The following is a 144,179-nucleotide window of genomic DNA, read 5'->3' as shown; positions in this document are numbered from 1 at the left end:
AATATGGCAATGCCAAATTTTTCCTCGCCAAAATTTTGCGCAAGTTTGGAGCATTAATTAGCCTTGCAACAAGCTAGTATGGTTGGTACCGATGGATTCATTAGGTTTTCTAGTTTCATATGATACAGTATCTTCACTCTAGCTTTAAAAATAGCCCTACAACCTCTGAAAGATCGAATTGTGTTAAAGAAAATGAATGGTGTTAATGCGTAATCGCGTTAACCTTGTCAGCCCTGAATAATAAATAAAAAATCTGAAACACTACGGCGTGGTTTGGAAATGGTTAGCACTAATAAAAAGTATAACATATCTGTGTAGTAAATGGGCTATAACATGTTAAATTACTGGTTTGGTCCATTAACTTCAACTAATTACTACTAGATTCACTCATTGACCCTACAGAGGTTCTCGGAACATGTTTTGAACCACTGCAGCAAAATACTCACAGAAGATACATTTAATCATAGAACATATAATCAGAGAGAATTTAACATAGCCTATAGATTAAAGAATATTATATGTATTTTAAAATGTTATGCTTATAGACCTTGTAGAAGTTGATTACTTTGCACTGGGGGTCATGGTAAAATCACGCAAAAAAAGCTCAGCAAAGTAATATATAATATATTTTTTTTAATGTGCATTCTTCTTGTGTATGTGTATGATATGAATAAGACTATAATGTATAATTATGCCATTGGTTATAAATATTTGACACATTTTAAAGAAAACACAAGGAAGTAGGTCACGGGGACAGAAATGTTGCAGCATAAGAGGAATAACCCATGTATATATAAATATTTATAAAAAAATAACAATGACCAACAACTTACAATGTCTATATACAGTCAAGTGATCATATTGCAGGGACACGCTCGAGATGAATTCAGTGATTTTTTGGAAATGGTTTAGTAAAAGCAGCTCTGCCAGACTCGTCTGTGTCACCGTCGTCTGATATCAAAGGTGATCTGAGCTCAGTCAGTGTGTTGTGTGGAGCTTTTAATGGAGAGCCCCATTTGAAATGCGGCACCAATTGGCAGCCTGCAGCTCACATACAGTACTTCAGTCGTGTCTTTGTGACCTTTTTCAGACGGAATTTACATTTTAAATTTCAATAATAAGCAAGTTCACACTTTCAAAGTGAAATACGGAGGACAAATTCATGTGCAGCTCTTTGCTCAACTCTATCCACAATTCTGCCACTTACCAATATAAGTGGGATGAAGGAATACGCATGCAGCCATTTGCCCCTATCAATGTCAAACCATCAGCAGAGTATCCCCGAGGTCATGGGGAGTACAAGCCGATGTTGGTATAGACAAATGTATAGTACTGGGAGAAGAATAGAGACGGGCGAGCTCCAACAACAGCATCAGGAGGATGCTGAAGAAAACATGTCACTCAGGTTGTTTGAATGTGATGATTTTTTAGTGCAGTGTGAAGCTTGAAAGACCACAATCTACATGTAATAGGAAGTGCAGTTTTGATCCTTGCCAAAGAAAAGTTGTAGGGAAAAATCTTGACAGTAATTCGAAGGAATATTTTTCTGTCTCAAAGTTGGATTTTTGTATTCAGTGTACGCAAGAAGATGGATAAAGAAAGACCTTGAACTGCCAAATAGTCACAAAGCTCCAGTTGTACAATCACTGCCCAAGCCAAGGACAACTTTATCATAAACCTACCCGGTATTCTCAAAGCACTCGGAAGCCATGAATCTGCACTTGGATGGAGTCTGAATGAGTAAATAAAGCCCCTTTTTAAACATGTAGTCTATTCCTGAAATGTTCAAGGAACATTTCCTGTATGGCTCGTGTTTTGAATGGAGCGATTATCAGGCAAATCTGTCCAACAATTCCCAGCTAAAGACCGTCATAACGTTTCAGTGAAAATGCTGGTATGGCTGTGTTGTGAATGAATGCTTAACATTACAGGAACAGCCCGTAAAGGGTTACGTCCATCTGACGAAAGATGCTGTCATGTGGAGCGAGCAAACCGGTCACAAAATTCCGCCGATGACGCATTTGAATCCGCAACTTGTTTTCGGTTCAGGATTTACGCCAATGCTTTTTGCGGTTGATTGACTTGTCCTGCAAATTTGTTGAATATTAAATTACATACCAATAACATACATCAGGACCGCCAATACGTCATCCAGAGGAGACTTGCATGACCACGCCCCCCTTTTAGGGGGAACCAATACCGTGTCCCTCATAGACGGTAACAGAGTAAACAGAAGAAGTTGAAACATGTCTCCTAACTTCTACTTTAAACAAAACCAGTAAAGTAATAACGCTATGCTGAAGAGTTGCTGATAGTTGGTTGCACCAAACAATAAATCCAAAAATGCTGATCTCCGATTTGTTTCCCCTTGCCATGTCCTAAAAAAGATATAATAGAGGGGCTTTATAGCTCCAAGCTATAGACTGGACCAGCATGGCTTTATGGCTCCAAAGTATAGACCGGACCAGCATGGCTTTATGGCTCCAAAGTATAGACCGGACCAGCATGGCTTTATGGCTCCAAAGTATAGACCGGACCAGCATGGCTTTATGGCTCAAAGATAGACCGGACCAGCATGGCTTTATGGCTCAAAGTATAGACCGGACCAGCATGGCTTTATGGCTCCAAAGTATAGACGGACCAGTATGGCTTTATGCTCCAAAGTATAGACCAGACCAGTATGGCTTTGTGGCTCCAAGCTATAGCCACAGACCAGTATGGCTTTATGCTCCAAAGTTATAGACCGGACCAGTATGGCTTTATGGCTCCAAGCTATAGCCAGACCAGTATGGCTTTTAACCCGGCTCCAAAGTATAGACCGGACCAGTATGGCTTTATTATGGCTCCAAAGTATAGAACCGGACCAGTATGGCTTTATGGCTCCAAGCTATAGACCAGACCAGCATGGCGTCATCTCCGAGGCTGCAACTTCCTTTTGGGGGGAAAAAACTCGCTGTCACAGGAGAGAAAATGATGAAAAGCTGTTGTGTAACGAATTAAACCGAGGCTTTCACACTGAGATCTGAGGCACATACGATACTTTAATATTGACTCTCAGTGTGGTAAATGGCTAAATAATGCTGCTTGACAGTGACTAACATGGCTAGCTAATGTTGGCTTGAGTGGGAGGCTGCTGCAGTAATACAGTCATACATTAACGTTATAGCAGCATCAGACTAAATCTCAGCCTATAGATCACACAGTTCGGCTATTAACAGGCTGGTTATGCACAGACAACACTTAATCTAACGGGATTCAATCAGATATGTATAGAAGTCTGGATCAGTAATATCAGCCACTGTGTTGGGACGGGGAAGACTGAAGGGACATGGCGGCGATCAACCTTTCATTTATTAAGGTATCGCGAAACACTCAGGTTCAGGCAAGATCACAAAATAATTATTAGACATGTATATAAATCAAATGTTTTGCATAGCAATGAATGCATATAAATTTGTCAAATTACAATCCAAACTTATGTCAAATTGCATTGAAGTCTATGAGATCTTTGGTTTTCTTTCCCACAAATGGGGGGCGCGGCCTTGACTTTTGGAATGTATCCGCATTGTGCCGGTCTGATGTATTGGCACCAGATAACAACAGCTCCCTCGCCCGGCCATGTTCCTGAAAATGAGAGACGTCCTCCGCTGCGTACATCCTTGCTCCATCTCCTTCGTCTGTTGAGTTTTATGGCGGTTGGCATACATAAGACGTTGCATTACCGCCATCTGCATGACTGTCCCTTGCACCATCTATTCCGGCATCACCATGGCATGTGTGAAAAAGGACAGAGACGGAAATGTCCTGAATGTAGTACATGTGTGAAGAGTGAAAATCACTAGCGGTGCCTGAAAGGGTATTTATAGCCCAGTAATTTACGGGGAACTATGTGTGAAAGAGGCTTAACAGTCAAGTTTCAGGACAACACAGGATTTTGTCACAAACAGCAGAGCCAAGTGTTCTCCTGTGATATTTTGTTGCAGTAGTAGCAGCAGCAGTAGTAATTAGTAGAAGTTAATGGACCAAACCAGTAAATTAGCATGATATAGCCCATTTACTACAGATGCTTTATATTAGTTTTCCAAACCATGTCGTAATGTTTCAGATTTTTATGTATTTTTTATCTTTGAGGTTGCCATTTGTTTCCATTCATTCCCATATGGCTTGAAGAGGACTAAACGTCAAGAACGTTGGTAATAATCATGGATGAAGATTTAGATTTCAGTTGGCCACAGCTGTACGAACCTCCTGTGGCTTTCCAAAGAAACAGGATTTTTACATCAATCATGTCAAATGGTTGTGTCTCTGAGTCCGACTCAGGGTAACAAAGAATTTAGCACCCTGGGAATAGCTATGTTGGCTAACTGCATAGGAATCTACAACTTGCTGGCTTTTTTCTCGCAGCCGACGACGTTACCATTGTAAGTTGGATCTTAGTGGGTCAAGGAAAATGTATAACCAGGTGTTAGTTATTGCTGGTGGGTCACCACATAATGCAATTCCTCACATAAAATAGCGTTTTACACGTTATCGCTTCTTTCTTACTGTATGGAGAGCTGACCGTTTGGTCCAGCCGGCCTCTGTCTTTTCTTCCAACATGACAGTGTTGTTCAATGCCACAAATGAATTTCTGAGACACTGAAATTGTTCATGTATTTTATGTAGATATCAGATATACTGTATATGTTAAGTCCTCGTTTCCCTGAATCTCTGTAGTGGAAGTGGTGACTGCAAAGTTAGCATGACCCATAGAGCCACAATAGCCCCATTTATGGGGAAAACTACCAGAATTTCCCTTTAAACTGCCCTACCCATGTAAATATAAAAGAGCTTCAGTACAAACATAATGATTATTGTGAGGCGTTAAACACCTTAAGGTTTCAAGTGTCTTTTCCATCCATCTTATGTATGTTGTGAAAATCAAAAGATGCATAGAAGATTGGGAAAAATATTTTTAAAATCTAAAGCTCAATAGCGTGGTTTGCAAATGGACCTGCAGTATATTAATTATTTAGGGGACATTTAGTAGCTAAAAAGTTAAAAATTACACTGGCAAACAAATAGTGATATGGCTTTTAAAATGGTACTTTAAGGTGCTATTGATAACATTGGTAACGTTCAGCCACTAGATGTTGCATTCTCCCTCAACCGTTCCATTGCATTCACTTCACAACAAACAGTTGCCAGTTCGTTTCACAACCTGCATCTTTATGAATAAGTGGAGTTACACAGTCCTTGTCAAGTGATTCATTTTTTGTGTAGAGTAAAATTCATTGGCAACATGTAGGTATATTAGGCTTACATAGAGTGGCTGGAGGAATGAGTCTAAAACCCGGAAAATGATTAACAATTTTAGCACTTCCAACTCCCTCGTCTGGAAGTCGGTGTGTTTTTGAATGGGTTTTTGGTAGATGCCTGAAATAAGGTCTGTGGTTAACACAAGTTCAAAAATTTTAACGTTTGTTCATACAATATAAAATGTGTCGGTAAATATCCACTCGTGAATTTTGCATGTCTCCTGCTGTTACGTTTTTTCCACACTAAGTGGTAACTTGATCGCTGACGACCCAGAGAAACCATGTGATACCAACGTCGTTATTCAACATTATTCATTGACTATTGGCTCACAAGCCTTGTTAGTAGTGGGAACTAAATGTCAGATATCTTCCACAGAGATAAAGAAAAAAATTCACAACTTTTTCACAATCATAATAATCTTTTAAGGGAAAGCCATACTTTTATTTGGCACCTTTCTAAAAGCTCTGTTGATTGTTTGTTTATTATTATTATTATTATTATTATTATTATTATTATTAATATTATTATTATTATTATCATTCATCTACATGAAAATGTTATCAATATGACCTTAAATATTTACTTACTTTTTTTCACAAGAAACTGTTTTCAATGCAAAAAAAAGCTCTCAAAACTGTAAATGGATAGCCCTCAATTGTACGTATGATACGTTCTATGGTTATGTCTTCACCAACTGTAGAACAACTGGACAACTTCGTTTTGAGAAAAATTATTTAAAAAGAGCTGCTGTGTTTGGATGAATTTAGTGCTGAAATGATGAGTTCAATTTCAATCAATTCGATTTATTTTTATATAACATCAAATCCCAACAGAAGTTATCTCAAGACGCTTTATATATAGAGCAGGTCTTAGACGTACACCATAGTTTAGAGACCCAACAAGATCCACCAAGCGAGTTGATTTATTGATTGCAGATAAAAATAATTATCAGCCAATGTTTTTAATCAGTGTTGCCTTTCTCTGTTTTATATCATAGAAAATTTTTGGACCGGTTGGTTGGACAAACAAGCAATTTGAAGACAATTTTTCACTCCTTTCTGACATTTTTAAGACCGAAAACATTTAAAGTGGCAGTAGGCAGTATATTTTTGGCATCATTGGGCAAAAAATCCATAATAACCTTTCAGCATAATTGTAATTCAAGTGTTCTGAGAGATAACTAGACTTCTGCACCCCATCATGGCTCTGTTTTCAGGCTTTAGAAAATCTATGTGTGAATTGATTTCCAATAATAAATATATACATATATTGCATAAAACAAGCATATTTGCCCACTCCCATGTTGATAACAGTATTAAATACTTGACATATCTTTCTTTAAGGTACATTTTGAACAGTTTAAAAAACGTGTGATTAATCGCGATTAAATATTTGAATCATTGGACAGCCCTACATTTGGGCGGCTGTGGCTCAGAGGGCAGAGCAGGTTGTCCACCAATCGGAAGGTCGGTGGTTCGATCCCTGGCTGCTCCGGGTCACTGTCGATGTGTCCTTGAGCGAGACACTTAACCCCAAAATTGACTCCCGAAGGCATAGCCATGAGTATTTAGATTAGATCCTGATGGGCAAAGTTGGCACCTTAGTATCCTCCTGCCATCAGTGTGTGTGAATGGGTGAATACTGGCATGTAGTGTAAAGTGCTTTGAGTGGTCGGAAGACTAGGAAAAGCACTATATAAATGCAAGTCAATTTAAACGATAGAATTGACATTTGTTTAATAATGAAAATAACCATTAGTTGCAGTCCCAGACACAGTAAGTTCAAAGGGTTTAATTGTTTTGGGATCTGAAATATTTCATTTCACAAGACCCTCAAATTAATACATGTTCTTGTCTGACTTTGTCCCAGGACGCCACATAGCTGGAAGATTGTTGATTTAGTACTGAAATAACTTTTTGTCATTATTAAAGGGAAATAATAGTGCAGTCATTAGAGTAGTCCTCCCAATGCATTGCTTTAATTGTGATCATTTCTAGTGAATGTCATTCATCCCAGTTAACTACTCCTAATTTTGGCAGAAACCTCCTGGATTCCCCTCCAGGTCCCTCCTGGGGGGGTCCCTGCTGGATCCCACTTTGGGAACCGCTCTCTACCCTGTGCATCATTCCCCCCCTCCCCCCTCCCTCTCCTCTGTGAGACTCAATTATTCATATTCTAACCCCGATTAAGAGCTGAGGGTGTTCCACATTCAAATAGCAGTTAGTGTTGGTAACAGCCCCATGAGGTCATGAGATGTCTCTCCTTCTCTCTCTCTGTTTCATTCTATATATTCACACCTCGCTTGCCAAGGTGAGGGAGCCGGAAAGATAGCCAAATAATGATGTGTGGGAGTGAGAAGCTGTCCAGCGCAGCCCTGGCCGCTGTTCCTTCGACAATGGTGGCCATGTCCGGCCTCTGATTAATTAAACATCCCTTGGGGTCAGGGAGTCGTTGGAAGGCAATGTAATTTATCATCTGGCTCATCGCGTAATGGAGTGTGGCCTACTGCAGAGTCTCTCATTAAGAGTGATAAACTCAGCCGTTGCATCCAAGGCCTCTCCACAATTCAGCGAGGCCAGGGAAAACATGGCACAGGGACGCGTCTTCTCAAAAGAGCCGCTGCTATTTGCCCCTGGAAACCAAACAGGAGTAATCATAATTGCCAGTATTTCACCTTGAAATGAATGGAACAATAGAAGCTCTCCACAACTTCAAGGACTTACTATACGTCAGAATGTTTGGGGGAATTTTTTCCCTCCAGTTGGGGGTAGAATGAATAATGTGAGTAATTAGAAAAGAAACACTGCTAACAAATAATATATGGGTCAAATTTGGTTGGATGCCAGTTATAGCAACTATTCTTGTCAATACCCTGCATCGCCTTGTGTGTCTGTCATGTCCCTGTTGGTGGAGATCAACTTGTGAACACTCTTCTTTGATGATGCAGTTTGTCTGTGTTTTGGCATACTTGGCCGATTTTGAGACTGCTTCTCTTTTGCTATACTGGCCTCTTTGGAGCCTTACACACAATTTCTTTTCTAGATTCTTAACATCAGCGCAATATCCCAAGTACCAGTTTCTCTGCTAACTATGGCGCGTCTAAAACAACAGCTGTGCCGCTTTCACCTGTTACCAAGGTGCTTGGGAGGTTGCACTACTATTGCGCCTGCCGATACTAAGCGACCAAAACCTGCTTGGTGCGATGACGATGATGACTACCTGACTAAATTAAACAAAGATTAATGGATTTCCACTTAAATCCCTCACAGTAGACTTTACTGCTCAATTTCCTCTTTGTCAGTTTGGCCTGAACTTTCAACGGGATGCTTGTGATGTCGTTGGACGGAAAGAGTGAAACAAGTAAAATAGTCCGTTGGGACAGATGTAAAGCTCTGGGTAGTCCTACACTAAAATGATTAAGTTCTCCTCATAAATGTACTATAGATTGATAATTAATGGAAGAAAGAAAAAGATATCTGCCAGCAGTGATTGGTTATTCCTTGTCACATGACATGTGGTGTGCACTGCAGCGTTCCAAAAGTTGAAACTATTTTTATCTCGGAGTGCAGCCATCGCACCCTGAAAAATAGGCGCTTGGGAACGCTGCGCGTGGCTCCTGCATTTGAGTGCACCTGCCATGCATCTAAATTGACAACAAAAGATTTGGCCCCTTAGACATACCTCCACCATTACGTCGGTCTCAAGCGTTTCTCTATTGTAGACTTTAGAGTTCTCACTGAAGCGATAAATCAACTCAAGTACTCTACCAGACCACTTTTGATCCACTTCCAGCTGTCTTTTTTAAAATCTGTTCACTATTGACAAGATAACAAGATCTGTTTAAAAATTGCAAACTGTTCTCTTCAGAACGGTATCTTTCCAAGTTGCATGAAAACTGCTGCTATTAGACCACTTCCAGAAAAGAACAACCTTGATCCAGGCACACTTACTGCAGCAACTATAGGCCAATCTCCAGCCTCACCTTCCTGAGTAAGACCACCAGCAGCTGAGGTGCTATCTGATAGATAATAATATTTATGATTAATTCCAGCCAGCAGTAACCTTCGATGGTGAACTCAGCCTCAAGGTTCATATCAGCAGCATCACCAAGGTTGCCTTTTTCCAACTCGGAAACATCTCCAGAATCAGAGGATTTCTGACCAATGCAGGCCATTTGTTATGAGCAGCTAGATTACTGCATTCCTCTGTTATGGTCTTCCAAACAAACCAATCCATAGATTACAATTTATCCAGAACTCAGCTGCACGATTTCTAAGCAGGACAAAAAGATCAGACCATAAATAACTCCAGTCCTCCAAAACCTTCACTGATTACCTGTTGCTTTCAGAACACAATTAAAAAACCCTCCTTTTGGTTACAAAGCATTAGCTGGTCTGGCTCCACAGTACATCTGAGTACATGCTGTCAGTTATAACCCCGGCAGATCTCTCCGCTCACAAGGTGGAAATCTCCTCCATGTGCCCATAGCACTTTCTATAGTCTGGTGAGCTGGCTTTCAGTATTCATGAAACCCGAAGAATGGAAACAGTCAGCCTGCTGCTCTTAGAACATGCTCTGACACCATGTTCTTTTAAATCCAATCTTCCTTTTCATTTGAGTATTTTCTTAACTGTTTTTCTGATTAGCTTTGGCTCAATTCTTGAATAAGAATTTTTCTTTTTTCAAAATAATAACTTCAAATCTCTGAACAATTAGTTTGTTGTGACAACAGATTAGAATTTCTCATTCATTCAATCAAATTGCCTGTTTTGGCACATGTGTGCAAAAGAGTCAGTACAATAACTACTTGCACATCCTGCTGATCAAACTGATGAGTCGACTCAGTGAAACTGTCGTCTTCTTCACAACTTTTTGGCATGGATGTCATTTTGTGGCAAATTTTCTGTTTCCTATTATGACTTCATATAAAAGATCAAGGTGTGAATTCCTGTTTACAGTACATGTAACACATTGCTACACACATAAATGTACTCTATGCATACAAAGGTGCATATCCTACCTACAGTAGGCCTAATTGATTTTCAGTACACTTTTACCTCTAATCTAAAAAGCTCAATTCGATACATAACAGCATTCAGCTAGACAAAACTGACATTCTGTTATAGTACAGTAAGCAGTCAGTGTCAATAAACAAGTAGAAACAAAACAGAGATTTGTAAATAAGAAACATTTCCAGGTTTGACTGCCAAGGTGAAAAAATACCTGAACATTTTGACAACCATGACAAAACAACTTTTCATTTTGGTGCCATTGGCCAACTTACTGCCACAATAACCACGTTCTGAAGCATGAATGAATGGTTTTGGGTGAGTTACTACCTTTTGCAGACATGCAATAGAGTTGTGATGTCCCAATTGCACTTACATTTCAGAAAATGAGCCTCAGTGATTGAGAAAAACTGTGAATGTACACACCATACAGTATGTTTGTTTCTATGTTGTGTATGTAATATGTTTGTATGTATATGTATTTGTATGTGTATGTGTATGGATGGATGGATGGATGGATGTTGCTGATTATTTGCACATTTTTGCTGTATGTTCGTTGTGTTTTGTTTTAGTTTTTATGTACAGTCCTCTGAACAGCTTTTGATATGATATCTACAAATGAATTTGAATTGAATGTTATAAACTGCCATTTACTAATAGCCTCAGAAATATGATTGCATCCCTCTGGGTTTTCCTATGCTAAATGACTTTACACAACACTAACACATTATTCAGCTTTCAGGTTGATAACTTGTTAGTGTGCAGTGCCTATTTACACATGCAGCTGATACAGGAGCATTAGCATTCATTTGGAGTGTTGTTCCTGGCCACCTGGCGCAAAGTCCAGTATTCACCAACTCCTGAGGGAAATATTCGGGCTCTTTAGCTAAGTGCTCCACCATGTCTGTCTGCTGCTGTTGTGGTGCTGTGCGGTACTGTTTTTTAGAGCTTTTTCTCTGAAACAGCCACCTGCCACAGATGAAAAACAACGCAATGAAAGTGAACCAAAACAGTAAATTTGTGAGCCTATTATAAAAACCAAAACAATTAGCTGAAAGATGCTATAAAGCTCCGTAGAGCTGAGCAGAACCAGCAGAGTCGGCTGATAATTCTCTGCAGGTTCAATCATTACCAGCGATCCCTTTCACATTACACAGTCATTTGATCCATTGTTATAATGAAAATATTAGTGGCTTTTAAACTTGCTAAACTAACACTCCAGTCCAAAAAGGCAGGAATGCAACTAAAGCGATTTGCAAACAACCAAAGATGCAAAAAGAGGATAAGAAAAAGGCAAAGGATTAGTTTACTATTTCCTGAATAACACAATAGATTAACTACCCAGCTAACAACTAACAGAAACACATACAGGCTTATTTCATGGAATGTTGATTGCAAACACAGATGCACCTTTTCACCATCTGACTAATGCAAAATAACAGCAATCAGACATCCGAAAAGCCAAAGACAACCATAACAGATAACTATCCAGTGAATTTTATGGGTTTTGAACAACTCACATATCAGTGTTAGGCCAGACCTTGTTTAATACAATAATAATAATAATAATTATACTTATAATTATAATAATAATCATAATTATTATTATTATTATTATTATTATTATATTATAAAAAATAATGATTATAATAATCTTTTGTACAAGAAATGCGTTGTGTTTTTAGTGTTTTACAATAAAAGAAAAATAGAAGTAGATAGGAATGCCATAGCTAATGGAAAATAAGATGGAAAATAAAAACATACATGATAAAATAAAAGGAAAATTAAAAATTAGATCAAATAAAAATTACAAAAAATGGAATTGAATACATAGAATGCAGAACAAAAGATGGAAATAAAACCAACTGAATAATAATAAAATAAGTACCATATTTTGCAGCATGCACATATCAATAAACACTGCAGCAGCTCAATTCTGTTCTACCCTGTTATTTATTTGGAACTTCAGTAGAGGTAATTTGAGACTTATTAAATGTAAACTCAGAAAGTTTGACGTCTTGTGCATAATTTATTTTCTGTACCAAGGTGTCTGAGGCCAGAAGCAAACACAGACCCAATTTCCCGACGGGCAGTTCTCGATTACACCAAAATCAGCATTCTTTAGCCATCACAGAACGTCTTCCCGAGAGTGTAACCGAACTTCAGGTCTTATCTGTTTCGGGTACAGCCAGAAACTGCCCATGAAAAGCCACCCAGTTGTGGTGCTGTAGGGGTTCTCAAAACTACATCATTTTAAAAGAACTGCAGTCAGTGTGTGAGTGTGAAGTAAAGTGCATGAATAGAGCTTCAGGCCTGTATCAGGAAAGTCATAGCTAGTTAAAGACTAGACATGCGTTAATGAAATTTGTTCAATGCCACTAATTTATTTAAAGGTCCCACTATTATAAAAAGTGAGATTTTCATGGCTTTTATATTATAAGCAAGGTTTAAGTTCTATTCTAAATACTGTGAAAGTATTGAAACGCTTAATCCACAGGAAATACACACAGCCCGTATTCAGAAACTGAGCTTTTGAAACAAGCCGTCAGGATTTCTGTCCATTTGTGATGTCACAAATCTACAATATTTAGATTCATTACAAAGTTTTAGATGTAAACATTCTAAATGTGTCCCAGTTATTTCCCTTGCAGTGTATGTTAATGACATCAGCTGACAGGAAGTACACATGGACCCAAGCTGTTGCCTAGCAACGCAATTCCATTGCAATTCCACTGAAATGTACTAAAACGGAGCATTTCAGACAGAGGGTGAATACAGGTACAGTATATTCAGGGCAGACAGCATGAGGAAAATAAAGTTTTTTTTAAACAAAGTATGTCAACATGTTCTAGTAGAAGACCAGGAAGGAGGAGAATATAGCAATTAAAAAAATAATGAAGCCAAGAACCAGGTGTGGGACGGGCCTGCGGGCACACGAGCCATTCCCTGGACCTGAGCATGCTCTGACTATGTACAGGTATGGATGAAGTGAACTACGTGACCATACTTGAATAGGACACAGCCTGGTCTTCCCAAAATACAAATATAAACCTGAAAATGAGCATGATATGGGACCTTTAAGAGAGAGTGAAGATACAGGCATCATATAAACCTAAGGAATCCATTCGTACCAACAATGTCATACCTAGCTTGTTGCTAAGGAGGCTAAATAACCGCTCCAAACTTTTGCTAAATTTTGGCGAGGAAAAAACTGGCATGGCCATTTTTCAAAGGGGTCCCTTGACCTCTGACCTCCAGATATGTGATTGTAAATGGGTTCTATGGGTACCCACGAGTCTCCCCTTTACAGACATGCCCACTTTATGATAATCACATGCAGTTTGGGGCAAGTCATAGTCAAGTCAGCACACTGACACACTGACAGCTGTTGTTGCCTGTTGGGCTGCAGTTTGCCATGTTATGATTTGAGCATATTGTTTTATGCTAAATGCAGTACCTCTGAGGGTTTCTGGACAATATTTGTCATTGTTTTTGTTGTTAATGGATTTCCAATAATAAATATATACATACATTTTGCATTAAAGCAGCATATTATATAGATATCCATAGGTAGTGTATTCCATAGCTTTGGGGTGTGATTGACAAAGGCTGCATCCCTGATTTCGGCTGTTGCTGTGGAACCTCCAATAAACCAGCAGTAGATGAACGCAGTGTTCTTGAAGGCAAATAGTTGATAAGGGAGTTAGCAAAGTAGCTTGGTCCTAGCCAGTTAGGCTCTGTATATAAGGAGGAGGACCTTAAAGTCAATTCTAAATGATACAAGAAGCCAGTGCAGAGCAGCTAAAACTGGACTAATGTGCCTCTCTCCTCTTGGTTCTGGTTCAAAGCCAGGTTGCAGAGTTTGAATGAGCTGAAGTCTCAGCGTTTTTTTTTTTTTTTTTTTTTGGGGAGGCCAGTAAAACGTTCATTACAGTAATCGAGTCAGCCTGGAAATAAAGGCATGAATCAGTTTTTCATCATCTTTTTGATTTATAAATTGTAGTATTTTAGCTATGTTTCTAAGGCGGATATGATAATGTTTTGTCATATTGTTAATGTGGGTTTTGAAGCTGAGATCTGAGGCTAAAATAACACCAAAGCTTTAATCCAGGGAGTTCATCTTCCCCATTTAACATCATTTCTCTTTTTTTTGTTTTACCGTTTGATTGGAGTTAGTGAGTGATTGATAGCTGCCTCCCGTGAATGAACAGCCAATAGGAACGCTCTCTCTCTCTTAATGACCTGTGATTGGTCAAAGTCTCCCGTCACGGGCTAGATGTTCTAAAGCCTGAAAACAGAGCCATGAGGAGGAGCAGAAGTCTAGTTTTCTCTCAGAACACTTGAATTACAATATGCTGAAAGGTTACTATGGAATTTTTGCCCAATGATGACTTAAAACGTCTGCCTACTGCAGGTTTAATAAATGTAACTAATTGGCATTCAACCCAATACAAATTGCCTGATTCTGATTCTTTGTGCCAGTTTCACTTCACACTTAAATCTTTTTCCACGAGGTGCTTGCCTTGTTGTGTCTACACCCCATATTTAAAAGTTGTTTTAGAAAATAGTCTCTCTTTCTATGGCTGACGTTCTGGCCAAGAAGCTGTAAGTAATTAGTCATCTTCCTCTGAGACAGAGATTTACAGGCCCCAAGAAGCTGTCTAACTAGTTTAGTGACACCAGAATCTGAAAATCCTTCAGTGGACTTAAATAGAACTCAATGATCTGACACTAGTCATGGTCACATTTTTTTTTTTTGTACTTTGTGAACTTTATCTCATCTATTCCAACATAATGGAAATGTAACTTGATACTTCAGAAGATACAAAGGGATGAACTGGGACCGATGTGATGTAACTATTACAGGGAGAGAGACTTTGAAATCTCTTTCATCTTCGTGTAATGATGTGAAAAAAATCTCGCCCTGGATGGTCTGTTTTTCCCAGATTGTCGTATCTGCTTTCATCTTTATTGAATTGGCAATTTTGCTTTTATAAGCAACCGCAGACGTTGGACTGCCGGGGCAAACTAATTAATCAAATATTTTCAGTTTCTATTTCTCCTCTTTTGTGTCAAATCTAACTGACTATCAGCCCCCTCTTATGAAATGAGGATTACTTAATTTTTGTTTTGTAAAGTTGCTTTTTAGCGTCTATTTGAGCACCCAACTCCCTGCCGTTGTACATTAGTACAGTCTGTGATCAGATCTTCCCTCCTGCCCTCATTGGTAAACGCAGCAACGCAACCCGAGGAGCACGCTGCTGCTCATCGCCTGCCATCTCTCGGCTTCTCCTGCTGAAGCCGCGTAGGCGTGACTCAAACCGAACTTCCCCCCGCTAGGCAGAGAACAGCCATGAGGCCCTGCAGCTACACCCTGCTGGAATATCAGAGCATCTGTCCCCCCCTGCGGCTTGCCTTTTCAAACCGCGCAAGGCCATCTTCTCCCAGCACCAGCATTTTTCAAAGGCCAGAGCCAACGCTTGGGGAATATATTATCATCGCATCCCGAGCCCATCTGGTAGCGCAACACCTGGGAGGGCGTTTTCACTGATTCTCCAGCCCACACCAGGAGGGGAACTCTTGCCCTGCAACGCTAATAAAGGATCCTTCCGTCATCACGGCTTGTTAATCATTAAAATTAATTTTCATGCACCTCCTCTTTACTGTCTTCCAGGAGTGAAGAGTAAAGGTGACATCTGATATGATTTCTTTTATCTTTTCTATCTTGTCTTTTATCTGAGTTCTGACATCAGATATTAAAGTGAATGAAAGGAGGGGTTTCTTTGTGCCGGGGCAAACATCAAAAAGGTGTGTCAATGAATAACATGCTGCGATATGATATATCACAAGACCCAGCAAATTTTCATTTAGAATAGATGACAATCAAAGGCAATAAAAGCTGTGAAGCTTCCTTAAATGAAATCCCCCTTTCTTCCCTCCTGGAGGGTGTTTTTGGCAGGATTTGCTGATTACATGGTTCACATGGCTTTGACAAAAGAGGAAATTGGTTTCTTCATTATTCGATTCCACTGGGACACAACAGGTCTCCAGCGGACAAAGATGGTCTTGACCTGACCTTTGTAAATATTCAGATGTTGCGCATTCCTAATGAGGGGACATGAAACAAAGAGGAAGAGTGACAGAAATCACCTCAGCACATCCTTTGTTGTTTTTCTGCAGAGAGAATAAATTAGCTTCCTCATCAAATACAGATTTTTTTTCTATGGTGTGCATGTTAATTACAGGATGAGGTGGCCTGCACTTGAACACAAATTTGTTCATAAACAGGTACACGAGAACACTGATTGCGTATTGATTACAGCAACTGGAATAGAAATCATTTGCCTTATAATGCACATTGATTTATTTCTCTCCCTGTAATATGAAAGGATGGGGACAGAGCGCTCTGATCTATTTGCAGGTATGCAGTAACATCAGACATGTCTGAATACTAAATCAGATGGCAGGAAATCAAACTTGGCGAATGTTCACTCAAGAAGACACTCTTCCTGAGCATGCTTCTTCACGTTTATGCACATAAATTCTGTGCAATCAGCTTGTCTCTCGGTGTCTGTTAGTCACTGAGGTTTTGCCAAGTGTGTTTTTAAAAAAGTTATTTTCTGTGCTGTTTCTATTACTGCGGTCGAAAAGTCAAAAAATGACGTCCTAATGTCTTTTCCTAAGCACTTTTCCTTGACCTCGATGGAAAAGGTCATGAGGTCAAGGAAAGATGAGAAGGAGAATTCAGAAGGACTTAGGAAAAGACAACCGTGGTGTTCAGAGAATCCGACTGCTCTTTCACTATAAGCTCCGTCATTATGATGCGACGGCGGCGGGTGTTAGTGACGCGGGTCTGCCGAGGTGAAATGTTCCAAAGATGGACGACCAAAGGCGTTGTTTCCTCACGTATGTTCTTAAATAGCTCCTTCAGTGACAGACTGCCTCAGCCCGCGGTGTGTGAAGAGAGAGACCGCCGGTCTTTTTGCTGCTGGAACACTTTACATCAACATATAATAAAGGATTATCTGACCTAACGTGGACAACCGGTAAAATATATCAATTATTACCAAGGTTGGAATTGAAAATGAAGAGGATTAGCCTATAGGCTAATACAAACATTTATATGATAAATAGAGATGGAACGGTTCAGGTAAAAAATCGTTTATGAATTGTTCGGTCATTTGAAACAAGTTATGAGGCCGATTGTGTATTGTTTTTCATGTAGAGTTAGGCTCCCGTTTATTGTCACACTAGAAATCAAGGCCTATGGAAGGAGGCTGGGACACGGGGCGGACATGGGTCTTGAGGTACGGGGTTATAACACATGCGCAGTGTAAATGAAGCTGCGGTCGTGCGTTGCTATTGCCTCAATTTCGGCGAGTGCAGAGCAGATTTTACTGCACGTGTTGATGAAGTGTGACTCAGCCCCCTTCACGGATGAAGTGCGGCTGTCAGTCAGTTTAGGAAATGGCGAGTGGACACGATAAAGTCCAGTTAGAGGATCCACCAGCATCATTTGACTCTGCCGTACGGGAGCATTACAGATTTAGTGTAACCATGAAAATGATGAAACGGCGACTGTGTGTAAGCACTGTGCAACACGTTGTGGTTTATGCTAGCAGCAACACTTCGGGTAGGAAAGACCAACTCCTTCTCCCCGCAGCATTTAAACAGCCTCTACATGCAGATTCAGACGGGCAAAAAACACAACTAAAGCATCGGGGAGGTTAATAGTGAAAGATATGCAGCCTTATGCAGTCGTGGAGGACGCTGGATTTCAGCATATGATTAACGTAACGTTACTTGAGCCGCGCTATACACTTAAGCAACACAGTACTTCCAGCAGCACAATCCCTGTAGTGTATGTTATATTTATTAATTATTTTTAAATAACACAGTGGCACAGAAATCCAACTGTACTCCTCCAAATACTGCACTTTATGAGTGGAAAAACTAATCTTTCAATTAAGAGCTGATAATCAGAGTATTGAGACATACAGTATGTTAAACTGTTCTTTTTTTTCTTTTTTTAGGACCGTTCTGGTTGAGCTTATGTTTCAATTGATGTTGATGGCCTTAGTCTATAATTACATTATATTTATAGTTAAATTAATTATTGTAGAAGACCTTTTCTTTCAATTAAGATTTGATATTGAAGAAGTGTTTATGTTCTTTATGTAAGACATCTTTTGTTGAGACACACATTTGTTAACTTATTTTTGCCAATAAATGAAAAGCATGTTAAAATCAGAACATGACCTCCTCGCTGTAACATAAATGTACCGAACGGAACCGAAAACCGTGACCCCAAAACCAGGATATGAACCGAACCGTGAATTCTGTGAACCGTTCCACCACTAATGATAAATAATGAGTTATTGTTTGAGTTATGGTAAAGGAGTAGAACCATTAAATGTATATTTCTTCCTACTCCTTTTTGGAGGTTATATTTATTTATGTTGATTATTTATTTATGACAGTTTTTCTATATGTTTACTGTTCATTTTATTTGTTATTCTGGTTTTGTTTTTTTACTTATTGTTACTTGTTCGACATAAATAAATTGAAATAAAGTGAGATGAAATGGTTGTCACTGTCCACTCATATTTATCAACATGAATCCCAATTAGTATATGACTGTATGACAATATTATGCAAGATAGGCATATTGTTTGTTTTCATGAACGGCAGAATGGTGTGTCGCTTTAAATGTTGCGGCCGCAAGGATCTGTGGGATGTTATTCTCCCCTTTCCTTTGGTAAAGGATGGTCCAGTGTATCCTATGCTAAAGGAGATAAGAAAGGAAGCATCGAAGCACCTTTCCTTAGCATTTAGAGAATTCAAACAGCTCTTATCATGGCTGCCACTAAGATTCTTGCGGGTCATTTCACTCCGTTAGGAACCTTCCTATAAGCAAAAAAGACTTTTCAACCGCAGCCTATGTGTCAGCTCTGGGCTGCAGTCATGTGACGCACCTCCACCACCTCCTGTGTTCATCATCAGCCAAGTGGAATAGAGCTCCAGGTGCTGTTCAACATGTTCAATATGCTCGTCAGGAAGCCCTGCTCCGGGTCTATCCAGCCCTTCAGATGAACATCGACACTAGGAGGAGTATCTTCGGTCATCACGGGGTCATCACTGTGTTCTCAAGGTGCTGTGTTTCCACAACCCACTCACCCAACTGAATGTTAATATTGGAAGATTCTGCACACCCATACCAAACAACGTATATTGCTAAGAAGTAAAAGTTAATTATACGTTCCATTGCAACGCCCAGCAGCAGACCTTCACTTCTGCCATTTTGGACAGTAATCGAGTCGACTGCCATAATGACGCCAGTAAAACGTCCACCTACAAAGTGCCGTACCAAAGTAAAAACAAAATTGTTTCTATTCTATTATCTAATTTAATGTCTCTACCTGTGTTGAAGGATAAACATATTATAAATATGCATACCATTATAACTAATTACTTATTTATTAATCTTTTTGCCTGGCCGCTTCACAGAGTATAAAGAGAGCAATGGACATAATTCTCAAACCTTTTCAAGTCAAGGATCTCCAAAATCGATGTCCAATAGACAGCAGACCGGATGTAGAAGAAGTTCCAGTAGACCACAGACCATGGATGTAGAAGAGGGTCCAATAGACCACAGACCATGCATGTAGAAGAGGGTCCAATAGACCACAGACCATGGATGTAGAAGAGGGTCCAATAGACCACAGACCATGGATGTAGAAGAGGGTCCAATAGACAGCAGACCATGGATGCAGAAGAGGGTCCAATAGACCACAGACCATGGATGTAGAAGAAGTTCCAGTAGACCACAGATCATGGCTGTAGAAGAGGGTCCAACAGACCACAGACCATGGCTGTAGAAGAGGGTCCAACAGACCACAGACCATGGATGTAGAAGAGGTTGTGCCCTGTGCTTTTGCCCCGCTGTTAGTAAACTGGCACAACTGATGCACGTTCATTATGTCGAGGAAAATAACTCTGGATTCTGCTGTTAGTTCATTTTACAGCTTTTAGGACATAATGATTTAAACGAGGACTATTTGAAGCATCAGTAGGCGAGATTGGAGTAAAAATTATTGAAAAAAGTTATTATTACAAAACGGTCACTATATCCTGACAGTAGTACATGAAACAGGTAACCTGAAAAAAATCATGTGCCTCTGTGTCCTCCGGTGTCCTCCGGTGCTCCTAACGGCATCTGCAAGATTTCACAGACCGGAGGAAAACAAGCAGTAAGAGCTGATCTGAGGTCTGCTGTCCATCTGCCGTCTCTGATCAGCTGTCAATCACTCTCGAACTCCGACCAAACGGTCAAACTAGGCAGCGCTGATCAAATATGAATCAATATTCCTTTACGTTAATGTCTATTTCTCTCCTCAAATGTTTTCAGAAATCATCTTGTAGTGCACGGGTTTAGCTGTAAAATGAGGAAAGTTTGTGACGGCGCCGCCATTGTGAAATCTGGTGAAGGAACGCCAAGTTCTGGTCACATGACCGGGGCACAGCCAAAAAGAACGCTGCTGCAACCACGCTGGCTGACCTGCAACGAATCCTGGTTGAGGAATGGAACGCCATCCCACAGCAACGTGTGACCAGGTTGGTGACCAGCATGAGGAGGAGGTGTCAGGCTGTTGTGGCTGCGTATGGATCTTCCACCACTACTGAGGCTCCTGACGGTGGATTAAATGAATAAAGTGTAAGATAGCCAATATGTCTTGTTTTGTTCCTTGTTACTGATAGAGAGTTCAATCATCCAATCCACCAAACAACTCAAAATAGCATTTTGGCAAATTTCACTTGGGCGCTCCCCACATAATCAGCTGTGCTGCTCATCCACAAATGCATGATCCTTACAAGTTGGACATCATTGTGAAGGTAAATAAACAGGCTTTCCAACGATGTAAAATACAATGACCATTAGCATTGTAACAACAGAGAAAAAATACACCAAACACAAGTTTCCAAACTTTTTTTTCCGAGTTTATATACATACATTTGCATAAAGAAAGCATATTTGCCCACTCCTATGTTGATAAGAGTATTAAATACTTGACAAATCTCCCTTCTTCTCCCATTTTGAACAGGTGAAAAATGTGCGATTAATTAACCAGAACAAACCAGAACAATGTTGATCATCAAACATACTTAAAACTAGAGAGGACTGTGAAGCTTCTGTCGGCTGACGTTGCCTTTTTTTAATACAAGTGAGGAATGTCATCTCCCTCTTCTTACTTCTGCATTTATCACCGGTAGACAGACTGAATGAATATTGACTATGCCTGGAATAATAGCTTACAAAGCACAAAGTCTGGCCTATTCAAATATTGCTCCCTTGCAAATGCAGACTCATGAGCTCTCCGGAATCCTCCTCCCAGTAATTTGATTTCCCTCCTTCTTTTTCCTCCACTCCGCCTCACGTCCTCGCTGCGCCGACCCTCTCTCGTCTGTCGAGTGTTCTTTCCCGGTGTTCTTTCCCTCAGGATCTCCCACCATATGTCGCTCTATCCTTCCTACCTTCAGCATCCCGCTTCCCTGCAATGGAATTAATATTTCACAGGCGGCTCCTCAGCCATTTTTCTTGCTGACAAATTGGGGGTGGAAAGAAAGTTTCTGACCAGCCACAGAACAATAAATATTAAAGTGTTTCCCTTGGAAGTTCTCCAGTCCGGCGCTCCTTATGTACACTGTCAGACACGTGCTCCCGTGCCATTTCTCTCTTTCCCTGTCTTACTCTCACTCCTTATCTATCCATCTATCCCTCCCATCTCATCTGCTGCACCATCTGTGCAGCTGTAATAAGCAGGACTCCTCGTGTGCTCTCTTTCACTCCCTTGCTTTCTCTTCCCTCCTGATTCTGGCTCATCCCCCTCCCCCCTCCAGGCATGGCCTCCCCTGCATGGCTGTTTGACTGACTCGTTTGCGTCCCACGATGCAGTCGGACTCCCCGTGTGCAGAAATGTCTCAGACGCTTTTCTCTCTCACACACACTCTACGTCCTGCCATTACGCAGCAAGCCCAGCCAGTTAACACAACACTGCTTTCATCTTTCGGTGGCTGCGAGCGTAAATGCGATAACCTTACACGTGCTCATGTACAAGACGCGTGATCACTCTCAATTACTACCAACAAAACAAAACCATCTCCCTCTCACAGTAAAGAGTGTACAACCCGAGATCTAACAATTCAAGTCCTCACCAACAGCACACTATTGATCTGAGCCAGTCATCACACTGACATCCCACTCAGCTGGATAATGGAAAAATCAGTGTGAAATATTGTGTGTGATTCTCTTGGCTTATGGTTCAAACAACAAAACCGTCTTTCGAAGACCAACCCGGAGACTGTGATTCGTTTTCCTTTAACCATGTAAAGTGTCTGGTAAAAGCCTTCCAACAGCTGGAAAGGACCATGTGGCACACTGCAAATGGGGATAGGCATTTGTGGTGTGCATATTGATCAGATGCCCACTAGAACGAAAACGGCATGACTGGAAAAACAAGGCGTATCATCCAGTACAACAAAGAGCTCTACCGCCTCACAGTGGCACATTTGGGCAACAGTCCTAAATGTTTTGGACGGGAGGAGGGACATCAAATAGTAAAACTGTGTTCATCCTTCTGAGATGTCTGAACAATTTCAATACATAAACAGGCTCGTCTGACCGAGGGAAACACAAACATGAGAGCAATAACGGTTTGTTGTTTGTATTTATGTATATAACTCTAATTAATTTAATTCTCATATTTTAAGATATAATCACTACATTTTCAAATAAAGTGAAAATAAGACATTCACATACCGTAATTACCAATCTGCCCTCTTTTTTGTAGAGGGGTAGGGGTGGGGGTCAGGGGATGTTCAGGGGAGGATAGATAGTCAACAGTAGAAGATAGAAGTGGTGTACGTCATCTGAAAGCTGGAAACCTGAAGATTCATTTGAGATGCAGCTCAACACTGTGTGACAAGTTGTTCTAATCCTAAATAAGAAATAAAAATTAATTAATGAATCAATTAAAATAAATTGCGAAAGTGTATAAGAGCGTAGAACATGATATAACTTTGTGGTGGTCATCCCCATGCTCTATTATGTCTCATAAATTGTTGCAGCAATTTTTGGGTTGATACCATTTGTTACAAAGATCTGGTGTTAAATTTATACATTTTTGACCACTGGAGAATTGATCAAAATTATCAATAATCCCTTCAAAATACCACATTAAGACACCAAGACCTTGAGGAACACCATAGAAAAAGCCATGCTGTGATGTTTGACATTTGGAGATTTCTGCAAGAAATGCATTTTTGGCAAGCGCTTCTGTTCTTGAAACTACTCAGAAACCTCCTTATTGTCAATCTTCCTAGGAAAGCCATCCATCTTCTGAATGCTCTAGGTCTTTAGTTTGTGGCTGTAAAGTTTCATGAGGCTGTGATTATCCTAGAGGTCACCACAGGTCATTTTATACAGAAAATGGTCTCACTACAATGAAATGGCTCGTATGAGGACTAACATCATCACACATGAATACAGTTGGGCTCATTGGATCCACAAGAGTCTCAGCTTTACAGTGATACCCAATTTATGCAATTCCACCACTGTTTAGAGACCCCAGTATGCAGAAATATTTAAATAAAAATGAAAATAACACATTTATACTGCATTCAAAATGCTGTATGTTTTTTGCCCCAAACTGCATGTGATTATCATAAAGTGGGCATGTCTATAAACGGGAGACTCGTGGGTACCCATATAACCCCATTTCAGTCACATATCTGGAGGTCAGAGGTCAAGGGACCCCTTTGAAAATGGCCATGCCAGTTTTTCCTCAACAAAATTTAGTGTAAATTTGTAGTGTTATTTAGCCTCCTACACAACAAGCTAGTATGACATGGTTGGTACCGATGGATTCCTCAAGTTTCTTAGTTTCATATGAAACCAGTATCTTCACTCTAGCCCACAGCCCGCAACAACCTCTGAAAGACAGAATAGCGGCCCTGAAAACTTATTTTCTCAATCTGCCTCTTCCTCTGAGCAATGTGACACTACATGAACACACTATTATCTGTTAGAAAAGTTGGAAAGGTTTTGTTGATTTCACACAAGAGATCTCTTTATTAGTGTTCTTGTCTGTGCTTTTCTCACTGGTTTGGGCGAGACTCAGTTGGAAAAAGATGATGTTACATATACACTTCTTTTAGCTACATTTGAATCAAAACGTGATGACAGATGTGGAGTTGTTTGCTTGCGCTGCCAGCACTGTCAATTAAATCTGATCAAAGCACACCCACACAATCCTGAAGATGCCGATTAGCTGGATTTCTGAATGTTAAACTGATAATAACTGAGGATATTTGTCTGAACTTTAATTGTTGCATATTTAGTGATGGGTAGTTTATGTAATAGAGAAATACTTAAAGGTGAACTACGGCCATTTTCAAAATCCATACATTATATTCCTGTAGCAATAGCAAGTTTATTTCTATAGCACATTTCGTACACAGGCGCAATTCAGTGTTTTACCGAAATAAAAAAACAAAAGGGAACATCCATTTATAAAATATGAGAAGATACAAAGTACAAAAAAATGTAAACAAAGACTAATATAATTAAAGGTTAAGCAATATAAAAGAAAATATACATTATTTATGGTCTAAGACAATCAAAAATATGAATATGGCTGTCAATCGATTAAAATGTTTAATTACGATTACTCACATGATTGTCCATAGTTTATCGTGATTAATTGCAAAGTAATGAATTTTTATCTGTTCAAAATGTACCTTAAAGCAGGGGTCTTCAATGTTTTTCAGGCAAAGGAACCCCAAACTGATGGAGAGATGGAGCAGGGACCCCCTACTATATATATTGTATAAAATTGTGTTTTATATTAAACTGGGCCTAGTGCCATGTATAAATGTACCTTGTTATTGTGCATTCAATACTAAGCTATTCAAATAATACACAGGTTCATATATTCATGTTTTTATTTGAAACACGTGCAAGGTACAGTGAGTAGATAAATTGCAATAAATAATAATAAAAAAAATAATAAGAAGAAGAAAATTCCGCGACCCCCCTGCAGTACCGCTGCGGACCCCCTGTTGAAGACCTCTGCCTTAAAGGGTTTTTTGTCAAGTATTTAATACTGTTATCAACATGGGAGTGGGCGAATATGCTGCTTTATGCAAATGTATGTTTATATGTATTATTGGAAATCAATTAACAACAAAACAATGACAAATATTGTCCAGAAACCCTCCCAGGTACTGCATTTAGCATAAGAAATATGCTCAAATCATAACATGGCAAACTGCAGCCCAACAGGCAACAACAGCTGTCAGTGTGTCAGTGTGCTGACTTGACTATGACTTGCCCCAAACTGCATGTGATTATCATAAAGTGGGCAGGTCTGTAAAGGGGAGACTCGTGGGTACCCATAGAACCCATTTACATTCACTGATCTGGAGGTCAGAGGTCAAGGAACCCCTTTGAAAATGGCTTTTCCTTGCCAAGTTTTGATTGATATTTAGCCTCCTACCCAACAAGCTAGTATGACATGGTTGGTACCAATGGATCCCTTAGGTTTTTTTAGTTTCATATGATACCAGCATCTTCACTCTACCTTTAAAACTGAGCCTGCTATGACCTAAAACTCAAAAGTTGCTTTACTGCATTAAAGAAATTAGTGGCGTTAAAACAAAATTAATGCGTTATCGCGCTAAATTTGACAGCCCTAATGCATATATGTTATTCCTATAGCAATGTCATTATTTATTATAGCACATTTCATACACAGGGACAATTCAGTGTGCTTTACCGAAATAAAAACAAAAAGGAACAACCATATATAAAATATGATTAAAAGATACGAAGTGCAGAAAATTGTAATTAAACAGAGTAATATAATTAAAAGATAAGCAATCAAAAAGAAAATACAAAGTACATGAAATATTGTAATTATGATCTGAGACTACTAGTAGTAAACATGAACAACTCGCTCCCAAATCCAAAAAACTAGAGTGCTAAAACTCAAACTTGTGATGGTAAATTGTAAATGGACTTGCATTTATATAGTAGCTTTCTAGTCCTCCGACCACTCAAAGTGCTTTACACTACATGTCAGCATTCACCCATTCACACACACATTCATTCACTAGATAGATGCCAACCTGCCCATCAAGATCTAATCTAACTGCTCATTCACACACCAATGGCTCAGCCTGCGGGAGCAAATTGGTGTTCAGTATGTTGACCAAAGACACTTCGACATGCGGACTGGAGGAGCCGGGGATCGAACCGCAGATTTTCCAACGACTCACTCTACCTCCTGAGCCACAGCCACGGGTCTGTCACAAGTATATAGTGTGGAGCGGCTCCATAGACAACGAATTGGGAAAGATATCCTAGATGACACTGAGAGCATTCAGGGGAATGTTCTGAGTATACGGGTACATTTCCTATTTCAAACTGACAACACTACAATAGAATAAAGCTTATTTGGGTATAAAAAAAGAATACAAACAATCAGTATCCCATTCATTGTCTATGGAGCAGCTCCAGCCTTTATACTTCATCACAAGTTTGAGACTTACTTCTCTGGTTTCTGGCTTTGAGAGAGAGTAGCTCATGTTCACAGATGTTCACAGATATTGATTGAATTTTCCTCGGCCATGGACATCACATATTGGAATTCTTAATGTAGGTTGTGTTCCCTTTTAAGAGTTAAAGTTTTCAAGGTCTTTAAGCTGTTGCAATTTCCAACGCAGACTGTTATAATTGAATAGTTTGATAAGACCAAAGTGAGCTCTTACAACATTATTATAAAACATATTAAAGCTTTATGGTACGACTTTAAATCAGACATGCTGTGTGAGAGCCGAGTTGATGCATTTATTCAAAACATAAAGCCAGAATATATCCACGGCTGCACTTGACAATATCATAGAGAAATATGTAAGAGCCAACTAGGACCCCCCGCACAGGGAGATAAAACTTGTGAGCTGCATAAGCAAGGTGGATTACTTTTGATGCGGTTTTCTTTTCCAAGAGATTCCTCTCAGTCTCGAGTTCAAGGGTGCAGATCAGCTGAGACAATATTACATTATTTCTCTCGCCGATAGCTCTTCCTTTCATTAGATTGGATTTGAAAATCTCCTCTTAAGCAGGAGAAATTCTATAGGAACGATTCCTCAAGAGTTATTGATTATAAAAAGCCTGATATCTCCGGACAGTGCTGAATCAATATTGCTAAGCTATCTCATATCTATCCGCATAATGCCTTCAGTTAGCCAATCCTTCCAGTTTAGAGGTCAAGGAGTTGGCCTATTCTCCAAACAATTTAGCTTCTAAGACGGAGACAAACCAATTTTTCGTGGAGGCCACGGTCAGCATTAGGGAAATACATTGCACAGGACGACCGGCACGATCCCTCAATGAGTTATTGATTAGAGCATATTAAATGGTGGTAGCTAAGATTCATCATCAGAGGACAGACAGCCTACCTGCACATCCCCACCGTGGGTCTTCACAGACCACAGAGATGCCGGTGGGTGGGGTGGGGTGAGGATTATCCTGGCAGTTGAGATCAGGGTTCCTGCAGCAGCGAGCAGGACTCGGCGGCACCAGGAGGACTCAGCAGATAATGAGCAGCCTTTGTGATGTGTGCTGCAGGGCCAGTGAAGGCTGAGCCAGGGAGCAGTAATGAAGCTCATGCTACACAGACATTCACAGATATGAATCCACCTCCATTGTCCAACGCGCCTACCTTTTTTTCACTTTCGCAGCGGTTTGATAAGATTTCACACATTTCTGCGCATAATCCTGCATCTTATTCTCGTTATGGAAATCAGGGACTGCGTTAGTCACAGCAGTATTTTTTTTTTTTTTTTTTACATATCGAAGGCCAGAGGTTCATACAGTAAAGAAGAATTGTAGAGATACATGTAGAATTTGTATTGTATTTCTATATATACACTTTTAAAGGTGAATAAATGAAAGTGTCTTGAATAAAAAAAAAGACTCCTTTCTTTAGCCACATTACTTCAAATGTATCTTCTTTTCCTGTAAAGACCAAAAAATCTAAAATATGAAGATTCTAGTTTCTTTCTAAAGAAACTAGAATCACCGCCTCGTGATTGTACACCTCCGCCACCCAGTCAAGTTGTGGTTTGCATCCATGTCTGTCCAAAATATCAACATTTGATCCCAGTAGACATTTGTGTGAAATGGTCATAATTACCATGTGAATTCATGAGTAGGGATGCACCAGTCCAACTTTTTCAGTCCGATAGCGATAGCGATACCTGGACTTTGGGTATCGGCCGATACAGAGTACTGATACCAATGTTTCATAATTAATAAGCTGTATGCCTCACTGTGTGGAAGTGACTGGGATCATTCTTTTATGTGTAAGGCAACATCAGGCTTGACATAAACATTACTTTCTTAACTTGGTAAAACAAAATGCAACAAATACATAGATATAAATTCACTTAGTTGATATTTAATAAAATAATAAATTGTACATCAATAACTTGGTAAAAAACAATTCTAAATTAACAGGAATTACTATTACTATAGTATAAACCTTTTTAATGCAGCAACAAATTGGTCAAAACTGAAACAGGAATTAAAATGCCAGTATATAATGTATATAGTATATAAACACAGAATTGAATTGAATTGAATAGATCGGCCTCAATGTCACCAATACCTGATCCAGCTATTTGAGTCAGTAATGGCCCGATATCCGACCCGGCATCGGTATTGGTGCATCTCTACCCCCGACCAGTCAAGATGCAGTTTACATGCATGTCATCCAAAATGTCAACATTTTATGCAATTAGATATTTGTGTGAAATTGACACAATTAGCATATGAATTATTGAGCTATGGCCAAAAATGTGACCACAGTGACCTTTGATCACCAAATGTGATTCAGTTCATCCTCGAGTCCAAGTGGACGTTTGTGCCAAACTCGAAGAAATTCTGCTCCAGATGTTCCTGAGATATCACAAGAATGGGATGGATGTGAGGTCACAGTGACCTTTGACCACCAAATTCTAATCAGATCATCCTTGAGACAAAGTGGACATTTATGTCAAATTTGAAGAATTCCACTTCTGGCGTTCCTGAGATATTGCATTCACGAGAATGGACCAGACGGATGGACGGACATGCGTACAGACAACCCAAAAACATAATGCCTCCGGCCAAGGCTGTCGGCGGCGTGGAGGCATTAATACAAGTTTTTTATGTGCATGCTAGTTTGTATGCAGTAGCAGCAGTCACTGGATGACTGGTGAGGACAAGACAACCTGACCTTTTACTTCCACAACAACATGTAATGCACTTGTCACCGCTGCTTTACAATTCATGGACCGCCCATGCAACGTGCTTCTCGGAATAACGTCCTCAGATTTGTGTAATTAAAAGAGGCACACGCACGTGCACACGCCAACACATTGCAGCTTCACCTCATCGCCACTTAACTGCCGGACAACTTATTCCAGCTCCATCTCATTAACTGAGCACAACACATTTCTGCTAAAGCGGCATGGTAATGTGTGAGTTATCAAAAGGAGCAGGTTCTACTTGAGTTACCGCTGTCAGCAAGGGCTGAAAACATAATGCTGCTTAAAGCTCTCTAAACACAGCATAATACACACGGCTGCTACTGTGTGGGTGTCTCAGTTATGCATGGGGATAAAGAAAAAAAAAAGATGATGATATGGCTTGTAGATGGAGACTCACAATAGCACATTACCAGGGTGTGATCTTTGGGGTTGCACGGACCGCTGCACCTATTGGCCTTTTGCCCATTAAGTTGTATAGTCAATCTGTTGTGTGCACTCATGCTAAAGAGAGAGATGCAGTAAAAATCCCCGCTTGGGCCTCATATCTTCACAGCCGAGAGGGATGCATTTTCTTCTTTAAAAAGCAAATTTCTCATTACTTTTTTTTTTGACAACCATTTGAATATCTATATGGACTTAATTTCATGCTTGACCTGCATTTCACCAGAGATGTAAGTAGAAAAGACAGAACGGCTTGCTTGGAACAATCAGAAATGGTAAAAAACAAATGTTGACTTGACTTTGTTTCTTATTTATTTATGAGTTTAAATCAAATGTTTATGGTGCCATCATAAAGTTTTCAAGCTCTTTGACTTTTTCACGCTCTGTGGTGTGAGCCGGATTTCAAACTGGAGTGAGAACACAGTTACCTGTATTGTCACAGTAGACTCTTTTCATTTCAAAAGGGTTTAACTGTATAAGTAGGGTGGCCCATCGGTGCAACATTTCAGAAAACACATTTCCCAGAACGGGGGAAAAAAAGTAGGTATCATCTTTGTCATTCTTAAAATTAGAATCCTCAAGATTTTCATGAAAAACCACTAACTCTTCTTTTTTAATGCTTGTTTCGGTGTCTGTATTATTATGAGTTTACTATTTTGATTTGATTCGATGAAGGGATACGACCAAAATAACTCTGTGATGTCAGTGTGCGGAAAATTCATCATTATATTTAAAGGTATAATATGTAACTGTTGTCGTATCCTGTTTGTTAAGACACCGCATTCAAAGTTGGCCACACCTCCTCAGCTCAACAAGCCGAGAGGGAGAGAGAGCAGCGATGACTGAGCGAGCTATAGAGTGACTGAAGAGAGAGAGCGGCGTTAATGAGAACAAAGCAGCGAATCGGAGAAATAAAACATTATTTTCTGATTGTTTCATGGCGGTTACGTTTGAAAACACACAAATAACTCTGCACAACTCTGCGTGAAGGTCCAAGTTATCGGATTTTGAATGAATGCAGGCTTTCTGTTTGCTGGCTGTGTCTCAGCGCTGCTCTCGTCAAACTACAGACACACACCGATCATAGCTGCTATCACAGCACAGAGAGGAGCGGGGGGGGGGGGGGGGGGGGATCACTGGAACACAGGCACATAACACAACCCGTTCTAATCTGTGAAATACAGACGCTTTGTATCTAACAGAGTAAAGGTGGACTTGTGTCTCAGTATCAGAAGCCGAGAGGCGTGACAAAGCCGTGGTATTTGTCCACCTGAACGGGCTACACACCCTGAACGTTGTTATTGGCTGGGGGTTGCACCCCCACGTGGGGTCCAAAGGTTTGCACACACTAAAAAGCGTCCAGAGTAAAGCAAAATAAGAAGAAGACAGAAAATACAGGCAGAGGGCTGAAGTGTCTCTGCAGAAACAGACACCGACACACACTGCTAGTGGGGCACAAGTGATGACTGAGAGGGATTATTTCTGTATCAGTCTATGCATTGTTTTTTAGTTAACTCTTGCATATTATTATACCGTTAACGTGATTACTATGCCAGCTTTGTAATCTAAATTTCTTGGTTGATTTGAATAAAAGAATCTTGAGGAGTCAGATATAATAAAGACTGCTATGTTTTAAACAGCATTATACATTCCGACTCCAGTCTGCATGCAAATAGAAGACCTCAGAGTGAGTTAAGCTGCAGTGCAGCAATAAACTTAGTAATTGAATTAGGTGAATAACTGTTTGTAATGTCAGTTCAATATCTGGGACAAGTTAATGCTGTGATCCGAGCAGCAGCAGCGAGCACTAACAGCCTGTATTACTGGAGAGAGTCCAGAAGTGCCGACATGATCTGCATCTTTGGATATCGCCAGAGATCATTTACCTCAGAGGGTAAATACTAAAATATTTATCAAAGAACTTCTTAGTTTATGATAAATCACATCCTGTTCCCTCTACAAATATAAGTGATCCTGATCATGTGTGATTTAGAAATATCAGATCTTGTTTAAATATGCACATTTTAGTCTAATTACCTCCGCCAAGGCCGAAGGCCTAGGAAGGAGGTTATGTTTTCACCGACGTTGGTTTGTTGGTTTGTTGGTTTGTTTGTTTGTCCGTTAGTAGGATTACTCCAAAAGTTTGCAATGGATTTGAATGAAATGTTTTAGAGGGGTGGGCTGTGGCACAATGAACAATCCATTAGATTTTGCTGGCGATTCGGATCATGATCCAGATTCAAGAATATTTTCAAGAACTCCGATCAGCCTGAGCATTAAAACCGCAGGGTATAACGCATCCGAGTGCAATTCTAGTTTTTAATGTCAATTCGAGTGTGTTTGAAGTCCGTCATTGGACAGTGAGTGATGCAGTGTGGTGAAACCAGAAATAACTAGAATTGCACTCAGAGAGCGCAGGCCTCCGCCAACGCGTGACTTTAAAAACAGACCACAGCTCACAGCTGGCGGTACCGTGAGGTGGTCGGCTTATTATTAACACGGTGTGTTTCCGTGTAACGTATCTGCGTATGCTTCTCTCATTCAGCAGCCTTGTTATGTCTGTATAATGTTACACTACGTTGTCTCTGCCAGCAGCTCCCGCACAAACATCCCCACACGTATCTCTCTGCTCTCAGAAGGAGGCGGGGTCATGGGTCATGCGTCATCAATGCGTAATCAGCTACACTGCGCATGTGTTGTACTCTGAGGTCTTAAAGGTCCCACATAAAAAAGTGAGATTTTCATGTTTTTTTTAAGTTCTATATAAATACTGTGAAAGTATCGAAACGCTTAATCCACAGAGAAATACACACAGTCCGTATTCAGAAACTCTGTATTTGAAACAAGCCTTCAGGATTTATGTCCATTTGTGATGTCACAAATATACAATATTTAGACCCTTTACACAGATTTAAACGTAAACATTCTAAATGTGTCCCAGTTTATTCCTGGTTGCAGTATATGTGAATGTCATCAGCTGACAGGAAGTACACATGGACCCAAGCTGTTGCCTAGCAACCCAATTCTGTTGCAATTTCATCGCAATTCCATCGAAATGTGCTAAAACGAAGCATTTCAGACAGAGGGTAAATACATATTCATTCATTTTTTTAACATTACAGCATGTAAACATGTTCTAGTAGAAACACAAAATACAAGTATGATCCTGAAAATGAGCATGACACGGGACCTTTAATGCTCAGGCTGATCGGAATCCTTAAAAATATTCCTGAATCCTGATCATGATCTCGATCGCCACCAAAATCTAATGGATTGTTCATTGTGCCACACTTGACCCATCTAACAAATTTAATTCAAATTATTTGCGGAATTTTGGAGTAATCCTGCTAACGGACAAACAAACAAACCAACAAACAAACCCAACGCCGGTGAAAACATAACCTCCTTCCTAGGCCTTCAGCCTTGGCGGAGGTAATAAAACCCAACCTCCAGTCAGGCTCTTTTAACACCTCTGATTCACTGGAGCGTCAGGGCGGCTGAGATGACCAGAGGCAGCAGGAAGTAGAGAAGATGCACATGTGCTTCCTGAGGTGAGAGTCGCCCCATACTGGTCCAGGAGCTGCAGGGCCACGCCATTGGTCCAGCCAAAACCCAGCTACAGAGAGGACAACACAGCGGAGCATATTTTCATTTTTATTTAGCACTTGAGTAAAGCAGCAATGATAAAAACACTAAGAAAAAAACAAGTGACTAATTTGTGCTGATGGAAACAGTAAGAAAACCAAAGTGAAAGGTAGATGACAACAAGACCCAGCAGGGTAGATAATTATGCAAAAAAAAAAACAGAAGATGGATAATGACAAAGAAGTGAGGAGGAGTGTGTAGATGATGAGCATGCAAATGTGTTTAAGTTAAGAAGCAGAAGTGAGGTAGAAAGAATTGACGGGGCTCTGCATGAAATTAGAAAGACTTGTGTGACTTTAAGCACATTAGTTTTACGCCATCAACTCATGAAAGGAGATACCTGAACTTCATATTCTCCTCCACCACCAGGTCTGCCATCGCCGTTCACATCATACTGTCAGGGGGGAAGAAAATTGCGCATTCTGAGCCAGCTGTGTTATCACTGTGCAACACCAGCTCCGGCATACTGAAGCCTTAAAAGACTCACCTTTTCAAACATGGCTCCATACTTCATGTATGCCAACCAGTTTGTCTTGATCCAGCGCTGGGCCAAATTGGATGCAAGTTCTTTAGCTTCCTCTGAAGGCAGCTTGGATAAACCTAGAAATACGAGAAGATTTCAATTATTAAATAAACCTAAGAGTCTTTTTTTTTTTTTTAACATGAGGCTTGCTGGTGATGCATATCAGTCGATCAAATTTTATTTACAGAGCACATTTCATACGACAGGCGTAGACTCAATGTGCTTCAAATAAAAACAAAAAAGATCATATACGGTAAAAACATAGAATAATATATAAGATAAGAATGTATTAAAACATATAAGATAAAAACATAAGTTAAGAATTAGGGCTGTCAATCTATTAAAATATTTAATCGTGATTAATCGCATGATTGTCCATAGTTAGTAGCTACTAATCGCAAATTAATTGCACATTTTTTATCTGTTCACTATGTACCTTAAAAGGAGATTCATCAAGTATTTAATACTCTTATCAGCATGGGAGTGGGCAAATATGCTGCTTTATGCAAATGTATGGATATATTTATTACTGAAAATCAATTAACAACACAAAACAATGACAGATATTGTCCAGAAACCCTCACAGGTACTGCATTTAGCATAAAACAATATGCTCAAATCATAACATGGTAAACTGCAGCCCAACAGCGGTCAGTGTGTCAGTGTGCTGACTTGACTATGACTTGCCCCTAAAACTGCATGTGATTATCATAAAGTGGGCATGTCTGTAAAGGGGAGACTCGTGGGTACCCATAGAACCCATTTTCATTCCCATATCTGGAGATCAGAGGTCAAGGGAGCCCTTTGAAAATGGCCATGGTAGTGTTTCCTCGACACAATTTGGCATAAGTTTGGAACGTTATTTAGCCTCCTATCACGAGGAAGTGAAAGCTAGTATGACATGGTTGGTACCGATGGATTCCTTCGGTTTTCTAGTTTCATATGGTGCTAGTAAGTCACTCTAGATTTAAAACTGAGCCTGTTACAACCTTCGAAAGATTGAATGCATTAAAGAATTTAGTGGCGTTGTAACAAATTTAGATAAAAACATAAGATAAGGTATTACATATATAAAACATATAAGATATAAACATATAAGATAAGAAGGGATTGCTGTAAAAAGGGGAATACGATAAAAAGGTATTATTAAAAATTTAATAATAACAGTAATAATACTGATTCTGAAACAAAAAATTATACATAGTCCCCCAATTATAGGATATATTACAGGATAGTGATCATAATCATACAGACCAAGCAACCAAAGAGTTTTTAGGGCCGAAAATAACTCTGATCATGTGTCACACAGACAAGACTAAGGCCAAAAAACGCACTAAAAAAGCAACAAGTAAAGCTGGCTGCAGTGAGGGCCCGGCAGAGCTTCACCAGGGCAGATACCAAGTGTCTGCTGATCCCAATGGGTGGTCAGATTTGAAGTCAAATATTAAATATAATGACTTTATGTAACTTGTCCAATTACTTTCGGTCCCCCTTTAAAAGTATCCCGTGGAGTTGTTGACCACTAGTTGCACATCGGGCCATGTTTTTACAAGTGTTTTGTTTGTACTGTGCACAGCGCACAAGGACATGTGCACGTGGATGGTGTGATATACATTTCCGCAAATGGTTTCATACTATTCCACTGATGACGGTGACATTCTCAGAAATGCAGCAATGTGCCAGTAAAGGCAGGGAAGAAGAAGAAGACCGCTTGCAAGCAAATGTGGATGGTAAATGGACTCGCTTTTATCTAGTCTTCTGACCACTCACTGCGCTTTATGCAACGTGTCAATATTCACACACACATTCATACACTGATGGCAGAAGCTGCCATACAACGCGCCAACCTGCTCATCAGATTCTAATCTTATCATTCACACACATTCAAACACCAACAGCACAGCCTTCGGGAGCAATTTGGGGTTCAGTATCTTGCCCAAGGACACCTCGACATGTGGACTGGAAATTGGCTTCATTTATTGGCTTTTTATGAGGGGACACATTCAATATGTTTGTTGGACCTCAGTGATGCACAGTGCATTTTATTGAGTATCAACTAGTGGGCAACCTCCGGGTCTGAGAAGTGAAGCCGATGCTGAAGTGCCTTAAAGGTCCCATATTGTGCTCATTTTCAGGTTCATACTTGTATTTTGGGTTTCTACTAGAACATGTTTACATGCTTTAATGTTTAAAAAAACTCTTTATTTTCCTCATGCTGTCTGCTTGAACATACCTGTATTTACCCTCTGTCTGAAACGCTCTGTTTGACTACATTTCAATGGAATTGCAACAGAATTGCGTTGCTAGGCAACAGCTTGGGTCCATGTTTACGTCCTGTCAGCTGATGTTATTCACATACACTGCAACAGGAAATAAACTGGGACACATTTAGAATGTTCATGTTTAAATCTGTGTAAAGGTTCTAAATATTGTATATTTGTGACATCACAAATGGACAGAAATCCTGACTTCCAAAACTTTCACAGTATTTATTAGAACTTAAACCTGCTTTATAATATAAAAGCCATGAAAATGTCACCTTTTACAATAAAGGACCTTTAAACTTGTATTCTTTCTAATATCCAGCTGGGGGCGACTCCTCTGGTTGCTAAAAGAAGTCTGATTGTATAGAAGTCTATGAGAAAATGAGCCTACTTCTCTCTTGCTTTATTACCTCAGTAAACATTGTAAACATGAGTTTATGGTCTCAATCGCTAGTTTCAAGTCTTTTCCAATAAAGCATGATGTTCATTTAGTAAATGATGGTCTCATTTAGAGTCAAATAGACAATAAAGCAGGGGATGCTTTAGGGCGTGGCTGTCTTGTGATTGACAGGTCGCTACCACGGCGTTATCCGGTCTGGGAGTCGTCCGTGTTTTGATCTTACAATTATAACCCTTTCACAGTGTGTTTTCAGTTCATGAAAATTAATTAGAACCTTTCCGGTCGCCTAAAAATGTCTTATTCAGCGTTCGGTTGCACTAAGTTCCACCCTCTTGTGTAACTTCTGGTTGCAAAAAACCAAGATGGCGACGGCAAAAATTACGAACTCAAGGCTACAAAACGGCAGTCCACAAACCAATGGATGACGTCACTGTGACTACATCCACTTCTTATGTACAGTCTATGGTAACACTAAACAAGCAGAACTGTTTTCAAGAAAATTCCACAGAGCACCTTTAAGTGTATGGACGTAAACGGTCTCAAATTTAACCTGAAGGTCAGTAGTTTAACCTGTTTTGTTCCATTTCACATCCATGTGCTGTAATAAAGCACTACCCTACAACCTCTGTGCCACTGTGTATTTTCAGAAATGATTATGCAAAGACAGCAGAGCAGCATGTTGAACAATTGGTGAATCATCAGTACAGGTTTCTAGACGTTCTCATTGCGGCAGATCAGTTTATTGCTACCTACCGTCGATGAGCATGTGCTGCAGAGGAGGCCATGCGTTAGGGTAGTCCCACTGCTGCCCAGACTCCCTCAGCGACGTTGGAACTCCATTGGGGAACTGGAGAGCACCACTCCCCTGTATCACATGAAAAGCATGCAGGGATTAAACCAGTGCAGTGTGTGTGTGCCATCTGCTGGAGGAAATGAGCACAGTTCATAAAGCACATGTAGCATCCTACTAGGTGGGCTTCTCAGCAGAAGGGAGGATTCATATAGAGGAATGGAATCTGCCAAAATCAAAAATTAATAAATAAATGACTCAATAAATAAATAAATAAATAAACATGTCATTAAATGTAGCAAAAATAATATAAATAATAAATGCAGCCATTAATTTATTGATTAAATGTGACAAATTTATATTTCTGTTTTGCTTCATTATTTATTTAACTTTGTATTAATTCCCTTCTGATGACAAGAAAAGAATACAGAAATAAAGTTTAGGGAAATAAATAAGGGGTGAAATGCAAAGGGAAAATCATGCATAAATAAATACATACATTTAAAAAATAAATATTAAAATAAATAAAATGAATAAATAAATATAAACTACATGCAAAAATAAACACATTTATAAATTAATAAAAATAAATACATAAAAATAAAAGGAAAAAATTAACAGAAGAGTAAATAAATAAGATAATTAATACAAAGATAAATAAATAAAGAAGCAAATTAAAACAGAAATCTCAGTTTATGTCACATTTTTAGTTTAATTAATTAAAGGCTATATTATTTTTAATATTATTTTTCCTACATTTAGGCAAAGTAAAAATCTCTCTCTAGAGCCTGTGTTTGGTTTGTCCGTTCTGGGCTACTGTAGAAACATGGCGGACATGTGAAGAGGACCCGCTCCCTATTTAGATATGAAGGACTCATTCTAAGCTAACGAAAACACAACAATTCTTAGTTTCAGGTGATTATACACTAATGAAAACATAGTTATGAATATTATATTCCATTACTGCTAATAGATCTCCTGAAATGTTACACACTGGTCCTTTAAAAGGAGATTACTCCTGTAAAGAAACTGCTATAAAAAAAAAAGAAAGTCAATGCTTGGATGATCTCAATCTAAATTCTAAACACCTCTACTGTATTGAGGTGGAGGCCGACATTTGAGAGACAAATCTCAAAACCCACTCAAATAAAACCAAACATACAGTATCTGCATAGCTAGATACCATTAGAGGAAAGTGGGGAAAATGTGCATTTTGTAATTTGGATGAAAATAAACAAAATGATCCATTCTCCATCATTTATTTGTGAATCGAGAGCATAATAAAGCCTAGAATCTTCACCAACCTTCAGATACTGTACTGCCTTCTCTCCCATTTCGGGCCGAGAATAGCACTGCGCCCAAACAGGTGCCAGGTTGGAGGGGTAAAACTCAAAGTGTTTGGAGTGCGTCACCAGATTGTAGTCGAACCAGGCTCCCCTCTCAGCATCCCACAGCACCGACTCTACCGCCTCCAGTCTGCGGGCTGCAGCCTGGTCATGCAGTGCAGCTGAGTCACCATCACCTGTCAGGAAGCAGCACATCACCGTTACGTAACACCAGTTAGGAGCTAAAAGCAGCGTGCAGGCCAAAGTGACTTCCAAGGTCAGAAGCTGCTCGCGTACTCACCCAGTATCCTGTGAAATGAAGCGAGAGTCCTCTCATTGAGGCACAGCAGAGCGTTGAGGTCAGTGGGCAGGATGTGACTAGTGCTGGTGTCCCTGAGGGAGCCGTTGTTGTGGCCGTCACCGTCTATATACCAGCGGGATGTGAAGTCCCAACCAGACTCTGCACCCGCTTTCAGATCCATCCACAGCTGCTCCTTACGGACTGAGGGCAAGAAAAACAACATAAATTCACTAGTAGAGCCACAACAAATCAGCATCTAAAAATGTGCTACTTATTCATGTATGTCTTGTTTGTTAACTGGATGTGGAAAATATGCAGGCTGTGAATAACATGTTTGTTTCAGTTTTTCAAAGAGACAAAAAAAAAATGTCTCCTCCAAGGAGGAGGAAATATCCTGATGACCTTGACTATTTCTTGTTAAGAAAATAACGATATATTCTTCTTACATATAAGGGATAAATCTTCAGAAATTTGAGCAAACACATTTTTGCTGGCAGAAAAAAAATAACATTTTAGCAAACGAGTATTTTTCCTTCAAACAGCTTTTCTTAAAATTAACGGTCAAATTGTTCAGCAGCGATATGAAAGAATGAATATATTCATTAAAACATGGCACAGGAATTTTCAGAACAAATTTGTTTTTTGCACAGATGATCCTTGAATAAAGGAGAGTATAATCAGCTTTTCTGCTGAGGAGCAATTATAAACTACAGTACATTTAGTCCAGGACAGAACACCCCACAGCGTTAGCTTTTCTTTCTCTCTCATGGAATAAAATAACCATAGCACGCTGATATTTCTCATGCTCATAAAGAGGGATACATTCAGCCACCAACAATATGAACACTAATAATAAGCCACATTACCGTCAGAGAGTCCTTCAGCTGATTCAAGATCCTCTGTGTAGGATTCAGGCCTAGAGAGAAGAAAACACATGGTTAGTGTAGGTGAAGACACACCCTACAATACCCACATATCTTTTTATTAGATCCACAGTATGTCAGACGTACCTGGGCGAGCCCACCTGCACATGGTACCGGTTCAATACATGCTCTGACCCATTTACTCTCACAGCCACAGAGCGGTTCTGCATCCAAAACCGGTACTCCTGCTCCAGAGCTGGTAAAGCTGCTCTAAACCAAGTTTGTACAGACAGCAGGACAGACATTAAAGCTGCAGTCGGTAACTTGGAGCAAATATGATACAAAGTTATATTTTATAAAACAGTCACTATATTCTGACAGTAGTGCATGAGACAGATAATCAGTGAAAAAAAATCATGCTGCTCTGCCTCCTCCTGTACTCCTACTGGCATTTACTACTTTCCACCGGGCCAGAAGAACCAATCAGAGCCGAGCTGTCTCTACAGCAGCTGTCAGTCACTGCTTGTGAAACTCAAGAACTCCGATCAAACGGTGAAACTAGGCAGCGCTGATCAAATATGAATCAATATTCTGTTACTGTAATGTCTATTTCTCTCCTCAGATGTTTTCAGAAACATCTTGTAATGTACTGTTTAGCTCTAAAATGAGAAAGTTTGTGACCCGGCAGCCATGTTGAATACAGTCTTGCCAAAGCCAAGCACCGCCCGCCGGCCGAATCCATATCAGGTTCTCTGGGAGATTCATAACGGCCTAGCACCAGTGTATCTGCGCCGCGCCTCATAAGCCGTATGAACATAAAAACTATGTGAGGAGCATCTGGACGAGCCGACGCATGGCACCGGGGACGGGGGGGGGGGGGGGGGGGGGGGGGGGGTATTTAACGAGGGTGCTGTAATTTATCAATTCAATGTTCACGTCGTTTTTGTAAAATAACTAGCGAACTGTTCGTCATAACATTTTTTTAGTTGTGAACAAATATAATGAATGAAACATTATTTAAGAGATTTCTGAATCTACTCTTTTGCTTTAAAGAATAGGACTTTACAGGGTAAACATTTCCAGAAGACTTAAATGTTCAGACGAAGGCTGTGATAATAAAATAATGCTTAAAGGTCCCATATTATAAAAATATATATTTTTTTTATTATAAAGCAGGCTTAAGTCCAATATAAATACTGTGAAAGTATCGAAACGCTCAATCCACAGAGAAACACACACAGTCCGTATTCAGAAACAAGCTGTCAGGATTTCTGTCCATTTGTGATGTCACAAATACACAATATTTAGACCCTTTACACAGATTTAAACGTAAACATTCTAAATGTGTCCAAGTTTATTCCTGGTTGCAGTGTATGTGAATGTCATCAGCTGACAGGAAGTACACATGGACCCAAACTGTTACCTAGCAACGCAATTCTGTTGCAATTTCGTCACAATTCCGTCTAAATGCACTAAAACGGAGCCTTTAAGACAGAGGGTAAATGCAGGCATATTCAAGCCGACAGTATGAGGAAAATAAAGGTTTTTTTGAACATTACAGGATGTAAACATGTTCTAGTAGAAACACAAAATACAAGTATGAACCTGAAAATGATCATGATACGGGACCTTTAAGGAAATAATGAATAAATAGGAATAAGATGCCGGCTGATACACACCCAACACTTCAAGCACTGGGCAGCGCTACCTAGTTTGACAGTTTGATCTGAGTTGGCCAGCAGCTGCTGTAGAGACTCCTCTGCTCTGATTGGTTGATTTTGTTTAGGCGTGGTGGAATCTAGCAAATGCCATCAGGAGCGCTAAGAGGAGGCAGAGCAACATGATTTTTTCACAGATCATCTGTCTCATGCGCAACTGTCGGGATTTAGTGACAGTTTTATAAAAAAAATATCTTTTTATCATTGATTTGCTGAAAGTTACCGACTACAGCTTAATATAATTATACAAAAATAGTTGGGGTGTCACATTCTAATTCAGCACGTTAGGAAAAACAAAAACACCGGCGGCACAGACAGACACGAGCACTGAGGTTTGATGTTTCTATTCTGGAAGGAGACGCGAGGCATCAGAAGAATGATAATGTGTCTGGCAGGACGTCAGCTCAGGCCTAAATATCACCTGAGGAACTCTTTATCCTTGGTTGCTTGATAGTAGCTCTCCACCATTAGAGTGAGGAATGGCGGCTGACTGCGCCTTTCATAGTAAATCCGCCCACCGTTTGGAATGAAGCCATATCTGTAGCAGAGTGATTGAAAAAAATATTTTATTCCACAAATCTTGAAATCCCCCCGGGAGCTCCATATCCAAATGAACAAGTTAGGCTGCTAAATGACTTATTATTCAAAATGAGCCTGCTGAACCACCTGCAGCGAGCTGGACCGCTATGAAACATGAAAGGTGTTTTAAGGCTTACCTGTTGACGAGATAGAGGAAGTTTTGAATCATCCCGCTGGCCGTGTCTGTCATCTCTGACAGCAGGAGCCCGTTGATGACCCAGTAGGAGTCCCTGTTGGCACAGAGCAGCTCACGTCACTGTCTAGTACATGGCACCCAGGTGGGCTCTCAGCAGAGACCCCTGGCTGGGTCTGGCTGTGATCTCTCCTCGCTCTGACCTGGTGAGGTTTCACTCTCAGACAGACAGCTGAGAGACAGGCTTCATCATTCACTCACCAATAGTAGAGCTCCCTGAAGCGCCCCCCTGGCACAACAATAGGATGAGGGGTGTATATCTGCGAGTAGAGCTCTGGGTGATCTTTAACACCAGCACCGATCTGGAGGAGAAATCATTTTTTTATTTAAAATCTTTGGACTCACGTACGTGGATGCTTCAACCTATTTATTAGGGCTGCAACGAGATTTCTCATGATTGATGAATCGGAGATATTTTTGCAATTAAATGGGCTCTATGTTAGAATCAGAAATTGCTTGTTAACAGTGACATCTGTGGCAGTTAAAGCAGGGGCTAGGCAGAATGCTTTTGGCATCATTGGGCAAAGATTCCATAATAACCTTTCAGCATATTGTAATTTAAGTGTTCTGAGAGATAACTAGACTTCTGCTCCTCCTCATGGCTCTGTTTTCAGGCTTTAAAAAAAATCTAGAAAACAGGTCATTTCAGAGAGAGAGAGCGTTCATTAGCTGTTCATTCAACGGAGGCAGCTGTCAATCACTCACAAACTGATCAAACGGTCAAACTAGTCAGCGCTGATCAAATATGAATCAATATTCTGTTACTGTAATGCCTATTTCTCTCCTCAAATGTTTTCAGAAACATCTTGTAGTGTACTGTTTAGCTGTAAAATGAGAAAGTTTGCTCCGGCTGGTGGGCGATGCTTGGTATTTCCTCAACTGATCTCAACATGGCTGCCGGGTCTCAAACTTTCTCATTCGACAGCTAAACAGTAAACATTTTAGTCAGGAAATAGGCATTACAGTAACAGAATATTGATTCATATTTGATCAGCGCTGCCTAGTTTGACCGTTTGACCGTAGTCCGTGAGTGATTGACAGCTGCTCAGAGACGGCAAGGCTCCAGCTCGGCTCTGATTGGTTGTTTTCCTTTGATCTGTGAAATCTTGCAGATGCCATGAGGAGCACCGGAGGACACAGAGTCACATGATTTTTTTTTCAGACTACCTGTCTCATGCGCTACTGTTGGGATATAGTGACTATTTTATAAAAATATTTTTTTTAATCATATTTGCTCCAATTCTACCCACTGCTGCTTTAAAAGCAGTCTACAGGCTCATAGAGGAAACCCAGAAAGTTGCGGAAAGTCTAATTTTTTAGGTCAGGTTACGACCAACAAAAAGAAATATTAACATACAGTCCCTTTAATCATTTGTTCTACAAATCATCAGAAAATAGCGAATATCGATTTCCTAAATCCCAATTTGACCTATTCAAAAATAATTAGAGAAACAAAGAGATTTTTTTTTTTTGCATTTTTGCAAAAAAAAGAAATATTGCTCAATTACCAAACTGTTAAAGTTAGACCGATCGACTAATCAACCAATCATCTGAGCTCTACTCATCATCACCTTTCTACCGAGAGACTTCCACAGATTATGGATCTTTTCAGCCCAGATACGTAGTTCATGGTCAGCTATTCCTGCCAGGAACTTTGGCCTGCAAACAAGAATGAACTCACATCAACTAGGCAAACACACATCTGAGCACGAGTCCTGTAATAACCGGTTCTCACTTGTCATGCCAGTCTGGTGGCGTCCATGACTCAAACTCGGTCCCCGGTTTCTCAAAGTAAGTGCTGAGGAACTCGTGCAGTTTGGCGGGCGGGATGGTCGCGTTGGGAGATTCATTTGAAAGGTTGCGAAAAGCGGACAAAACAACATCTGCAGGAAAAAGACACGGGCTGCAAAAAAAGTATTGATTATGAAATAAAAAAAGATTATTTACTGACTGTTGACTTACCAGGAGTTTCCCTCAGCGTCATGTCAACAAAGTACTTGCTCCCATCAAAGAGTTTAGCTTTCTGTACCTGATGCAAGATGGGCCCATTGCAGTATATCTCACTGAAATTCATTTGTAGAGTTGTGGATTATTTAACAGACATTATGCTATGACATAAGAACATAAATACAAATACATATTTTTAGAGTCCTGAAGGGAAGCAATAAAATCATATCAGCAGGTGAGGGCAAAGGTCTGCTGACAACTTAAAGGATAGAATAGCTGCAGTAGATGGTGGAGTGAACATTTACAGAAAACAGCAGCCCTCCAGGGGTTCAGCAGCAGCAGAAGGCTGATGTTACCCCAGAAACAGGAACAAAGAAAGCTCAAAGCTCACAAAATAACTGCATTTCTGACATCAGAGTGCAATTTCTTTTTGAGAATATTCAAGGATTTAAATCAGTGGTTCTCAACCTTTTTGGGCTAGTGCCCCCCTATCCATTATCCAGGTCCCTTACCACACCCACCAAATAAAATGTAGGCTAATTGTCTTCCTAAATATTAATGTTGATTAATATTATGTATTTATTATATTCTTATAATATTGTTATTTTTCTTCTTCTGTGTTTTATCATTAAAAAAGCATGTGAATAGAAGAGATATGAGTGCTATAACGGCATACTTGCCAACTTTGAGACCTTAAAAAAAAGGGAGGATTTCATAACCAAAGCGGGGGGTGAGAGGGTCCTCCCCCAGAAACATTAGAGTCTCAGAGACTCTGTTTCCTGCATTCTGGTGACTTTAAAAGAGTGAAAATAACAAAATAATAAGTACACTACAACAACAATTTATTGTTAAATTTTTAATTTGACCTTTAACTCCCAGGAAAGAAAACTGAATAATTATCTCCTCTGGTAATAATAATAATAATAATAATAATAATTTACCCACCAAAATTTACTTGGCCCCAACAAATCAAATGTAGCACCCATGGGTGCTGAGATGTGAGGTGGGGGTGGTCAGAAGACCAGCTGAGGATGAGTACAGGGAACTGGCTTCTCTCACTCACTGAAGGTCCTTTCAAACACAACGTGATGACGTCACCATTGACCTCTGAAACACGTTATTTCTAACAGCTGGCGCCGCGACGGCTTTTCACTGCACTGAGCAGAGCTGAACTCCGGCCGCTGCTCGCTGAGGAGAGCTCAGCTTAAACATGAGCTCAAACTGAGCTGTGTCGTCAGCACAGACTGCCCTCTTCCACTGAGAAACAACAGTTGGTGTAGCTCCGTTGTCGTCCGGGTGGAAACAGTAGGGACTACAAACTGTTCAGAAACGGGAGTCTCCCGGGGGAAACGGGAGGGCTGTGTGTGGCTGGCTGCTCGACGCTAAGTTGCGTTCACTGGAAGTCCGACAGCGGAATATCCCTGTCAATGTGTAACCACGGTGATAACATGGCGTTCACCGTGTATCCTCGGGAGGAATTAATGTGGTACCGCCCCCGTTGAGAAACACTGATCTAAACTAAACAGTTACTTTTGGTGGCAAAGTGAAATTAAAAAGGAGACATGTTTTAGATTAACTGATCGGTTTTACAGCCATAAATTAACAGGAACTTTCTTTTAGAATCAAGTTAAAGAACAGGAAGTGGTCTAAATACAGTTTATGTTATACACACAAGCCTTTTTAAGTCATTTATCTTACCTGTCACACGGTGGTGGAAAAGCACTCTTTACACAGGTGGAAAGAGCCACTGATGAAAAGCAAAATAGCACCAACCTATGCATCTTGAGCTCTAAAGTGAATTGACAGCAGAATACAAGTCTGTGTTTGGTCTGAGAACTTCCTCTAGATCAGAGTTTACATAAAGACAGAACCGCAGCAACATGCTGACACCTAGCTGTGGAAGAGAGGTTTAACAGGACAGTGGTTGCCAAGGACAACAAAAACACAGTAAATTTCAGTGAGCTTTATTCTCAACAAATCTTTTATCCAATAATATTCATGACATCCTTTAAACTGAAGTCCATTGTAAAATTAGCTTCACTGAAAAAAAATCTGCCAATTAAATAACGACCAAATTTCCATCAAATAAAAAAATGAACTCAGGCTTTAAATTCTTCACTTAAATTTGGAGATTTTTTTTAAATAAGGTTTACTCCACTTGAACGTTTCATTTGAGAAAAAAAAAAATCCAAATCTAAGGGCAACTTTTTCAAACCTTTTTATACCCATTACCATAACTTTTGGATCTATAGATCGTATCCTGTTTTTATAACGCCCAGAGGCCCCTCCCCGTTTTATTTGACTGATGCATCAGTTTTTGAAAGAAATCCCTAACGGACTCCTCTCACATCCTCCTCGACAGGTTAAGTGACGGACGGCCAGATTGTACACAAAAGCTGTGTTATAGTTAATATGCCGAGAGAGGATTAACATGTGCATCAGGGCAGCACGAGCACTAATTTAACCACCCCACAAATTTTAAAAAAAAGACTTAAAGAATGAGACAATTTAGTTACACACACTCCAATTTAGGCGCCCAATCTGGGGCAAGATGCTCTTGTCTCAGTCTTTAAGGTTCTCAAAATGGCAGCCACTGGCAGCAAACGCAGCATTCCATCAAAAGGTAGCGACACGCTAAATCTTGAAGGATCGTCAATTTTAGCCCTGAAAGCATTTGCTGAGGCGATTACTGCCAGTGGGCTGACGAGAGACAGGCAGCTGCCAAGCGCCTGCACGGTTAGATCCCTGTTCACTCAACGAATGCTTAATTTAATTTGAATATTTTTAACAAATACAGCCCTCCCACCCAAACCATACGTCGAAACAGCCAAATTCCATGTGCAAGTATTTCGGGGGCAACGACAGGGCTGAGAGAACAGGGATCAGTCCTGACCAATGAGAAATAAAAGGGAATTTTAAACTGATCAACATTGTCACACTTCGTATTTTAAAAAGAGCTTAAATTAAATGTGCAATACTACTTCTCATTGATTAGAACACTCAGGAGAGCATCTCACCATAACAAAGGGAACCTCATTTGCAAATAAACATTTTAGCTGAACAAAGAAGTGGTCAGAGGACCTTAATGCAAAATGAGGTTGTCGTGTTGCATAAAAATGCAAAAAGTATCCCAATCCCAAAACATCAAAGCAATAAAGGGCAGAGAAATAAGCCATAAACTCAGCAGTCTGAGGTGCCCAAGTTATTTTTTAAACAAGCAGTCTGACTAATAGTAATATGTAATCCTTCATGCCCATTCCCCCTCTGTGCCAATCTTATTTTTTTTGATGTTCTGCATCACACTTCTCTCCCATTTGGGCAGCATGGGTGTACAAAAAAGCAGTGCAGTCAGTGTTATTGCCTGAACCCATCTCTCTGTGCGGTAAGTGCAGCCCAACCTGCTCAGGTTGTTTTTGTTTTTTTAAATGAGGCATCTTTTGTTAGCTGGTTTCAATAAAAGCCAGCTAACTTGCAATGCACAGAGAATGATTTCCTGCTACATTTTATGTCAGATGGTTCGTTTTGATACATTGGCCAACACTCTTCCAAAAAAGGGGGGAACATAAATCCACAGCTTTCTCCTCGAACATTTGTTAAGTACTGTAGCTGGGCTTAAAGAGCACACAGAATAACGTAACAGCTAATACCTCCCCCGGAAAACAAATTCTCTGCCAATTCAGCTGCACTGCAGCGAGTAGTACTACTACATGATAGAATCTTATTTTCTCTTCCAATAACAACACTCACTATAACTGGAGATCTTAAGAGTGCGTCTCGAGAGTCAGTTTCACAAGTTAAGGCTGGTGACAACAAAGAATTCATTAAGCCATCTGTCTAGACTGAACACTTGTTAACACTGGTAGCGGGAGAATAAGGGCGACAATTTAAACAATCTCAATTTAAGTGCAGCTTTGAAGAATTGCACTCTCCGTCAAACTTGAAAGGGGCTAAAAGATTATCAGTGAACTCTGCCTTCGAAAACATTTCATGCACAAGGACATTAAATGTTTTAAATTCTAATATATTCTGCAATTTCTAAAATTATAAATAAATTCACAGGCCAATATTGCAGATCAAACAAACCGGCAGTTAAGGAAAACCGTCTCCAGTGCTAACAAGAGAGAAAGGGGAAGGGGGGGGGGAGAAAAAAAAGCTTTGCAGTTTGTCGGCCAGCCTTTAGAACTTGTTTAAAACAATCTTAAAATGAAGGTATATACACAAGGTGTAAGGTGCACCCCACATGTCGGCTGCACATCTCATAGAATTAAGTATGGCCATCCATAGGAAGGTGAAACACAGGACAAAAAAAGAAGAAGGAAAAAAGCGTTCCCACAAATAAACTCCACCGAAACAGGAATCCTCATGGTGTTGAGAGGCTGCTTATTCATTTTTAGTGTTCTGATGCTGAAGACGGAGGAAAGGGTCTGGGTCTTTTAGAAGCACAAGCTTCTTCACAAGCAACTGGACAGTCTGGCTGTCTCTTGGAAAAAAAAATCCAGCATCTCTGTCCGTGGAACATCCAAGTTTGTCCTCATTTATCAGCCAGACTCAAGTGCAGCTAAGCCAGCAGAAAGATAATTCAGACCAGCCTCCTTCCTAATCACCTCCATTCCTTGCAAACCGATGACCCAACCAAAAACAGTTATGTATTCACCTACGTGGTCGGACATTAAATTAGTGTAACAAATTTTCAATTAGGTGAATGTGTGGTATGAAATCGGTGAGATGACGGATAATGACGGGTTATTACTTTAGAACGAGTTGAACTGCTTGTTAAGGCACTTGATACAAATTGGTTAAAACTTCCAAAAATAAAACGTGAAGAATGGAGGGCGTCGTGTAGCGGTCTGTTGTTGGTGCTGGCTTCGTGTCATTGGTGGATTTGAATCTTCACGATGTGCATTGATATATCTTAGACTTGGTCCCGTGCTTTCCTCCCGGTGCTTATGTCTTCAGGGTGTGGTGGTGCAGCACAGAGCCCTATTAAAAAGGCAAAATGAGTTCTTCCGAAACGCGTCCATCAAAATACACATTCCTTGTGGTGGCATCCAAAAAAGGAAGACGGACAGAAACTGTACATAAAAAAAACAAAAAAATAAAACGAGAACTCCAAGAAGGGGCGGGGGGGGAGGGGTGAAAAAAGAAATAGGGGAATGGAGGATGGACTGATCTGTAAAGAGAGAAGAGTGACATTAAGTTAGTTGCTTGAATAGAATGTGGTTTATGTAGCTCAAGCTCCAGAACAGTCTAGGCCATTTTAAAAAGGTATAGTGTGTAGGATTTGGTGGCATCTAGTGGTGTTGTTGCAGATTGCAACCAACTGAGTACCCCTCCGCCAGCTCATCCCTTTCCAAGACTGCGGTAACGTGAGCCGCCGAATGGAAAACCGTGGTAACGCCGTTACAATTATCGCCTCACTCAGAGGCCATCCTTACCATAATAACACTAATTTAGGAGCAAAGTCTAATGTCTTTTCCAAACCACTTTTCTCAGATACTCAATACTAAAAAAAGGACGCAGATTCGTATCGGGGCAAAAAAACTTGATCATGACATCCCTAGATTTACTTTTGATTTTTTACAACAGAAAACTCTTGAAAATGGAAAAAAAAAGTATCCCTCCTGCAGTTGCTGGAGATTTAATGTGTGGCTCAAGGACAGTTCTGGTCAATCACCCAGCATTACATGGGGCTTTAACACAGTCTTTGCAAGCTGAAAAAAATGCAACCTTGTCAGAGCACAATAACAACTGCATTAAAAGGACTGTTATTGCACATTTTCCTACATCTTTTTGTCATGTTTTAAAAAAGGTAACAGACCTTTCTCACAGGGGACATTTTACTTGGCACAGCAGGACACGCACCATCAAGGTAATGACAGTAATAATGGCTAATTTACCTTTAGTTGTGCCAGTGAGTTATACCAATCCCCCAGCATGCCCAATAGCAGAGCACTGTGTAATGCAAAATGTAATGCCTGCTATAATAATCAGTCCAATTATGAAATCTCTTTTATCCTGGCCAGTGTGTTAAAATGGTTGCACTAACATCAAAAAGACAGAAAATTGGAAAAAAGAAAAGCAGTTAAATGATCCTGAAAGAGGAAATATTTGTGCGTATTGGCCGACAATGTCTGTACTCACTGGCTCAAGGCTTGACTTCTTCGCCACTCTCACTGTGGTACTCCGCCACATATAGGCTCTTGTCAATGATGCCAGGGATGGGCTTGATCTCTGTTCCAAGCTGTTCCTCGATCCCTTTCAGGTTGAAGCGGTCATCGTAAGTGATGAGGTTGATGGCGAGACCCAAGTGTCCAAAGCGGCCTGGATATTAAGGATGTGAAGGTTCAAATCATTATTTTATCATTATTGTTTGTTACCTAAAATATAAATGTTAGTACAAAAGAAGAGGCTGCACACTAGAAAGCCAACATTACCAATATGGGCTCTTACCAGATCTACCAATGCGATGAAGATACGTTTCTCCTAGCTTGGGAAAGTCGAAATTGATCACAACATTCACAGCTTGAATGTCAATTCCTCTTGTGAAGAGGTCTAGAGGAAACAAAGGAAGAAATCAAACCTACATCAACATATCTTACATCAGGACCAGACGCCCAAGTATGGGCAGAATAACAATTTCAAGACAACAGACAGTTGTTTATTTCAACCCACGATTCACTAGAACCGGAAAATAAAGATGTAAACATTACAGAGTTCTGTTCGGAAAAACGTGGACACACCTGTGGACTAGGTTAAGTCTAACCAACAACATCCTGCATTTCAACATCTCTCACAGCCCTGGTCACTTCCAGTCTTCCCCTTCCCATTCCACACTTTACTGATAATCCAATCGTCATCAACACCATCACGATATGGTTTCAATTTAGACAGAACTTTGGGTTCAAACAACTCCTTATCACAAGTCCTATATGCAATAATCACCTTTTCCTCCCAGGTAGATTAGATTTGACATTCTCTCTCTGGCAAAGACAAGGCATCTCTAATTTCAAGGATATGTACATAAACTGTATTTGCAAGCTTCGATGAGCTATCACACAAATTCAGCCTCCCCGGTCCAGCTTATTTAGGTATTTCCAGGTCCCTCATTTTCTTCAGTGTCATGACCCCAACTTCCCAAATATACCCTCCGTCTCAGGTTTAGATGAGATGCTGGAGATCCTTTTTAATTCGAAAAGGCTATGTTCAAGAACTGTATCGTTTCTCTTAAAAACATAACCCTCACAAAGATTAGAATGGACTGGGCAGGTGAACTAGATGAGATGGAAGATGATATTTGGAACTGTGCTCTACAAAGAGTGAATGACAGTACTTCATGTGCCAAACTTAACATAATACAATTCAAAGTTCTACATCAAGCTCACTTTTCCAAAGCAAGACTAGCCAAAATATACCTAAATACAGATGCACGCTGTGACAGGTGTCATAATACCCCTGCCAATCTGACCCTTATGTTCTGGTCATGCCCCGCTCTCATAACTTACTGGTCTGTGATCTTTAAAACAATCTCAGAGGCACTTAGCATTAATTTTCAACCTAATGCAGCAGCAGCTAGATTTGGTGTCACAGATGGAAAGTACTCTACAGTAAGGAAAAGACAGAAAAACATTATGGCTTTTACAACACTGCTTGCACGCAGAAGAATATTATTGCACTGGAAATCAACTAACCCACCTAAAGCATCTACGTGGTTGAGTGACCTGATGCATTTTATACAGTTTTTATTGTCTTTCAGTTCAAAATATTCACCCACCAAGCAGAGTGATGCAACGCAACAATCAAACTTTGTAAGGCTCTAAAGTTTTGGGAGTAGACAATGACTGAACACTTGGGTGACTTAGGCTTGTCAACCACATAGTTAGTACCATTAGCTCAGCTCAACACTGATATGTCATCAGATAACTTTTAAACAAGAACTTCAATTCATGCACTTCACACATTTTTTTTAAACTAGACAAATATTACATCTCTGGAAGCTCAGTGTTTAAGAATCTAGGTCAGCTGTAACCTGATTGGACACGCTTTGAACAGTCAGTGGCAAACAGTGTTATTCAAATCATTTAAACTATAAGCTCAGTGGTGAAGGTTTCAAATCTGAGCAGCGTGCATCACCAGTCTCTACATGGAAAATAATGACCCAAGCTGGCGCAGACCAGGTCTGGTGTTTATAATGTGAACAGTCTCATAATAGCTGCCAATGGAACCAAAACAGCTACTTGTAAAATGCAGCTGAGGAACATGCACGTGGCTCTACCACTTACCAGTGCAGACAAGATTCCTGCAGAGGCCATTTCTGAAGTCGTGGAACACACGGTTGCGATGCTCCTGGAGGGCAGAAAAGAGATGTGATGTAAACCTCATGTGTGGTGGATTCTGCAGTACACATTAAACACATTTCATTTTTTTGCTGCGGAAAGCACCGTTATGTGTATGTAGCTCTATTGTTATGATCTGTAAAACTTTATACTATGTAAAGTGCAAGCTAAGTTACAAAACTAGGCTCTAATGTGAATACATTAAAGTTATTCATTAGGGCTGTCAGAGGTAATGCGATAATAACTTGTTAACGCAAATTCGTTTTAGCACCACCAATTTCTTTAACGCATTAACAACTTGCGATCTTTAGGTTGTAGTGGGCTCAGTTTAGAGCTAGAATGAAGATATTGTTATCATATTAAACTACAAAACCTAAATCTATTGGTACCAAACATGTCATACTAGCTTGTTGGGAGGGAGGTTAAATAACGCTCCAAACTTGCGCTAAATTTTGTTGAGGAAAAACTGGCATGGCCACTTTCAAAGGGGCCCCTTGACCTCTGACAGCAAGATGTGTGAATGTAAATGGGTTCTATGGGTACCCACGAGTCTCCCCTTTTAGACATGCCCACTTTATGATAATCACATGCAGTTTGGGGCAGGTCATAGTCAAGTCAGTACACTGACAGCTGTTGTTGTCTGTTGGGCTGCAGTTTGCCATGTTATGATTTGAGTATATATTTTATGCTAAATGCAGTACCTGTGAGGGTTTCTGGACAATATTTGTCACTGTTGTGTTGTTAATTGATTTCCAGTTATAAATATATACATACATTTGCATAAAGCAAGAATATTCATAATAATGTTTTTACAGAAAAAAAAAAATTGTGATTCATTGCAATTAACCATGGACAATCATGCGATTCAATTTTTTAATCGACTGACAGCCCTAGTTTTCACTTTCAGACACAACGCGGCCCACACAAACACTTTGCTCGATGCTGCGGAAAACCGCCATGGCGCGGCATAAGCCATTTGAAAAGTGGTGCCGCTGTCGTGTTGTGTCTGAAAGGTTCATAACAGTAGATGACAAATAAGGCACCGTCCAAAAGCTGTTTGTAGTGCATGTTGTCCAGTTACCCAGATGTCAACAGGACTGGCAGTGGCAGCAACACTCCAGAAATAGAGCATTGGTGTGAACTGCAACAAATAGAGGTGCATGCACGTCTGCATGATGCACCACTTTAATGTACACCAAAAGTAACAGTAGCAGCTGTTCTGGCATGCATCCGTCACCACCTGTGTGTATTTTGGTCTTAAAGCTGGTAGAGCTGGTATTGCTGAAGCAGTACTTTGAGCTGACCTGTCTCATCTTGGCATGAATGTAGAAACATGAATAACCAAGCTGGGAGATCTTCTTGGCAAGGAGCTCCACTCTCTGAGAGGAGTTGCAGAAGATTATAGACTGGTTGATCTGGAGCTGAAAAAGAGCACCAACAGCAGTAAATCCTGGTGAAATTAATGATTGAATTGTGAGGATTCAAGCTATTTGTTTTAAGTATCCAACAATAAACATTTTTAATGTCCAATGCAAAACAAAAATGTTAAAATGGACTCCTAAAAAATACCCTTTATTTATGATAAAAGCCATTTGTATTAAAAGTCTGCAGTCAAGTTGGGTTATTACAGCTGTTTATGACACATCTGCAAGTCAATTAAGAAGGAATCATGAAGTGCATAAAGGCAACACTTACCCTGGAGAACAAGGTGTTAAGGCAATGGACTTTTTGCCTTTCAGTTACATAAGCATAATACTGAGTCACACCCTTCAGCGTAAGCTCCTCCATCAGGTTGATCTCATAGGGTTTCTGCAAGTGTGCATTCTACAGAGCAGGTGAAGACAGGAGTTGTTATATTCGGGTTGTGCAACAGATTATGAAGGCTGATTTGTTTACCGGCAATAACAAATGACTAAACAAATGTGTACCATAAACTTCTGCACGCTGAGAGGGAAGGTCGCAGAGTACAGCAGGATCTGCCTCTGTTTGGACAGGAAGCCCAGCATTTCCTCCATCATAAGCACAAAGTCCTGAGACAGGAGTTTGTCAGCCTATTGAGCAGAGGGACAGGTGGGAAAGGCACATTGAGAGCTGTCTAAAGTGGCTGCTTAAATGTTAAAGGTCACGCTTGTTTATTCAGAAAAAGCAAAATGAGTCAAACAGAATGAAAAATATAACCATTTAACTCACTTCGTCTAGAACGACCATCTGCACTTGATTGACTTTGGCCACTCCTTTCTTGATGAGGTCTAAAATCCTCCCAGGAGTGGCAATGATCACATGTACTGTAACATAAATAAATAAATGTAAGATACACAGGCATTCACTCTGCCACAGAGCAGGCATTTTGATTGGCTGCCATATTTCAAGTCAATAATGGTAGAACCACTGGAGATATTAGAAACGACAAATCAAACCCATGGCATACGTTAGCTAGTTATCACAACACATTTCACTGAGTCCCCTTTCATCGAGTTCCCTGATACTCCAAACCGTGTAGTTAATAATTATTATGGCCTTAAACGAGAAGAAGTCAACAACCACCACACATTGTGGTTTTGTGATGTGGCCAGTAAGTTATTATGAAGAGATCGCTTTTTGAGAGACTCAGATTGCCAATATCTAATCCCTATAACCAGATTCATCATTCACATGTAGAATCTGTAGGCCATCGGACAAGAGTTAGACATCGGAAGATTGAAATTGACTTGCTATCGGTACTTTCATGTATGCTGTGGGTGATTATAAGACATGAAAGTAAGCCTGGTTACTGCTATGAATTATGTTCTTATATTTATTTTTTATTTGCTGCCAAGTCTGTTTCACACCACCAGTCGGGGACGCAGCTGAAAGAAGGTCAAAAGTGTCATACACACCACTATTTCCCTATATAAGGAACATTCTATAAGCAACATATTAATTTAATGGCATACACAAGGAAATTAGAATTAGATCCATTTGTGTACTAGATGGGGCAGGGATATTATAAGTCTGTTAATTTACGCATTCACACAGTCGGCTCTTTTTTTGCCAGCTGTCCTTCCTGCATTTGGCAGCTTCAACTGTTTTACTTTTAGCCTGGATTAGGAGTTTAACTTCTTTGCATTTGTCTAATATTATAGCTTGCTCTTGGTTTGTAAAATATGCCGCTCTGCTAACAGTAGACTTGTTCATGTTTGTTATTGGTCATATGCTGCAAACATCGGCCCTTTTATGTGAATGCGCTCATAGCCAGATTGAGAAACCCTGGGTTGTACCGAGTTCATAACCAGTGCCATGGGACCGCTTGGCGGGATCTCGGTTGTTGGGGTTAGTTAAGCCTGATAACAAGGCGAGATTTCCATTTGCTTGTATTGAAATATTATGTAACAAAACAACCCAGGCATTCATTGTCTTTTGCCCAACAGGATGGTTTACAATGAGAGCTTAAGTACCAACATGACTACTTTAGTAATATCACAGTATTTAGTATGAAGACAAGCAACGCAATAATACTGTATATCTCAACTTCAGGGGGACAACAATGGGTGTATATTTGTGAAGTTTACCCGTTTCATCGAGTCTCATGATGTCATCACGTAGGTTGGTTCCACCTGTGGTTGCCATTACCTTCACTCCACCCATGTGTTTGCTGACCTGGATACATATTTGGCTTACTTGCAGAGCCAGTTCTCTGGTGGGCACTATGACCACAGCTGGAAAAAAAGAGAAATCCTCTTGTGATAAGTGTACTCACATGCATAAACCTGAGCCTGCTTAGTCTTAATTTGGACACATGAACAAAGCTTTAGCAAAGCAGTAAAACCATCATGACAAAACAATTAGAGGAAGAAACTGCATGGAAGCTTCACACACAATGTTGCAGACAACTTGATCAGTGCTTTTATTTAAATATGATTAACAGTCCCAACAGAAAAACATTTTACACACAGTGGATGATCAGTCAGTTACGCTCTATTTGAATATAACCATAAAAATAAGTCTTCAACTAACATTTATTTAATTACCATTAGATCTTGAGAGATATCCAAGTTACTATCACACAAGGCAAAGAAAATCAGCAAATATTCACATTTGAGCCTTCACGTGTGAACTTTACAACTCTGTTGTGCCTGCCCTGTATAAACTAACATAAGCAGCAGTTGAGGATTTACCAAAAACCTTAAGATGGAACATTATATTTACATTACAGACATTTGTGATTTTATTTTTATTTATTGACAATGTCAGTTTTTGAGTGCCTTAACTGTTATAGTAAGAATTATGACCAATGAGCTACTGTTGAATGAGTGGGAGATAAAGACGCGCCCCCTTTATGAGAGCCACACAGTGAGCATCTCTCTGAAGCACTGACACAAGCAGTGACAGATTGGAAACTGGTGACAGGCAACAGCACAATCCCTGTAATTCGTTTTATAGTAATTAATTATTTTTAAATAACAGTGGTACAGAAATCCAACTGTATTCCTTTCCAAATACTGCACCTTTTTGAGTGGAAAAACAAATCTTTCAATTAAGAGTTGATAATCAGGGAATTGAGACATACTGCATGTTATACTGTTTGTTTTTAGTATAGTTCTGGTTAAGTTTATGCTTCAATTTATGTCCTGCCAATTGATGGCCTTAGTCTATAATTCCATCATATTTATATGAAAATAACAAAGCTGCATTTTTTTGTTTGAACTAATGACTGTAGAAGACCCATTCTTTTAATTAAGATTTGTCAATGAAGAAGTGTTTATGTTCTTTATGTAAGCTATACTTTTGTTAAGGTAAACATTTGTTAACTTATTTTTGCCAAATAAATGAAAAGCATGTTGAAATCAGAACATGACCTCCTCGCTGTAACTGTAAATGTGTAAATGTACCGAACCGAAAACCGTGACCCCAAAACCGTGATATGAACCGAACCGTGAATTTTGTGAACCGTTCTACCCCTACAACATTCTGAGATTTACTATGTCAGAAAATGAGCTTTCTCACCTTGTATGCAGTCCCTCTTCAGGTCAATACGTTCAAGTAAGGGAATGAGGTAGGCTCCACTCTTTCCCGTGCCGTTCTTGGCTCTGGCCAAGATATCCCTTCCTGAGAGTGCAATGGGAATGCTCTCCTCCTGTGCAAAACGGCAGTAATGAAAGAAATGTCATACATAATACTACTTCTTATGGCTGGGTACAATCAGTGCATTTTTGGCACATACCAAATTATGTCTGCTCTAACTAAATATATTCAAACATTCGATTCAAAGGTTTGGTCACTTAAAACAACATGTAGAGTGCCTGGATGAAAAGTCAAATAGTAACAGCCCCCAGGTAATTGGCCCATTGCCATTAGGGGTCTATCTGAATGGGTCAGCGGTGAACTAAGGGATCATAAAAGTCATAAGTCTGGGAACCATGAACGTACAGAACTTTATGGCAATCAATCTAATAGCTTTTGCTTATAGCTTTGCTTAGCTTATTTGCTGCATTACTAGAGTCTTACTTAAGACCAAATCCAAACCTAACTTTGTCCAGTTTTTAACCTTAAACCCAACACTATCCAGATTTCAAAATAATCCCCACGTAGGGCTGAGAAATCAATCAAATTTCAATCAGGATTTTGGCTTCCAACAATTATGAAAAAAAGATGATCAACATTAAACGATTATTGTGCTACATTACGTTTCGCAATGACGCTCTAGAGGGGGCAAAAGAGGGGACACTATTGTATTTTTCCTGGATGTAAAGATGTGTTTTACAATGTTAAAGCCAAGGACGAAACAGTCCATTTCATAAACTGACGCTGAAACGGAGATCAGTACTGCAGCACTGGCTACAGTGACACTGAAAGAGCCCTCTGACAGGCACTGAGTCCAGCTGCAGCTTACTGTCTCCCCATCTCCCCTCTCTGATCACCTGTCTCTCCTCCTCTGCTGTCTCATTCAGACCGTTCAAAGACAGGGTCACTAAGAAAATAAACGCTGAATGCACTACTTTATTCTGAAGCCCACGTCATAGCGTTTGTTTACATAACTTGCCGCAAGCTAGCTACCGGCTCAACATTAGCATTCCAAAACTACCGTCACAAAATAAAACTTTTCTCCAAAACAAACACTAGATATTATCTGCCTAATGTGACCTTACATTTGTCATGTTTGTTATGTAATTGTTCATTAGAGTGGAAATCCATATAGTAAACCAGCTTAACTTGGTTGACCGATTCATCTCCACTTGAAACTTTATAATAGAGATTTTCTTTTTAAATGCATAATGATTCCAAAGTCAATGAGTAATCGTGTTAAATAATTGTGATCTCAATAGACCAAAATAATCCATTATGATTTTTGCCATAATCGAGCAGCCCTATCCCAACTGTTAAGATTACTTTGAACTAGACGCAGGAACTACAATTCCTTATACATAAACCCCTACACTATGTTTTAGTAAGACATTATAGTTATTTAATTCAATCAGAGGCTGACCCAATAAAAGTAGTGTTTTATATTATTTTAATTTAGCAAAGGTATCAAAGAACATTTTGGTAACGTGTCAAAGTCAAGGTACTGGAATGACTGCCAGGATTTTTCAAATACACCCAACTCTCCAATTGTGAAAACATGCACTTCCTAAAGCACAGAGACACCTCTCAATCTTGTCCAGCTGTCAAAATGGATCAAATCTGAGTTGTGTCTGAATGTACCTGGATTGGAGATGGCTTTTCCCAGCCCATCTCAAAGATTCCCATGAGCAGCTCCCTCTTTAGGCAATAATCTTCAAACTCGTTGCCTTTAGTTGCAGTCACGTCCTGTAATCATCAGAAAAAGTACAGAATAATTAGCATGTGGTTAACAAGATGTAAACAAGATCATGGGCTTTTAAACTTATCAATTATGTCCCACAATAAAAGGGGAGAAGGTTATATAAAAAAAAAGTAGTCCCAAGTCTCAACCGAGTGCTTTTCTTCAAACTAATTGACCATCGGTTGCTCTCTCATCAGCTACACAAAGAAATAAAACCTTTTATTAACTAAAATCTGTTAATTGCACAGTCATGTATCAACTTGTTCTTAGAGCTTGAGTAGAAGCAAGCAAAGTTAACACTAATCGGACCACTGCAACAATTCTAATGAAGACGAAAACTTAGGGGTCGTTCACATGTCGCGTCTAAAAATGCATGGAAAACACCAGCTGTGCCGTTTTCATCCTTTTATGCAAGGTGCTTCGGAGGTTGCGCTACTGTTGCGCCTGCCGTTACTAAGCAACAAAACCTGTGCGCTGAGATGACGAAGTTGTGGTAATTTGGCAGTAAAAGCCTCACTGACTAAACAAAACAAAGTAAATACAAAGAAATGGATTTCCAGCGCTGTCAATCCTTCACAGTAGCTTGACTGCTTGATTTCTCTGTATCAAGTTTGCTTACCTTTCAGGTTGGGACGTTCTTGGACGGAAAGGGTGAAACAAGTAAAATAGTTTGTGGGACAGATCATAAAGCTCTGGGTAGCCCTTCACTAAAATTATTTACTTATCTTCTATATATTTATATATGTACCATAGACTGATATTGATGGAAGAAAGAAACGATGCCGGCTGTGATTGGTTGTTCCTCGTCACATGACATGCGGTGCACGCTGCAGTGTTCCAAAGTTGAACTACTAATAACGCTAAACTAAAAAATTAAACGAAAAGCATGCCCTAGGGAACGCTTGCGCGCCACGACAGCGTTCCCTTGTTTGAGTGCGCCTGCCACAACAATGAATCCGAGCGTGCAAAAGGCACTGCATGTGTACGGCGCCTTAAAAAGGTTTTTATTAGCTTGTCTGAGTATAACAGTGGCATGCAAGTATGTGCTTTATATAAATTATTACATATTAATAGTTAAGCACCCAGGCATAACAGCAAATACATGGTTACCACATAACAGTTAACAGTGCACGTATATTGCATGACACTTTTTTTTACCTTGTTTATGGAAATAGTATGTACAATAAAGTCCTACTCTTCATAAAAATAGCCAAGCTTAGCATGACTTGCTAGCATGGCTGTTGGAAGGCCAGCAAAATCACAGAACCTGTTGTGTATAATGAACACAGTTTAAAAACAATGTCATAACTAGCAAAAGGACCTGTCAAAAGCAGAAGAAAAACAGGTATCTGCAATTTCTACTTCCAAATTCAATGACTTTCAGCTAAATAAAAGGAGAACTATCTTGTACCAACCGAAGTTTTCATCCTCATGTCTTTTGGGGGCAATTTCAAATTTTTCTTCCAGTCATCTCCAGGCCTGTGGTGGGTTTAAGTTAATGTAAGCAAAAAGCATAACAAAGAATTGACAGTAATAATTGTGCCAACATGGAGAAAACATTCTTGGTTTTCTAGTATTGAATAACTTACTTGATGACAGAGTTAGTTGTAGGGGCCAGTTGGGAATTACCATTGTTGATTGTGCCTTTCATCTGATTAAGTTGCTGTTGTAGAGGGCCTCCTCCGCCTCCACCTCCACCTCCACCTGGTGCTCCAGCAGGCTTCACTGAGCCTCTGAGCTGTCCATTCTGGTTGGACAAGCCCAAAATCACTGGGTTCTCCGTCCTGGCGGTACTCATGTTTACTTCACTTTATTTTTTTCTGTTCCAATAGCAATAAAATCTCTAACAGTCTCTAGATGAAGTGAGTCCACTCTGCTGGGACCACTCAACACTTCAGGTTGTCCTTCCTTCTTGAGACTTTAAGAATGATCCAAATGTAAATTGTCCAAATCGTTTTTTATCTCGGCAGGTTCCTCAATTTCTAGGACATCAAGTGTCAACAAAAACAAATTCCTCTTCTGAATTTTTTTAGAAATCTTCTAAACGTGGATTTCTTTAGCAAATTAGGGCTTAGCATAGATGGAATCTGCCATCGTTCTATGGAAAAGCATACATCGGGAGGGCTTAGCTAGCTGTCAAGTACTGGCACACTGTTTAGCGTTCAGCTAGCCATCTTGTTGAGCTGCACTGAGCCGCTGCGTCCTCTCACGTCTCTCTCACGTTCCTCCAACCCTGAAACACACCAGACCAAGAGTTAGACAGAGAATACCAGGAGAACAACTGGATGATGTGAGGCTAAAGACAATGTGTTGTATTGGGAGGGTGAGGAGACTGATCAAGTACATTTAGCTGATCAAGAACTGGGACAGGAGATTGCTGGCCTAACGACGCAGCGCTGGTTAGTAATGAGATCTAGTTAACCCGTGCTAACATTATTGTTAACCCGTGCTAACATCCGGAGAGTCAGTCCCATCAATAGATCATCTGTACAATTACCTCACCTCTGCCGAGACTAATGGATAAATATGTGAACAAATGAGTGACGAGGAGCATTCTGTGTCTGTCAAATCCAACCAACTAGAAGGGAGCCAAGCTAACGCTGGCTAACTGTTAGCTACCGTCATCTGGCTAACTAACTAGCACATGAAGCTTTAGCTTCGTACTAACGTTGTGCTGGTTCGGTCAGCACCGTTACGGTACCGGATTCACACTACGTTCATTCAGTCGGTATGACATAACGCTGGTGCAAATAATACCTGACACATTCCTCAGTGTTAGCTAACGGACAAGACAAGACGGGACATCCAGCATCAACTGTCAGCTCAGCAGGCTCGCTGCCGTGCTAGCTCTGCTAGCATGCTAACAAGCTGACGATGGCGAAGGAGCATTTGCAGTTAACGCTGCTTGTAACAGTCACCAGGGAATAACGGGCTGTCTGCTAGACAACTGTCCAGGAGTAGAAGCAGTCTGGATGTACACGCAGTTACCTCTGATAAGTGAACTAGCCGGTTCCGTCTGCGCTGTTTGTCTGGTGGACTCTATGTTTTAGCTGACTACGAAAGAGTCAAGCAGCCGTTCAAGATGGCTGCCACTCCTATTTGAACCCGCCCCCATCACACCGATCAGCTGATTCCAGTTCAAATCAACATGTACCTACCTATAGTATAGTATAGGGTACATTATAGTACCACACTATCTCAACTACCTATAGGGTACATTATACTATCACACTATCTTAACGACCTATAGGGTACATTAAACTATCACACTATCTTAACTACCTATAGGGTACATTATACTATCACACTATCTTAACTACCTATAGGGTACATTATACTATCACACTATCTTAACTACCTATAGGGTACATTATACTATCACACTATCTTAACGACCTATAGGGTACATTATACTATCAGACTATCTTAACTACCTATAGGGTACATTATACTATCACACTATCTTAACGACCTATAGGGTACATTAAACTATCACACTATCTTAACTACCTATAGGGTACATTATACTATCACACTATCTTAACTACCTATAGGGTACATTATACTATCACACTATCTTAACTACCTATAGGGTACATTATACTATCACACTATCTTAACTACCTATAGGGTACATTATACTATCACACTATCTTAACTACCTATAGGGTACATTATACTATCACACTATCTTAACTACCTATAGGGTACATTATACTATCACACTATCTTAACTACCTATAGGGTACATTATACTATCACACTATCTTAACGACCTATAGGGTACATTATACTATCAGACTATCTTAACTACCTATAGGGTACATTATACTATCACACTATCTTAACTACCTATAGGGTACATTATACTTTCAGACTATCTTAACTACCTATAGGGTCCATTATACTATCACACAATCTTAACGACCTATAGGATACATTATACTATCAGACTATCTTAACTACCTATAGGGTACATTATACTATCACACTATCTTAACTACCTATAGGGTACATTATACTATCAGACTATCTTAACTACCTATAGGGTACATTATACTATCACACTATCTTAACTACCTATAGGGTACATTATACTATCACACTATCTTAACTACCTATAGGGTACATTATACTATCACACTATCTTAACTACCTATAGGGTACATTATACTATCACACTATCTTAACTACCTATAGGGTACATTATACTATCACACTATCTTAACTACCTATAGGGTACATTATAGTACCACACTATCTCAACTACCTATAGGGTACATTATACTATCACACTATCTTAACGACCTATAGGGTACATTAAACTATCACACTATCTTAACTACCTATAGGGTACATTATACTATCACACTATCTTAACTACCTATAGGGTACATTATACTATCACACTATCTTAACTACCTATAGGGTACATTATACTATCACACTATCTTAACTACCTATAGGGTACATTATACTATCACACTATCTTAACTACCTATAGGGTACATTATACTATCACACTATCTTAACGACCTATAGGGTACATTATACTATCAGACTATCTTAACTACCTATAGGGTACATTATACTATCACACTATCTTAACTACCTATAGGGTACATTATACTTTCAGACTATCTTAACTACCTATAGGGTCCATTATACTATCACACAATCTTAACGACCTATAGGATACATTATACTATCAGACTATCTTAACTACCTATAGGGTACATTATACTATCAGACTATCTTAACTACCTATAGGGTACATTATACTATCACACTATCTTAACTACCTATAGGGTACATTATACTATCAGACTATCTTAACTACCTATAGGGTACATTATACTATCACACTATCTTAACTACCTATAGGGTACATTATACTATCAGACTATCTTAACTACCTATAGGGTACATTATACTATCAGACTATCTTAACTACCTATAGGGTACATTAAACTATCAGACTATCTTAACTACCTATAGGGTACATTATACTATCACACTATCTTAACTACCTATAGGGTACATTATACTATCACACTATCTTAACGACCTATAGGGTACATTAAACTATCAGACTATCTTAACTACCTATAGGGTACATTATACTATCACACTATCTTAACTACACTGTAAACAATTGCTGTTAATTTACAGCAGAATTTCAACAGTATTAACCTGTTATTGCTAAAAACAGCGCTTTACTGTTAATACAAAAGAAAATCTGTTAAATTACGCTCATAGGCCGTTTTTTAACTGAACTATAATGTATTCTTAAAAAACAGCACTTTACTGCTGATCAACTGTCTAAAGTATCATGAATAACAGTTTCATGCAGTATTTTTTGAATTCTGGGAAGAGCAATTTCACCTGATCTGCACATGTGAGGCTGGATCCGTTCTTTTATTCATCCATCCCCATCTTACTGATTATTGGTGAGTAGTAATTTTATTTAATTAATAAATCTGTGCAAAGTTTATCAGTGATGTTTCCAGTTAGTTTGCATTACAGAATATGTGCATGTCATGATAGAGGGATTCAACAGCTAGCTAGAATTTCACAGATGATTGCACATTAATCGGACAACACAAGGAGCTCATTTTAATTTCTATGTATTCAAGTTAATATCTAAGTTAATGTGCTGATACATGTATTTTGCCAGTGAATTCATGCATAACGACGGTGTATACATTTTACAGTCTATGGAAGTCCCTTCAACATTTAAAGTAACATTAAGACTTCAGTGCACGTTGGTTATTGGGTGGTAATTCAGCAGAGCAGATACAAAATTGAAGGCAAGTTTATTTACTAGCTAACTAGTGTTTTTGAATGATATCTGAAAACCACATGTTCTATAGATCAGATGGTCAGAATATTCATAATTGATCAAAAAACGGTTTCTCAACCAGTAATGCACACCACTCAACACAATTCATTTCAAACATTGACTAAAAATCCATGAAGTTGACTGAGGAAAATTCTTTCTAAGTTTCAGGTGAAACAGCAGGAAGCTATTGGCGCTGGATGGTCAGCCTTGAAGGCCACTTTATATGTGAGGGGATCCAGCCCACCTTCTTGATGGGGCTTGCTGCATTATTTTCCACCTTCTACACCTGCACGCTCAAATTAATCTCAAGGTTAGATACTTTCAGTAAAACCTGTATTTTTATTGTGGCATTAATCTAAGTGATTCACACAACTTGATTTTTACACAGTACCTGAAGAAACACTATCATTTTTCAGGTGCACCGTAGGAATAAACCCTGAGAGAGGCACCAAGGATGGACAGGGCAAAGTCTTCTCAAAGAAAACTGGCAAATTCACGAGCTACAAGACAAGACTACAACCGTATATCCACATGTATCCACTCTGCTGATGGGACTCATGGACTTGAGTGGGACTTCATTTAAAATGGTGAGTTTACATTACATACATGATAAGAGGAAATGAGGGCTACACACGCTGATTTTGTACGTGAGAAGTTACAATGAAAGTTATGTTGGAACTCATATATCTCTCTCTCACACAGTCAGCGGGCTACCAAGGCTGGATTGAGAGTACTGGTGTCTTTGAGTGGGCCATAAGTCATTCGCTAACTCACTCCCCCATTATCGCCCAATACTTGGACTTCCACACTTATCCATGTGCCTTGTTAGAGCCTGAATATTCATACTTGGACATGATGTCACATGTCTGGTGGTGTTGGTGCTCATCAGTATATAGACAAATTATTTTGTATTTAATGTTCATTTTTTTTTTTAAATTTGTACCACTGATATGCCTTTAGGCTCAGCAATATATTCAGTATATTCACATGTTACATGATATAAGGCAAAATATTATTTGAGAGTTTTGTTTTAACTCTATGATATAGCTCAACTGTCTGTAACTGTTCCACAAAGTAAGGTTAGTAAGATTGACAGATGTCTTCAGAAATGCTATTTCTTCTGAAATTTGGTTTGTTATCTGTGTCAGGTTTTTGTTGGCGCTGTGTTGAACTTCATATGAAAATAAAAAATAAAGTGCAATAAGATAAGCTGTAGATGTTCTTTTCTCACGCATTGTACACAATTGTAAAATCAGTGAATTAGCTCTGTTCTTCACTCACATGTTGTTATGATTTGCATTCTGTGCTTGTAGCCAGCTAGAGACAGACATTTTGGGCCTTATAGCCTTAATTATAGCCTTTTTCTTAACAAGTGCCTTTAATTGTATTTAGTGTGACTATTCCTATGTCTGTAACCTGCTAAGTCTATTCATCTAGGCAAAAAATAATGTTTATTAAAATGTATGTAAAAAATACAACCTAAATAGTGCATTGAAACAAATCAGTAAGATAATGTAAAAGAAAGGTGAAAAACAGCTATATAATGTATCCTTAAACAGTAAATTAACTGTAAAATACTGTGAAATTAATCAAAAAAACAGTATATACTGTATTTTTCATTAACAGTACAAAGCTGTAAATTTCAGCGACAGTATAATACTGTTAATTTTACAGTAGAATAATGGCAACCCTGCTTCCAGCTCTTTACTGTTATTTTACTGGGAAATTCTTAACAGTGTACCTATAGGGTACATTATACTATCACACTATCATAACTACCTATAGGGTACATTATACTATCACACTATCTTAACGACCTATAGGGTACATTATAGTACCACACTATCTTAACTACCTATAGGGTACATTATACTATCACACTATCTTAACTACCTATAGGGTACATTATACTATCAGACTATCTTAACTACCTATAGGGTACATTATACTATCAGACTATCTTAACTACCTATAGGGTACATTATACTATCACACTATCTTAACTACCTATAGGGTACATTATACTATCACACTATCTTAACGACCTATAGGGTACATTATACTATCACACTATTATAACTACCTATAGGGTACATTATACTATCACACTATCTTAACTACCTATAGGGTACATTATACTATCACACTATCTTAACTACCTATAGGGTACATTATACTTTCAGACTATCTTAACTACCTATAGGGTCCATTATACTATCACACTATCTTAACGACCTATAGGGTACATTATACTATCAGACTATCTTAACTACCTATAGGGTACATTATACTATCACACTATCTTAACTACCTATAGGGTACATTATACTATCCACTCCACTGCATCTATCGAGCCTGAGTTTTTGTTGGTATTGTGTAGGCTACCATCAGTGTTCCCTTTTATTCAAATGTATGTACATTTCTACCACTTACTTGGGATTAATGACACCTTAAACAAGTAAACAAATAACACAACTTAATTTTAGGGGCTGTTCTTACTTACATGAGCCACTCTGAGTCTGATCACTTGTCTGAAGGGGCGTCCTGCCATCTAGCCTGGGTCAAATCACTCTACTTCCACATGTCTGCATGCCCTTGACTTTTTTTTCTACCCAAATTAAAAATGACAAGAAACAGGTGATAGAAATAGACTTTTTCATTTCTATTCTGTTGCTTGGGCAGCAGCTTTAGCCCAAGTTCTCAATTTCACAAATCCACCAGAAAAAGACTATTCACATGTTACGAACTAAATATCAAAAATTCCCCATAACTCCCAAAGCAAAATAAATCCATTTTAAAATATTAAACGGAGTGTATCCATCCAGTGATTTGTTGCGAGAATGATTTGGAATTGAAACTAATAACTGTGTATTTTGTGATGATACTGAAACTACTGATCATTTATTTTTTCATCGCATGTATTCTGGAGCTTTGTGGCTTAATATACATGACTGGCTTTTCCCAAAAGTTCTCATCTGGGAAACTTCTCTCAAAAGGACACTGTTTATGTTTATGGACTTGTCATGGACAATAACAAAGAGGACTTTCTGCTGAATAACATTCTTATTCTTGGAAAATTGTATTTGCACAAATCCAAGTAAACCTAGGTATAATGTGTTTCATTCTAAGTTTCTTTCTTACATAAAAGCCCTTAAAAATTAATGAAAAACAAAAATGCTTTGAAACTTCTTAGCATAATAGAAAAATATGAATTACAGGTACAGCCCTTAATTTAATTTATTATTATTTTCATGTATCATTTTACATATTTGATCTGTTTTTGTTCTGTATGCACCTTGTCCTTTTACTCTAATGCAATGATCTATGAGCCATGTTGTTTGTACATTTGAATTTGTTAAAAAAAAAAAAAAAGGTTTTGACCCAAGTTTCCTTCCTGTCAGCTTCCTACTGCATGAACACATGAACACATGAACACACATTGCATCAGTCAATAGAAACGGGGCCATTTACAGTGTTTATGTTGTCAAGTTTTAAAGGTCTATATCTGGCAAACCCACAGGAAACACCCCAAGAAGGCTGAGGTAGACTTCCGTCTCTATCACCCACCATGTTAGTCCAATAAGTTGACAGTATTTGAATTGTATCCCAGTTAAACAAGCCAAACCTTCACTAGTGTTACCAGCCAGCTGTCTCTGTAAGGTGTGGCCTTTTGGGGAACCTGTGTCTGGCGGAGTCGAGCGGAGCTGCATTCTCTTTCTACATCCATCCATGATCCATCCATTACATCCCTGATCCATCCCTGGGAGGAGCTGGGAGGAGCTGGTCTGTGTTGTTGTGATGGACAGAGACGAAAGAGGAAGTGTGTGTTAGTTAGCAGCAGCCACAGTGAAGGAGTGAAGGAGAGGAGTCAGTTACCGTCTCAGTGTTCCAGAGAGGAGAAGAGCTGCATTCATGTTCTGACGCTGATTTATGTTACGTCCGTCATTCCGAATAAACGTGCCGGTCGTCACAGCAGAGTTGACCCGATAAATCTGTTACCAACTAGCAGCCAGGCTGGACTAAAGTTAGTGAGCCAGGCTAGACTAAAGTTAGTGAGCCAAGTCCAGGAAAACTACCAACTACGGTTCGGAGCTGAGAAGCTGGAGAGGTAACACAGCCTACTACTCCATCTCATATCATATCATACCAGAACCAGGTGTTAAGGTTTTTTACTAGTTTTCTATTGGTGCTGCTCTCAAACAAGTGGTAGCCTATAGCAGATTGTAATGGTTATTAATACCCTGGGTCAGATGGTCTGAAATGAACTTTCTTCACTTCCTGCCACTGTAACAGACAAGTCTTTGTTTGTCTGCCACTCAGACATGTTATCTGCCACGTTTGAAGTATCTGCGCTAAATGAAGGAATATCATTTTAGATCTGATGTCATTCAATATTCCATATATTTATCATAAAAAACATGATATGCATGCATGGTAAATAACAGTGTTTGAATGACACTGTAGCTACTGGGGGAGCTCTATATTTGGTGGGAGGGAGGTTACTGTACACAGTACTGTACTGTACTCTGTTATTGTCATCTATAGAGGTTATTTGCATAAAAACATACAAGTTAAATGATTATGATTATTTAAATACTTGCTTTGATCAAAACAAATCTTGGTAAGTTGTTATGAAGTTAAACAGGTCATAAATCTCTCTATTATTTACATTATATTGATGTTTAAACATCTCCTACAAACAACTGGATTTATTCAAGTTTCTCGCCTAACTGCCAACATTACGAACACTCATCCTACTGATTTCAGAACGGATTTGTTGTTCCCAGTGTCGCATTATCAAGGAGAAATAGGGTGCGTCCCTCAGGTTTAGTAGCACTATATTGTTGTTTTCTCTCCACTGTGGCTCCGGTCCAAAACAAACTGAAACATGATACAACGTGCGTATGTGTCATTGTGCACGGAGACATGAGATGCCAAGAAAGCGGACAAGTACTGTTCTCTGTTCCCATCACTAGCATTTCCCCTGCCTGCCAACGTGGTGGGTGTCCCGATGATTTCACCCGCCACTGCCAACAATTAACCCGAGTGGCGGGTGCTAATTTCAGACCCTGCCCCCAAATATATGCAAGATAATGGTAAGTTATATTCAGGTTCATACTTGTATTTTGGGTTTGTACAAGAACATGTTTACATGCTTTAATGTGCTGCAGCACCTCTTTTCACCTCTATCTGAAACACTCTGTCCCTAACCCCCCCTCCTACACCCTCCACCCTCTCCCTACACACTTCCACTCCGTTCGCGCGTTCGTGTGGAGGGTCCGCCATATTAAGTGCCATTCCAAACTTATTCACGGGGAGTGGAAGTTGTTTATAAAACCCTCCAACAGCCGACTAACCAGCTGCCCTCACTGACGACGTGCAACGCCGTTTAGTGTTCGTCATGGAACACACTCCAATGTCAGTTCCGTGCGACTACCGGTACAAACATTTACTGTAAACTGCTCAAACTGACAGACATTTAATTTATTCTACTTTATTGTCATACAGACGTCAACAACATAAAGTAAGTAGATTGTATTTAGGATCAAATATGCCCTTGTCCAGTCTAGAAAACGGTAGACATGTTCATTAGATTGTATATATATATTTATATTTTTTTAATACATGTATTTATACAGAACATTTAAACTAATATTCTTATTCTACACTATTCTTGCATTTTTATAAATGCATGCATTTATATTATTTGCATATATCTTATTTTTCAGCAGTATTATTTGCACTGTTGTTACATATATTTCTTTTTTATATTTTCTTATGATTTCTCTATTTTTATATATTTATATTTATATTCTAGAATGGGAGCAAAACGTAACTCAATTCCCCCCCCGGGGATCAATAAAGTATTTCTGATTCTGATATGTGTTTCCTTGCAGGAGAGAGGGAAGTTGGTCCCAAAGTGGCTGCTGTATTGAACCCCTCCACCTTAAAGAAGGAGCTTCATTGAGCTGAGAGTGTGACTACAAACAGAGTTCACTCCACCAGGAAGTGGGAGGGTGGAGGGGCCGGATTGGAACTCCTGCCCCGCCTCCCAAAAAGCCCAGTCTGCTCTGATTGGTCAGTTGGCCCACTCTATCGTGATTGGTCAACCGAACTAAACTCTTCAGACTCCACTCCAGCTCCACTCTACCTAACTTTGTGTGAGGCCGTGCCAAACTAGATGCTAGGCAGGTATTACGCAAATGTGTTACTTAGTGACATCACCACGTTACGGAAGAAAAGGCGGGTCTTCGAACAAGGCGTTTCAGGCAGTTCAGGAGCAGTGTTTCTGTGGAGGAGAGGAACTCCCTTTATTTATTTAAAGCTCTTGTCTGTTTTGACTTGCTGTTTCTACCAAACGCACCCCAAACAAATCAGCAAAACAAATATAGAAGAGCCAGCACTAACAGGAAGTACAAGCACATCTCACTACAGCAGTGTAAGATATACATTCAAGTGACCAAGATTTACCGACATGACTGTAACAGACGGATTCATCTTTGAGGTAAGACATATTTAAGAATCGAATGGTAAATTGCTGTAGATGTTCTTCTTTGTTATAGCAGCCACAATCTGATCTAAATCTAATTTTAGGTGTTCAAATGTACATGTGTGTATGTTCAGTTTGCAGTTTCTATAAACTTAAAATAATGGGTGTCATTGTGATCAACAAGTGGTGATTTAGTCTGCTGTCACCTTCCAGTAGCTACAATCTAGTTTAAGACAGCATAGATGAACTCTTTAACCTTTTCTAAGCCACTGCTGCAGCTTTTATTTAGATTTAGATTTTAAGGTGACAAGCAACATGTAGCTGCTTTCTGTGATTAAGATTAAATTACAAGATTTTTATATTGATCCTCAATTGAGAAACGCAACTCATAAACAAGAGTTGCTTGAATTACTGAACCGTAAAAATGCACCTAAACAGATGTGGTTTTGTTACATCGGGTGCACACCCCGTCTTTCCTGTTCACTCACAAGGGGAACAAGCGAGGAAGAAACTCACTGTAATACATCCTATTATGTTTATCATGAATGGAGCATAATACTGTAGGGGGATATATTCCATTTTTCGAATCACAGGCTTCAAGCATCTTGCAATTCATTTATCATCGCACTGAAGGTAAAAATAATAATTGAACACTAATGGAATTATATCTGTGATTATTCTATTCTATTCTGTCGCATGCGAAGACATTTTTTCTAGAATTTACGTGAAAATACTGGAGTAACTACACAGAATACTTCTAATATTACATTGGAATGCAGTGAAAATATTATGAATGTGTTTGTACATCATCCATATTTCCACATTTGTTTTGGTTTTTTCTTGGTCTTAATGTCATTAATAAATATGGAGAAATGGCACTTTTGGAAAATCTTATTAAAATTGTTTTTTTTTTGGACCAGCAGCCATTTAAAGTGATACGTCAGGTTTTAACAGATATAGATAGATATATTAGTATGTAGATATAACATTAATTGTTGATTGGGGGGTAAAAAGTAATTTTAATAGTAGGATATTTTTGGTATATTTGCCTTAAAACGTCTCCTAGTTACCTCTGAAGGGGAAGTGAAAACAATCTGGCCTATAGTGTGTTTCCTGCCTAATAATTTGACTGAGAAAACAGGAACAAAGAACACAATCAGAGTATGCTTTTAAAGCTAAGCTTATGTAATGATTCATTTTTCATTTCATTAGAAAATCAGCTATTAGAATGTAGCCCGAATCATTCAAGTGTGTGTTATTCCACAGCACACAAAGTGATCCTCAAACTGTGATGAGGTCATTAAAATGATCATTTTCCTCTTTATATTTTACAGATGGACAAAGATTTTGGGAATGACACATACGATTATGAAAACTATACAGAGACTATATTCCTGACGAACTGTGATGCTGAGGAGAGTGGTCTGCAGACCTTCAATGCCGTGTTCCAACCCGTGCTGTACAGCTTGTTCTTTCTGCTGGGCGTGGCAGGGAACGGTCTGATGATAACCGTCCTCCTGAGACGTTGGCGCCTCCTGCGCATCACCGAGATCTACCTGCTGCACCTCGCCCTGGCTGACCTCATGCTCCTTTTTACGTTTCCTTTCGATGTAGTCGGCAACGCCACCGGTTGGGTGTTCGGGGTGTTCCTCTGCCAGCTGAAGGGCCTGTTGCAAAATCTTAACCTCCACTGTGGGAGCTTCCTTCTAGCTTGCATTGGGTTCGATCGCTATTTGGCCATCGTTCATGCTATTCCTAGTATGCAAAGTCGACGTCCGAGAACAGTGCACATAACGTGCATTTCATTATGGCTGCTTTGTTTGGGTTTATCAATACCAAATGCTGTGTTTCTCACTGTGAGTGAAGAAGCCATGAACTCATCCAGGCTCTCCTGTTCCTATCATCTTTATGGTGTGGATGCACACAACTGGGTTTTGACCAATAGGTTCTTTGATCACGTGTTCTTTTTCCTACCTCTGGCCGTCATGACCTACTGTTACACAGCAGTGGCAGTTACTTTGCGCAAAATTAAGAAAAGCCAAGCGAAACGATGGGCAATTCGACTGGCTTTACTTGTCACGCTGGTCTTTTTCTTCTGTTGGCTGCCATATAATATCACCTTACTGATAATAACCATGGAGGACCTGGGTGTTATCTCATATGAAACCTGTGACATGTACGTCCTACTGCAACCAGCCCTTGTTGTGACGAAAAGCCTGGGTCACTCACACTGTTGCCTGAACCCTTTCTTGTACGCCTTTGTTGGGGTGCGGTTTCGCAATGAGCTAATACAGTTACTTTGTAAATTGGGCTGCAGCCGCATTTGCCTCCCCTTCATCAGAACTCCAGATCACAGTCGACCATCCATGTCTGATGGAGCAACCACCACCAGTACCACACTCATCTAATAAACTCTCATACAACCTCAGCTGTAAATCAAATGCTTCTGTTCTACAGTATTTCACTTGTGGGTGTTCCTGCAACTACGGGCATTTTTAAGTCCCAGCAATGAAATTTTGGATTTTGTTGAAATTTGCAGTGCAACACTTGATAAATACATACAGTGTTATTACCCATCTTGACATTAGAAATAATTACTAAATAATGTGATTTAATACAATTTATGAGGCATGTTATGGGTCCAAACACCACTTTTCTTCCTGTGCCACAACCGTGGTTTCAATGTTGAGATACTTAAAATGAGCTGATTCAATAATAATAGGACATTGTTTCAAATTGAATTGTTTCATATACATATTACTTTGCACCATATGATTTTTTATTAAAATGTGCCTGTCCCACACGTCTGAGTCCTTACAGCGACACTGAACAAATACAAAAGTTTTTTGTATGGAAACAGAAGTTAGCAAGTGAGCATATGGATGACCGGTTGTGGCCCTCAAGATCAAGAAAAGCAAGGTGAAGATCACCTTTTCTTCTCGAGTGTTTATTGTGTGTCCTCACCATACAGCCTAGCAATTGTGTATTTTGAATGCCTATTTCTCTCCTCAGATGTTTTCAGAATCATCTTGTAGTGCACGGTTTAGCTGTTAAATGAGAAAGTTTGTGACGCCACCGCCATTGTGAAATCTGGTGAAAGAACGCCAAGTACCGGTCACATGACCGGAGCACAGCCAATAGGAACGCTCTCTCTGAAATGACCTGTGATTGGTCAAAGTCTCCTGTCACGGGCTAGATTTTCTAAAGCCTGAAAACAGCCATGATGAGTTGCGGTAACGACATCAGAATTCCAATATCTGTCATAAAAACAACATATTTATATTTTTTGCGAATCAAGACTGACATCTGTGGTTACTGTCTAGAATTTAAAATGTTGTTATTGTAAGAACAAGTGAGGAAAACCATAAAAAATAAACATGTTACAGATTAAAATCTTAATGACTATATCTAATTTTGTGTACCTTTTTATATGTATTACATACTCTGATGGTTCAAATTAAAATTCATAGAGGTTGATTTTTTTTTTATTTGGGAGAGTTGAAAATGACCATAGTTGCAGAAACACCCTTGTACAGTAATAATGTTATAATTTTATCAGATGTTCTGAAAATATATTACCCATTGCTGCTTTGATTGCATTTAAAAGATGTTTTATTTACCCAGTCAAGAATTGTTTTTTTTTATTGTTGGCCGGAATCTGTTTTTGCTTGTACTTTAGCTTCAGCTAATTGAATTAAATAAAGATTTCATATATTATACAGCAACCGTGTCCCTTTGTCAGTGTTATCAAACAACAATAATTGACACAATAACCAAAGCTAAAACCACCGTAGAGATCAGCATTATTCTATTTTTAGACTTCTATTAAAACACTGTTATACAGAACAACTGCAAACAATCACAAATTGCATCTTATATACAGCAAGTATATATTATATATATGTCTATATATATATATATAATTCCTTTGCACAACAGTTTGGTAGTTGGAGAAAATAAATCAATGATATTAAAACAAATAGAAATTTGAGGCACTCCTCTCCTGACTGCCACTCTGTTCCCACGACAACTACACACATCTTTGAAATATACATATTTTACAGTATTTTAGAAAATGGCTTCAAATTTGTTATTGAACGGTGTTACGGTGCTTTGAAATATTCAATTTGTAATCTGTTGTAATCCAAAACTTGAAGAGTATCACTGACTTATTGTTTTTACAGTTTCTCTTTTCAAATAACTGCGAGAATAACATTAATGAAAAAGTTGGACACAATGGGAAGGTAACCTAGTGGACATGTTTTTTGTTTTTTTTCTTTTTTACAGTTTATGTGAGCTGGATCAGAACGGCATATTGGCCATACCACCGGGGCCATAGCCAATGGGATTGTCCAGAGACATTCCCCGCTGTCTGAGAGACTGGGGGCCCATCATACCAGACTGTGGGTGGGAAGGGGCCATCATGGGACCCTGAGGGGACATTAGAGGACCCTGGGGCCCAAAGGGATCCCCTGGAATTGACATGCTTCGCTGCTTAGCCTGCATCATCATAATGTTCTGCTGTGCCATCAGATTGTGTGAGTGCTGCTGGGAGGACATCATGCCGGGGTACGGGTTGGAAGGATGGTGGAGAAGGCTGTTCGCCATCATGGCTTGCTGTTGCTGGAGTTGCTGCTGGGGCATCATGCCTGTCCTTCCCATCATATGTCCAGGGGGGCACATGGGGCCCATGCCCCCACCAGAAACCATGCCCCTAGAGCCCCCCTGAGGAATGCCCATGTTTTGGCGGATTCCACCGTGTGAGGGGTGAGGTGGCAGCTGCTGTTCAGCCATCATATTCTGCAGGTTTGCTAAGTGGGGGTTGGATGAAGGGCCGCTGCCGTGTGGAGGGCCAGAAGAAGACAGCTGTTTGAGGAGTTGCTGTGGAGTAGGTTGCTGGGATAGTGGCCCCTGATGTGGATTCTGATGTGGCTCACTCTTGGGGAAATACTGAAGAGTGCTACTGGGCTTATCAGAAGGAATGATGCGGGAAAGATCGAACTCGGGGATCCCCGTGTGACTGGTTCGTATAACTTCACTTAGATCCGGGCCCTCCCCCATGGGCAAAGAGGCAAATGAGTCTGAGGGATGAGAGGGGCGCTGGTGAGGATGACCTTTTCTGAGCAGACTAAGGTGTAACTGCTGAGGTGGTAGAATATCCTCATTAGACTGAGAGAAACTATGTGACATTCCTCCAATAGGTGAGTGCATGGGCCCATGAGGTGGCGGCTGGATGCGAGTGAAGCCTGCCATCTGGTTCTGGGATAACGGCGAAACATTGCAGGGCCCCATTCCGTCAGGTGCACCTCCTCCCATCATGGCAGGATTCATGGCAGGCAAGCCCATTTGGTTTGGGGAAGAAAGCACAGGTCCTGAGGCGTCATGGGGCAGGTGTTGCTGACCTTGGCTTACAATGCCCATAGGGCTTTGTGGATCACTGTGGGGGCCAATGGGGCCCTGGGAGACAAGTATCTGGGAGGTCTGGGGGTTCCCCATGTTTCCTGGTGATAAAACAAAGCCAGCATGTGAAAAATCACACTATTAACATTTGAAAATAGACTGCCCATTTGTTCAACCCATACTTATGAAATATTAATTGGAGGCCTATTTATATGTTCAAGCTGCACTACTACACTCTAAGAAATAAAAGTGCTAACTAGAACCATATAGGGTTCTTGGACTTGTCCTCATAGGTCATGCTGTCTAAGCCAATGGTCCACAGAGAAGTCTTGAACTATCATTTCAGAATTTTGAAACTGGTTTTAACACAATTTACTACATTACTCATAGATCTTTATCCACCCTAACGTTAGTTTAACAGGTTAGCCTGGGCCCGTTGGAACCACATCCAGCAAGGCTGACGTGGTGCAGCACAACCCACAACACTCACTGTTCACAATCAAAGTTTTTGGGGGTGCGGGCTGAGAGTGCCCATGCTTTCAACAATCCTTGAAGAGCTCTTTATTACAAAAAGGGTTCTTTGAATGAAAAGGGTTGTTAATGAAACACTTAGTCTTAAGAACTTATAAGAACCCCTGAAGAAGACTTTCTTTAAAAAAGAAAAAAAAAGGGTTCTTCAGAAGCAAATGGTTCTGGGTAGAACCCTATGGTGCCTTCAAATGGGGTGGTGTTTACCGTGTTCACGAGAAGAGTCCATATGAACGCCCCCCCCCCAGTTTCTGAAGGCTCGGAGTTCACGAGTTATGACGTGTTTGTTGGCACTGTCAGAAATGGCGGAGGCCAGGGAAGTTCATTTTTGGATACATAAGTGAATATATTGTAATTTTAGACGTATATTGTTTTTCTTGGTAATATGTCTGAGGAAAATGTTGATATCCGTAACTGACTAATCTTTTTCCTCTGTCATTATTCCTTTGCATTTACTGCATTATGTTACCCACTTGCTAAATTGTTAGCCTCTCTGGCTTCTAGATGTCGACAGTGACGTTAATATTGCCGTTGCTTAGCAGCGGTGTTCTCACGACTTAACCACTTGAATAACAAGCATATCGTGTACACGACTTTCCATGTTGTAAATACGAGCTCACGAGTTCCATTTGAAGGCACCCTTTGCCCCTCAGGAAGAACCCTTTTGGAACCCTTATTTCTAAGAGTGTATAATATGAAGTTTTAGGCTGAGAGAAGGTGTTTATAGGAAAAGCAACATAGATCTAAGAATTAACACTTTATTACTCTACTGCTTGCCCCTCTATACACTGCCGAACTGTAAAAGGTGTTTTGTGTCGATGTCACAATGTGTTCTTGTTTCATACCTCCAATGCTGACACCAGATAGAAGAGGTCGATCTGGCAGCATCTCATCATCGGAAGTGGCAATTGTTTTGATTGCATCGTGGTAGAGAGGAGTAGAACTGGGCATGGCATACTTGGACATCTGAGACATGATGAGGGATAAAGGATTCTGAGTTGGAGGGTTATCGGGAGAGGAATTAAATGGCATACTGGGATTCATAGAGCCTGGCTGGCTGATGGGTGTAGAGTTGGAACTCCTGGGGGGAAGTGATTGGCCTGCAAAGAACATGAAAAAGAACTGATTAATGTCACAGCAATGCAAGGAACAGCATTAATGATGATCCTATGTAATCTTGGATTTTGAGTGTACCTGTGTCAGTGGAACTACTTCCTCCATTGCCCACTACCTTCCCACTGATTGGACCACCTGGACTTGGAAGAGCCGTTTTAGGAGACGCCCACCCTGGAGAGCCCACAGCCATGGCAGGGGACTTAAGATGTCCTGGAGAGGCAGACGGAGAGTGCAACCCAAGGTTGGAAGACCCCATTATCTGGGGAGACTTCATGGAAGAAGAGGAAGGAGTCCCAGCGCCAGACGCAGGGGGAAGATTGGGGTGATGCCCTGCAGAGGAGATGTGTGAGGGGGACTTCAGTCCTGGAGCAGAGGGGGAGGGTATAAGAGGAGATGGCTCTTGGTTGAGGGATGGAGATTTGAGCTGATGTGGACGAGGCACTGAAGGAGAGCTCAGGGGGTTGACATTGATTGATAGGTCAGAGGGGTGCCTAGGACCGAGGTCTACTCCCCTGAAGCCTCCAGTCATCGGCATATGACTAAGCCGCGATGTACCTCCCATTTGATTGTGACCTTGCTGGTCAGGCCCAAACATCTCGGGGCCAGGTTGTTGAAGATAGGGCCCTTCCACCTGTCCTCCAGAAAAGGGACCATGATTGGGAAACTGGAAGGGGCCATCAGGTCCTGGAATCATTCCCTTATTTCCTCCTCTTCCATTCTGTGAAGCCCTGATTCGTGAAATCTCTCCGGGACTAAACATCTCACCTAAAGGCCCCCCTACAGAGGGACCTCCTCTAAGCTTCTGAGATAGCATCATCTGCTGTTGTTGCTGAACATTCATCTGTTGGTTCATGTTCATTGTGAGGTTGCTCCCCAGTGGAGAATCCACCAGGTCTCTCATCTGAGGACCCCCTCCAGGAGAGACCATAATCTCCCGCGAACCAGGAAAGTCCATGGGATCACCTCTAGTGGAGGGTGGACCCCGGCCCATTCCCAAATTGTGAAAGTCTGGGCCCCCAGGATTATCCATAATTCTGGAGCCCAGGTTGCCCTGTTGCTGCTGTTTAGCTAATCTCTCAAGTTCGAACCTGGGAAGCCCCTGCATCTGCCGTTTCTCCATGAGGCGAAACATTTCCTCATGTGTTAACAGGTGTTCTTGGTCACCTTGCAAGTGCTGAGGAGGTCCACCAGGGTAGCAACCATGAAAGGGACCTCCACCGCCTATGTTGTTGGGCATATCGTCGAGCCAAATCATCCCTGGCCTGGTGGGCCTTTGGGGTCCTAGACCCTCCACTGATAAAACTCCCCCTTTACTACCAGGGAACCCGCCTCCCCCAGGTGGCCCTCTCTGCATCTGTCCCAGGAACCTTGGGCCGCGGGGTCCCTCTTGGTGCATGTCTATCATTCGTGCATTTCCACCCATTCCTCCTCCCATCATGTTGCCAGGACCCCACTGCTGCTCTCCAGGCTTGCTGTGGTAGGGAGGAGGGGGTCCTCTCATCATCATAGGACCTCCGTGCATGCCAATCTCGGTCATCATTCTAAAGTGCTGTGGATGCGTGGGGGGCTGTATTTCCTGTTGCCGTCTCTTCTCTTGGTAGTATTCTTCTTGAAGTTTCCTCCACGCCATTTGCTCTGGGGTCAGCCCATCTGGTCCAAGTAAGGGACCCATGTCGACCCCAGGTGACAGCTGGTGATGGGGGTGTTGTGGTAGGTTGTGGTGAGAGTCCATTTGGGGGCTGTCAAGGGCAGGTCCAGTGAGGGACTGTGTTTGAGAAATGATGGACTGGAGGGGTTCTTCATATTTCTTCATCCCTCCCATCGGAGCCAAGGCCGCCGACAGCATATTACCGCTACTGCAATTTCCAGAGCTATTAGTACCATTGTCACGGTCCTCGAGAATACCGCTCCTATCAGTATTGTTGTTATTATTTAGGTTGGAGGGGTTATTACCAGCATTGTTGTTGGGGCCTCCTGTGTCTCCAGGGCCTCCACCTGCCCCACTGCGTAGAAGCAGCCTCTCTATGTCTCTCAGTGTCTGCAAAGAGCGCTCCCTGTGTTCCAGCTGTTCTTTGGAAAGACCATCCATGTTCCCTGGGCCACCCCTCTGGCCTGCATCGCCCTGTAGGTGTGCAGAAAGGATGGAGGGACTTCCCGAGGGAGAAACAGTAGCAACGGGAAGAGACATACCCCCTGCACCCTCCCCATCTACAGTTCCTGGGACTGGGCCTGCGGGTGTGGTTGTGCTCCCTCCCTCTGACCGATGGGCGACGATGTTGTTGTTATTGCTGGAGGCTCCGCCAGGTCTGGTCTGAGGGGATTCATTATCGGAGTGTCCTGCTGATGACGGTGTCCCTGCACGATGCAACGGGCCTCCAATGCCTGCAGAGGCTGGTCGTGGAGTTCCACTTTGGGATTTGGGGGTGCCTGTGGGTGGAGAGCTGCTGGAGTTTACCTTCTCAGATAGGTTAGGAAGCTTCCCTGAAGGGTGGCCCTGTGGCAGACATAAGGAAAAAAACTAACATTACATTACATAATGTACATTATTGTTACTTTTAAAAGTAGTAATTGTTGTTATTATATTATACAGTGTATCGTCTATTTGTTAATTTGCCAAAACAACACATGCACAGTGCACTTCACTTTCTCAGTACAAGCAGTCACAACAACTGCTAATAGAAACAGGAACAAAGATGTACCGGAGACCATAATAGCTAAACAAATTAACCTCACCACATACTTTGCACCTGTGGTTTTACTGTGGAAAAACACTTGCACTCAAGATTGCACTCAAACTTGACATTTTGTTTAATTTGCCGCTGAGCTGTGGATGTCTGACCTGTTCCAACTTGGTGCGTGAAACATTTTGCTGGTGAAACAGAAGGATGGAATCGCTCTGTCCCTTCATCACGGCCTCTGCAGCGCTGTCAAATAAGAGCAATATTGCAAATTAAATGTTTACAGCAGTTACGCAATTCAGTGTTGAACTGGAGATCTAAACAAAATAAAAAATAAAATAAAAACATGTGGGTTGGTTAATAGAAGATACAGGCTGTTTCTCATGTCCTTGTCTCCTCGCACCTCTGGCACACCGGCTGTGACCGCTCTGTCCTCCTCACAGCGATTGCCTCCTTAATGTTACGGTTCCCTTATAGCATTCTGTTCAAATCTGAAATATTGGCAGATAAGCGTGTGTGATGTGTGTGTGTGTGTGTGTGTGTGTGTGTGTGTGTGTGTGTGTGTGTGTGTGTGTGTGTGTGTGTGTGTGAAATCTGACTCCTGCTGCTCTGAGCTGAGACTCCGTACGTAGCAGACACTTTCACTTTCAGGTTGTAGCGTCCGTTGTCCGACTATGTACTGATAACACAGCGCTGGTACGAGAAAATTAACCAAATGGGTTTTATTTCTATAAAACAAGCAAAACGACGGTGGGGGCGGTGGGCAAGTAATGTAATTGGTGTATGCCTGACCACCGTGTAACACCGGTAACACCGACTACCGCGGCAAGCCTAGTTCATATATTGTAATTTTAGTCATATATTATTTTTCTTTGTAATTTTATAATCTGTCTGAGGAAAATGTTGATACTCCCAACGGCCTCATCTTTTTCCTCTGTCATTATGCCTTTGCATTTACTGCATTATGTTACCGCCTTCCTAGCTTGTTAAATTGTTAGCCTCTGTGGCTTCTAGACGCTGACAATAACGTTAATATAGCTGTTGCTTAGCAGCGGTGTTCTCACGACTTAACCACTTGAACGCCAAGCATATCGTGTACAAGACTTCCCATGTTATAAACACGAGCTCGCGGGTTTCATTTGAACACGTTGTGAATTGAATCAGTAATAGTAAATATAGCCTGTAAGTTGTCATGAACACTGTTCTGCTCATCTGACAGAGATCAGAAAATAGAGCGGTATAACAAAACAATGGACAGCTGATGCAGCTGTGCCACAGGTCATATTTAAATGACGTCGCTTTAAAATGACATCTAGTATACAAGGATGTCTCCTCGACTCCTCCGTCCTCACATCTCTTCCTCGACTCCTCGCTCGCATCTCCCGCGGGAGGAGGGACTAAGACGCGAGGAGAGGAGTCGAGGAAAGGAGCCGAGGATGTACAAACTGGGAAATGGGAAAGGCCTAAAGAAAATCCAGTCACCGCTACTGATGTGAATAATCACCTGCATGTCAGGCCTGCAAATAGTTCTCACCTGTTGGCTAGGCTGGTCGTGAAAACGTACACCACTTGCTGTGAAGGCTGAGGTGGCTCTGCCTTTAGCCCCGGTCCCACAACACATCCCATTACAGGACCTGCAGGTTCAGACACGGGCCCCGCAGACAGGCGATCAGAGAGCCCTTGGATAGGACCTGCCAGCCCCCGCTCTCCTAAGAAAAATCAGCAGCACACCGGTTTAATTTGGTCACAGTGGTATTCTGGTTTATAATTGTTTATAATTGCTACAACATCAAAACACTAGATGGAGCTAAAACACATGTAAAGTCAGTGTCAAATCAGTGGAGAGGAACAGTATAGCACTTTCTCTCAGTGTGTGTGTGCAGGATCTGACAACAGCTACGGATGATTAACAGCTTTAACCTGTAGAAATTGAATGGAGACCGGGCAGAGGATTTCTACATATAATTAATGCGGCCTTCAAAGTTGTGGTCACATTGCCACTATTGTTGGTGAGGACTGTGCTGCATTCAGACAACAGCAGCTGGCCATGTGTTCCCCCCCTCTGTGGAGACAGAAAGACTCACGGTGGGTCGCAGTGTGCGGCTTGTCTTCATCTTCCTCTGTGTCGGGTCCAGAGCACCATTCATCTCCACTATATGGCTGCTTCTTCTCCAGAACACAGCGCCGCTTACTGCGCATAACACCCTCTAGAGGATAATACACAAACACACACACACACATCACCACCTGGACAACAACTGTCATAGTATTGTCCCTTTAAAGCGGCAGTCGGGAACTTTGAGCAATTATGATAAAAACAAAAAAGTAGCCGCTGTGTCCTCCCAGTGCTCAAAAGACTTCACAGCGCCGAAGGAAAACACCCAGTCAGAGCCACCGGCTGGTGGGCGGTGCTTGGTTTTGGCTCAACTGTTTTCAACATGGCTGCAGGGCCACAAACATTCTCATTTTACATCTAAACAGTACACTACAAGATGTTTCTGGAAACATTTGAGGAGAGAAATAGACATTACAGTAACAGAATATTGATTCATATTTGATCAGCTCTGCTTAGTTTGACCATTTGATCAGAGTTCGGAGTGATTGACAGCTGTTCAGAGACGGCTCGGCTCTGATTAGTTGTTTTTGTTCGGGCATGGTAGAATCTTGCATGCCATTAGGAGCACAGGAGGACGGACATGATGATTTTTTCACATCGCATCTGTCTCATGCACTACTATCAGGATATTTTTATAAAAATAACTTTATCATATTTGCTCAGGGGCTGCACGGTGGCGCCTCACAGCAAGAGGGTCGCAGGTTCGAATCTTGCTTGGGGCCCTTCTGTGCGGAGTTTGCTTGTTCTCTCCGTGTTAGCGTGGGTGTTTTCCGGCTCCCCCCCACAGCCCAAAGACATGCAGGTTAGGTTCATTGTTGACTCTGAATTGCCCGTAGGTGTGAATGTGACTGTGAATGGTTTCCATTTCTTTACGCGACAAAATAAATGCCATGCATGCTAATCACATCTGCAGATGCAGATGTTTTCAGAAGCACGAACTGAGCCTTCTCAGATGGTGTAATTATGACTTGGTGGATGAACAAGCTGCTGTGCACCAGTGGGTGCAAACAGCTGCAAGAGATACGTAGCAGCTTTTAACATTTCCAGAAGGTAACCTGCAGTAGAAGAGGTGGAACCAACTTCTGACGGCAAACACAACAGTGGGTTTAAACTCCAACTGGTGACGGGAAAGAAAAGTACTCCGGCAGTATCCCTGATTACTGTCACATATTTAGAGAAGCTCTATAAACAAATCAGTGACGATTTTTCAGGTTCATTACCAAACATCACTACCTCCCAATAAACACATCAGATGAGCTCGGGCAACCACAGACTTAAAAGATGTGTGAATGTACAATAAGGAACAGTGCTTGAAGTGGAAGAAAATAAGTGCCAATACTCGTCTTATTCACATGTTGGTGTGTGTGTGTGTGTGTGTATCGGCCAGTATCAGCAGTATCTTGCTCTATTTATTTATACATTATGTATTTAAGCATGTTGTACTGTGTCAGTCATAATAAGTTGTGATTTTATTGCAATTATTATACTTGGGCTATGCATCTTCTATAGTAGGCCTATAATGCTCCAATAATATCACACTGGAACATTCTAGGGTTAAGGTGGTGTGTTTGTATATTTACCCATAGTGTTAATAGTTAAAGTGCTATCCTGTGTTATTTGTATCTTATTTATGTAGTCATAGCTATTTGTGTCTCTCTATAATATATTATAGGATGCCTATGGTCTGGAATCAACAGCAGCCAGGCAGACAGGCAGGTATGCATGCAGAGCTGAGGTGTGTGAGCTCTTCAGTCAGGATGCTCCTACATATTATATAGAGATGCATTCTGAAGATCTACAGTGAATAAAAGATACTAGGAGATATTGTATAAGAAAAGTTGAAGGTGTTAGACTTAAAACTCATTTTTAATGATAATTTTGGACCATTATTATTATTAACATAAAAAACTCCAAAAAAGCTCAAAGACAAAACAGTTGAATAGTAATTTTATTTTTTAGGCTAGGGCTGTTAAAGTTAATGCAATAATAATGCGTTGACGCAAATTTGTTTTAATGCCACCAATCTTTTAACGCATTAACGCCACTTGCGATTTTTAGGTTCAGCCGGACTCGTATGAAAATGTGTATCATATGAAACTAGAAAACCTAAGGAATCCATCGGTACCAACCATGTCATACTAACTTGTAACAAAGGAGGTTAAATAACGCTCCAAACTTACGCTAAATTTTGTGAGGAAAAAATGTCATGGCCATTTTCAAAGGGGTCCCTTGACCTCTGACCTCGAAATCAGTGAATGTAAATGGGTTCTATGGGTACCCACGAGTCTCCCCTTTACAGACATGCCCACTTTATGATAATCACATGCAGTTTGGGGCAAGTCATAGTCAAGTCAGCACACTGACACACTGACAGCTGTTGTTGCCTGTTGGGCTGCGGTTTGCCATGTCATGGTTTGAGCATATTGTTTTATGCTAAATGCAGTAGCTGTGAGGGTTTCTGGACAATATCTGTCATTGTTTTGTGTTGTTACTTGATTTCCAATTCTAAATATATACATACATACATACATTTGAATATTATATTTGCCCACTCCCATGTTGATAATTAAATACTTGACAAATCTCCCTTTAAGGTACATTATGAACAGATAAAAAAAAAGTGTGATTAATTTGCGATTAATCGCAATTAACTACGGACAATCATGAGATTAATTATATACATTTTAATGGATTGACAGCCCTTATTTACATATATCACAGCCTGCGTCTGAACATTTAATTCTTCTGAAAATGTTTGCCCTGTAAAAATCATATAATCATCTCAAACTTTTTAAATAATGTTCCATTAATTATATTTGTTCACAATTAAAAATAGTTATGACCAACAGTTCACTCGTTATTTTACAAAAGGGACGCGAAGGACGTATTCTATCAATAAATCACAACCGCCTTGTTCACAACCTCCCCTCCCCCGTGCCGTGCGTCGGCTCTCCACATAGTTTTTGTGTTCATACGGCTGATGAGGGGCGGCGCAAATATGTTGGCACTGTGTGTATGATTATGAATCTCCCAGAGCATTTGAGAAGTGCCGGTACGCAAGAAAAAGTCATGGTACGCCGAGGAATAAAACGAAGAAGTGCCGGTACTGCGTACTAGGGATGCACCGATACCGGGTCGGATATCGGGCCGATACTGACTCAAATAGCTGGATCGGATATCGTTGACAATGGAGCCGATCTATTAAATTCAATTCTAGGTTTAAATACTATACACATTATATACTGTCATTTTCAATTCCTGTTTCACTTTTGACCAATCTGTTGCTACATTAAAAAGGTTTACACTTGAATTGTAATTCCTGATAATTTTGAATATTTTTTTGCGATGTTGCTGGAGTATGATTTATTATTTAATAATAAATAACTATTTACCACATTTATATCCATGTATTTATTTGTTACATTTTGTTTTACAAAGTTAGGAAAGCAATGTTTAAGGCAAGCCTGACGTTGCCTTACACATTAAAGACGATCCCAGTCACTTCCACACAGTGAGGCATACAGCTCATTAGTTATACACTGGTATGAGATCGGTACTCGGTATCGGCCAACAACCAAAGCCCAGGTATCGCTATCGGTATCGAGACCGAAAAAGTTGGATTGGTGCATCCCTACTGCGTACCGGTGAGTACCGGCCCACTTCGAGCACTGGTGAGGGAGGAAGGAAGTGTGCAGTGTCAATACAGAGAAACGGACAGCAGAGGGAGGGCTGCTACCTTTACACAGAGAGGCAGTATGAAAGAGCTGACCTCGTCTTCTGTGTAGGTTTTTGATACCAGCATTTAGTGTAACAAGAAACATAGACGCTAAAGAAAAGACGCTGTTCAGACTATTTTTTCACCGACTCTCTACAGGTTTCCAAGTTTGGTGGCGGAGGGATTTGAAGTAAAGAGGAGGGAGGCTTGCGTCTCATTTGAATGCACTTTTCTACAAGCACAAATTAGATCACAGGGAACGAGACAGAAAGAGCGTGTGTGTGTGTGTGTGTGTGTGTGTGTGTGTGTGTGTGTGTGTGTGTGTGTGTGTGTGTGGAGGTCAAATGGAGCCAAAAGAGATTTCCCCTCTAATGATCCTCCACCCTATCTTTCATTCTCTCCCTCTTTCAGCCACTGTCGCTCTTTGTGTTGGAACCACACCTCTCCCTCTGAGAGTGCGTGTGTGAGTGTGTGTATTTGTGTGTTTAAAGATGTTCAAGTCATGTACAGGAAGCCCAGATGAGTTTCACAAAATCACTTTGTCATCGACAGTCGTACGCTCACGTGAAACGCTTAAATAAGCAACAGCCAACAATGCAAATCAAACACTTGGTACTGAGCACAAATATTTACCAAGACACTCTCAAAGGGAACTTTAACTCTTCCCTCCCACTCGCTGCGTCTGCTGCTTTAATAACAACCTCTCTAGGCTTGCTAAGTTTTCGCAACCTCATGACCTGTCTCTTCCCTCTGAGCACTACAGAAAGCTAAGATGCTTTTTCATCTGAGATACGTCACTGCAGCGCGGGCACAAACTATCAAAAGCCGGGGGGGAAATTCTGATGCTTCGCTGAAAGGTCAGGGCATTTCAGCGAGAGAGAAAACAAGTTCTTCTGTCCTCTCGGTCCTTACATTCACTTCCTGCTGTGGAGGAGGCGGACGCGCGTAATCTTGTGTTTCGGGTAAAGATTAGCCTGATAGGAAGGTAAAGGAAGTGAACTTCTGCATACTTAGAACACTGACGAAAAACTGTGTCAGCATCTGGGACGTACAGTATAGACAGAGAGTGTGTGCCTTACCTCCTTTGGCATCTGTCTCCAGGGCTGGAGGAACGGCACTTCTTGATTCGCCAGAGTCGATGGAGACGCTGCGCTCCCGCTTGGATTTGGTTTTCAGCATCCCTCCGACACCGCTCGCCGATTGGCCGACGGCCTTCAGCCCGGGGTTGCCGGGGGAAATCTGGTTGGTTTTGACTCCATGGCTCCCGGCGCCGACGCCCTTTGGACCCAGGTGGCCGGCAGCTCCCTGCTGCTGCTGCTGAGCCTGCTGGTTTGCACTTGGTATTTGGGATCGGCTGTCACGGTGACCTGCTTGCCATGATTGGCCAGTTTATTGTCTTGGAGCATTTGATTGGCTGGTGATTGAGGTGGAGGTCTGGTGTGGAGAAAAGCTGTTTGTCAGTGGAGCTCACATTGCTTACAGGCGGCACTGATGGAGAAAAGAAGAATCATGGGCATCAGTATTTCAGTATTCTGTATTGGCCCTACAGTTAAAGCAGCAGTAGGTAGGATTGGAGCGAATTTGATTAAAAAAAGTTATTTTTATAAATCGGTCACTATATCCTGACAGTAGTGCATGAGACAGGTAATCTGAAAAAAATCATTCTAATGGTATCTGCAAGATTTTTCTTCCGGAGGAAAACAACCAATCAGAGCTGATCTGGAGCCTTGCCGTCTCTGAGCAGCTGTCAATCAATCGCAACTCCGATCAAACCGTCAAAGTAGGCAGCGCTGATCTAATATGAATCAATATTCTGTTACTGTAATGTCTATTTTCACATACAATGTTTTCAGAATCATCTTGCATCATCAAGTTGTGACCCGGCAGCCATGTTGAGATCAGTTGAGGAAATACCAAGATTACACAAAGATACACAAACTTTCTCATTTTTACAGCTAAACAGTGCACTACAAGATGTTTCTGTAAACATTGTATGTGAAAAATAGGCATTACACGACAGTTTGACCGGAGTTTGCAAGTGATTGACAGATGCCTCCGTTGAATGAACAGCCAATAGGAACACTCTTTCTCTCTGAAATGACCAAAGTCTCCCGTCACAGGCTAGATTTTCTAAAGTCTGAAAACAGAGCCATGAGGAGGAGCAGAAGTCTAGTTTTCTCTCGGAACACTTGAATTACAATATGCTGAAAGGTTGTTATGGAATTTTTGCCCAATGATGCCAAAAACATTCTGCCTACTGCTGCTTTAAAAGACACATTCAGATCATTTCTATAATACAAATCTGACCACTGCTCAAGAAGCAATTTGGAAATGTAAAATAAATAATCAGAAAAATTGCTACTCAACAGTTTATAGATCTTTTTCAGCTTTTTATTTTCTAAAGATAAACCTTTAAATTGTGCCTTCATCGAGTACATAATTGGCAACATAAACTCTGGTTCCGGGTCAGGCCTTTAGAGCAAACTCACCTCATCTCAACCAGACGCTCAGCTGATACACTGCCATGCTGCTCTCCAGGACGCTTCACTGACCACACATGGACCTGGGGGACGACACGAGAGCAATATCATCAGCGGAGCCAGATAGCGACCTTTACAGTCAGCGCTATCTGGCAGCGTGTGCGTCCTCAGCCCGTGGGTCAACATCAACTTCATGAGGGGAAGACAGAAAAAGAGAGAAGAAGAAGCCAAAGATTTGATAAGAGAGCAAGGCCGAAGTCACACTGTGAGGTGACTGTTCCTTTAAGAGAAACAGAGCAGAGAGCGAGTTGGAGCCGGGGGAGGGACCTGCAGCTCAGAAGTAGCTCAGCAGTGTTTTAGGTCCCACCCACCAAACCACAAAAACTCCACCACACATTCCACAACACTGTCTGCAGCAATACCTGTCTCTCTCTCCCTCCCTCCCTCGCTCAGAGAGACTTATTCTCTCAGTTTCACTCTTTTGAGTGTGAGCAAAACAGGCAAAATCTCATTACCTGCTATTATATTTTAGTTTTAAGCCTATTTAGACACGACAAACCTCATGGGTCTATCAGCATTACCCACGTTTGTTTTTAATCTATTTTAGTGTGACCTGAGAGCCCAGATGATGAGGCCTCCGCTCTCAAGATATCAAACTGTTAGGGACTAAAAACAGCCTTAAACTCATCAGGATTTAAGCAGGTTGGAGCAAATATGATTAACAAAAGTTATTTTTATAAAACAGTCACTATATCCTGACAGTAGTCTACAAGACAGATAATATGAAAACAATCGTATTCCTCTGTGTCCTCCGGTGCTCCTAATGGCCTCTACAGGATTTCACAGACCAGAGGAAAACAACCAATCAGAGTCGAGCTGGAGCCTCACCATCTCTGAGCAGCTGTCAATCACTCACAAACTCAATCAATCAGTCAAACTAGGCAGCGCTGATGAAATATGAATCAATATTGTTACTGTAATGCCTATTTCTCATCTCAAATGTTTTCAGAAACATCTTGTAGTGTAGTGTACTAGCCTGTTTTTGTGTGTTGTTTTTGTGACCCGGCAGCCATGTTGAGATCAGTTGAGGACATACCAAGCACCGCCCACCAGCCAGAGCAAACTTTCTCATTGTACAGCTGAACAGTACACTACAAGATGTTTCTGAAAAATATTTACATGAGAAATAGTCATTTCAGTAACAGAATAATTCATATTTGATCAGCTCTCCCTGGTTTGACCGTTTAATTGGAGTTTGCGAGTGATTGACAGCTGCCTCCGTTGAATGAACAGCCAATAGGAACGCTCTCTCTCTCTGAAATGACCTGTGATTGGCCAAAGTGTCTCATCACGGGCTAGATGTTCGAAAGGAGGAGCAGAAGTCTAGTTATCTCTCAGAACACTTGAATTACAATATGCTGAAAGGTTATTATGGAATTTTTGCCCAATGATGCCAAAAGTATTCTGCCTACTGCAGCTTTAAGATTGGAAGAACACAGTACATGAGGCTTCATTCTGGGTCCAAGTCCATAGCTGCGAGCTGACGCCCTCTTGACACCGCCACCTGCCCGTGTCCATAACCCCAAGCTTCTGATTTTAACCTTTGCAACCGGGGGTGTGCTTCTCCATGAGCTGAAGAATTTGCGTGCAGCCTACAAACTACTTGTACACAATCTTTCTCGCTGTGTCTCCAACAAAAGCTGCTTGTGCACAGAGCATTAAAACAGTTGCAGGTCTCAACAAGACCCTTCCACACCTGTTGCTGGCGAACAATAGCTGGTCAAAACAGTCATCACAGCCTGTTCAAAAACATCTAGCTGAGACACTCTGCTGACATAATGCAGATCTGCGTGTAAACATTTCCACTGGTTTCCATTTTTGGCCGATGACACAATCCTACCGCTGCACACGGTCAGCTGTCCTGCTCTTACGGAACCATCTGTACCACTCACTCACCTCGACAGGTAATGGTAAACACAGCGCTGTAATTAGTCATTAACCAACGCCGGCTCATGTCGGCACAGAAAGGTGCCTTGTTCGTTGGCTGAGGACTTCATCACTCATTAACTCAAGCGGGGACAGTCAGACGTCGCTCCTGTTGACAAAGTGTGACTCACTTGCTTTGTGCAACACAAAGTGGAGGCAGACTAATCATATGGTGTGTCGCTGACCTTCGAGTGGACAGTCAAGAAAAGATAGGCCTATCTAAAGTGAATACCAGGCTAGTGGATATCAAGGAGACTAACTCCCAGTCATTTCTGCTGTAGTTGATATGATCAACAGGGGAAAAGCCTGAAGAAGAACTTTGTCATCGAAGGCTCATCCAACATTAGTAAACCTGGAGCTAGGCCTTGCACTATTATCCCCCCCTTCTTACCATGTGAATACATTTAAGTAATCAGCCCTAAGGAACATTACACTGACTTTAGAACTGCTAAAGCCTTTTTCAGACTGGATGAGTTTTTACTTGAGAGGGTTTTTAGGTTCTGTGAAGTGGTAATACACCAATGAATGGAGATGATTGCAACTATTCAAACCATCTGCCCTTAACGAATAACAGAATGTACAATAAATGTCATTCCTTGACCTTCTGGAATAGTATATCTAGACAAGGTGCTGGCGTGGCTAGCAATTTTTGGTTGGCGCATTAATGTTTAACTGAACTGTTATGCAGTCGCAGGTCTCAAACAAAGCAGGTTTCCCTATTCAAGCCAAGAAATTCTGTTTGTATAGTGCTGTTTACAGGCTTCAGATATTATTTCATTTGGAAGAACGTCAAGACCCAGTTTGTGTTGCGACATCTAGAGGAAAGTACTTCGGTGCACTGCAGACAAGAGAATACAATTAAACCACAATGTGAGAGTTTATTTCCGATTAGACCTGTTACATAAAAGGTCTGAATATTATGATTATTAGTACAGATTATTAACTTGAGTAAACTGAGGGTAAGTGTTATTTATTTGAGGCATATTGATCCAAAAATCATTGTCACACCTTGATTACACACACAGGTCATCTCAAGTTATTATGTCACAAAACAACTGGTTGCACCAGTGATGACTCAGGTGTGTCCTGGTAGAGTATGTACTACTTGTTACCAGCCGTGGCAGCAATGCTGGTATTGTTTTCACCTTGTGAGTCTGTGTGTGTCCTGGAGACACCCTGGTTCTACCACAGAGGCAGTTTTGATTACTTTGCCAGGTGTTGTACTGTATATTTTTGTCTGTCTGTGGACAGATTTTCTCTCCGCGATAGCGTCGCAACCGTGCAAGATGCAGTCCCGAGACATTAGTTGAGTTCAAAATGAAGCTTGAGTTCGAAAGTGGCCGTGGTCCGAAAAAGATCACCATCCTTGAGATGCCTACTGTAGCGGGAACTACCACAGAGGCGGTTTTGAGTACTTTGCAAGGTGTTTGTATTTCGGTCTGTCCGTGGACAGATTTTTTAGCATCGCAACCGTGAAATATGCAGTCACAAAACTTTTCCTGTGTGTAGTTTAGATCAAAATGATGGTTGCGTTCGGCGGTGGGCATGGTCCGAGCAAGGTCGCCATCCTGGAGACACCTTCTGCATCGGGAAACTACCACAGAGGCGGTTTCGAGTACTTTGCCAAGGTTTGGCAGTCACAAAACTTTATCGTTGTGTAGTTTAGATCAAAATGATGGTCGAGTTCGACGGTGGGCATGGTCCAAACAAGGTCGCCGGAAGTGAGGAAGGGGCCAGATTTGACACTGCGGCTGATGTGATCCCATTGCAAGATGGTCTCTACTATTTTGTACAGAGTGGGGCAGGAACAACGTATTTTTATAGGCCAACCAGAGCTGTAAAACTGAAAACAGATAAATGCCAAGGGGTTCAATTGCTTTATAGGTACTGTACTGTATATAACAGCAGTACATACAAGCAAAATCTGATTAGCATGTTCAGCTCTCATTTCTGTTACGAACACCAAACTTAATTGGTGTCATCGCATTCATTACATCCTATAGATAGATATAGATATAGATCCATAGATGGCGCTAACTACGGCTGCCTCGGCGATTTGGTGCGCTCTGTTTTTCTTGTTTTTTTGTGTTTCTTTAGTTTTTGGTGGAAGTTCACGGATTGTCTTCTCTAGAGAAGACATCCTTAACCTCAGGGAATCTACCCCAGCAGATCTTTTCCCCAACTTTCTGGCACCTTCAGCAGTTTTAATGCACGTTTTGCTGGGAGCTGTGGCCCTCGGCCGAGCGGCGAAGCGCCGGAGAGGAAAGCGCTCCGGAGCGCTGAATCGCTTCAGACAGAGAGGACTAAAAACTCCTCTGCCTGCGATATTTCCTCTCCAACGTGCGCTCACTGTGCAACAAAGTGGACGAGTTGCTGCTGATGGTTAGCACCAACAGAGACTTTTCCCTCTCTTCTGTCTTGTGTTTTACTGAGTCGTGGTTGTGTGGAACTATACCGGACTCTGCGCTGCAGCTGCCCGGCTTCCAGCTGTTCCGAGCCGACCGCGACCCGGAGCTATCACACAAGTCAAAGGGAGGGGGAATATGTTTCTACATTAACGACGGCTGGTGCAAGGACGTGACAGTGCTTCAGCGGACATGTTCTCCGGATCTGGAATCATTTATTATCAACTCTAAACCATTTTATTCGCCCCGTGAATTCTCCTCCTTCATTCTGGTCGGTGTTTACATCCCGCCTCAGGCTCACGTGGAGCTCGCGCAGCGGCTGCTTGCCGACCAGATACGGGAGGTGGAGAGGAACAACCCGGACTCTCTAGTTATCGTTCTTGGGGACTTTAACAAAGGGAACTTATCACAGGAACTCCCAAAATATAAACAGTTTATTAAATGTCCGACCAGAGAGGAGAACACGCTGGACAAGTGCTACTGCAACATCAGAGACGCATATCACGCCGTTCCCCGCGCTGCGCTGGGAAACTCCGACCACGTCTTGGTCCACCTCATCCCCTCTTACAGGCAGAGGGTCAAACTGGCTAGACCGGTTGTGAGGACGACCAAGAAGTGGAGTAGCGAGGCGGTGGAGGATCTGCATGAGTGCCTGGACTGCACGGACTGGAGATGTTTAGGACCGCCACTGACAGTCTGGACGAATATGCAGAGGCTGTGACGTCGTATATCAGCTTCTGTGAGGACAGCTGTATACCGACGCGCACCAGGGTTCACTACAACAACGAGAAGCCCTGGTTCACAGCCAAACTCAAACAGCTTCGTTTGGTTAAGGAAGAGGCATTTAGGAGTGGTGACAGGGAGGGCTTTAAAGAGGCTAAATACGCGTTTGGCAAGGCGGTGAGGGAGGCCAAACGGCAGTATTCTGAGAAACTACAAGAACAGTTCTCAGCCAGTGATTCTGCCTCAGTCTGGAAAGGGCTGAGACAGATCACAAACTATAAGCCCAAACCGTCCCACTCCACGAATGACCTCCGACTGGCAAATGAGCTGAATGAGTTTTACTGCAGATTTGACAGACGTAGTGACGGTCCTGGCTGCATCTCCTCTCCCCCCCGCCATCAGCCATCAGCAATCAACACAAGCCCCCCCCAGCTTTCTCCACAAGCACCCAGCCTGTGCACACCCCTCCCCCCCTTCACACCTCTGTCCATCCAAGAGGAGGAAGTCAACAGGCTCTTCAAAGGACAAAACCCCCGCAAAGCAGCCGGCCCAGACTCTGTCTCACCTGCAACCCTGAAACACTGTGCAGACCAGTTGTCTCCAGTGTTTACAGGGATTTTCAACACCTCCCTGGAAAACTGCAGGGTGCCGTCCTGCTTCAAAGCCTCCACCATCATCCCGGTCCCCAAGAAGCCAAGGATCACAGGTCTTCAGGACTACAGACCCGTCGCTCTGACCTCTGTGATAATGAAGACCTTTGAACGACTTGTGCTCCAACACCTAAAGACAATAACCAACCCCCTGCTGGACCCACTGCAGTTCGCCTACAGACCTAACAGATCTGTAGACGACGCAGTCAATTTAGCCCTTCATTACATCCTCCAGCACCTGGACTCCCCTGGCTCCTGTGCCAGGATGCTGTTTGTGGACTTCAGTTCCGCATTCAACACCATCAGCCCAGCTCTGCTACAGAACAAGCTTTCCCTGCTGAGCGTGCCTGACTCCACCTGCAGGTGGATCACTGACTTTCTAACTGACAGGAGTCAGCACGTAAGGCTGGGGAAGCAAGTCTCCGACACCCAGACCCATCAGCACCGGTGCCCCCCAAGGCTGCGTTCTCTCCCCACTGCTCTTCTCCCTGTACACCAACGGCTGCACCTCCAGACACCAATCTGTCAAGCTCCTTAAGTTTGCAGACGACACCACCCTCATCGGCCTCATCTCCGAGGGTGACGAGTCTGCCTACAGATGGGAGGTTGACCATCTGGCATCCTGGTGCAGCCAGAACCACATGGAGCTGAACGCCCTGAAGACAGTGGAGATGGCAGTGGACTTCAGGAGGAACTCAGCCCCGCTCCCCCCCCCTCATCCTGCGCGGCTCCCCAGTCAACACGGCGGAGTCGTTCCGTTTCCTGGGCACGACCATCGCCCAGGACCTCAAGTGGGAGTTAAACATCAGCTCCCTCACCAGTAAGGCCCAGCAGAGGTTGTACTTCCTGAGGCAGTTGAAGAAATTCAACCTGCCACAGACCATGATGGTGCACTTTTACTCGGCCATTATCGAGTCCATCCTCACCTCCTCCATCACCGTCTGGTTCGCCGCTGCCACCGCCAGGGACAAGGCCAGGCTGCAGCGGGTCATCCGTGCTGCAGAGAAGGCGATCGGCTGCAACCTTCCCTCCCTCCAGGAGCTGTACACCTCCAGGACCTTAAGGAGGGTAGGGAAGATTGTGGCCGACCCCTCCCATCCTGGACACCATCTTTTTCAGACTCTGCCATCTGGCAGGAGGTTAAGGTCCATCAGGACCAAAACCTCACGTCACAAAAACAGTTTCTTCCCCATGGCAGTGGGGCTCTCCAACAGCCCATCCGCCCCCCTGTGACTGTCTCTCCCTCACACACACACTACTGCCCCCCCACCCCCCCTGCCGACACTGACTCTCCCCCCTCTCTCAATATTTGCACTATCTTTATATCATGTTTATAGCTTATTTGTAATTTGGAAATTGTACATTTTTATTATTTTATTCTAACGTTTTTATCTATTCTTTTGTTTTTATCTATTCTTTTGTTATTATACAGTTTGTCTCGCACCAATAATGCCAAAGAAAATTCCTAGTGTATACCTCTTACACCTGACAATAAACACCATTCTGATTCTGATTCTGATTCTGATTCTGACCTCAAAACACAAACCTAACAAGACATTTAACACGTAGCTTGAAAAATGATTAGTACTTCATTGCGGTGACATTTGAACGACGAATTTATCAAATCAACATGGCTGCTATGCAATTAATCTGCAATAAATCAAGGTTATAAAACCAATGTTGATGTCCCTTGAGGGAGGTGTTCTCACTTTCCCTCCCCCTCATCCACTCACACAGTTTCTGCCAAAGCAGGTTTGAACGTTCATTTTCAGTCTAGCTTTTGTGTTCATGTTGACAAGGTTGCAGATCACCATCTGGCCTCACAGACTGTAACTTTCTTTATCAAACAGGGTCTCCTGCAGTTTTCTTCCGATGGTTTAACTACTTCTCAATTGCAAGAAAATATGTTGCTCCCATGTATTTGTATCTGTGGGTCCAAAATGCTAATTGTACTTCTTCACCAGATCATTTACGCCCTTTAACCCAGTGGTTCCCAACCTGGGGTCTAGGCCCCCCTTGCACATGTACAACTAAAATCATAATAATACACTTACTGGATAATGTACACAAGTCTGTATATAAAACTACTTAAAAAGATATATTGTTTGCTACTTAGTAGGACACATTCTGTTTGAACCCAACATTTTGCACAGTTACAGATAAAGATAAGGCTACACTAAATATTATTAGTCCTATACTAGTTGTAGAATTAGATTCAAGTGATTTATTTGTGACTCGGGTTATCCAAACATTTCCAATAACCAAAAGTCAAAATGTATTGAAAAAAGATAGATGTAATAATTTCAAAAATTCACAAAATGTTTTAACTAATAAAATATTTTGCTTCAATCCATATTTGTTGATGTTAAGCCTTTCAAAAACATGTCCATTGTGCTAAAACACCTATTTGATCTCCCGCTTGACGGGGCTCAGCTTTTCTCAGATAGAAGTAGGGGGGGGCTTCAAGGACAAAAGGATGGGAACCACTGCTTTAACCAATAGATGATATAGATAGGAAAAGAGATCAAATGACCAACATCTGACACTAAATGTGAAAGTCTTTGAAAAACTTCTCACCTAAGTTGAACTGGGATAGGCTTCAGCCCCCAGGACCCTGAAGAGGATATGCGGGAAGAGATTATGGATGTATATGAAACCTGATGAAGACGTCTTACTGTAAAAAAAAAAAAAGAGCATGTTGGCACAGTTTGGAAATGTACAAACCCCAGTTTAGCTTGTTATGTAGAGAGCATTAATCACACATACCTGAGGCCTGTACTACGAAGCGAGTTCAACATACCCAGGGTATCGCCTCGTTTTCTGGCTTAACTAACCCTCACAACCACTTCACTTCATTATGCCCTCTGGTAATGATGTGGCATTTATGACTATTTCAGCCTTCTCTCAGCTGCGTCCCCAACTCTGGTGGTGTGAAACAGACTTGGGAGCAATGAAAGAAAGAAATATAAAAACTAGCGCCGTCAAAGATAACACGTTAACGTAAATTTGTTTTAACGCCACTAATTTCTTTAATGCATTAACACAATCGATCTTCCGGAGGTTGTAGTGGGCTCACTTTTAAAGCTAGAGTGAATATAGAGTGAAATCCATCGGTACCAACCATGTCATACTAGCTCGTCGTGAAGGATTAATAACGCTCCAAACTTGCGCTAAATTTTGGCGAGGAAAAACTGTCATGGCCATTTTCAAAGGGAGCCCTTGACCTCTGACCTCCAGATCAGTGAATGTAAATGGGTTCTATGGGTACCCACGAGTCTCCCCTTTACAGACATGCCCACTTTATGATAATCACATGCAGTTTGGGGCAAGTCATAGTCAAGTCAGCACACTGACACACTGACAGCTGTTGTTGCCTGTTGGGCTGCAGTTTGCCATGTTATGATTTGAACATATTTTTTATGCTAAATGCAGTACCTGTGAGGGTTTCTGGACAATATCTGTCATTGTGTTGTGTTGTTAAATGATTTCCAATAATAAATATACACATACATTTGTATAAAGCAAGCATATTTTTCCACTCCCATGTTGATAAGAGGATTAAATACTTACTTGACTAATCTCCCTTTAAGGTACAAAAAATGTGCGATTAATCGCGATTAAATATTTTAATCTATTGACAGCCCTAATAAAAACATAATTCAAAGCGGTAAGCACCTACAGACTTTAACTTCTTCGTATTTGTTTAATATTATCATACGATCTGTGCCCCCGAGCTTTGATTGGTCAGTAGGTGGTGCTTTTATACGAGCTGATCTCTTATCTGGAACATAACCTGCTCCGGAGCAGCGTTAGCTGTTCAGCATAAGTTACCATGGTGATGTTCCCCGGTAAGAGGTGAACCTCCGCGTAGGACTGAAAAACCCTGAAGGGTTAACCTGGTATATTACAGGTGGGGTTAACCAGGTAACCTGAAGTTAGCTCGCTAACAGCCAAATCCTGCTTCGTAGTACAGGCCTTTGGAAACACTAATATGGACGAAAATCATTTTCCTATAAAACAGCTCAATGCAGACGTAGTCGGAGTTATCGGGATAAGTTTGCTAAGTAACACCCCGAACCTCTCATATCTAGAGCATGAACTTTTCAGGTGATTATACACTAAAGAAAACATACTTATCAATAGTATATTCCATTTCTGCCAATAGATGTTACACACAGGTCCTTTAAGAGACATGCATGCCACACAAAACTTATTCATGGCAATTCATAGAGTGCTTCAGGGATGACGTATTTTTGTAGGTCAACCAGAAAGTTAACATCACCCTGGGTTCCCTCAAAGAAAAGCCAATGGGATTTTTTCCATATCGGGTTTTGGGTTATGGCAGAAAAAAATCGCTGTGGCAAACAAACATTTATAATACTTACAGGTTTTGTTCAGCAAAATAATCTCCGCAAAATGAACCCCACTCTATGATTTTTGAAGCGTGAATGCAATCACCAGAAGTAAAAAGCTAACGTTAGGCTATAAAGGAACTACACCACATGAGCGCGAGTAAACACAACGAGGCTGTAAAGGCGGACGAGTCGTCGTGATGATGTTTAGTAGTCTCATTTAGCCACTTGTTAGCAACCGCCTTTTTTAAGACAACATAAAGGCTTCGAAATTAAAGAGTGGGATATTTATTGATATATATTTTTTTCGTCGTAGAAAAAAACGTTAAAACCTATTCAGCTTGTGATAACCACAGACCTTATTAAGGCATCTAAATAAAAAAACATTAAAAAAAAACATCGACTTCCAGACGAAGGAACCAGATATGCTAGAATGTTAACTCATTTCCGGGTTTTAGGACTCATTCCTGGAGCACTCTATTACTGCCAAGACTTATGGTGTGCACAATGTGACCAAAATGCATCTAGTTAAAGAATCCACACCATCTGACACCTGTTGATTACGTGCCCCATGAGACATGGAGCCAGTAGAGAATCTGACATACAAAAATATGTGGGCTGGCATTATTATGTTCACGCCCCGATTTACATTGTTTCGTCTTATTGCCGTCTTCTAAGTATGTGAGCTACTTATTAAGCCTTTAATGGAACATGCTGCTCCTGGTAAAAGCAGAGATCAGCTGGGCATACGTTTACGCAATGGTGAGCTGTTATCCAATCAACAAATGCGTTGGGGCATAACATGTTCTCCATTCCCTTTTTCCTCATTTGACAGTTTCACAACTGGTTTGGGAAACAAATTTAATTTAACAGTTGGACCTTGTCCAGATGCGTCCAATTGCAGCTCCAAACAAATTAGGGAAATAATTCAATGAGTTTTAAAATCCATAGCACATGGTCTTTACGTATAAAGCCAACTCATTTAGGGCCATGATGATAGGTACATATACGCACATAGCAGGCAAACGCGTCAGACAAATACACACAAACCCTACATTCTTTCAACATCAATGGCAACAAGTAAGGCCGGTAGGTTTGATGAATGATTTAAATGAATTGTGAAAAGTGTGTCAAATACTGATATTCTATTTATTTATTTTTTTTCAGCTGACCATCCACGGATGTTGTTTTTCAAGAAAACTCAAGGGTGATTTGATTTCCAGGTTTCAGTGTGGATCAAAGTACAGCAACTATAATACAGGTCAGAATTTATGACTGCTATGTCAGTGTGCCTACGGTAAGAGGTTGAGCTCCTATTTAGTCCCAGTGGGTCACACAGTACTCTGTATTTTTAGAGCGGGCTGGTATTAATAGACCCAGAGAGCCCTGGGAAGCCAGGGCCAACAGTGAGAACAAAATACGAAGCCAAGTCCAAAACACAGATGCCACAGTGCTGCTCTGTGGATCGACACCAGTAAACACTGAGGCCAGAGTGTTTAACAGTACTGATGAATGAATAATGTGTATTGACGCAGGAGCGTCCACAGTTACACACACATGCACAGTTGAGACTTTTTTTGACATCAGCTAGTTAACAAAACTGCATTTGCGCATGGCGCCAGTCGAAGAGCCCAAGAGAAGGAAAATAAGATAAACGTGCTCTGTAACGTCGGACAAGGCCACGGCTAACACAACATGTATGACTGTTAACTAAATAAATCCTCTGTGAAGGACTACTCTAAGTTAAAACATATCCTTGCAGCGTCTACCAAGTCCTTCTTCAGTCTTTATAAATTTATTATCTGAGACAGCCGCTTCCAACATTCATGTCAAAAAATGTATGATAGTGAAAGTGATCAGCTGTGAATGTTATCAGCTGTACTGAATGATGCAGCGTTGAACATTTGAGGAACTTTTTTATGCAACAGGCACCTAAACATAAAATGATGTTTAAAACACTGTTGGGAGTAGAATATTGCATATTCTCCATATAGAGCCAGTGGACCACGTGGCTGATAAGAGACAAACAATGGTGTAACTATATCAAAATATCAATTATAATAACAGTTATTATAATAATATAATAATAATAACATTGCAAATTCTCTCATCTGAACGCACTTTCTCATTTATATTTGGCATTGTTTCCTTAAAGGACCAGTGTGAAACAATTAGAGGGATCTATTGACAGAAAAGGAATATAATATTAATAAGTATGTTTTATTTAATGTATAATCACCTGATAATAAGAATTGCTGTGTTTGTGTCACCTTAGAACGAGCCGTTTATATCTACATAGGGAGCGGGTCCTAACCATGGAATCCGCCATGTTTCTACAGTAGCCCAGAACGGACAAATCTCTGTGTTAACTTTGGTCCGGAGGAAATAGTCTTACTCGCTCTGGAGTTAACCCCTGCCACTCCATTCAACCGCCGGGAAACAAGAGACGGGAAACCTGTTGGTTTGAGGAGCTGCAGCGTTTATTTCTGCACAAACCGCAACTTCCGCTGTACATTCACTGATATTCTCAAAGCTAAACTGACTGTCTTCTGCTCCTCTAGCTCACTTGTTCACTCACACTTATTTGCTGCCACTCTCTCTCTGTCTTGCTTCACCACTCACTAACTTCCCATATACACACACTCTATGCACTGGCTCTGCTATTCTCCAAATGACCTACGCTACTCTTACAACAACTGTCTCTAAAGAGGGCCGTTCGTGTTTTCGCGATGGCCGCAGTAGTTCTTCTACGCGCTTGGCACACCGAAGAGGTTGCAATCTGCAACCTCACTGCTAGATTCTGCCAGATGTTACACACTGTACCTTCAAAAGTGCGAAATTGGAAATTCTGAGCTATCTATTGCCTCCACACGGCTCTCAACGTGGCGATGGCTGAGCTGGCGTCTCGCAGCTAACAGTGCTAATAGCGCTAACAGTATAAACAACGGCAACAGTGCTGACAGAGCTAACAGTGTTTACCTTGGGGGGGCCAGGGGGACAATTATCAGACTGTCATATGAGAGCAGTGCAGAGGGGTGACAATTAGTTAGCCGGTGGGGCACGCTCACATGCACTAAAAAGCATGTGCAGCCGGCCTGGTACGTAAACAAAGCACAGAGAAGCTTGGATTACAACACACACAGAGGGAGAGCAACTTCATTCTCTACTCAGGTAGACATTACTCCTCTATATCTCTGCATTGCAAATTGTTGTTTGATGCTATATTAATGCTCTGAATATTGTATGAAGAACCTTTAAGTGTTCCTTGAAATTCTCACCACCTAAGGCATAGATTCCACTCACACATGAAGATGTTCAAAATATTTCCATACTTCACCTGAATGTCTAGCTGCCATCGCTCAGAATGACGGCACGTATATATTTTCGAAATAAATATAATTTTTTGAAACCTGTGTTGGAACATGAACTGCAGATAATAGTAAACTAGTTGTTTTTAAAGTAACGAGTTGCGCTTTCAAGAAGAATTCAGTCAGGATTTAGAGAAAGCGCTGTTTTTTTTTTTTAAAATCCTGAGTTGCAAGAAGATTTCTCCAAAACTATTTTTGAGAAATTAAAATGTTATTTTCCCTTTTTCACTTGCCAGAGAATTGTTGACTAACTAAATCAAGTTTGAAACTTTCATCTTCCGATGCTTTTTGTTCTTTACAGTTAAAGGGACTGTTTGTAAGAATCAGAAATGTTTTGTTAACAGCGACACTTGTGGCCGTTAAGTCAACGAAAGTCAGCGTCCCGTTGCTCGCGCTTGTGCTCGCTCTACATAGACATGAACGAGCATTCGCTCAACACAGTGAGGAGACACACGTCAGATAAAACCCACAATATCACTCTATATTTCAGCTGCTTGGTAGTAATGTTAGCTGACCAGACGAAGGTCTCTCCATGAATCAATGCTGATCCTAGTGTTGGCTTTTCCTGCCTCAGCCTCCCCGACCGCGGCCCGGAGGGAACAGGGGAGACACCGGAGTTTGGTCGGAGACGATAACGTTTCTCGCTGCGGAGCCCCGTCACTTCACAAGACACGGCGAAACCTCTGTTGGTCTGGAGGAGCTGCAGCAGTTATTTCTGCACAAACGTCCACTGTACATTCACTAGATATTCTCAGAGCTAAACTAACTCTTCTGCAGTGTGGAGTGAGCAGCATGCACGTGAGAGTGGAGTGAAAGAGTGAAGACAAGCAGGCAGAGGAGCAGAGGAGCAGAGTACAGTGGAGACTCCGGCCCTGGAGACCAAAGCTACAGTCTCACCCGCGTCCTCCGACCGCGGCCAACACTGTTTAACAGACGGGCTTCACTAGATACAACTTTGGTGCTTCCGTGTAGTTTGTGTTGGGAGTCTTGTCTGAACAGCGTAGCCACACGCAAACGTGCATCGGACACCGACCCAGATTGATTTATACGTGTAAGGAGTTACAAACAGTCCCTTTAATATGTATAAATTCTATATTGTGTTTTTTAAAAAAAAGCATTAAATGCAAACACATTTTTCACTTTCCTGGTGAATTTGTGAGTATCCCACCAACCATTGAACCTCTGTAGCTCAAGTGCTGCATCCTAAAAACGGTAACATGCAGCTCTGGTGGTTTAGCACAACCTGCTCAAATGAAACACACAGCACACCTCTGATGGGGTTTTTCCCTGGCCTGCTTTTATGTTACACACACATGTAATGTGGGCCATGTGGCTGGTGTAATGACTCCCTTCATGTCCCCACACAAAGGGTTCAAACAAGCTCAAAATTGTAACCCTTATCACCACTTACCACTTTCCACTGAGTTAGACATGCTGTATATTTCAGTTTCACACTCTACCTGTGTGCCTACTTTAGTAAATTGAATCGACCTTTTAGTGGACCGTGACGAATTTTATGAAATGTGATGTGACACGGACAGCTTTGAACCATTTAACGTTAGAACACAAAAATAACCATGCTACACCATGACCACACTGAAGCTGCTGCGAGAGAACAGTTTGAGTGGGATGTCTGCGATAACGTGGGATATAGCACGATTAAATTAGAGGCAAAAGCAATGAATGACGTCATTTCTTCAAGTCTGTCTTAAAGGGACTGTTTATAAGGATCAGAAATGTCTTGTTAACAGTGACACCTGTAGCCGTTAAGTCAACGAAAGTCAGCGTCCTGTTGCTCGCGCTTGTGCTCGCTCTACATAGACATGAACGAGCATCGATCAAAACAGTGAGGCGACACACGTCAGCTAAAAGCACAATATCACTCTATATTTCAGCTGCTTGGCAGTAATGTTAGCTGACCAGACGAAGGTCTCTCAATGAATCACTGCTGATACTGTGTTTCCTGCTTCAGCCTCTCGACTGCGGTCAGAAGGAACAGGGGAGACACCGGAGTTTTGGTCGGAGACGATAACGTTACTCAGCAGCAGGAAACAAGACACTGGAAACCTCTGTTGGTCTGGAGGAGCTGCAGCATTTATTTCTGCACAAACGTCCACTGTATATTCACTAGATATTCTCAGAGCTAAACTGACTCTTCTTCAGTGTGTAGTGTGTGCGCAGGCACGTGAGAGGTGGAGCGAGAGCGCGAGTGAGAACGAGCGCGGTGTGTGAGTGAAGGCAAGCAGGCAGAGGAGCAGAGTACTCGGACTCCGACCCTGGAGACCAAAGCTACGGTCTCCCCTGTGTCTTCTGACCACACGGGCTTCAATAGATATAACTTTGCGGTTTTAGTGCTTCCGTGTAGTTTGTGTTGCAGTCGACCCGCAATGATTTATACATGTTAGGACTTACAAACAGTACCTTTAAGAAATGTGTTTTTAGTCACGCTCGGTACCTTACTTTTGAAATTACCACAACTACACAACTGAACCTACAATCCTTGATCAAAGCTAACGCAGCTCAAGCACCCAACTGAAAGTGAGGAAAGGACTCTCATAGAAACAAAGCTACGACTAGCCTGTTGTTGGTATGAGGAGTTTAATTTAGATTAGACCTGTGGACAGAGAATATAGCAGTGTACTGTCACTGTCTCCTGTGGTTCAAATCCCACCTGCATATTAAATAAGTACTGTATGATCAAGTGGTACATAAAACTATACAACACTATATTATAGGGTTGCTCGATTATGGCAAAAATCATAATCACTATTATTTTGTTCAATATTGAGATCAAGATTATTTAACATGATTACTCATTAACTTTGGAAACATCATGCATTTAGAAAAAAATGTGTTAACGTTTTAAAGTTAACTGCATCAATGTGGTGCACAAGAGGCTAGATCTATGTAGAACGTTGTGCTCTACTAAACAGTTAAATCATAAACACTATGGTTGTATAGAAATGAATGGTGATGACAAGGCAAAAAAGTCACACCCACAAAGTATGGTAAACGAAACGGGGTCCGTGTTTCGAGACGGGTCGGGTGGGTTGCCGACATCTCCGCAGACCCATAACACATTGTCTGCTAGGGCTGGGCTGATATGGATCAAATCAAATACCACTATATTTTTTACCTCGATATCGATATTGCAACAAAACTGTAGAGTTGGCTAATGGCGCTTTCACAAAATATGTACACAATGAGATTTTTGATAAATAACATCAGTAATGTGCATATGAGTATAGTGAGTAAAGGCAAATAGTAAGAACAGCTAGAACCCAACCCAACCGGTAGAGGCAGATGGCCGCCCACCCAGAGGCAGGTTCTGCCAAAGGTTTCTACCCACTAAAGGGGAGTTTTTCCTTGCCACTGTCGCATAACAATGCATGCTTATGGGGGATCTCTTGTTGGGTCTGTAAATGATAGGGTACGGTCTAGAACTGCTCTATATGAAAAGTGTCTCAAGCTAACTTCTGTTATGATTTGACACTATATAAAAATAACAGTCTGGTAAATTCAGAAAATTACATTACTTTACTGTAACACAGCCGTTAAAACCAGGAAAATACAACACTACTACGGTAGTATGATATCCAAAATCTAAGTGAGGGCTTCTGTAAAGCTCACAGCCGGAGGCGCGAGCCACCTTCACCCCGGGCCTTTCCAAGACGTCCTACAGCCGGTTGTGGTGCACCGCCACGGAGGAAAAGAGCCCAGCGAGGGCCAGCCATACGAGAGTATCACTGCGAAATAGAATGCGGCACAATTATTGTTTTATCTCGATTATCTTGTTTTCACAATCGTTGGAAGCCAAAATTGTAATTGAAAATTAAATTGGATTGATCTCCCAGCTATGCTAATCATTTTCAAACATCACAACTGACACTCCACTCACTTGATATCTACGGTGAGCTGTTCCTGACTGAATTAAAATCGCTGCACTACATTTATGAGAGGAAAACCACAAAGTCAAAATGCTTCTGTCAGCTACCATTCTGTTGTAAGAGCCGAACTGATTTGCAAGCCAGGCGACTTTAGAAAAATCAACAAGGATGATGACAGGCGAGCCCTGCTAGGTTTAAAAGATGTTGAATCAGCCATCAAGCCCCTGCCAACTTTCACTCATGGAAAAACCAACTGACACCAATAATGTGAAACGGCTTCCAAGTGACAGCCATCAGTACATTCTGAGTGATTATTGGTGCCAGCACCCCATAAATTACAACCTTCACACTCTTTGATGAATGCACTTTCAGATTGTGCATGCTTCTGTTGGACTCAAAACCAAAAGGTAAAAAAAATATTTCCCTCATGAGTCTTTAACAATGTGACCACTGAAAGGTCACTTAATTGGAAAGCACCAACCATCCATGTCTGATAATATAGCAACTGGTTCCAGATTATGAACTACCCATCTGGGGGAAATGATCTGGTGTTGATGCAGCCAGTTAAAGGTCCCATATTGTAAAAAGTGAGATTTTCAGGTCGTTTATATTATAAAGCAGGTTTAAGTGCTATATAAATACTGGTAAACTATCAAAACGCTCAATATACGGAGAAATACACACAGCCGTATTCAGAAATTGTGTTTGAAACAAGCCGTTAGGATTTCTGTCCATTTGTGATGTCACAAATCTACAATATTTAGACCAGTACACGGTTTTAAATGTAAACATTCTAAATGTGTCACATTTTATTTCCTGTTGCAGTGTATAAATAACATCAGCTGACAGAAAGTAAATATGGACCCAAACTGTTGCCTAGCAACGTAATTATGTTGCAATTCTGAAATGAACTAATGAAATGCACTAAAACGGAGCGTTTCAGACAGAGGGTAAATGCAGGTATATTCAGGCAGACAGTATGAGGAAAATAAAGGCTTTTTTGAACATTACAGCATGTAAACATGTTCTAGTAGAAACACATAATACAAATATGAACCTGAAAATGAGCATGATATGGAACCTCTAAAGTGTGAATGTTTCTTGCACAGAGGCAGGAGATTAAAAACTCCCAACTTTTAAGTAGAGAGAAGACTATAGAGTGGTGCAGGGATGACATATTTGTGTAGGCCAACCAGGAAGTTAGCATCGCCCTGGGTTCCCTCCACAAAAAGCCAATGGTATTTTTCCATTGGGTTTTGGATTATTGCGGAAAATAAACTCTGTGGCAAACACACGTTTAATAGGGCTGCACAATTAATCAAATATTAATCGTGATCATGATTTTGGTTTCCCACAATTAAATGAACATGATCAACTGAGATATTGAGGTTTAAAATGCGTGCTCCGCTCATTGAAAACTTTGCTACATAAATCAAGCGCTTCCTGCACCGAAGCGAGATGCACCGTCAATCAGCAGCCGATTGTAGCCGGCCGGTTTTCAGCAGTCTCATCTATCTGCTTTTTTGCTGGTCACACACACATGCAGCCGCAGGAACAACCTTAAAACATTTGGATCAACTAACTCCATCAGACACTTCTTATATTATAATTCATGCCCATGAACCTGCTGTGAGTAATCACAGTGACCGGCTCGTCTGTCGACAGCACGGGACTAAAGAGCTCCGTTAACGGAGGTTCCGTGAGTTACATTATGGTGCGTTCAAGCTCTTATCAGCAAAATGAGTATTGGGCGATGGTAAATTATAACACTATCATGACGCGTTCAAATGTAATCTTGTAAAATGTAGTTTTTGTGAAAAACTTCAATGAATCCAGTTGTTTGAAGGAGATGTTTTCACAGCAATATAAAATAGATGATAGAGATGGAATGATGACCACGTTATAATATATAATTAGAACTACTAATGACGTTTAGTATTCTCATTTAGCCAATTGTTAGCTACTGCCTTTTTGAAGACACAAAGGCTTCAAAATTCACGAGTGGGGCATTTATTGATGTATTTTATAACGAAGAACAAAATGTTAAAATCTCTTCAGCTTGAGTTAACCACAGACCTTATTTCAGGCACATAACTAACCATTCAAAAAAAAAAACATTGACTCTCAGACGAGGGAAACGGAAATGCTGAAATGCTAACTCATTTCCAGGTTTTAGGACTCATTCCTGTAGCACTCTATATCTGTATGCTGTCAGAGGAAGGAAAGGACACAACTGGAACTTGTTCAAAAATTTGGGAGGGAAAAAAGTATAGACCTACTGCATGTTTGGCATTTTTTGGTAAGAGCACTGAAGTGGGATTGATACGAGTGTAACAGGCGGGGGAACCCTGTTTATGGATTATTGACCACATTCAGCCCTATATCCATTTCTTGCTTTTTATAGTCCTTGCAATAACTTTGTTTTCTCTTCCCTCCCCCCTTTCCTTCAGTCACACGGTTGTTCTCTTCTCCCAACATGCACTCTGTTTTTCTGCAGCCTGGTGTTGGAGGAATGTATTAGTCTACGAGCATAACAAGAGGTTACTGCAGGTCAGCATCCATTTCAGTAAACATCTAAAAATGAGAAGGATTCAGCCAGTCCGATGATCTGTCATTTTTGACTTTAGGGAGAAGTTAATCCACACACTCTGTTTACAAGTCTGTGATCTGCATAGCTGCCGTCTCTGCACTTACAATCCTCAGTCTGCACTTGTTGGGGGTAAACTGCAGTGCATTGTGGGACAGTGCACAGGTGACAGCCAACAACAAAAAAAAATCAGCACACTAGGGGGGTTGTGGCAGGTTGCTGTGGCAACAAAACATGTCACGGGGCTGAGTAAATATAGGCTAACCAGTAGGCGATGTGCAGAGAGCAGGGCCTGCAACAGAGGAAAGGCCACAGAGAAAAAAAGGAAAAGAGAGACATTTGTGAAGATCTCAAAGCAGCTCTGTTTTTTGATGTAACAGGCCTCACTTAGCAGTGATGACAAAAGAGATGACCTAAGATGCACCTTCCTTTTTACACCAAGGGGAAACATTATGAACCATAAACAAGACTCGGTCCAAACCGAGTGTATGGCTGGACCGTGTACGGTCAGTCTGTGAATTTGTGGCTAAATTGTTAGATAAATAGTCAGTGGTCATGTCCTGAATGTTATATCCAGCGGTACATGTCCAGGTCCGGCGAGGAGGCTAGGGGACGCGCTGGTCCACTCAACTGGCCGTTCAAGCGGTGACGTACCCGATCATGGAATGCACCTGATTGATCCCTGGTTTTCTGCTTGCCTTTTCAAACAGGAAACAACATGGCGGTCCGCTTGTAACCTTTCTGTTGTTCGGTCTAAACAATCCACGAAATGATACTTCTGAAAACATTTTAAGTGAGAAATAGGCTATGCAACTGCTGAATCTTGTTTCATTTTAGAACAAGATCGCCTAGTTTGACAGCTTGGTCCAAGTTTTGTGAGCCGGACGCGTTGCACTTGACGGGCTCATTTGCATAAAGTTGAGATTTTTCAACTTTATGCATACAGACCCTCTCCAACTCGCCGCAGCACTCCCACCATGCACTGGGCGAATGCTTCTCCTGCTTTCCATAGGAAATGAATGGAAAGCGTTGAGACCAAGCCCCCAGGAAGAGCATCGGGCTTTGAAGCAAATTTTCGTAGTGGCCAAAGGATATTACTACAACTTCTGTGTCCGTCATGTGATGCCATTGGGCCTAAAATACTTTTCCTATAGACTTACATTGGGAAAGAGACGTCTGTAACTCAGCGGATAATTTTGTTTGAGGTAAATCAACTTCCCAGTACGAACACTTAAATAGCCCTTCTTTAAATCATTAGGTCCTAAAAGTTGTGAAATGCACCAATAGCTGAATCCAGAGTTATTGTCCTTCCTCCGTTCATGTCAATGAGACCCAGTCTTTAGGTGGAGCGAGAGCTGGGAGGTGGAGTTAAAGGAAACGCTACTGCGCCTGCTCTATGGGCCCAATGGATGCAGAAGATCGCCGGAAGATCCGGGTACTTTATCACATGGCAGTCGAGCCATTTTTGCTTCATACGCCACTGAGCAACTCTCATAGGAATGAACACAAGCCTGCCTCCAATGCTGTATACAATTCTCTTTATACATCCATTATTGAGACGCCCTCCGGTCACCGGATCTGGTGGAAATACGCAGATAGAGGACCAATCGCGCCGGTAAGTGTAACCGCTGACACGCCCCCTGAAATAGTAAACAAAGGACTGTTCCCACCTTTTCATTTTGAAAGAGCAACGGCCAATGAGGCAACTCCAACACTCGACCGACCAATCATGTAACTGCAACGCTCGGCCGAACAATCGTGTAACTGCAACGCTCGGCCGACCAATCGTGTAACTGCAACGCTCGGCCTACCGATCATGTAACTGCAACGCTCGGCCGACCAATCGTGTAACTGCAACGCTCTGCCGACCAATCGTGTAACTGCAACGCTCTGCCGACCAGTCGTGCAACTGCAACGCTCTGCCGACCAATCGTGGAACTGCAACACTCTGCCGCCTATTCGTGGAACTCCAACACTCAGCCGACCAATCGTGGAACTTCATCACTCAGTCAGTCACTCAGTGGCAGACATTTGCCGGCCCTCTGCGGTCTAGCCAAAAAAGTACAGAGTTAAGCAGAGTAGGATTTTTATAGCTAAAACATTAAGTGATTCAATGAAGCCAACTCTGATTTATATGATGCAATCAGGGTGGATATTGCACGTGTTTGTAACATTTGTATTCAGGACTGGCTGAACTGGGGTAAGCATGAAAATGTGGGCAATGTACACAGGATTTGTTGGCTATTGCAGACAAACACTGATAAAGACCTCCTCAACAGGCTGGAAATGAAGTGGTAGAAGACAGTAGGCACCTAGTCCATGTCCATTTTGCCTCAGCTAGGGGACAGGGAAGTACTTGGCTCATTTTGTACAGAGGGTCAAGGGTTGTATCCTTTCCAACACATTCTGGGAAAAAAGCCAACTAGAGCAAGGAAAAAGACCGTGCCGTAGCCTCAGAACAGACAGAAGGCAGGCATTACGGCACAGAAGCAGGAGGCTGATGGACAGAAGCCACTCAGTGTCAAACCGAACACACACCTACCAGTCTGCTCAAGAGGGGATGCCCAGTCCGTCCAATCTGATGCAGTGTCTTGGGTTTTTCCCCTCAGGCCAAAGTTCCTCATCATTAGAACTGTGTGTAAGAATGCACTCCAGACAGCTTCTCATGCAATATGTGGGTTTGTAGCTTTTTTATATCTGGTCCTTTTAAAGATTTGGCTAATTAACCAAGTAGTACTACTATGTTGTTTCCCTGGGGAGCACTAGGGGTTGTATACAGCATCTTCTTCCCAAAACACCACTGAACTAACCATAAACAGCAACCAAAATGTTAGCGTAAACATAATCTGACCTTAAATTAAATAACTTACCCTGACATTAAACAAATTGGGGGACAGAAGGACTACAATTAAATAAACGTCAAAATTGACACAAGTTGCAGATCTAACCTTGACATGTCCCTACTATGAGACATTACTGAATAAAAAGTGGTGATGGTAGAAAGTGTAAGCTGTGAGAAACTTAAAGGGGACAGATCATGAAAATCACTTTTGTAGTGCTTGTGCTCATACATTTGGGTATCTGGAGTGCCTACCAACCCACAAACTGTGAAATAAGACAACCCAGTCAGTTTTTTCGAGGGCTAGATCAGATAACAAACATTTGATTGAACAAGCCATTTCCCTTCCTATGTCACATGCAGGATCATTAAAATATATTGCCCACGGCTTCAGAACTACCTTTGTAAAGGTGCATCATATTTTTCTCGCAAGTCAATCAGAGCAGACTGGGCTCTTATGGGGAGGCAGTCTTAAAGAGACAGGTGCTAAACCCAGTGGGCAACCTCCAGGTCTGAAAAGTGAAGCCAGTGCTGAAGTGCCTTAAGCCTGCATTCTTCCTAATAGCCAGCAGAGGGTGACTCCTCTGGTTGCAAAAAGAACTCTGATTGTATAGAAGTCTATGAGAATATAACACTACTTCTCACTTGATTTATTACCTCAGTAAACATGGTAAACATGAGTTTATGGTCTCAATCAGTAGTTTCAGGGTTTCTTCAATACAGCATGATGTTCATTTAGTAAGTTATTGTCCCATTTAAAGTCAAATAGACCATAAAGCAGGGGATGCTTTAGGGCGTGGCTGTCTTGTGATTGACAGGTCGTTACCACGGCGTTGTCTGGTCTGGGAGTTGTCTGTGTATTCGTCTAACAACTTTAACCCTTACACTGTGTGTTTTCAGTTTATGAAATTGAATTATAACCTCTTTGGTTGGCTGAAAATGTCCTATTCAACGTTCAGTTATGCTTAGCTCCTCCCTCTCGTGTCACTTCTGGTTGCAAAAAGATCAACATGGCGATGTCCAAAATGCTGAACTCTAGGCTTCAAAACAGCAGTCCATAAACCAATGGGTGACGTCACAGTGACTACATCCACTTCTTATATTGAGTCTATGGCTAAAACAGAGAATTTCAGACGTAGGGTGAATACAGGTATATTCAGACAGACAGTATGAGAAAAAGAATGTGTTTTTTGAACATTAAAGCATGTAAACATGTTCTAGTAGAAACCCAAAATACAAGTACGAACCTGGAAATGGACAGGATATGTCTCCTTTAAGATGGAGAAGAGATGAAAGAAAGCCAAAGAAAGAGGAAAATTCACCTGGATTAAACTTGTAATTATTGCAGATGGATATAAACAAGGTGGGAAATTACCTCAAGATCATCAAAGTGTTTGCACATGTTTGGCCTTTGCTGGCTTATTTACAGTATGTACTCTAACAGACACTTTGTTAAATAACCAACCGGATTTGAAAGTGGTCTTCTTTTCTAAAAACAAGTAAATTAGTGAGTGTCTTAAAAACTGACCCAGCATCCAGATGTACTGTAGAATCCCACTTAGAGCCTGTTTGTTTTCTGCATTCGTATGTTATACAATATGCAATACACAGTGCTCAGAGGGAATAATGGTATCCACTGTTAGAGCCACACAGAGCTCCATAAGTCCCACACAAAGATACAATACTATTGTGCATTCATACAGCAGGCAGTACAAGTCAACTTGTGATGAGTTCAGCATTCCCATACTAGGAAGTAACTTGGTGATTTGATGCACTCGGTGCATGAATTAAAATGTTGTGTATTGATAATAGTACTTGCCCTCACAGTTCTTTGGCGTTTGTAAAAGTCAAACAGGTATCAAACACTCTACACCAAAACCCACCCGCTTTCACTAGACAGGTTCTGCACACTTTTATCAACAGGACGTGTCAGTTTTACAAGCATGTTTAGCCCAATGGTATAGAAAACGGAACCTGCCAAAATAAAAAATACATGAATAAATAAATGACTCGATAAATGAATAAATACGTCATTAAATACAGCATAATAATATTCAAAATAAATGTAGCCATAAATTAATTGATAAAATGTGACATATTGATAATTCTGTTTTACTTTGCTTCTTTATTTATTTATCTTTGTAATAATTCCCTTATTTATTTACTTTTCTGTTTAAATTTCCCTTTTATTGATGTATGTATTTATTTTTATTTATTTTATATTTATTCATTTATTTCTGCATGATTTTCCCTTTGCATTTCACCCCTTATCTATTTTCCCAAACTTATTTATTTCTGTAGTCTTTTCTTTATATACATTTGTTTTTGCATTTGTTTTTGCATTTCTCACTCATTATGCAAATGAGGGGGCTGTCACTCACTGTCGACATTTTTATTTATTTATTGAGTCATTTATTTATTTTTTCATTTTTTATTTTGGCAGATTCTGTCCTCCATACAATGCAATCCGGAGACATGAAGCTACAAACTGACGCCCGACACTTGTCGCTGTGACGTGCTGCCAATCAAAGTTGAACTGGTCGTCTCAACTTTTTTCACCGCTCCAATGACGCTGTGAAGCGTCAACCAATCATATGTTTTGGTTTCACCCTGTTCCGTTCCATCTAATAAAAATGCAGTTAGCCAGTTCCCAGTGCTATTTGACAACATAACTACACCAATGAGCACTTGAGCATCACTTTAACGGTTATTCGGTGGCAATGTAGCTTGCCATGCTGGCTGTTTTGTTGCTTTTGTCGCCGGTAGTGTGAACATAGCATAAGACGCACCATCAGACCTTATGGGCCTCTAATGGGGCCTCTAAAATACACTGCTAAAAAAAATTAAGGGAACATTTAAATCACACATCAGATCTTGATGAACGAATTATTCAAGTTGAAAATCTTTACTGATGTCCATTGTATAATTTGTTGAGAGCAAATGACGTAACAACGGTCAATGGAAACCAAAATCATCAACCCACTGAGGGCTGGATTCAAAATCACACCGAAGATCAAAGTAAAAAATTTAAATCACAGGCTGATCCAACTCATAATGTGACTCAGTAGTGTGTACGGCTCCCCCGCGTGCCTGTATGCACTCCCGACAACGTCTGGGCATGCTCCTGATGAGTCGGTGGATGGTGTCCTGGGGGATCTCCTCCCAGACCTGGATCAGGGCATCAGTGAGCTCCTGGACAGTCTGTGGCAGTACTTGGCGGCATTGGATGCACCGATACATAACGCCCCATAGGTGCTCAATTAGATTTAGGTCAGGGGAACGTGATGGCCGGTCAATGGCATCAATGCCTTCGTCATCCAGGAACTGTCTACACACTCTGGCCACATGAGGCCGGGCATTCTCCCGCACCGGGAGGAACCCAGGGCCCACTGCACCAGGAGGTACACAGGGCCCACTGCACCAGGAGGAACACAGGGCCCACTGCACCAGGAGGAACACAGGGCCCACTGTACCAGGAGGAACCCGGGGCCAACTGCACCAGGAGGAACCCGGGGCCCACTGCACCAGAAGGAACACTGGGCCAACTGCACCAGGAGGAAATCGGGGCCCACTGCACCAGGAGGAACACGGGGCCCACTGTACCAGGAGGAACACGGGGCCCACTGCACCAGGAGGAACACAGGGCCCACTGCACCAGGAGGAACCCAGGGCCAACTGCACCAGGAGGAACCCGGGGCCAACTGTACCAGGAGGAACACAGGGCCCACTGCACCAGGAGGAACACAGGGCCCACTGCACCAGGAGGAACACAGGGCCCACTGAACCAGGAGGAGCCCGGGGCCCACTGCACCAGGAGGAACCCAGGGCCCACTGCACCAGGAGGAACCCGGGGCCCACTGTACCAGTAGGAAACCAGGGCCCACTGCACCAGGAGGAACACTGGGCCAACTGCACCAGGAGGAAATCGGGGCCCACTGTACCAGGAGGAACCCGGGGCCCACTGTACCAGGAGGAACCCGGGGCCCACTGTACCAGGAGGAACACAGGGCCCACTGAACCAGGAGGAGCCCGGGGCCCACTGAACCAGGAGGAGCCCGGGGCCCACTGCACCAGGAGGAACCCGGGGCCCACTGCACCAGGAGGAAAACAGGGCCCACTGCACCAGGAGGAAAACAGGGCCCACTGCACCAGGAGGTACCCAGGGCCCACTGCACTAGCGTAAGGTCTGATAATCGCTCTGAGGATTTCATTCTGGTACCTAACAGCAGTCAGGGTACCGTTGGCTATGACATGGAGGTGTGTGTGACCCTCCAAGGATATGCCTCCCCAGACCATCACTGACCCACTGCCAAACCGGTCATGCAGGATGATGTTACAGGCAGCATAACGTTCACCACGACGTCTCCAGACTCTTTCACGCCTGTCACATGTGCTCAGTGTGAACCTGCTCTCATCTGTGAAGAGAACGAGGCGCCAATGGCGGACCTGCCAATTCTGCTGTTCTCTGGTGAATGCCAATGGAGCTGCATGGTGCTGGGCTGTGAGCACAGATCCCACTAGAGGGCATCGGGCCCTCTTGCCACCCTCATGGAGTCTGTTTCTGACAGTTTGGTCAGAAACATGCATACCAGTAGCCTGCTGGAGGTCATTTTGTAGGGCTCTGGCAGTGCTCCTCCTGTTCCTCCTCACACAAAGGAGCAGATAGCATTCCTGCTGGGTCCTTCTATGGCCCCGTCCAGCCCTCCTGGTGTAACGGCCGGTCTCCTGGTATCTCCTCCGTACTCTTGAGACTGTGCTGGGAGACACAGCAAACCTTCTTGCCACTACATGTATGGATGTGCCATCCTGGAGGAGCTGGACTACCTGTGCAACCTGATTGGGCTGCAGGTACCAACTCATGCTACAAGTAGTGACACGGACACTAGCAGAACACACAACTAGAGAAGAATCAGTCAGGGAGGATAAGGAGAGAGCAATTGTCTGTGGCCACCACATGCAATGGTCCAAACATGTGACTTGTGCACCCAGGTAAGTGTTGAAATAATCAAACTTGGGCAGATAAGTCTGTAAAGATCCCCAAAATATTTCAAAGATACAGCAACTTGACTGAAGGTTTCATCCATGATGTTGAAGGAGAGACCACCAGCACCCGGCGTGTTGCTATTTGACATTAGCTAAGTTAAGTTGGCAAGTAGCTAACTTGCTAGCTAACATTGCCCTGAGGAATCAATGCCTTGGCTTGCAGTGTCGATGTTACAATGATCTATTTTGTCAGGAGACTTGACCAGCCTGTATTAGTTTGATAGATTAGTAATATGACAGCTGGCTAACGCTAGCTAACGTTAGCTATGTGTTTGTTTGCCAGATGACATTGTGACTTTGCCCTGACTGCTATAATGCTGCTACCCTCAACTTTGACTGAAACCAAAATGAAAATGTTACACAGTAAACCAGACCTTATTCAGCTGACAAACACATATATCATCTGGCAAACAAACATACAGTCAAGCTAACATCAGCCAGCTAGCGTTAGCCAACATTAGCTAGCGTTAGCATTAGCCAGCTGTAAAAAATAGCAACATGGCAGGTGTCGGTGGTCTCTCCATGCATCATGGATGAAACCTTCAATCCATTTGCTGTATCCCTTTGTTTGGATTATTTTGGGGATCTTTACAGACGTATCTGCCCATGTCTGATTGTTTCAACACAAGGGTGCACAGGTCGAACGAATGGACCACTTTGCCAAGGCTAGCTGTCTGACTACCTTCACCCTGTGCATGGCGTAAGTTATACCGCTGTGGGTACTCGCTCATGTGATTGGCTGAAAAGGAAGGAGACATCTGATTGGCTACAGATGTTTCCCTGTTGAAAAAAATGCATTTGTAGATCAGTGCAGGTCAGGGGAGTCTCAAAAAACCCCACACACAAATCAGTGAAGTTCACACATGACAACAGTTTGTAAATGCAGGTTCAACAGTTTGTGTATAAATGTAACATCCAAATGTGATTTTGATTAAACTTGCAAATATGTTTAAATACATATATTTGTGGATTTCTATTACATTTATTTAAAACAAGAAGTATTTGTGTGTGCATCAGAAATATATTTGTGAACCTTATTTTTTGATTTGGATTCTTTTTACATTTATATACAACGATAACTATTTTAGTGTGCAGGGAAAAGAAATGTTGTGGAGAGTCAATAATATATATAAATCACAAAAATACATTTGTGAATCCTTCTTTGTGCATTTGGTAATATTGAGACTGATCTGACCCCATAGAGGCAAACATCTGTGCATCTCTTGCACCCACGAAACTGTGTACAGGATCAGAGGGTTAATTCCTGTATTTGGCTTGTATTGCATTCTCACTTCTAGCAATCAGCACCACAGTTTGCTAGTAAAAGGACCAAGACCTGCATGCCCACAAGGGCTCAGTGTGGTTATTTGGTACACGCTTGAGTTCAAATGGCATTGTTCTCACCCGACCGAACAAACTAACGTTAAAGAGCCTGAATACACCGCCTGGTGTGACTAAATATATTAATGTAATTTGAAAGGAAGCAGCAGTGTGGACAGAGTACATTTGTCTACAAAGACTGAATGCAAAAATATGCAAAAAATAAGCACAGACAAAGGCACAGAACCACAACACAAATGTGAACCATAATGCAAGTGTCATAAAAATGCTTGGTCTAAATGGTTTCTAGTTAGGGATTAGACTGGGGCCTTACTTTTTCACTATCGGCCTACAGAGTCCAGTACTTAAGTGTCTTAGTGTATTCTGTCGTGTGGAAACGTTCTCAATATCACATTATTCTTTCATAGCTCACCTTAGCGGTGCTCCCTGTAACTCACCCCAAAGTTCTCAGATCACCTAACCAGATAAGAAACACTTTGTCAGCAGCTCACCAAATCTGTCTCTGCTTGCTCTAGGGCAGTCTGTGGGTGGACATGCAGTGGCTGTCACATGTCTGTTCATTCAAATCAACTCTGGACGGAACAAAAGAGGCAGGAAATAGACTTTTCATTCACACCTAGAATATACGTCAATCAATACATGCAGGCTTACATTTCGCTCGTCTGTACAATTATAGACACTTTAGCCTTGTTGTTGTTAAAGGAAGACTACTTCAGCATCCTATTCAAGTGTTTTATCCAAGCAAAATGTACACAATTGATTACTAAAATATCAGTTTGTAAAGTGCAGAACACTGGATGGACTAAAAACAAAAATTCTATTAAGCCCTGACATACTACATTTAAGCTGGAGTAGGCAGGTTGGAGCACATATGAATAAATAAAGTTTTTTTTATAAAACGGTCACTATATCCTGACAGCAGTGCATGAGACAGGTAACCTGGAAAAAAATGATGTGCCTCTGTGTCCTCCTGTGCTCCTAACGGCATCTGCAAGTTCCCATGATTATCCACTACAACCTCATTTACAAAATATAACTTGCACAAAGGCCTACAGGTAGGCAGTGGACTGTACTTTTTTTTTTTTTTTCTAAAGTCAGAAAAGACAAAGATGCTCTGAACTCAGAGATATCTCCGTTCCAGTGGAAAAGCAACGCACAGTGTAGCCTACTGTAGCCCTGAAAGACAATTCGGATCAAGTTGCAAACTCTGTTAGGTGCTATATATAGCTCACCAGGATATTGTAGATACACAAACAGCATGACGGCACGCACACACACACACACACACACACACACACACACGCAAGAAAGGCAGAAGAGAAAAGCTGTAGTATCTCTCTCTGTGTGAAAAGGTTCAAGTGCAGCATTATCACAGCATATTCAACAGGCAGGAACAGAACTGAGCAGGGTTATGGGTTGTCATAAGGTTACTGGACTGAGACCACACACACACACACAGAGGGAGAGAGAGAGAGAGGAAGAAAGAAAGAGGAGAAAAGGGTGTGTGAGAAAGAAAGAACACTTCTGGACACTGTATGACAGCATTTAGCTGTATAATTATAATAACTAAAATTCTAATATTAATAAGGAGTATTACAACATATACATTTTGACAATTAACCAATAAAATGTGTTAGTTGTCAGGTATAAACTTGTCTGTGTGGAACTGAATCACAGCGGGGCAGGAAATGCCTATCAAAATCAAATATGTTTAAAGTACATGGATATAATGTTACTCCATTAAAGCTAACGTTGACCACGGCAACAGTCCAGAGACAGATAGTGAGGGCATACTGTAGCAGCGGCAGTATTACCAGCATGTTGGTCTCCACATGCCCCCGCTGAGTATGTGTGTGTGTGTGTGTGTGTGTGTGTGTGTGTGTGTGTGTGTGTGTGTGTGTGTGTGTGTGTGTGGAGGTGACAGGTAACGTTAGTCTGTCTGTCTGAACACTGAACCCGGGTTAGTTTAGCTGCTTAGCACAGAAACCATTCTAATGCTGCTCTGAGCTGCTGCGTCTGTCATATTAGCTTCCCGTCCAGCTAATATTCAGACATGGTGGATTGACACGGTCATAAACCTAAAGTTGAGCAAGCAGAGCATTGTGGTGAGGAGACTGTGAGGACACATGTCCCCGGTGTCCCTGGTGTGAACCCCGGCGCTCAGCGCTGATGAGGGGAGACTTGCTGCGCCAGCTCCAGCTCCAGCTCCGCGGGCTAACTATTAGCATGCTAATCATGTCCTCGCTAGGCTACTCGCTGTAAACTGACGTCGCCGTAGCTCACATACATCTGCACCGAACCCGTGCTAGCTAACGGGAGGTGAACTTTGTTATCGGCTCGCTAGAGACCCGGAGACTTCATACAAAGAAGAGAAAGTTACCCGAGTCCCCCCGTGAGGAGGGCAGCTCAGAGACAGACGAGCAGCTAGCATGCCGCTGCGGGGACAGTGTGTTGTTCTCTACCTGCTGGCTGAGATCACAAGAGGCCGATGTCAGGACTGACGGCCGGTACACATTCCCCGGAGTGGCCGCCGCCGCTGCCGCCACTGCTTGCTCCCGTCCTCCGGACCACTGCGGAAGATGGTCCCGATCCCGATGTGTGATCAGACAGGAGCTGGTGCCGTTTGACGGGAGGTTGAGATGGTGATCAATAACACAGCGTGTCTAGGTGGAAGTTTCGCTTGAAATCAGGGGACGCGTCACCTTGCAGCGGTTCATGACTCCCACTAGTGAAGATGTAGAAGGGCAGGACGTTAGTCCAGATCACTCCCAGTCCCAGTCCCAGATCCAGCCGATCACAACAAGCAGTGTGGCCACACGGGCATCCGTATGTCACTGGGCTGATCTGTCCTACTGGACTTCTGTTCTGGCTGACAGTCTGATTTTTATCAGGATTATATGAATGACAATGTCAGTCACTTCAAAATTATTATATTCATATTTATAGCCTAATATTTTCAGATGATGGTGATGTCAACACCCTGATATTAAATTGTATGATTTAAAATACCTTTCCTTAAACTTGAGAGAATCAATCAATAAAATGAAATATGTATTTTATATCCATCTAATTAGCCCTATCTGATCCACCCTGTCCACCTCAGACCACATCTCTAATGGACACCATCCTGCAGTGGATTTCAAATTAAAAGCAGGAATAAATCAGAAACACTATAAACTGAGTTCAGACGCTTCGGGTTTGGGGAATCCATTATAAAGTTACTCAGAGTGAAGATCCAGTTGTTGCACTGTTAAATCTGCACCTTTTTTCAGTTGAATACTCCCTCTGGTGGTATGGGTAGCACAAGTAGGCTTGGCTACATACCCTCAAGTGAACTTGGGATAAATATACTGACTGTGTTTTGAAATTGGGATGGAAGTAATCTTTCATTAAATTTGTTACCTAGGAAAAGGTGACAGAGCTCATGTGTTTTACTACAGCAATTTATACAGTTAAGAACACTTACAGTAGGCTATATCTAGGAGAAGCATAAGACATCTGCACCTTTCCAGTGCTGGCTACCACTTAGCCCTACCCTACCAAAGCAGTTGCCATAATCAAGGGAACATGAAACATTGTTCAGGCGGAGAGCACATCTCATGTGCTTTTCTTGTCCAGATGTTGCAAGGGTTTGCACCTGCAACAGTTGGATCTCTAACCTCTGGGATGTAGCCTAGGTTTCTAAACCACCCACAATGCATAGGGATTTTTTTTCTTTCTTTTTTTTGCTGAAAGGATGAATATATAGTAAATGGACTTGCATTATATGGCGCCTTTCTAGTCTTCTGACCATTCTAACCGTTTTACACAACATGTCAGCATTCACCCACTCACACACACACATTCATACACTGATGGCAGAGCAAGGTGCCAACCTGCCCATCAGGATCTAAACTAAATACTCATTCACACACCGATGGTTCAGCCTTCAGGAGCAATTTGGGGTTAAGTATCTTGCTCAAGGACACTTCGACATGTGGCCCGGAGGAGCCAGGGATCGAACCGCTGACCCTCCGATGGGTGGACGACCCGCTCTACCCCAATATCAATACCTCAACTCTGATTCTTTTATGAGGCAACCAGTTGAATATTAGGGACGGACACTACGTAACAAGTCGTAAATCATTGAAGAGAGAGCTGCGGTGATTTCTAACAAGAGGGAGAGGAGTAAAACACACATCTGCAGTGGTCAGAATGGAGCGGTGAAAATAATCACAAACCACAGAGGTGACTTGCTGAGACTCCCTGACCCGCAGACCCAGAGCGATAGCAGGCAAAGACCGACCACTGTCTTCATGACCTTCTCCTCCCAGACAAGGCAGAAAGGACTGGCATTAATCAGCCGAGGAAGCGCCATCACACCTGTTGGCGTCAGACATTTTTAATCACAGAGTAATTAAATAGCTTGAGATTTTAATTATGCCATTGGGTAGAGATGTGCACTCTACATTAATATGTCATTATATGCCAAATCGGAATGGAAATAAGCTTTTTTTTTGTTTGAATAACTAAATTAAAGGATAAGGAAATGTCTCTTTAAGTTGTGTGTACTATTGTGTAGACACTAATTGCCAAAAAAGAGTATTTTTTAATCAAAAGAAAGAATACTCTGCTGCACATTGTTTTGATTCAATAATGTTTTGCTCTTGGCATCACTCCTGCCAAACAGACCAGCCCGGGGATATTTAAGAGCAAATAAAACAGCCCGCAGACAGAGTGTGCTGCATTTTTGTATTTTATGATGTAAATGCAAAAAGATGCTGTGAATCCTATCCCCCCACCCTTGAGATATGTTTTATCTGAGTCCATTATTCTCTGCTGGTACATGGCAAGCAGAGGAATGAGCTCAATTAGGTGAGGAAATGAGAGGAGAGGAGGAATTTGGCCCCCTGTATTTGGAGAGAAAGAGAATGAAACGTTGGAGGAAGGTCAAGAGAACATAAGAAAAGGAGCAGTGGGGAATGAGAGAACGAGGGAGAGGGAGAGTGAGACAGAGAGGATGAGAAAGTGAAACTATGTTGTCATGGAAACTGGCATGGATCTGAAGAGCAAAACAAGAATGTAAATTGGTTTACCCTTAGGGAATGTGATGGCGCTACAGGGAAGAAATAAGCAGGGAGATGTATTTAAGAGAGGACCTTCCATAACATTATATGCAAATAAAGAGATCTGAAACAAAAATAATGTATATTAGTAATGATGATGACTATGGATCTTTGAATGTAGAGGCTTATATCAACTCCATAGATGGAGACAGAGGTATTTGGGAGGATCGACCCTCATCTCTTCAGGCTGAGCAGTTTCTTACAAATGACTAATTAAAAGATGTATCAGTCTGGGAGGTGCAGAGGTCAGTGTGAGCGTGTGAATTACTAATATGGGTAAACAACTTGTGGCTGCTGCATACAAGGAACATCATTTTCAGGCTGACATGTAGTGATGGAGATGCATGCCTCACGCTTTTCATTCAAGAATATTACCGGTGTCAGGATTCAAGCCTAAATGTGTGGTTTTTCGTCTTTAGAAAGCCACCTGTCAGGAGCTGCAAGAAGCCTGTGGAGACCCAAAAGTTTCTGTACCTCATCATTATTTCCCCCTCACCTGTGTGCTTTTTCACACCGGCCAAAGCCTTCGCCGGCACTTTGCTCGTAAAACATTCCTCTCTCAGCCGACTGCCGGAATCCCATCATTAGATTTGATTTTAGTTGGCTAGAGATGATAGGAATGTTGTCAAGAAACTAATGGTTTCCGTGGTGACAAACGCTACCCATGCTATTGTGTATAGCAATGTAGGAAGTCAAGTCCCTCACCTACAATCTCTACCACCGCTTTCAGAGTGGAAACAGAGTACATCTGAGAACAGCCTGTACTCAACAGACAATAGCCTGTGCTCTAACGTGTGTGTGTGTGTTCTTGTACAAAAGTGTTGTACGTCTTCAGATTGTTTTCTCACATTAGATTCACATAAATTAAACTATTCTTCATGCAATACAAATATTTGTGCACAAGGTACATGTTGAAATTGTATAATGTATTTTCATGCTGGATTTCACCCATAATATGTGCAGAAAAGGGCTGTGTCCCAATTTATGCATATAATACATGCAACACAGTCCCACGGCAACTGTGAAATAGTCACAAAATTTAATCTATTTGATTTGTATATATGGACACGAATTTCCCTTTTTTTCCGTGATGCTCAGTACCACTTTCAGCAACTTATTTTTGCTGCTTTTTTGGCGTTGTCCTACAAATGTCCAGCAACACGTGACACACGTGTCAATTTCCACCCCAGTCTTTTCAAAATAAAACTACTTAGTTAGGTTTAGGAAAAGAACGACTTGGTTAGGCTTAGGCAACAAACTACTTTGCTAGGCTTAAGAATAGATCGTATTAGTTAGGCTTAGGCAACAAAACTACTTAGGTTTAGGAAAATATCGACTTGGTTAGGATTAGGCAACAAACTACTTTGTTAGGTTTAGGAAAAGATTGACGTGGTTAGGCTTGGGCAACAAAACTACCTGGGTTTAGGACAATATCGACTTGGTTAGGTTTGGGCAACAAACTACTTAGTTAGGTTTAGGAAAATATATACTTGGTTAGGTTTAGGCAACAAAACTACTTAGTTAGGTTTAGGAAAAAAAATTGACTTGGTTTGGGTTAGGCAACAAAACTACTTAGGCTTAGCAAAAGGTTGACTTGGTTAGGATTAGGCAACAAAATGACTTTGTTAGGTTTAGGAAAACAATTGACTTGGTTAGGCTTAGGCAACAAAACTACTTAGTTAGGTTTAGGAAAAGATTGACTTGGTTAGACTTAGGCAACAAAACAACTTAGTAAGGTTTAGGAAAAGATTGACTTGGTTAGGATTAGGCAAATATAACTACTTAGGCTTAGGAAAAGGTTGACTTGGTTATGGTTAGGCAACAAACTACTTAGTTAGGCTTTGGAAAAGATCAATGGTTAGACTTAGGCAACAAAATTACTTAGTTAAGCTTAGGAAAAGATCAACTTGGTTAGGCTTAGGCTACAAAACTACTTAGTTAGGTTTAGGAAAGGATCGACTTGGTTAGGCTTAGGCAACAAACTACTTAGTTAGGTTTAAGAAAAGATATACTTGGTTAGGTTTAGGCAATACAACTACTTAGTTGGTTTACTTACTGCACTTGGTTTGGCTACTTAGGTTTAGGAAAAGATCGACTTGGTTAGGCTTACAGTAGGCAACAAAACTACTTAGTTAGGTGTAGGAAAAGATTGACTTGGTTAGGCTTAGGCAACAAAACTACTTAGGTTTAGGAAAAGGTTGACTTGGTTAGGATTAGGCAACAAAACTAATTAGTTAAGTTAAGGAAAAGATCAACTTAATTAGGCTTGGGCAACACAAGTACTTAGTTAGGCTTAGGAAAAGATCAACTTGGTTAGACTTAGGCTACAAAATGACTTAATTAGGCTTTGGAAAAGATCAACTTGGTTAGACTCAGGCAACAAAATTACTTAGGTTTAGGGAAAGATCAACTTGGTTGGACTAAGGCAACAAAACTGCTTAGGCTTAGGAAAATATCAACTTGATACATACAAGACAAGAAAAGAATTTGGTGCATGTACACACAGGACTTGACAGACATAGGCTACTACATTGAAACACAGTCTTGACATAAAATACAGTCATGATCAGTCATAATCCTAAATACCCAAAGAGAAAGGGATCAATTTGAGAATGCAGAGAAGCACAAAACAAAGTGACAATGATGCATCAGTAGGTGACATTGATAAATAGCTAGAATAGCCAGCAGCCATGTGCAGATTTGTTTGTTCAGTCAATCTGACGGTGTTTTTGTGTGTGTGTGTGTGTGTGTGTGTGTGTGTGTGTGTGTGTGTGCGTGTGTGTGTGTGTGTGTGTGTGTGCGTGTGTGTGTGTGTGTGCGTGTGTTTTGGTGAGAGCATATAATTGTAATTGGGGAGAAGCGGTTGCTGGGGTGGCTGGTGCAGGCACTGATGCACAGGAGCGGTATCTCAAACAGGTGGTTTCCCAGATGGGCAAAGTCAGCAACAATTATGTTTTCCTCTCGCCCTTACTTTAAAACCATGCAGGTCTGTGATGGAGGGCAGCCAGCAGATACAGACATGACAAACAGCTCAGAAAAGGAGGAGCCAGGCAGAGCCAGGCAGAGCCAGAGCAGTGCCAGACAGAGCCAGGCAGGGCCAGGCAGAGCCAGAGCAGTGCCAGGCAGTGCCAGGCATAGCCAGAGCAGTGCCAGAGCAGTGTCAGGCAGAGCAGCAATGGATGCTGAGCGGATTTTCATTGATAAGGATTCGGACAATTTGCAGTGACATGTTTAAGCTGCCAGAGTTGAGACAGGAGGAGCATCTTTCAGTCAAACCGGAAATGTTTTCATCTGATCTGAGGGTTTAGATAATTGACTCAACTGTGTACACAAGGTATTGTTGATTATCAAGGGGAGATGAGCATCTGGCTTCTTGTGAAAGTCAATCCAATCTCCACAGTCTTGTTTGTGTTGTGATCAAGGTTGTTGGCACACCTAAATACCCATGTGGCCAATTCTCTGCAGTAGAGGGCCAACTTGTTTTCTTGGTCTAGGTCCAGATAGGAGGTGAATTAAGGTAGTGTTTAGTTCGGGTTTCAGTGATTATCACACTGACAGCAGAGAGTTCAATAAAACACGATAACACAAAAGTTCCAATTTTGTCTCTGTCACTGGGATCGGATGGGATGGTTTTTCACAAACACAAATACTACAACTAAAGCCAAACACAGGGCTGTCTCCAGCCCTTCTGGTGCCTAATAGGCGAAATTCGGATTTCGAGCCTTGCAATGGTTTTAAGACAAAAATATATATTTTTTCATAGATAACTATATTTATGAAAATATAAATAAACAATTAGTCCCCGATATTTACACTTTTATTAACAAATAAGTGCGGCCGGGGAGATGAAAGTGTGAGAAAGAACCTTACAGGGGTGAAAAGTGTATTTCTTAATTTCTTTATTAATTTGTTCATCTGTTATCTCAATGCAGAAAATTAGGAAGGGCGCCAACCGGCATTAAAAAAAATATTATTATTATTATTTTATTTTTTAGAAGGCAACCAGCGCCCCCCAGAAGGTGGGGCCCTGGGCAACTCCCTATGGGGCCTATGCCTTAAGCCGGCCCTGGGTAGATAAATAATTGATCTAATTGAGAAACAGTACAGTACAAACCCAAATAAGTCATACATCAGGTTCAGGTAAAGATAACAAGGAGGATTTCTAACATGATTAGCTCCATCCTTGAGCTAAGAGTACTGTCACCATGATGGCAATATACCCATGAGCCATTAAACAGACAGGTGAGCTACGTCGAGCTGGCAAAGCATGTTTAGCAGCAACTCCAAAGTGACTTAGTTGAACACTAGTTGACAGCAGTCTAGAACAGGATTTAGACAGTATCCATGAAGCCCATGTTGACCACATTGTTCTCAAAGAGGTTTGCCTTCTGGTCTAACTGCAGAAAATCTGATTTCAGGACAAACCTAGCTGCTCTAGACTCTTCCTCATCATTGCAGCCAGTTAAAATAAATACTGCTCTTCTTTTATCCTACTGGTGGTCAGAGTAATCTCTGAAGCTCAATAACATAACAGAACATTCTTCTTCACTCATATCATTGTGGGCTACAAGAGCAGGCAGTAGATGGCAGTAGAGTTACTCTGATGAATTTTAATCATAGTCGCAGTCATTCACCTCTCCCTTCCTTTAGTGACAGCTCTGCTTTGCGCAAACACAGGTATGACTCACTGAATGGCAGAAGAAGAAGAAGAAAAAGTTATATTCCAAGAATATTAACGTCAGACTCCAGATGTCTTTCAAAAAAGCTGGCAAATCCAGATTTTCAGATTTTTATAAACAGCCATTTGGGTGCTATGTCTGTGTAGCATTCCTAATCCTCTGCAACACACTCCAACTGCAAGAAATTGTTAAGTTCTGATGCACAAACACATCTTTCTTCTAGAGCTGCAAAATTAATTGATTAGTTGTTGTCAACTATTAAATTAATCGCCAACTATTTTGATAATCAATTAATCGGTTTGAGTAGTTTTTTGAGGAAAAAAGGTCAAAATTCTCTGATTCCATCTTCTGAGATGTGAATATTTTCTGGTTTCTTTACTCCTCTATGACAGTAAACTGATATATCTTTGAGTTGTTGACAAAACAAGACATTTGAGGACGTCATCTTGGGTTTTGGGAAACACTGATCGACATTTTTCAACATTTGCTGACATTTCATAGACCAACCAACTAATCGATTGTGGATAGAAACTAGTTGCTAGTCCACAAACTAATATCAAACACATTAAACACATTAACAAATGAAGTGAAAGTGAAAGGAAAGCAAAAAAGTTCTTACAGTATATTATGTTCTCTAATGTACCATCAACACTTATGGCAGGACAGGAAAAATAAAACTCTGTTTAATGACAGTGTATATTTACTTTGCAGGTGTCATTTTGTTTTATATTAACTAGGGCTGTCAATCGATTAAAATATGTAATCGTGATTAATCGCATGATTGTCCATAGTTAATCACAATTAATCGCAAATTAATAACAAATTTTTTATCTGTTCGAGGTGTACCTTAAAAGGAGATTTGTCAAGCAAATATGTTTGCTTTATGCAAATGTATGAATATATTTATTATTGTAAATCAATTAACAACACAAAACAATGACAGATATTGATCCAGAAACCCTCACAGGTACTGCATTTAGAATTAAAAATAAGCTCAAATCATAACATGGCAAACTGCAGCCCAACAGGCAACAACAGCTGTCTGTGTGTCAGTGTGCTGACTTGACTATGACTTGCCCCAAACTGCATGTGATTATCATAAAGTGGGCATGTCTGTAAAGGGGAGACTCGTGGGTACCCATAGAACCCATTTTCATCCACATATCTTGAGGTCAGAGGTCAAGGGACCCCTTTGAAAATGGACATGCTAGTTTTTCCTCACCAAAATTTTGCATAAATTTGGAGCGTTATTTAGCCTTCTTCCCGACAAGCTAGTATGACATCCCTTAGGTTTTCTAGTTTCATATGATATCAGTTTCTTCACTCTAGGTTTAAAGCTGAGCCCGCTACAACCTAAAAATCACAAGCAAATGCAATTAAAGAAATTAAAACAAATTTGTGTATTATCGAGATAACTCTGACAACCCTAATTTGAACTCAACACAGATTAATCGGGCTAATCTGACACGTAAGAATCCTCCAATTCAAAATATCACTGTACAATAATGTGTAACATCCGACCAGTTGCAACTGTAGTGACACTTGCGAGGGTAACGGGAGACACAGAGCAGGCCATGCCTCTGGAGTTTAACGGGACCACATGAGGTGAGGTCCTGCACTATTTGTGAATTGAAGCCTGACCCTAAAAAGGTTATGTGGACTGGAGGTGTTGCTGTGACCTTTTGTAAAGCCCCGAACGCCCGACCCAGCCCGCTTTAGGTCTCCAACAAACACAGCGAGCGTAGCGGCAGCCTGCATATGGCAGCGTCTCCCTTTGAAACAGTGAGAGTTCAAAACAATCTGGATCCTATTAAATCCTTTTGTCTCTCTCCCATTCCCCCCTCCCGGTTGTGCTGTCTGTTTTTACTTTGTGTTATTCATATTCATTCCATTACGACCCTCCTCCCCTCCATCTTAGGCGTCCCACAATGCTTTGCGTCGAGACTGCTGGGCAGATGTTTTCGTGGTGCCGAGCCATATGAGTTCTGGGTGCAGAGATGTTAGACAAACTTGGACATTGAACATAAAGCTGGGAAATAATCCTTAAAATTGAATAATTGACATGTTCATATGAGATTTCTTTTATACTGTAAGACGTAAAAAGACAAGCATCTTATTCTATTGATCCTAGCAGAACTCCTCGCCCCGGCCCACATGACAGAGCAGCTGGCTGAGAGCAGCCTCATCTGGAAGTGCCATCAGTCGCTTGTTAAATGCAGTGTGCGAGCGGGGCAGGAACATGGCAGCATGCGGTCTCAGCCTATCCATAACCAGACACTGGGAACTGTGCGCATATGCTGCAGGTCACAGAGCAGTTTGTTTAGTGTGTGTGTGTGTGTGTGTGTGTGTGTGGGTGGATGTGGGCTACATAATGCTGGACCAGACCGTGATATAGAATCTGCGCTCCCCTCCTCTCTCACTCTCTCAGAATCCTGTCTAGGTAATTGATCCCAGACTGGACATTTGAGTTGCCAGGAGCGATTCATATCGTTTTTATCTTTTAGACAAGCCCTCTACTGCTTCCAGATGGGGAAGGCACTCCGGGGTTCAAGTTTGTTTTTGAAAAAGAAAAAAGGTAATGCTTTAATGTCTTTACCTTACAAAAACCACGCAGCCGGAGGAGAAACCTGATACAGCCGCTCACAGATCTGTGTCACTCTGTAAAGCTCATAGGCCATGTAGATAGTTTGTTTTTGTTTGTTGGTGTTATTTTACGGGGCTACTGTATGTGTGAATGGAGGCATGCCAGTGACAGCGTCAGTGGTACTATGAGCTTGTGGAGCAGCTCATAGTACTACTTATTGTTGCTGATGTTTACACATCATCCACATCTTTCTTTTAGTATATTCCATTTTAGGGCACAATAACCCCTTAACACTCCGACGACCTGGCGGCCTGACCGCTATTCTGTCCTTCAGAGGTTGTTGCGGGCTGAATTTTCAAGATACAGTGAAGATATTGGTGACAACCAGGTCATACTAGCTTGTCGGGAAGATCGCTAAATAACGCTACAGATTTCCGCTAAATTTTGGCGAGGAAAAACTGGCATGGCAATTTTCAAAGGGGTCCCTTGACCTCTGACCTCAAGAAAGCCTATGTCAGTGGTTCCCAAATGTTTTCTGCAGGACCCCCCTTTTGTAGATAAAAAATACTTTCAAACCCCCCAGTCCAGTGCAGAACTATGCATCATTAATATTTAGCCTCGCCACGCCCCCCCCTTTTATAACTCTGGGCCCTCCTTAGAGGTCCTGCCCCCCAGTTTGTGACCCACTGGCCAATGTGAACTAATATGGCTTCTATGGGTACCCACAAGTCTCCCCTTTACAGACATTCCCACTTACATTCAGTTTTTTGAATGCAGTATAAATGTGTTATTTTCGCCTGTTCTAAAATGGTGTATTTGAATATTTCTGCAAACTGGGGTCCCTAAGCAGTCTTGCATTACATAAATTGGTTATGACTGTAAAGCTGAGACTCTTGTGGATCCAATGAGCCCAACTGTATTCATGTGTGATGATGTTAGTCCCCAAAGTAGCCAATTCATTGTATGAAACGTGACCCCCCTGTATAAAATGACCTGTGGTGACCTCTAATATAATCACAGCCTCATGAAACTTTACAGCCACAAACTAGAGACATAGAGCATTCAGAGGATGGAAGGCTTTCCTAGATAGACTGACAATAAGGGGGTTTCTGAGCAGTTTCAAGAACAGAAATGCTCTTCATCTAATGCAAATTAAAAAAATCAAAAAAATGCAATTCTTATAGAAATCTCCAAATGTCAAACGTTTTTTTAAACCAAATCACAGCATGGCTTTTTCTATGGTGTTCCTCAAGGTCTTGGTGTCTTAATGTGGTATTTTGGAGGGATTATTGATCATTTTTATCAATTCTCCAGTGGTAAAAAATTGTTAAATTTAGTACCAAATCGTTGTAACAAATGGCATCAACCCAAAAATTGCTGCAACAATTTATGAGACATAAGTGAGCATGGAGATGACCATTATATATTTATATCATCATGTTCTACGCTCTTATACACTTTCACAATTTATTTTAATTGATCAATTAATTTATTAACTATTTTTTTATTTCTGATTTATGACTAGAACAACTTGACACACTGAGCTGTGCTGCATCTCAAATGAATCTTCAGGTTTCCAGCTTTCAGATGATGTACACCAACTCTTGTGTAACTCTTCGTACATGTCTAAGTGTGTAATCCACATTGGGAAACAATATTCTCCATTCTCCATTCAAAGTTCAGTTTATTTCCCCACTGTGACCACACAAGTCTCTTTCTACTCATAATATTCACAGGGTCCAAATAATGAGAGGAGGAACAAAAGGCAACAGTCACTGACCACTTTACCGTCACCTTTCCCACCCAAACAGCTCTTGTGACCTTCTTATAAAAGGCAGAAACCACTTCAGAATGAGCAAGTATCCATTTTAGAAGCTTGTAAAATAGCTGCCGGGAACAGAGAGATGGAAGGAATTGATGGTGGGTTTTAACCTTTGTCTTACATGGAAACATCTGTCACATGTTACATGGAGGTGTTGGAGATTACAGTACAAGAAACCGTCCGGCTGAGTCATGAATACAGATGAATGTCAAACTACCGATAAAGTTTTTTGTTCATTAAACAGATTTTTTAATGTATGAAGAATTTGTTTAATGCAAACATAACTCAAATCATTATTTATATTCATTGGCCTGTACAGACTTACATACTTTAAGCCATCGCTGTATTGGCCTACTGGTCTTGAGTAAACAGTGAAACTCGGAGAAACATTGTTTATTAAAAATATTTTTGAAATGTAGAAATTTAGTTTCAGAAGCTATATAGCTTTTAGCTTCTTACTGTAGTTAAAAACGATAATCTCGTGGCTAAATTTAAGCCGTTAACATTTTAAAGGTGCTAAATACGAGATTGGGAGCATTTGTATTGCCTCCACACAGCTCTCAACATGGCCATGGCTTAGCCGGCGGCTCGCAGCTAACGGCAAAGAACATACGTATATCGCCAAGAAGGGAAAGTCAATTGTTTGTTCCATTGCAACGTCAGTACCCAGCAGCAAAGCTACGCTTCCGCCATTTTGGACTGAAAGCGACTACCGTACTAAGTGCCGTACAAAAGTAAAACAAAATGATTACTATTCTACCGTCATATTCTACCAAAATGGCCTGAACAATAAAAATGGCGGCAGCGGCTGTTGTAAAAACAAAAAAAGGAGTTTCGTCTCTTTGCTTCTATACTCTTTGCTGACGGTGCTAACAGCGCTAACAGTGGAAACAACTGCAACAGTGCCAACAGAGTTAACAGTGTTATACCTGTAGCCACCGTATAAAAGCAGTGCAGAGCGGCGGCCATGAGCTATAGCCAGTAGGGCACGCTCACATGCACACGCGGCCGGCACCGCTATGTCAGCAAAGCACGGAAAACCTCAGATTACAACACACACAGAGGGAGAGCAACTTCATTCTCTGCTCAGGTAGACATTACTCCTCTATATCTTTACATAGCAAATAGTTGTTTGCTGCTATATTAATACTCTGGATATCTTATAGAGAACCTTTAAACACTGATAAAATACAGCAATAAAACGTGCAGTTTTTTAAGTTTATAATGTTAATCAGTAAAATTAAAAAGCAGAGAGCAGCAGAATTATACATACCTCCATATTTGATGTTACAGCCTGAGAGTGTCAACATCAGTATTAAAAAGTCACCAATTTTCAAACTCCACCACAGCGTTAACAGAATATAATATTCTTTTTTTTTCTACATTATGTATCCGTTTGAAATGAAATCAATGGAACACAATCTCCTGTTGTCCCGGATGCTGGCAAGATTTCTTAAAAACATGGCGTGTAGGCTAATCCTGTTTTCACTCATTCACAGTGACTATGAAGCTCGAATGGTAAAGATCAATTTCTTCTGTTCCCTTTGTTGCGAAAAAGTGATTGCATTAGTGTTGCTTCACAGCATCAGCTGCATTTCATGAATATGTCAGCGTGAAAGCTGATCACCAGTTGTAGTGGTTCAGACTTGAGCCAAGAGACGGGTAGAGTAATAGGCAACATATACACATTAGCAGCTCAACATGTAAAGTACATATTGGGAGTTATGGATTAGATGTTAGCTGAGATCATAGTTGGTTCTATGAATATTTCCTCTAAGGCTTCAACACTTTCTGGCCTCAAGGCATGTTGTTAGGTTCAGACATTCACATGAACCCATCCTTAGGGTTAAAGGTGCAGCGTGGATTTGGCGGCATGTAGCGCTGAGGTTGCAGATTGCAACCAACTCCAGTGTGCCAAGCGTGTAGGAGAACTACGGTGGCCGATGTGAAAATGTGAAAGCGTGGAAACGTGAATGGCCCTCTCTAGAGCCAATATTTGGTTTGTCCATTCTGGGCTGCTGTAGAAATATGGCGGTCGGCTCTGTGAAGAGGACCCGCTCCCTATGTAGATATAAACGGCTCATTCTAAGGTAACAAAAACACAACACTTCTTATTGTCAGGTGATTGAACACTTAAGAAAACATACTAATTAATATTATATTCCATTTCTGCCAATAGATCCCCCTAAATGCTACACATCGTGCCTTTAAGTTGTCCTGTGAATTTGAGTGTGGTAGCCTGCTTATTCCATTTAAAGCAGCAGTAGGTAGAATGTTGTTGGCATCATTCGGCAAAAATTCAATAATAACCTTTCAGCATATTGTAATTCAAGTGTTCTTTTTCGGCTGGTGGGCGGTGCTTGGTATTTCCTCAACTGATCTTAGCATGGCAACCGGGTCACAGACTTTCTCATTTCCCATACCAAGCACCGCCCACCAGCCTGAGCAAACTTTCTCATTTTACAGGGATCCCGACCAAGGCTGAGAAACTCCGCTGTAAGGACTGGGATCAGATTTCTGCAAGCATCGTGCCAGCCGGCATCCTGAACGTTCACACCCCGCTTGCACAAATTAGTGGTGTGCTCGTAAATTACACACAGAGTTTTTTTTCCCTAGAAGACGAAGGAGTTAAACTATGTTTGACAACTCCATTACACCAGTGGAAACAAAATAGTAATTTCACTGTCATGTTTGAAGCATTTTTGAAGCTAATTTTTGGTTTTAGGGAAACATCTCAACATTTAAATTGTCGACATGCCACAGTGTTGGCTTCTGTTGAGGGAGTCTGATAATTTACTGTCCTACATTGCACATCTGGTGATAAATTGGATAATAATACAAAGTGTTCCCCAAATGCTGTAGTATAAACAGTTTGAGCATGAAAACAGGGGTCACAGTGACAGTGAAATATGTCATCTGACACTGAAGGAAAAAAAATGAAAATAGCATTTGCCAAAAGCTATTTAAACACCTGTGTTTCTGCATGTTTTAACCCATTTGCCACACATCACAGATTGCACTTAACATTACTGCTAATCCTTTTTGAAAGCATGCTAAAGTTTTAGGTTTTTGAACCGTGTTTTTACCAACTTCCAGGTTTTCATTAGTCCCATTCATTTCAGAGCACAGTGAAAATCAATATGCAACTTTGATTTAATTCATCATAATGAACATTGTTGTCACACTGTTGGATGGTAATGCAGATTGACTGGAAACATCTGCACATCAATATTATCTTTTGCAAAATACACAAAATAAATATGATATTCACTGTAATGGATGATTACATTGCATTCATTTAGCAGACGCCAAAGAATTTAGAGAATTAGATGTAATTAAAATTAAGTATTATAATTAAGTAAGTAATTAAGTGTTAAAGGTCCCATATTGCAAAAAGTAAAATTTTATATTATAAAGCAGGTTTAAGTGCTATATAAATACTGTGAAAGTATCAAAGTGCTCAATATACAGAGAAATACACAGCCCGTATTCAGAAATTGTGCGTTTGAAACAAGCCGTTAGGATTTCTGTCCATTTGTGATGTCACAAATATACAATATTTAGACCATAACACGGTTTTAAACGTAAACATTCTAAATGTGTCCCAGTTTATTCCTGGTTGCAGTGTATGTGAATAACATCAGCTGACAGGAAGTAAACATGAACTCAAACTGTTGCCAGGCAAAACAATTCTTTTGCAATTCCGTTGAAATGCACTAAAACGGAGTATTTCAGACAGAGGGTAAATACAGGTATATTGCAGACAGTATGAGGAAAATAAAGTTTTTTTGAAATTACAGCATGTAAACATGCTTTAGTAGAAACACAAAATACAAGTATGGACCTGAAAATGAGCACGATATGGGACCTTTAAGTAGGATTTGAGTCTCATAGTGTTAATAGTTTGACTCTAAATCTGTGTTGACTGTCATGAAGTATGGAACTGAATGGCTGGAAAAACAAAAGATCTTAACCCTATACCATGGCTGTATTCTAAACTGCATACTATACTAGTAGTACGTACTGATTTGGCCAAAATGTAGTATGTAGTATGTAGTATGCAGTATGCGAACAAAAGCAAAATCTCCAGTACGCTAAAAATACCCAGATGTCGTACTGATTTGGAAAAAATCTCCAGTATGCATCAGACCAGTCTACCTCGCCTACTGTATCCCACAATGCAAAGCGCAGGACCGCAGGACGGGTACAAAAACAGCAGTCACTGTTGACTAGCGCCTGCTGGGTTCGCCACCTCTCCAGCCAGGTAGTCACGCTCAGAGACCCCGCTATGAGCTGGCTGGAGCCCTCTAGAGACCGGTCTGTAGACGAGAGGCTTTTATTTCCTTGTTGACGGATAGTTTGTTTAAATATCACAACACAGATGTCCATTCTAACAGGAACCTGTGTTTATCTGCCTTTTCTGAGTTGAAAAGCTCCACAATTGCCCGCGGGCGTAGCTCGCTAGAGAGCTGGCCAGAGTGGCGAGGGAAGAGGAGAGGTAAAGAGCTGCCTCTGACGGGGCAGAAAGATACCTGCTGAGACAACATGACCCTTAATAACATTCCTCTAATATCTGGAGGGAGATCAGTCCTCTGTTTTGTTTCTGTAACTGAAAAATCTGTTTGAGTAACGTAAATTTTGTCGAGCAATGTTTTATATTTCCCGTCTCCCCCTTGTTGTTGATCCAGTTTGTCTGACTTCATTATGAGCTGTTAGAATAAATAGTTTAAACCTGCAGTATCTTATAAAGTAAACAAATATAACATAAGCAACAAAATCAAAGTTGTATTTTTCGATATTATTGCAATAGTGGTACGAGTTTGTTTTTTTGTCCAGTGCTTTAAGAGCTGGTTTAAAGGCTAAAGCCTGGTCTAGCATACTGCTTTAACCGTCACATACTGCATACTACTCAGGAATGCAATTTGCAGTATGTACATTTCAGTTTTTGTACAGATTAAACAAATGAAGCATAATGTGTTAATTAGTGAGCTTTAATGGTGCATTTGTTTTACCTTTGGAGAGAGCCAGGCTAGCTGTTTCCCCCTGTTTCCAGTTTTTATGCTAAGCTAAGCTAGCCAGCGGCTGGCTGTAGTCCCATATTTAGTGTACAGATGTTAGAACCTCATTATCTTGAATAGGTTAAACCAGCCATTTCAAAGAGAATACGTTTGAAAACATACATATACACATATTAAATACTTTATAAATTACACCAAATAAATGCATTTAGGGGGAGTTAAAAGGCTCTCGTTTTTTTCCTCTCATCAGTAAAACAATCAGAATGTAGGCTACAATTATCAGAACAATACGAACATTCAGGCTCCCTCATGTGGCTCAAAGGTGCAAATATATTTGGCGACCCTAATAAAATCTCATGCAACTTTGAATGATCACCATGCCCACCAGTCTCAAGACAGTTCCCTGTCAAGGTGGTTCACCATAAATGTATCACTATAAATAAAGTTTTTTTTTTGTGTCAAGCTGGGCATTTCTTGCCAATTTGAAACCATGCAGAAATTGGATTTTAAAAAAAACTAGAATGGCACTCGGAGAGCGCAGACCTCCGCCAAGGTGCGTGAATTTAAAAACAGATCACAGCTCCCAGCTGGCGGTACCGCGAGGTGGTTGGCTTATTATTAACACGGTGTGTTTCCATGTAACGTATTGGCGGATGCCTCTCTCATTCAGCAGCCTTGTTATGTCTGTATAACGTTACACTACGTTGTTGCCCTTCCAAGGCCAAAGGTAACAGTGCTTTGTGGCTGGTGTCCGTGCAGGTTCTGGTTTGACACATTTAACATAAGTGACAAAAATAACTGAAAGGTAATCATCTAAATCACATAGTCATCTGACTCTTTCGCATCATCTTGTGAACATGCACAGGTATGCATCTGATTTGACTGTTATTAGGCCATTAAATAGGCGTTATCAGTCGCTATAAGCACCATAGATGTGGGTCATTTAGGGGCCTTCTACGCCTACTACATTGAGTGAAAGTGAAACTTAAAAGCAACACGTTCTAACATGTTGTAAAACTGCATGAAACATCATGTTTTTAACACAAACAAAAAGTGTTCTTAGGTTTAGGCAAAGAAACTACAACTTCTTTAGGTTTAGGCAAAACAAAAAACAGTTAGGTTTAGGCAAAGAAACTACAACTTCTTTAGGTTAAGGCAAAAAAAAACCCAGTTAGGGTTTAGGCAATGAAACTACAATTTCTTTAGGTTTAGGCAAAAAAAAAAAACAGTTAGGTTTAGGCAATGAAACTACAACTTATTTAGGTTTAGGCAAAGAAACTACAATTTCTTTAGGTTTAGGCAAAAAAAAACACTTTGTTAAGTTTAGGGAAAAACATCTTAAAACCCTGTGTTTTGTGTCCCTGACCTCTACCCCTCATGGAGTTTCACACTGTCTATACTACATCGCCTGACTTCCGCTTCTGCTCCTGTCATAATTACTACGGTCAGTAGGCCCCTGTTGACCCACATCTATGGGCCTTATAGCGACTGATAACGTCTATTTGATTGCCTGACAACAGTCTAATCGGCTGAGGTATTTGGTTTAGAGTTTTTGGAACTTGTTCACTGACCTCACAACCACTAAAACCCCATAAATTACAAAAGTTACAGAACATGCTCAAGGTCGTAAAGATCAAGAGGAATATGTTTAAATTAGTTATGCTGCCCCTTTTTACAACACATTTTGTTGTAGTAACATCAAAGCAGAACTTGCTGCAGTCACTGCCTTCAATATGACCTTATAGGCCAAATGAAATATTCATTGAGAAAACCACTGTGTCAACCTGACTCTCCCAATCTGAGACGATGACATTCTGACTAAATGAATGAAAACAGAGAAAGTGCAGCCAAAAAAATCCTAAAGCGCTGGATTACTGCATGTTCCTCTTGTTCTCTGCCCCTCAGCTGCCATGGGAAACAAAGAGGCCTATGACAGACCACCTGCTCAGAGAGGATTGTGGGTATGAGCTACTGTACACTAAACAGCTGAACCAGGAGCAGTATGAGGGTCCCGTGGGGACAGAAGGGGGGCTGTGTCAGAGAGGATTGGGGGGGTAGGCTGGTCCAGACGAGGTGGTTTTGTGGTTGCAGAGGTCGTGGCTGCATGTGGCATATCTGCTCCCCAGATCCTGATGGACAGTGGTCAAGTCTGCGCTCAGTACATAAATACTCCACGCTACATTAGCCGCCAAAGCCTTTCCACATGTTGTTTGCAGAAGGCCTCTATGGTGCTTAAACCCCAATCCCCATCTGGCTCTTTCCAGGTCAGCTTGTCCAGGACTTCACACACGTTCCCTGACATGGACCTGCTTTCTGCTCCACAAGAGGGGAGAGTGCTAGGCCCTCTGTAGCCCTGTGGTTTACAAACCCAACCATGTTGCTCAGACCAGCACACTGTAAAAAATTACCACAGTCAGACCCTGTTTTGCATTACACTGAGTCTTAACATTGTACCCTTCTGAAAGCAAAATAAAACTTCTGTCAGCGGAGTCCCTGTTCGATCCAGCATGGGTTCTCTTGTTACAGAACTCTGTGAGTGTAAACATCTTGAAACAAGACAGAATAAGCAGATCTTTCCACAAGTCTCAAGAGAGCAACACTTGATTCGAGTAAATTGTTTACACAAGTCGATTTTAATTGGGAACAAGTTAAATAATCCTACCCAAGTGACAGATTTTTCTTCTTGTTTTGAGAAAAACAAGATGTCAACACCAAATGTTAAACTCAAAGACTTGGTGTAATGTAAGTTTTGTGCAGTGGAAGTTATCATCAAATGCACTCTAGTTTGGCTATGAGAGTTAATTTATCTACGGGCCCTTGAAAGCCATTGGCGCTCATCCATTCAAAACCGGAACAGGTCTTCTCAGTTATTACAAAGCATTTTATCATGTTATAATGATAGCATGGTAATTATTGAGCTTTAGATGTGCTGGTAGGTGGATTTATTTACTTTTGGACAGAGCCAGACTGGTTGTTTCCCCCTGTTTCCAGTCTTTATGCTGATTAAGATAAATATCCAAAATGATGAGAGCAATGTGGGTAATAAATTTCATGAATATGATAACTATATGATTAACTTTGTCCCAAATAAGGCCTTTCACGCATTAGGGGGCGCTATGGAGCCCGCTAATCATGCATACACCTAATCGCTGTATATTCTCACAATGTTCACAGGTTTTTAATGTGTACGCCAAGTATACCAAGGGTGTCAAAAATACATACAAAGGCTAAAAGTAATTAGGGCGTGCTACACAGCTGACGTGCCACCACCAAGCTCAATTGGCTGGGTGCAAAGTTTCATGACTTTTTGTGCATTCTTAAGTCCTGAAATGTATTCGTAAAATGAAAATTAACGCACAAAATCGAAAATGGCTGACTTCCTGTCAGGTGAAACATTTTTTATGCGTTCCAAATTTTCAAAGGAACTTTATCCCAACCCTGGCGCGCGTTTTGGGGCGCTATGAGGTGTGCCGGCCACGCCCAAGCCCAATAACTTCAAAACTTTGCAATTTTCGCCAGCTCTGAAGTGTGTGCCAATTTTTTTTTATTTTTGAGCATTCTTAGCTCCTCAAAAATGTGATTGTGCAACAGTAAAAAATAAAAAAATAATAATAATCATAATAATCCTTACAAAAACAATAGGTTTCCTTGTAATTCGTGCCTGGGACACCGTTGGGCCCCTGGCACTTTCGTGCTCGGGCCCTAAATATCACCAGTCTGAACATGTCACCTTCTTTAGGTTTAGACAAAAAAAAAACACTTAGGTTTAGGCAATGAAACTACAACTTCTTAAGGTTGAGACAAAAACCCTTTGTTAAGTTTAGGTAAAAACATCTTAAAACCTTGTGTTTTGTGTCCCTACTTCCACCCCTTATGGAGTTTCACACTGTCTATACTACAGCGTCTGACTTCCGCTTCTGCTCCTGTCATAATTACTACGGTCAGTAGGCCCCTATTGACCCACATCAAGGGACTCATAGTGACTGATAATGACTATTTAATAGCCTGACAACAGTCTAATCGGCTGAGGTATTTGGTTTAACGTTTTTGGAACTTGCTCACTGACCTCACAACCACTAAAACCCCATAAATTACCAAAAAAAAGAAAAAAATCATAAAAGTGGTGTTTATTCGTGGAGATTATGTCACGTCTCTGGCCTTGACTCCAGTAGTTTTTCAGTGTTCTGCTTCCCCTGGGTCTCCCCCTCCCCTGCCTGTGGATGTGGCAGGGGCGCGGCTTCCTCATCAAGCACCTGGTCTCACTCTCCACTCTGCACTCTGCACCTGTCAACAATCACCTAATCAACCCACAGTACAAGAACACCAGCTTTCCTGCCAGTCCTCGCCAGATTGTTCTGCCTACCAGTTGGTATTTTCTCGGCCGCTCTGTATGATAATTACCAGAGTTATTCCTGTGTTTCCTAGTGCTTCTGTTATCTAACATTGTGTTCTCCTGTCTTCTGGATTCCAGTGCCAGCCTCCTATCGAGCCATCCTCACGCCGCCGCAGCTCATTCCTCCAGCTACTCCACCCTGCTCAACAGCCTGCCTGTCCCCTGCCTTCTCCAGCGCCCTCACCACCTTTATTACAATAAATCCACCTGACTTTCAACCACCATCCAGCTGTGTCTGTGTCTGCTTCTGGGTCCTAAACCAAAGCCCTCACAGAACAATCTGGCCACCATGGACCCAGCAGACACAGATTCACTCCGCCATGCTTTAGCCTCCCAGGGTTCGCTGGTTGGACAACATGACAAGATCCTCCGTGAATTGGTGGAGAATCTGCGAGCCCTTTCCTCCAATGTCATCCAACTCGGCAGCCAAATGGACCAGGTCAACGCCCATCTCACAGCTTCATCTGCCACAGCAGCTTCACCAGCTGACCCCTCACCAGCGCTCCCAACGCCTCCACAAGGGCATGCCACCCCAGCCCCACTAGCCCGTGAGCCTTTCATTCCGACTCCAGAACGCTACTCTGGGGATTTGGGGGCTTGTGGGCGGTTCCTTCTCCAGTGTTCTCTCGTGTTCCAGCAGCAACCTACCACCTACGTTTCAGATAAGTCACGCATAGCATTTATTTTGGGTTTACTTACTGGTAAAGCTTCTCAGTGGGCTACAGCTTTGTGGGAGAGGCAGTCTCCTATTTGTAATTCTTACCCGGTATTCATAGCTGAATTGAGAAAAGTTTTTGATCATCCTGTTCAGGGTAAAGAGGCTGCTAACCGTCTCCTCTCCCTCCGTCAGGGCTCTGGATCAGTTGCAGAGTATGCAGTTGAGTTTAGGATCCTGGCAGCAGAGAGTGGGTGGGATGAAGTGTCTTTACAAGGAGTGTTTGTTCATGGGTTAGCTGAGAATATTAAGGATGAGTTGGCTGCAAGGGATGAGACTGATAGTTTAGACTCCCTTATTTCCCTGTCCATACGCTTAGACAACCGTCTTCGTGAACGCCGTAGGGAGAGAGCCAGCCGCCCGCATGCCTCCACTTCTCCTTTCCAGTCCAAACCTGCCCCCCGGGTGATCCCTGACAGCCAGTTCTTCACCAGCCAGCCCCTCAGTTCCTCAGCATCACCCTCAATGGAGGAGCCCATGCAGTTGGGACGAGCTCGTCTCTCACCCTCAGAGCGCCAACGGCGAGTCAAGGCTGG

The 144,179-nt window shown here is 41.4% G+C and overlaps 4 protein-coding genes and 1 long non-coding RNA gene across 8 annotated transcripts; 2 read left to right on the top strand and 3 right to left on the bottom strand.

Moving 5' to 3' along the window:
* Positions 1–33,316: 33,316 nt before the first annotated feature.
* Positions 33,317–46,495, bottom strand: treh (trehalase (brush-border membrane glycoprotein)). The gene is given in 16 exon segments (XM_037775251.1): positions 33,317–33,638; positions 33,640–33,735; positions 34,105–34,158; positions 34,252–34,364; positions 37,705–37,816; positions 39,046–39,263; positions 39,368–39,568; positions 40,234–40,283; positions 40,378–40,500; positions 42,370–42,486; positions 42,665–42,757; positions 42,922–43,022; positions 44,292–44,379; positions 44,456–44,603; positions 44,683–44,783; positions 46,366–46,495. Coding segments are annotated over 16 exon segments (1,740 nt in total). The 5' UTR covers positions 46,449–46,495; the 3' UTR covers positions 33,317–33,596.
* A 120-nt stretch (positions 46,496–46,615) lies between these two features.
* Positions 46,616–62,895, bottom strand: ddx6 (DEAD (Asp-Glu-Ala-Asp) box helicase 6). Of its 2 annotated transcripts, none has more exons than XM_037775252.1 (14): positions 62,770–62,895; positions 61,371–62,014; positions 61,197–61,260; positions 59,682–59,786; positions 57,984–58,113; positions 56,549–56,695; positions 55,191–55,285; positions 54,929–55,051; positions 54,696–54,824; positions 54,305–54,421; positions 52,947–53,010; positions 51,118–51,219; positions 50,809–50,988; positions 46,616–49,837 (listed from the first exon to the last, which is right to left on the bottom strand). In XM_037775252.1, the coding sequence occupies exons 2-13, from the start codon at positions 61,577–61,579 to the stop codon at positions 50,813–50,815; spliced, it is 1,461 nt and encodes a 486-aa protein (XP_037631180.1). In that variant the 5' UTR covers positions 61,580–62,014; positions 62,770–62,895; the 3' UTR covers positions 46,616–49,837; positions 50,809–50,812. The 2 variants fall into 2 exon arrangements, with proteins under 2 accessions (XP_037631180.1, XP_037631181.1); XM_037775253.1 differs by lacking the exon at positions 62,770–62,895 and adding an exon at positions 62,284–62,305.
* A 2,952-nt stretch (positions 62,896–65,847) lies between these two features.
* On the top strand, positions 65,848–66,946 carry LOC119491348. Its single transcript, XR_005207592.1, has 3 exons — positions 65,848–65,933; positions 66,040–66,210; positions 66,326–66,946. It is a non-coding gene; the product is annotated as an uncharacterized LOC119491348 (long non-coding RNA).
* A 2,472-nt stretch (positions 66,947–69,418) lies between these two features.
* Positions 69,419–74,697, top strand: LOC119491347 (C-X-C chemokine receptor type 5). Of its 3 annotated transcripts, none has more exons than XM_037775255.1 (2): positions 69,419–69,731; positions 73,448–74,697. In XM_037775255.1, the coding sequence occupies exon 2, from the start codon at positions 73,448–73,450 to the stop codon at positions 74,519–74,521; it is 1,074 nt and encodes a 357-aa protein (XP_037631183.1). In that variant the 5' UTR covers positions 69,419–69,731; the 3' UTR covers positions 74,522–74,697. The 3 variants fall into 3 exon arrangements, with proteins under 3 accessions (XP_037631183.1, XP_037631182.1, XP_037631184.1); XM_037775254.1 differs by lacking the exon at positions 69,419–69,731 and adding an exon at positions 71,972–72,128; XM_037775256.1 differs by lacking the exon at positions 69,419–69,731 and adding an exon at positions 72,140–72,746.
* A 1,010-nt stretch (positions 74,698–75,707) lies between these two features.
* Positions 75,708–122,151, bottom strand: bcl9l (bcl9 like). The gene is given in 10 exon segments (XM_037775250.1): positions 75,708–77,614; positions 78,887–79,141; positions 79,236–81,651; positions 81,997–82,081; positions 83,370–83,544; positions 83,920–84,042; positions 88,746–89,027; positions 89,030–89,100; positions 90,156–90,229; positions 121,790–122,151. Coding segments are annotated over 9 exon segments (4,611 nt in total). The 5' UTR covers positions 90,161–90,229; positions 121,790–122,151; the 3' UTR covers positions 75,708–76,415.
* Between the last annotated feature and the right edge of the window lie 22,028 nt (positions 122,152–144,179).

Source organism: Sebastes umbrosus, chromosome 7 (assembly GCF_015220745.1).
Source record: "Sebastes umbrosus isolate fSebUmb1 chromosome 7, fSebUmb1.pri, whole genome shotgun sequence".
In the NCBI taxonomy this organism is placed as follows: Eukaryota; Metazoa; Chordata; class Actinopteri; order Perciformes; family Sebastidae; genus Sebastes; species Sebastes umbrosus.
Note: the sequence above shows the minus strand (reverse complement) of the source record. Positions and strands in the feature narration are given on the sequence as shown.

What these genes read in the sequence shown, in the direction of transcription:
- ddx6 (XM_037775252.1), bottom strand. Translation starts at nt 61,579, where the DNA reads ATGAGTACCGCCAGGACGGAGAACCCAGTGATTTTGGGCTTGTCCAAC. An exon ending in AAAAGCCATCTCCAATCCAG is followed by an intron (nt 58,114 to 59,681) that starts GTACATTCAGAC and finishes CGTTTTGCACAG; the next exon opens with GAGGAGAGCATTCCCATTGC. An exon ending in CATGAGACTCGATGAAACGG is followed by an intron (nt 55,286 to 56,548) that starts GTAAACTTCACA and finishes TTTATGTTACAG; the next exon opens with TACATGTGATCATTGCCACT.
- LOC119491347 (XM_037775254.1), top strand. Translation starts at nt 72,099, where the DNA reads ATGACTGTAACAGACGGATTCATCTTTGAG. An exon ending in CAGACGGATTCATCTTTGAG is followed by an intron (nt 72,129 to 73,447) that starts GTAAGACATATT and finishes TATATTTTACAG; the next exon opens with ATGGACAAAGATTTTGGGAA.